Here is a 144,179-nt window from a genome sequence, read left to right on the forward strand (position 1 = left end):
ACAAACTTGACTTGACTAACACAGAGGCAAACAACCATTCACATTCACACCTATGGGCAAATTAAAGTCACCAGTTGACCTAATCTGCATGTCTTTGGACTGTGGGAGGAAACCGGAGAAAACCCATGCAGGTACAGGAAGAACATGCAGACTCCACAAAAAAAGGCCCCAGTCGGCTACAAGGTTCAAACCTAGAACCTTTTTGCAGTGAGTTGACAGTGCTAACCACTACACCACTGTTATCCCTTTTCCACCAAATCAGTTCCAGGGCTGGTTTGGGGCCAGTGCTGGTGCTGGTTCACAACTCGTTCAACTTGCGAGCCAGCTGAGAACCAGTTTGCTTTTCCATAGCTCGCGGTGCTAAGGGAAGCCACGTCATTACGTCGCTGTATACGTCAGTTACGTCGCTGTATACGTCAGTTACGTCGTTGTATACGTCAGTTACGTCGCTACGTTTGCATAAACCTTGGCGCGAATATCGAAGCAAAAACAACACGGAAGAAGCAGCAGCAGCAACAACAATAATAATAATAATGGATGACTTCGCGTTTGTACAGCTGCTGCTTCTCATCGCTTAAAAATGGCGATCTTGTTATTGTTGTTGGTCTTAACAACTCCGCCCCCCGCTGACGTAAGCGGTTCTTTCCTCTGGCCCAGCAAAGAGTTGGTGCTAGCCTGGAACCGGTTTTTCTGGCCCCAGAGCCAGTTCTTTGTCAGTGGAAACAGAAAACCCGGTTCCAAACTAAGCACTGGCCCCCGAACCAGCCCTGGAACTGCTTTGGTGGAAAAGGGGCATGTGCCACCTTGCTTTGTAACAGTCAGAGGTAAAACTGTAACTTTTAAACTTTCCAACACAGAAAGTCTTCAGGATGGAGGAGGTTGTACTCTGTAACATGACAAGCTACATATTTTTGCCATATTAATTTGAAGGGGGCGGGGAAGAGATTGCTGGTGAGGCAAATGTAAGTGTAAGCCATAGCCTAATGGTTAGAGAAGCAGCTTTGGGATCAAGAGGTTGCCAGTTTGATTCCCTAGACCAGTAGGAATGGCTGAAGTGCCCTTGAGGAAGACACCTCACCCCCAACTGCTCCCCAGGCTGCTCTGGGCATGTTGTATGTCACTCTGGATAAGAGCATCTGTTAAATGCCTGTAATGTAATGTAATGTAAGTGACAGGAAATAAATTGTTTCACAGACATTTCCCAACATTAAATGGATAAAAAGTATGATGTGTCACTCTTTGATTCACAACTGAATACAACTAAATGTGAAGGCCATGGATGCATGTAACATCTTCTATACTTGCATTGTGAGTACGATTAGCTTGCTGCATTTTGCAACTTGTCAATTAACTGCTCATCTTGTCAGTGTTAACCTTTCTTCAGACAAACATCAGATCAGTCTCATCCATGTAGGCAGACACCCGCTCACCCAGACCCCTTTATCCAATCCTCGTTTGGTTGGTGCAAATCAAACCTAATTAGTGACATTGATTGTTTACAATTTGACGAGACAGCTTTAACCTGAGGCTGCTCCAAAATGGATCCAGTAATATAAAGGAGAAGCACTGAGAAATAGAGCAAAGGGGGGGGAGAAAGAGGCAGCATTGTTATTTAATTGATTCCATGCCATCTCATCAATTGTGGTTAAAATCAAATAGGCTTTTTTTTTTTTTTGTCTGAAAAGGTTAAAACAAATTGACGGTGGAAATCACAGATGGTGATCAAAGTGTACTGAACAGCAGGGATTTAATGAAGTGAGCTGCGTGCCATCATTCATCCAGGAGGGCCTTACAAGAGAGAGCATCAGTCTTCTGTAGGACGCTGCCATCATCACCATTGACCCCGGAAATTAATATTGTGCATGCACTAATTGAGAAAATCATTAATTATTATACACCCTACATGCTGAATCTATTTATCAAATATATTTCTGCTAGTGTTATTCTGTCAGACAGTACAACATGGTAACAAATCCACTGTCCAACTTTGTCATTATCTCCAAATACTTCTGCTCATCATCTTGTCAGTGTATTAACAGTAATATTTCTGCTCATCTGATGAGGCAACATCAAAATTTTATCATGCAATTTAATGTTTCAGCTTTGATTTATAAACTGTGATAGATGTAGAGTCTGCCATTTGTGTCTTGCTCCATCAGTGTGTTCATGTTAAATCAGTGCTATGAGAATTGTGCACTTTTGACTCATGAAAAGCATTGACATCTTTAGGAACTTGACTGACATATATTTCCATCAGGTTTTATTAATGACTATATACTAATAAATGTAATAAATAGTATGTTGGAACTCTTTATATTGCAGGATTTATTGTTCAATGAGCAAAATTTGTAACTATCTATCTATCTATCTATCTATATATATATATATATTGTTCCGCTAACATTTGTGTGTGTGTGTGTGTGTGTGTGTGTGTGTGTTACCCTAGAAAAATAAAATCAATTCCCAATCTAAGGATATGTATAACTTGGTGAACAACCTCATACAGGAAAGGTTTGACTCCTTGTGTTTTTGTTGTAATATAGCATCATTTCACCATCATCAAGTTTGCACTCAATTTCACAAAAAAAAAAATGGTATACTGTATTTGCATACTTTTTCATGAGACTTTTCATATACAACCCCAAATCAGAAAAAGTTGGGATGGCATAGAAAATAGAAACACAAAAGAAAGCAGTGATTTCTGAACTTACTCTGTCTTGTATTTCATTACAGACTAAATGAACCCAAGATATTTCATGTTTTGTTGGTCAACTTCATTTCATTTGTTAATATACATCCATTTCTGTGTTTCAGGCCTGCAACACATTTCAGAAAAGTTGGGACAGGGTAATTTAGGGCTAGTGATGAGGTAAAAGAAATAAATAATGATGTGATTTGAAACAGGTGATGTCAACAGGTGATTATAATCATGATTTGGTACAAAATCAGTATCCAGGAAAGGCCAAGTCTTTGAGGAGCAAAGATGGGCCGAGGCTCTCCCGTTTGTCAAGAAATGCATGAGAAAAATATTTGAATCCACAGCCAAAAAAGAGAAAAAAATCTCTGACTAAGGCACTCCAGATTAAAATGTCTTTAATATTTTAGACAAGTCCTACATGGACAAATTAAAAACAAAGTCCACGCGTAGCGGCATGGGTACCTGCTTCAGGGCAATATCACAAAGGAACAAGGTAGCTTTGTTCAAGATGTAGAAAAGGACAGGTGAAGACAATTGGATAATTAGTCCTGAAGCTCTACACATTGCTGAGTCCGCCCCTCACACAGCTCCCAGCACTAAAAAGTTTTCCATCAAAAACTGTCAATCAATGGCTTGGGCCCGCCTCTCACACGGCTCCCAATCCAAGACAGCCATCATTCAAAATATTGCAAAAACATAAAAAATACACATATATTCCAGTCACTGCAAGTATACACAACCCACATACATGCACAAAGGGTACAGAGAGAGAGAAAAAAAAATATAAAAGTCTTTTCTTTCAGATAGAACCATGCAAAGCCAAAAACCATCACAAAAAAGGTGTGTAGTCTATTTCCTCATTCAAGCCTGGAAACTCCATTGCTTTTAACTTCCAAATCCAAAAAGTTTCCCGTTGTAATAGTAACTTCAGTTTGTCACCTCCACGGATTGATGTTTTTACAATTTCAATGCCTTGGATTTTCAGGCTTGAAGGGTCACTGTGATGTGCATCTTTATAATGCTTGGCCATAGGATAATCCTCATTCTGAATTCTTACTGCATATTTATGTTCAAGGGGCGGCACGGTGGTGTAGTGGTTAGCGCTGTCGCCTCACAGCAAGAAGGTTCTGGGTTCGAGCCCCGTAGCCGGCGAGGGCCTTTCTGTGTGGAGTTTGCATGTTCTCCCCGTGTCCGCGTGGGTTTCCTCCGGGTGCTCCGGTTTCCCCCACAGTCCAAAGACATGCAGGTTAGGTTAACTGGTGACTCTAAATTGACCGTAGGTGTGAATGTGAGTGTGAATGGTTGTCTGTGTCTATGTGTCAGCCCTGTGATGACCTGGCGACTTGTCCAGGGTGTACCCCGCCTTTCGCCCGTAGTCAGCTGGGATAGGCTCCAGCTTGCCTGCGACCCTGTAGAAGGATAAAGCGGCTAGAGATAATGAGATGAGATGAGAAACCCATTTGTCTTGTACTCTCTCTGTGTCCTCAGGTCATGAAAACATTTACTTTGGACAACTCCTCCACAGTGTTTACAGGAACCACATTTATAAGTTCCCCTTAGCTCTGTCTGTAACCATGTTTTTTGTTTAGGAGCTGGTAAATAGCTCCTTACGAGTTTATCTTTTATGGTTGGTGCTCTCTGGAATACAGTAATAGGTGGATCTGAAAAGACACGTCTCAAAAGTGGATCACTCTGCATTATTTTCCAATTAGATGTGATTATTCTTTTCATTCTTTGGGCACAACTGTTATATTGGGTAACAAAATATGATCTAGTAGTGGTCTTGGCTCGATCAGTTTTCTTATTTTTCTTTTTTAGAAGATCAGAGCGAGGTATTGAGCGAGCCTTCACTATGGCATTATCAATTAGCTCAGGCGAATAACCTCTTACACAAAACCTTGATTTCATATCCTGGGCCTGCTCCTCAAAATCAGTGTCTTTATCACAGATGCGTCTAAGACGCTGAAACTGGCCAAAGGGAATATTGTTTTTGAGACTCTTTGTATGAAAACTATCAGCCCTCAATAACATATTCCTGTCAGTACTCTTCCTATATATAGAAGTATGCAAGACATTCTCATCAATGGAAATCAACAAATCCAATAAATCCAAAAAACTGACTGATGTTCTTGAGTATTCAATAGACAGTTTTATGATTGGATTCGTAAGGTTCAAGTACTCATGAAACTGCAAAAGCTCACTCTCAGTTCCTGACCAAATCAACAGAATATCATCAATGAATCACCCCCAGAACACCATCTTATCGCAGAAAAGATTTTTAGATTGATTATAAATGTATTGTTCTTCCCAAAAACCCAAAAACAAGTTGGCATAATTTGGCGCAAAACATGCACCCATGGCTGTGCCCTTGAGTTGTCTATACAAAGAGCCTTGGAAAAGAAACACATTATTGTGCAAAGTCCATTCTGTGAGGAGGAGTAAAAAATAATTAGGTGGCAAAACATCAGACCTGTATGACAAATAATGTTGAAGGGCCACAAGAACCCCCTGGTGGTCAATATTTGTATATAAAGAGGCTACATCAAGTGTCACCATATAACAATTTGAAACATCTGTGATCTCTCTGAGTTTACATAGTACATCAGTTGTATCCTCAATGAAAGACGGAAGGTCTCGCACTAGAGGCTTGATGAAATAGTCCACAAATTGTGAACAAGGCTCAGTTAAGGATCCATTACCTGAAATGATGGGTCTCCCTTCAGGATGTCTCAAGTTCTTGTGAACTTTTGGGAGCATGTAAAAGCATGGGATTTGGGGTTTCTCATTCAACAAAAAGGCAAATTCATTATCGGAAATCCAGTTCCGATCTTTACCTTGAAGTAAAATGTCCTTCAGTTCATTTTTCATGTTTTCAATTGGGTTATTCCATAATCGTTCATAATAAACATTGTTCTCCAATTGTCTCAAAGCTTCAGTGATGTAGTAACTCTTATCCATAAGCACAACAGCACCACCTTTGTCAGCTGGTTTCACAATAATATCATTTTTTGCCAAACAATTGAGTGCATCTCTCTCACTTTTTGATAGATTGTCTCTTTGTTTGTTTTGTCTATTCTCCAACATTTTGTCCATATCATAAGAAACCTTTTTAGTAAAGGCAATCAAGGTAGGGTTAGAGCACATGGGCATACGCGTGGGCTTTGTTTTTAATTTGTCCATGTAGGACCTGTCTAAAATATTAAAGACATTTTAATCTGGAGTGCCTTAGTCAGAGATTTTTTTCTCTTTTTTGGCTGTGGATCTAGAATACCTTGGATTAAAGAGCACCCAAACCTAAAAAAAGACTCTAAACCATTGGAAAAAGAGCACGCCATAATCTAAAAAAACTAAAAATATTTGAATGTTTAAAAACAACGTTCCTCAAAGAAAGATAGGAAGGGATTTGGATATTTTATCTCTACAGTGCATAATATCAGTATATGATTCAAGGTATCTGGAGAAATTTCAGTGTGTAATGGGCAAGGGCACAAGCCCAAGCTGAACACCCATGCTCTCTGATCCCTCAGATAGCACTGCATCAAGAACTGTCATTCATCTATAGCTGATATAGCCAAATGGGTACAGGATTACTTTGGCAAACCTTTGCCAAGCCCTCTGGGATGTCAAGCCATGTTGGATAGATCATTATACAGTGGAAACGTGTATTATGCTGAGACAAATCAGTATTCCAGGTCTTTTACGGAAGAAATGGCCACCATGTTCTCCAGACAAAAGATGAAAAGGACCATCCAGACTGTAACCAGCAACAAGTCCAAAAGCCAGGGTGTGTCATTGTATGGGGTTGTGTCAGTGCCCTTGGCAAAGGTGACTTACACTTTTCTAATGGAGCATTAATGCAGAAAAGTACATTGGGATTTTGAAGCAACATGCTGCTTTCAAGACGACACCTTTTCCAGGGAGATTTCAACAAGACAATGCAAAACCACATTCTGCACACATTACAAAAACATGGCTGTGGAAGAAGAGGGTGCCTGTCCCTTCTGTCCTCAATAGAAAATGTGTGGTAAACTTTGAAATGAAAAATATGACAATGATGACCCCGTACTGTTACACACTTTAAGACCTGTTTGCAGGAAGAAAAGGACAAGATAACACCTGAAACACTTCATCACTTGGTGTCTTCAGTCCCTAAATATCTATTAAGTGTTGTGAGAAGGAATGTCAACATTACAAAGTGGTAAATGCTTTACCATCCCAACTTTTTTTTTTAATGTGTTGCAAGAATCAAAATTGAAATGTGTTTATTTTGGGGGAAAAAAAAACCCACAATGAGGTCAAACATCAAATAATGTGCTGTTGTATCGTTCTGAGTGCAATACAGATCAAAGATTATTTACAGATCGTTTTCAGGTTTAATTTCAACATAACGTCCCAACTTTTTTCCACCATATGCTTAAATATGACATGAAAAAGAAATGCTTAATCTAAATTCTGATCCAGTCCATTAAAAAAAAAAAGAGAGAGATCATTATTAAAAGATAGTATAAATGTTAGATTTCTCCTTTGGGATTACATTTTATCTTTCATACTCCCTCCATAAAGCATTCTGTATATACTCGATCCATCTTTCAAAGAGGGGCGGCACGGTGGTGTAGTGGTTAGTGCTGTCGCCTCACAGCAAGAAGGTCCGGGTTTGAGCCCCATGGCCGGTGAGGGCCTTTTTGTGCTGAGTTTGCATGGTGTCCGCGTGGGTTTCCTCCGGGTGCTCCGGTTTCCCCCACAGCCCAAAGACATGCAGGTTAGGTTAACTGGTGACTCTAAATTGACCGTAGGTGTGAATGTGAGTGTGAATGGTTGTCTGTGTCTATGTGTCAGCCCTGTGATGACCTGGCGACTTGTCCAGGGTGTACCCCGCCTTTCGCCCATAGTCAGCTGGGATAGGCTCCAGCTTGCCTGCGACCCTGTAGAACAGGATAAAGCGGCTAGAGATAATAAGATGAGATGAGACTTAAAAAAAAAAAAAGCTGTGGATAAATTTCAGGCTAGTGATATATTTGCTTGGCTTTGTAACATTTGGACTTTGAAAGGTTGACAAAGTGGTGATTGAATCATTCATATATATGTATGTGTGTGTGAGCAAAGACAAAAGATTGCTTGCATGATCTTCAGGCAGTCAGGAGGTGAGTAATATACATAGAAGTGTAAAATGGGTTTCTGGTGTCACCTGGTGGAAGACTGCAGAAAATATTTTTAGCCTCCGCAACAGTTTCCTGTGTGTTTCTACAGGGGAAGATCTTGCAACTATTTATGCAATATAACTAAACCAAAACTTACAGCATGAACATTGGTCTAGTTTTACTGTAAAATAAGCAGAAGGCTGCGTTAATGAACAGTCTGTAACGAGTAAAAGTTTAAACCAGTAGGGATGGGACTAAGAGAGAATGGAGAATATTAACTTGAATGCAAATACAAACTTTCCACACCGAGGTCCCTAAATGCAGAGAGAGACAGAGGGAAGTAGGGAAAAAAAGGCATCAGATAAAACACCTGGGGATTTAGATCCTCTCTTGGGCTAGAGCTAAACTAATTGCCAGCTTCTTTCAAGAAGGTCTTATCACGCTATGATAAAAACTGATGTCAACTGCAGTTTAACCCTCAAAATTGGAGCTAATTTCTGAGGTATTCACCTTAATGCATATTATTCAGTACCAATTAATTATTTCGCAACTGCAGTGAAACCAATGGGTGGCATGGTGGTACAGTGGTTAGCACTGTTGCCTCACAGCAAGAAGGTTCTAGTTAGTTGTTTTTTTTTTCTTTTTTATCAGACATCTAATTTTTGGGTTTGTTTACCTGACATGTTTCGACGTACAACTTCCGTCTTCCTCAGAGTGTCACCGGATGTTAATTGGTGACGCATCTTTTATCAGCTGCTGTTTCTGAAGGCGTGGCCTTCCTGTCTGGTTTGACAGGTCGGTCACGCCTTATACTGTCTGTTCGTCCCCTGCAAGATGTCACTCCAGGTATGGGAGAGCATGTATGCTCCCTCATCCCAGTTGATGGTCCTCGGGCTTCGCTTACGGATCTCTATGGCCTCCCTGATCCAGCGCTGATGTTTGTTATCTTCTGTGCGGAGTCAGAAGATACTGAATACTGAATGCCTCTGAGGCAACCTACTGGATTTACAGAAGATAACAAACATCAGCGCTGGATCAGGGAGGCCATAGAGATCCGTAAGCGAAGCCCGAGGACCATCAACCGGGATGAGGGAGCATACATGCTCTCCCATACCTGGAGTGACATCTTGCAGGGGACGAACAGACAGTATAAGGCGTGACCGACCTGTCAAACCAGACAGGAAGGCCACGCCTTCAGAAACAGCAGCTGATAAAAGATGCGTCACCAATTAACATCCGGTGACACTCTGAGGAAGACGGAAGTTGTACGTCGAAACATGTCAGGTAAACAAACCCAAAAATTAGATGTCTGATAAAAAAGAAAAAAAAACACTAACTATATTTAATATAAGACATAATGAACGTAATCGAAAGATTAAGAATTAGTTACGGAGACGAAAGCATCAAGGAGTTTCGCCGCCTAGAGCGATTGACACGGAAACGGGCACGCTAGAGGAATCACCTGAGATTCAATCTGCGCTGCCGGGATGAGGAAGTCGTACCGGCCAGCCTGAACATCAAGAACCCGATTCCAACCAGAAACGCGGAAAAGATGATCAGGAAAGTGCGGATGACTCTGGTAAAAGAACGGATACGGTGCACAACGGATAAATTAAATAATATCAACAGTGAACTACACAGAGAGACGGAAACTTTCAAACGCCGGTTTCCCCAGAACAAGGAAATGGAAATAGCAATACACGGACACTTGGCAGACATACACGAACAGGAATTCACAGAGACAAAAACCTGACAAATACGAAAACTGGACAAACTCATCGCACAGAAAAAGAAGGCAGAACTGGAGCACGCACACATCAACGACAAATGGATTCATAACATATCAAGGTACAAACTCTCACAAGCAGAACGCAGTATACTAGCAAAAGGACTCAACTACGCTGTCACACCGAACCATATACCACACGACGAATTCATTCTGGCAACTGAATTAGCATGTGAGAAAATACAGGATCACGGACAAAAAGCAGCACTAAGAAATGCAATAGCTGGTATATTGAAAACGGCCAAACCACCACCCAGTAACATCACAAAACAGGAAGCCAAAGCCATGAGAACATTAGCTAAAAATAAAGATATCACAATCCTCCCAGCAGATAAAGGCAGAACAACAGTTATTATGGACACTGATGAATATGAACGAAAAATGAATGAATTACTCAGCGACAATGCATTTGAAATATTAAAAAAAGACCCAACAGAAGACAAGAAAAAGAAACTTAAAGCACTAATAAAACCACTACTCGATGAAAATAAAATAGATAAGCAGGATTACAATCATTTAGTACCCACAGCCAATGTCATCCCCAGGATTTACAGTACACCAAAAATACACAAACCAGGAACACCATTACGCCCCATAGTAGATAGCATTGGTTCAGTCACATACAACTTATCAAAAGCACTCACCGAAATAATTAAACCATTACTAGGACTCACAGACCAACACTGCAAAAACTCAAAACATCTGGCAGAAGAACTAAAAAAACATCAAAATGCAGCAAGATGAAGTTTTCATTTCACATGATGTCATATCTCTTTTCACCAGAACACCCACGGAAGCCACCATACAGATAGTACAAGACAAATTAAAAACAGACAGGACGCTCAAGAAACGCACAAACCTCACCGTACAAGACATCACTCAGCTCCTTCAATTCATCGCCACATCCACATACTTTCAGTTCAGGAATACAATCTACAGACAGAAGGAAGGTTTTGCCATGGGAGACCCACTATCAGCCATCATGTGCGGCTTTTTCATGGAGGATCTGGAGCAGAAAGCACTCACTACAATACCAGCGGAATACAGACCAACACTCTGGAAACGGTATGTGGACGACATATTGGAAAAAGTAAAGAGGGGACACACTCAACAACTCACCGACCATCTTAACACCATAGACAATACCGGCAATATAAAATTCACACATGAAGAAGAAACGGAGCAGTCAATAGCATTTTTGGATTTAAAAATACAACACACAGAAGATGGGGACATCAAAATAAAAGTACACAGAAAACCCACACACACACCGACCAGTATTTAAACTGGACTTCCGAACACCCCATAATGCACAAAATATCCGTAGTTAGAACATTACATGAACGCACAGCAATAATTACAGATCCACAGGACAAAGAACAGGAGGAACAACATATACAACACGCACTGAAGGCATGTCAATATCCACAATGGGCAATATCCAAAGGGGTGGAACAGGTTAAAAACAACAAAACACAGAAGAAAGAGAAAAAACAAACTAACAAACAAGAACACAGGGGAGTAGTTACATTACCATACATCAGGGGAATAACTGAACGCATTCAAAGAGTAATGAGGAAACACAATGTTAACACACCTGTCAAACCACACACAACACTCCGTCAGATCCTGGTTCATCCCAAAGACAGAATACATCCGGACAACAGATGCAACACCATATATGAGATTCCATGTAAATTATGCAATAAAACTTATATTGGGGAGACAGGAAGGAGTTTCAACACAAGAAAACATGAACATAAGAAAGAGTGTGAAAAGGAGACAGCTACAAGACAAACCCGAACAATAAAAGAAAAGGCACAACAGGAAAATTATAAGTCAGCTATAACAGATCACTGTAAAAGGGAAAATCACATTATGGACTGGGGGAATGCCAGAGTCATCCGCACAGAAGATAACAAACATCAGCGCTGGATCAGGGAGGCCATAGAGATCCGTAAGCGAAGCCCGAGGACCATCAACCGGGATGAGGGAGCATACATGCTCTCCCATACCTGGAGTGACATCTTGCAGGGGACGAACAGACAGTATAAGGCGTGACCGACCTGTCAAACCAGACAGGAAGGCCACGCCTTCAGAAACAGCAGCTGATAAAAGATGCGTCACCAATTAACATCCGGTGACACTCTGAGGAAGACGGAAGTTGTACGTCGAAACATGTCAGGTAAACAAACCCAAAAATTAGATGTCTGATAAAAAAGAAAAAAAAAAACAAACCTAACTATATTTAATATAAGACATAATGAACGTAATCGAAAGAAAAAGAAGAAGGTTCTAGGTTCAAGCCCAGTGGCCAACAGGGCCTTTCTGTGTGGAGTCTGCATGTTCTCCCCTCGTCTACGTGGGTTTCTCCCACAGTCCAAAGACATGCAGTTAGGTTAACATGAGGCGGCCTTGGACTGAATTGCCCTTGAGCAAGACACCTAACCCCCAACTGCTCTGGGTATGTACGGTATGTGAGCTCATTGCTCACTTGTGTGTGTATGTGTGCGCGTGTGCATGAGTGTGTTCACTGCTTCAGATGGGTTAAATGCAGAGAATGAATTTCACTGTGCTTGAGTTTGCATGTGACAAATAAAGGCTTCTTCTTCATCTCATCTCATTATCTGTAGCCGCTTTATCCTGTTCTACAGGGTCGCAGGCAAGCTGGAGCCTATCCCAGCTGACTACGGGCGAAAGGCGGGGTACACCCTGGACAAGTCGCCAGGTCATCACAGGGCTGACACATAGACACAGACAACCATTCAAACCTACGCTCAATTTAGAGTCACCAGTTAACCTAACCTGCATATCTTTGGACTGTGGGGGAAACCGGAGCACCCGGAGGAAACCCACGCGGACACGGGGAGAACATGCAAACTCCGCCCAGAAAGGCCCTCGCCGGCCACGGGGCTCGAACCCAGGACCTTCTTGCTGTGAGGCGACAGCGCTAACCACTACACCACCGTGCCGCCCCGGCTTCTTCTTCTTAATTGAAATTGTGTGTAGTTACAAGAGTAAGGAATGTAGAACCTACTGACAGGTCCTGGGAGTTTCATGGGTTAATCTTTATAGCTGAGTGCAAAAGGAGAAGTTAGAAGAGATATGCCAAGAAGATATTGCAAAGGGTTTGTATATAAATAAACCACACACACACACACACAGTACTGTGCACCCTATTTTTTCATTCAAATTTGGTTATAGATTTCTATTTTATGACTTCTGCATTATCGAGTCAGTACAAAAATATTTTAGAGTCCAAACGTTCGTTTTCCAGCACTAAATTAAATGTTACAGAAAAAAAATGTTTGTATCTGAGCAGCATATTTCATAAAAGCACATTTTTCAGATTAAAAAAGAAAACATAATGAAGGCTGCTGGGTTTTGGTGCAAAATGAAGAAGCGAGTGTGACAGTCAAAGTGTCCAGAAGAACTGGGGCTGGTTCTGGAAGATGCTCAGGAAAACCTACAGATCATTTCCGCATAAAACTGCACGTGAGACGACTATTTTTTTTTTTTTAAGCAAAGGGTCGTCTCACACCAAATATTGACTTTGTTTCATTTATTATGGCTTACTGATTACTGTTTATAGTATTTTATTTTTTAAATGTTGGAATAAAATGTCTTTTGCCCTATGGGTATGCAAACGTGCGCTTGACTGTACAAGTTGTAAACTCTGGAGCATTAATGTTTATGTAATAAGATTCTTGTTTGCATTTCCATAATTAATGCACTTTCTGTAATTAAAAAAAAAACAAATTGCGTAGCTCCTGATCACAAAATATCACAATGTTAATCACAGTAGCAATTTGCAGTAACACATCAGTCTTTGTATGCTTTTAATAAAAGTTAAGCGAGTTGTAACATCATCTAAAATTGGGGGGGGGGGGGTGTGTGCATATATTTTGTTTATACAGTATAGTTATTTATAATTGCATTATCCAAGGTCACCAAGATGAGGATGGATTCCCTTTTGAATCTTGTTCTTCTCAAGATTTGTTCCTCAAGTCATATCAGGGAGTTTTTCCTCATCACTGTCACCTCTACCGTGCTCATTAGGGATAAATTTATATATGCAAAATTTATTTCTGGAATTTAAATATTATTTCTCTCAAGCTGCTTTGTGGCAGCAGAAATCTGCTTTTCTGTTTGCCTCACAGTGTAATCGATATTGCTTCACTCCTGATATAAAGTGCTTATACCATGATATAAGGCGCTTAGTCATCTTTCTTGTCTGAGTTACACTCTTCCTGCTGCTCACTGGGGGGACTCATCGAGGAGAAAGTGAGGTGTGAGATGGGTCCTTCTCCCTGGAAGCACTGGTAGCGCTGGAACTCGATGTATGTTGTGAAGAGCTTAGCATATTCGGGGTGAGTGTAAGCAAAGGAGAGAAACTCATCTAAGGAAAAGATGGCAGGAAAGAAAAATCTTTTAGTTATAGCATGTCAACATTCTCAATACTCGAGATACACTATCAATGATCTGGAGTTTCTTCAATATTATAACAGTTTAATCATTATTATTACTACAGAACATACAAAATAATATAAAAGCAGAAGTTAAAGGCATCACGCAGTGGCGATAAAAGTCGCATTATTCTGCACCAGAATGCTTTCGAGATTCGAAATAAATTGACCGTCGATTTTTCAAAAGCTTCCTGCGGTTGTAATCGGTCCTTATTTGATCATGCCCATCACTTGAAATTTTCCGCGTTCGCAGCGCCCCCTCTCGGTCAATGGAACAGCTGCGTGACGTCATACCAGTAACCACTCGGTGCAGTTGCAATGACGGACACACCAGAAAATAGGAGCGATGCTGAGGAAATTAGCTTTGATTTTACCGATACAGAAGAAGAAAATGGCCCACAAGTAGAGATTTTGACAGCTGAATGTCCTGGTGGTATCCAGCCTTACAGATTTGAACCTGAGCGCTCATCTTCAGAAGAAAATGAGGACAGTTCTGACGACGACAGAAACGAAGACGAGAATGAAGACCGGCGACTTGAAGACTTGTTTTGGTTGGTTTCTCTGACTAAATCACTACTTGTGTGTATTTTTAAAGACCATTTTCACTTGAATTAGAATGCTGTGTGATTAATCTATGATTATGTGTAATACTGATAGCTGTAGGGGGTGAAAGTATAGCTAGAAAGATTGAATTCTAGCAACTTGACAGCTTGCGATCTCGCGAAATGCAGTGGGCCTTCTGATACAGTAGACCCCTTGATATTCCAGTTTTCATCATTTTCCTTTTATTGCGGTTGATTTTAACTTGATATTCAGTATGTTATAGGCTGGTAGTATTGAGCTTTGTATTGTATTGTTTAGTAAACGTACAATCGTCAGTAATAAGTGATAATTATTAGTTAAAGGCAGCTCTGTGGCATAAATCTTTCAATTAATCTTCTGTCATCCATTTGCTAAAATTATGTACCACGTGTTATCAAGACAACACTTCATGTGACAAAGAAAGATATGACAAATACATAAATGTATGAAAATCATTTTGTACAATTAATGATTGATACATAGAAACACTTAAAACGTGTGTGGCAGCGGGGGCGTGGTCAAGCGCCGGTCTGTGACAGGAGGGCGGAGCCAGGGAAGGTGAGTGGCAGAATCATTACACCTGATGGTAATTAACCTGTGCTTTGTGTGTTTTCCCAGTCACCGCGCCCTATGTAAGGAGGCAGAGGGAGAGTAGAGAAGAGCTCATCCCGGGACAAGAACACAGTGTGTATGTGTTTCACTATCAGATTAAAACTGGCGGTTATACTGAAAAGTCTGGCAATAAAAAGCCTATTTGCATCTGAAGCATTGTCCTGCCGTCCTCTGTGCTCCACCCACACTTCAGAGAGCTCTACAGTGGTGCCAAAACCCGGGACAAGGTGGAGCACCAACCTCGCAGCCCCATGGAATCCTCCCTGTTCGCGGACCTGGTCCACGCCCTCGCCACGGCTCAGCAAAGCCAGCACCAGGCGCTCGTCACGCTCCGAAAGGAGCAAGAGCGGCGCTTCGAAGCCCTGGTGCTGGCCCAGCAAGAAGATCGCGAGGCGTTCCGGCATCTCCTCGCGTCGGCGGGGTCCACCAGCGCCCCGGCCGCGGCCCCGTCTCCCCTCACCGTGACCAAGATGGGCCCGCAGGACGACCCCGAGGCGTTTCTCACATTGTTCGAGCAGGTCGCCGAAGCCTCGGGGTGGCCGATGGAGCAGCGCGCGGCGCGCCTCCTCCCCCTCCTGACGGGAGTGGCGCAGCTGGCCGCGCTATAATTCCCCGCCGGCTGGCCTACGCGGACCTTCGCCGGGCCGTCCTCCAGCGCGCGTAAGCGCTGGCGCTGTTGTTCTGGCATGCGCCCCACGCGCTGGAGGACGGCCCGGCAAAGGTCCGCGTAGGCCAGCCGGCGGGGAGTTATAGCGCGGCCAGCTGCGCCTCTCCCGTCAGGAGGGGGAGGAGGCGCGCCGCGCGCTGCTCCATCGGCCACCCCGAGGCTTCGGCGACCTGCTCGAACAATGTGAGAAACGCCTCGGGGTCGTCCTGCGGGCCCATCTTGGTCATGGTGAGGGGAGACGGGGCCGGGGCGCTGGTGGACCCCGCCGACGCGAGGAGATGCCGGAACGCCTCGCGATCTTCCTGCTGGGCCAGCACCAGGGCTTCGAAGCGCCGCTCTTGCTCCTTTCGGAGCGTGACGAGCGCCTGGTGCTGGCTTTGCTGAGCCGTGGCGAGGGCGTGGACCAGGTCCGCGAACGGGGAGGATTCCATGGGGCTGCGAGGTTGGTGCTCCACCTTGTCCCGGGTTTTGGCACCACTGTAGAGCTCTCTGAAGTGTGGGTGGAGCACAGAGGACGGCAGGACAACGCTTCAGATGCAAATAGGCTTTTTATTGCCAGACTTTTCAGTATAACCGCCAGTTTTAATCTGATAGCGAAACATACACGCAGTGTTCTTGTCCCGGGATGAGCTCTTCTCTGCTCTCCCTCTGCCTCCTTAAATAGGGCGCGGTTACTGGGAAAACACACAAAACACAGGTTAATTACCGTCAGGTGTAATGATTCTGCCACTCACCTTCCCTGGCTCCGCCCTCCTGTCACAGACCGGCGCTTGACCACGCCCCCGCTGCCACAATGTGTTTTAAAAAAAATTTTTTTTTTCTATCAATACCTAGCCATGACCTTGAAATCAGATCCATTGATAACAGTCACAAACAGTGTTCGGTGTTCGTTGTTACAGCCAAACACAATACACCGATTAGGCATTTTGTATCACAGAATATTAATACATCATTTCATAGTGTTTTGAGTGTTCAAAACTATCCACAAACTGAATAAATCCACAAAATTCGCAATGTAAACAACTCTGGTAAACGCATGCTATAGAGAAAACATGGGGACAGGCCAGCATCACCCAAGGGAGGTTACTGGTATGACGTCACACATAAGTTGACCTAGTTAACAGCTGGCTGCCTAAATTTGGCTGTGCGCGTCAACTTTAAATGCTTGTAGCGGGCGCATCGTGACACTGAGATCGCGGGAAACCGAGGGGCTTGAATAACCCACCAAACCCGACATTTTGACACATGATATAGCCTGATTGCTGAAATTACCGCACGACGCCTTTAAATAAAGAAACAGCAATGTTTGTGATGCTTGGTCGCTCTCAGGTCCTAAAGAGACTCTAAAGTTTTATTGGAGGTTGAACATATTAAGCCTATTGAGAGAAAAAAAAAAATAGACAGTGCTAGTGTTAACTTAATGTGATGCCTAAAGTGTCTAATTAGCATGATAGAATGTTTTTAACCTTTCTTTAGATTAGATCTATTCTAGATTGTTAAAATAAGGTCTTTTCTAATATTTCTCAATTCACCAGACAGTTAATAATAGATATTTATTTTTTTCGTGGTCCAAATCCCGCGCTCTGATTGGCTGGTGAGCGGGTCCGTATCTTACAGTACGGACCCCAGTTACGGACCCCGGTTACGGACCTCTGGCGACTCGTTCGTTCACAACAAACATAGTAGCATTTTTTGTCAACATTTATCTTTTTTTATAAGATTTATTTATAATATCAAAAATCTTATAAATTTTTGCCAGCATTTTTCAGGAGAATAGCATTAATTTTACAGCATGGATAGTGATAACGACAGTCTTCACAGCGAAAGTGAGTTTTACTACCCTGAGGAAGAAGAAATAAAAGAAAACATTTCAGGAGAAAGCTAAAAACCTGTAATTTGCTAACACTGAGCAAAAACATGGCTGAATCCTGAATGACTCCTATTTGTATAAATAGGGGACTACATAGGCGGCAAAATGTAGGTTTTTTTCCTGCCATGGAAGTGCACTTGCATACTGAGGAGGAAGCAATTTGCATTACAGCCGTGAACGAGGATTCAAAATAGCATTCATTTTACAGCATGGATAGCGAAAATGACAGTGTTCACAGCAAAAGCGAGTTTTACTACCCTGAGGAAGATAAAATTAAAGAAAACATTTCAGGAGAAAGCTAAAAACCTCTAACGCCAAGCAAAAACATGCCTGAATCCTGAATGACTCCTATTTGTATAATTACATAGGCGGCAAAATGTATTTTTTTTCCTGCCGTGGAAGTGCACTTGTATACCGAGGAGAAAGCAATTTGCATTACAGCCATGAACGAGGATTCAAAATGGCGGCTCGCCTCGGTTTTCCCCTTTCAGGCGCTCTCATTTTCTGTTGGAATTTGGTAAAGAAAAAAAAATATTATTTACCAGCTTAAGGTCGGTCTGTATGGTGAAATACCGTGACCTCAGCCTTGAATACTGACCTCGGCCCTCTTTCAAGACCTCGGTCACGGTATTTCACCATACGGACCTCCCAGCTGGTAAATATATATATATATATATATATATATATATATATATATATATATATATATATATATATATTATTTATTTTTTCTCCCCACTGTACTTGTATACATGACAAAGAATCTTTGTTTCTTTAAGATTTAGGCTGCATGTTGTAAAAGGTCATCATTTTATTCAAGGCCATAACATGAACATGGAATTCTGAGTTTTTGACAAAGTGTAAAATGTAAAGTGTCTTTTTTTTCAAACTGAAGGAAATACAGATTAAAAAGAAGAAAGCCAAGGGGGTGCAAACTTTTGCACTGCATAAACTGTATACTCACCATATGTGATATGATCTGATCCATCAATATCAATCTCATTGAAGAGTTTGGTGACGTCAAGATCGCTGACACCGAGAGTGGAGCGTAGCAGGCTGGCAAACTCATCTCGAGTGATGCTGTTGTCCTCGTCTACATCAAAAAGCTGAGGCAAAGTATGACAGAGTTACTGTACTGCTATACATCAAACACACACACACACACACACTTCCAGCATTTCTAGCTTTACACTAATCCAAAAGGTCTTCAAAAATACAAAGTCCAATGGTTAAGCTCTGGGTTGGTAAATTAAAATGAAAAACATCATGACTACAAACACAGGAAGTCTCGTTGAATCAAATTTTGGTTTGGTTCATAAATAGATAAAATACATGTAAGGAGTGGGCAGGTACCTTAAATGCTGTCTGGATGACTTCATCTGTGTTCGCTGGTTGACACAACACTGTCATACCAATGACATATTCTCTAAAATCAATGGTGCCATCTCCGTCCTACAATGTAACATGGTTTGGTAAATGGTTTATTAAATCTACTTAAATGTTTATATATACACCTATCGCACTATAATATTTCTGTCTAAATGTATTCAGTATGGTCAATACTTTTATTGTCGATCTTAAATATGCAGTTCACACACACCCTGTCAAAAAGAGCAAAAAGCTCCTGAAGCACAGGACTGATGGGCAGCTTGAGAAAACTAGCAAACTCCTCAATCTTAATTCGACCTCCTTTGCATGAGTGGGCGATGGCAGCAAAATTCTCCAGCTCCTTATGCATGTTGGCCCATTTCAGACTGAGGGAAGTAAAATTAAAAGAATTAAAAAGAAAATTATATCACACACACACACACACACACACACACACTTTGGACTCCAGATAATAATTAAGAAAAAAAAAGAAACAAACAAACAATCCTTGATGTACATAGCATCTCAATCCCCTCAGAAGTCTGTCAGGTTAGCTCCCGTTAGCAAGTTGGCTAGTGTTAGCAGGACACTGTATCAACATTGATGTACATATCACCTCAATCTCCTCAGAAATTCTGTCAGATTAGCTCTAATAAGCTAGCTGGCTAGTATCAGCAGTGAAATGTATAAAGAGTAATGTACATGGACCCTCAGAAACCTTGTCAAATTATTTCCCAGTAGCTAGCTAGCGTTAGCAGTAGAGTCGAAATACAGGGATGTACGGTACAAGGGCCCATTGTTCCCTCAGAAATTCCTGTAAGATTAGTTCCCATTAGCTAGTTTGTTAGGGTTCGTAGTATAAACAGTGATGCACATCCTCAATCCCCACAGAAATCCCATTAGCTAATGCTAGCTAGTAAGCTAATTAAAGCTGTAAAAATATACAGTGTATGTATATACAAGTGGCAATTATTTCTTTCTTCAAACAGAAAAGGTGCCCTATGTGGTTTGTATTAATTTCATTTAAGAGGTTATTAAAGGGTCCAACACTCAGCAATTTAATAAACAAACAAAAGAAGGTTGCACTAGTAGCTGTGTAGCTACATTTTTAAATTTGACTACTGATTAAGGAATTCATAAGTGCCTGTGGTATTTTGCCTACAGAATGCTGATCCTGTGTAATGATTAGAATAACCTCAGTGAACATGCTTATTGATGTCCTGACCGGAACCTTGGTGTTTTGTTTGGGTCAATACTGAGGTATGAATATAGATGTGCATATTCAGTATTAACTCCACCCTGCACAGGCTTCACTTTGAATATGACCCAATGTCATTATATAATGCATATATACAGTTAGGTCCATATATTTGGACACTGACACAAATTGTATTTTTTTTACCTGTTTACTGAAACATATTCAAGTTATAGTTATATAAAATAAACATGGACATAAAGTCCAGACTTTCAGCTTTCATTTGAGGGTATCCACATTAAAATTGGATGAAGGGTTTAGGAGTTTCAGCTCCTTAACATGTGCCACCCTGTTTTTAAAGGGACCAAAAGTAATTGGACAATTGACTCAAAGGCTATTTCATGGGCAGGTGTGAGCAATTCCTTCGTTATGCCATTCTCAATTAAGCAGATAAAAGACCTGGAGTTGATTTGAGGTGTGGTGCTTGCATTTGGAAGATTTTGCTGTGAAGAAAACATGCAGTCAAAGGAGCTCTCCATGCAGGTGAAACAAGCCATCCTTAAGCTGCGAAAACAGAAAAAAAACATCCGAGAAATTGCTACAATATTAGGAGTGGCAAAATCTACAGTTTGGTACATCCTGAGAAAGAAAGAAAGAAAGAAAGAAAGCACTGGTGAAGTCATCAATGCAAAAAGACCTGGACACCCACAGAAGACAGTGGTGGATGATTGCAGAATACTTTCCATGGTGAAGAGAAACCCCTTCACAACAGCCAACCAAGTGAACAACACTCTCCAGGAGGTAGGCGTATCAATATCCAAATCTACCATAAAGAGAAGACTGCATGAAAGTAAATACAGAGGGTTCACTGCATGGTACAAGCCACTCATAAGCCTCAAGAATAAAAAGGCTAGATTAGACTTTGCTAAAAAACATCTAAAAAAGCCAGCACAGTTCTGGAAGAACATTCTTTGGACAGATGAAACCAAGATCAACCTCTACCAGAATGATGGAAAGAAAGAAAAAAAAAAAAAAAAAAGTATGGCGAAGGCGTGGTACAGCTCATGATCCAAAGCATACCACATCATCTGTAAAACACGGCGGAGGCAGTGTGATGGCTTGGGCATGCATGGCTGCCAGTGGCACTGGGTCACTAGTGTTTATTGATGATGTGACACAGGACAGAAGCAGCCGGATGAATTCTGAGGTATTCAGAGACATACTGTGTGCTCAAATCCAGCCAAACTGATTGGTTGGCGTTTCATAATACAGATGGACAATGACCCAAAACATAAAGCCAAAGCAACCCAGGAGTTTATTCAAGCAAAGAAGTGGAATATTCTTGAATGGCCAAGTCAGTCACCTGATCTCAACCTAATTGAGCATGCATTTCACTTGTTAAAGACTAAACTTCAGACAGAAAGGCCCACAAACAAACAGCAACTGAAAACCGCTGCAGTAAAGGCCTGGCAGAGCATTAAAAAGGAGGAAACACAGCGTCTGGTGATGTCCATGAGTTCAAGACTTCAGGCAGTCATTGCCAACAAAGGGTTTTCAACCAAGTATTAGAAATGAACATTTTATTTACAATTATTTAATTTGTCCAATTATTTTTGAGCCCCTGAAATGAAGGGATTGTGTTTAAAAAATGCTTTAGTTCCTCACATTTGTATGCAATCATTTTGTTCAACCCACTGAATTAAAGCTGAAAGTCTGAACTTCAACTGCATCTGAATTGTTTTGTTCAAAATTCATTGTGGTAATGTACAGAACCAAAATTAGAAAAATGTTGTCTCTGTCCAAATATTTATGGACCTAACTGTACATTATATATAATGTATATGAACCCATATACATATAATATTATTAAGTGATACAACCCCCCCCAAAACAAACAAACAAACAAACAAACAGTGAAGCCTAAAAAGTGTGTTTTACTTAAGTTTTTTGCTGATCTTGGTGAACTCCACTAGCCCAGCCTCCATGGGCAGAGTCAGCTGCCCTGCTGATATCATCAGCCGACAGTCCTCAAAAGTGTGATCTGTTGTGGGCACTCTCAGAGACCTATCAAACCACAGAAGTTTATCAGTACTGTCTTACTCATATAGGGAAACTAGTGCTGCAGCACACACCCCTAGAGCCAGTGCAAACTTGTACTTTTTGTTCCTTACTCTGCCATTTGACTTCTCACAGACTGTGCAAATTTTACAGGGTTATTTTTCTCTTCTTCACTGGGAATATATGGAGGAAGGAACTGAGAGAAAGAGAGAGAGAGATCATGTCATGTATATATTTCAGAACATTTTATTCAAAACTATCAACATTCACATGAAAGTTAATGAATCTTCAAAGTTCAAGTAAATACAAATCAACATTCAATAATATATTCAAGCTACATTTTAATAGAATTGTGAAGTTGTCCTTTATGCATCTTTCTCTGATTTTTATGGGACATTAAAGCTACCGGTAGCTATCTTTGAAGCTTCATTTGTGGGGGAACCCCTATATATTTCAGTTGACTATACGTCTTCTGATGCAGTTTGCAGGTCTGAAAGAGAAGCTAAAACAGACAAGTAGACTCGGCAGTAGCTAACCTCAATTTCCACTGTTGTGTAGAGCTGACAGAGGGTGAGGAGAATCAGGGCCCGACTGAAACAGGAAGCAGCGATGTTACTACACATCCTCAAGAAGGAACTAAAACCAAACTAAATATATATCATTAAACACAACATTAACTCAATAGCGGTCAGTTTGAATTTTCCTAAGAAATCTGCAGTGTGTATGGATTTCATGCAAGTGTGGATATAATTTGGATAAACATGGAAAAGAAATGAGCTCAAAAGAAAAGCTTTGAATGTGTTATCCTTCCATCTCTGTATTTTATACATATCAGAAGCACACAAAACAGGAAAATGCTTGTGTTGCCTGTCCAGTGAGGATTATTCCCCGGAAAGTAGGACTGGAAAGTATGACAAGCCTCAGAGCTCATTATAGGGCTAAAATACAACCCAGTTACAGCAGCACTTTGAGAGAATATTTTACATCTAGAGCTGAGAAGTGGGCCAGATGAAGATCGACATCTTAAACAAACTTAAATCTGTGAACTGTTAACTGAATCTTCAGCACTTACAATGAAGGGCCTTGCCATGTCCATGTTACTGTATCCTGAGGAGCAGAAAAAAAGATTCTTAATGACGGATTTGTTTTTCTCTGAATAAATTTCAGTTAAAGCTAGACGGCCTTTTGATTTCACAAAATCAGTGAAATTTAGTTCCCTCTGAAATGTGGTCATTGTGATATGTTTATTTCTGTAATATTTCACAAAATATCAGGTCATTCTGTGGCTGGGAAGTTATTTAATTCGAGGGGATTAAAGCAAATAATGTGCATGAAATCGCTCACTTTGCGCAGTCAAGCAGACAGAGGAAGTCTGGTGTGCACATGCGCAGGTTTACCTTCTTCTTTTGGGTTTTACAGCAGCTGGCTTCCACAGTGTTGCGTTACTGCCATCTACAGGTTTACCTTTGACCGTGCACTGACAGTTACATCATTCTGTCACTAAATGAACAGCTCATCACACAGAGGTGCTCGCCGACCACCAATATTTATTAGTTTGGTCCTGCGTTTCCTTTCCTTCGCAACGTAATGTCTTTTTTCCTCGCTTTCCATTACTGTAGTCGGTCTTTCACATTTCATTCGCACACTCACATCCTCCATTTTTCTCTCCTGTTTCAAATTTGTATCCTACAATGCCTTGTGTGAACGGGGAAAGCCCACCACGTCATGCATGATGTAGTATCTTCAATTGCGTCATGGTGAAGCAGGAAAAAAAAAAAAACAGAGTTTAGGGCCACATGACCCTAAATTCATTAATTGTTCTTTAAAAAAAAAAAAAAAAACACACTAATAAAATTGGAAGTCTGTGATTTGAATTCAGTAGCTTTCAGTCCATTAAACAAAAATAATTGGGTGTCAGGGAAAATTCTTTTTATGACCTACACTTAGGGCGTATTCACACCTACGTTGTTTGGTCCGGACCAAACGACCAAACGAACCAAATTTCCCTTGGTCTGGACCTTTTGGGTTGGTCTGAATACAAACCACCGAACTCTGGTCCGGACCAAACAAGCAGACCGAGACGGAGCTGCAAGGTCAGACTCGGTCCGGACCAAAGGAACCCTGGTGCGGACCTTTTGGAGGTGTGAAAGCAGACCGGACCTAATCCGACAGTTTTGCTTTTTTGTACCTCGGGAGCTTCTGTCGTTTGTCGAGCATTATGGGAAACAGAGTCTTGACACTCCACCACAAAGCGCAAACACTGTTTCAGTTGTCAAGGGAACCTTACAACAGTCGTTCAGTCATTCAGACCAGTGGTAGGCTAGACTACAGAGTACAAAAAATGAGTAGGGGGCAAACGTGGGCCGAGGAAGAAAGGTGTACCCTTGTGGATATATATCCACATATCTGAGCTTTTGGAGAGAACACACAAAAATGCCGACGTGTTTGCTGTATTCAGTGAGAAAATGAAGGAAAAGGGGTTCATGCGCTCCCCAGAACAATGTCGGCTAAAAGTGAAGAAACTCCGTCAGACCTACATTAAAATCAAGGACATTCTTTCAAAAAGTGGCGGTACTAGCGACTTGTGTAAAGAGCCATAACTGTCACAACATGATGTGCGCTCATCAGTGCTATCCTTCGTGACTACTTTTGAACTTAACGCTTTGTGCGCATGTCGTCTCTGACCAATAGCTGAATGACCTCAGGGTGCGTGGCTTTGTTGACAGATTTTGGTCCGCTTACTAAAACGTACAGTGTGAAAGCGAACCGCACCAAAATGAAAAAAAAAACAACATTTGGTTCGGACCAAAGCAAGTGAACTATCGAACTATCCTGGTCTGAATACACCCTTAAAATCTGAAAGGCAGTCTAGCTTTAAAGATTGGATTATTCTCATTTTTTCAGTGTGAGATGAAGTGATTTCAGCAACAGTATGTGGTACTGTATGTGGTCAAGGTCAATCAATAGATGTCTTTCTATCATAACAATAATTACTTCTTTCTTTTGAAAAGGGCTTTTGGCTGTAGTATGTAGTCTGCACATCTTAACTGGAATCAGTAGCGTAGTTAACACATACCACTTTGTTGGGGTATCTGATAAGCACTGGCTGAACAGGGACCCCTGGTAAAAAAGCACCTGGGAAGGGAAAAAAAAAAAAAAAAGAAAAAAAAGTTTTTATATTCTCATTTTCAAACACACTCAGATCCATTGAACACTCTGTGTAAATACAAGGGTTAAAAAAAAAAGAAAGAAAAAAATAGTTTACCCTGTCCTTACTGCATTGCTGTGATCGGATAGGAGGGAAAATTCTGTGCTGCTGTGGTAACTGTGTGTCACGAGTATCTACTGATCAAACTTCTCACCTTCTCACCCAACTCCTGATAGGCCTAACACCTGTCAGCAGTTTCGAAGTTTATCTTGAGTAACTCGAACGATATATATCCACCAGTGGCTTGCTAGGCTTATCCTGCCTTCACCAGAGCCCCTTTAGCTGCCCCTGTCCATAGACAAGAGCATTAACCAGGATGCACCACGACGAGGTGGAACTGGGCTTTGGTACTGATCAAACTGTGTCCTAGATTTCAGTGCCCTATTTGTCCTGCTGTGTAGCATGAACTCATTTAGTCAATCAAAGTTCTTTAGTTTATATGACCTCAGATGATGGCAATAGTGGCTTAATGGTTGCTGGGGTATTTTATACCCCATAATCACAAACCAGATTAGAAGGTTATGATTTCAAGCCCCAGCATCATCAAGATGCCATTGTTGGGCCCTTGAGCAAGGCCCTTAACCCTCTCTGCTCCAGGGGTCTGTATCATGCCTGACCCTGCGCTCTAATCCCAACTTCCTAACAAGCTGAGATATGAGAAAAAGGAATTTCATGTGCTGTAATGTATATGTGACGAATAAAGGCCTCTTAAATTCAATCGGTTATAAACATTTTGAACTGGATGTCCGAAATGCTTAAGCCATCTAAAATACAATGAACTACAACTAAATATCCACTGTTCTGTATAGTATAAAAGAAGGACATTTCTGGTACGAAAATCTCATTTAAAAAGACCTGTTCCTGTTTTAACATCTTCTGTAAGAGAAAAAAAAAAAAGCCCACCAGAGTCAGTTTCATTACATCTATTCAATTCAGTTGCTCCGGATGTTGAAATGTCCCTGCTCACCAAAGGGACATTCTCATATTACTGAATATAAAGTGCAGCCACTTGCGTAAGCTGATCCTTTATTCATTTATTTATTTGCTGTTTGGATGACTTGCATACATCAATGCTAAGACCAAAAATAATTACAAATTATTAATACATATACAAATGCACAAGTTTGACAAGAGCGTGCATTCTTACCTTGTTTGAAAGTAATGAGACAGGATCTGTTTGTGCATGTTCCTTCGGGGAAAATCAGCAACTGAAATATTTTAAAGAGGGAGTGTGTGTCGATTTAAAATACATTATGTCTAAAAATTTTGCTTATATTTTCATCAGAGTCACAGTTTTGTTACACAGACGTGAAACGTCAGGAATTCCTTCTTCGTGTACAGGAAGTAGGGTTTCCTAAAGTAATTTCCTGTTTTCACAACACACAGACTCAGAACTTCAAATTCCCCCATGTAAAGACAGGCTATGAAATGGTTATATTATATACAGGTGTTGCTTGAAAGTTTGTGAACCCTTTAGAATTTTCTATATTTCTGCATAAATATGACCTAAAACATCAGATACTTTTGCCACTCACAGATATGTAATGTTGGATCATTTTCCTCATAAATAAATGACCAAGTATAATATTTTTGTCTCATTTGTTTAACTGGGTTCTCTTTATCTACTTTTAGGACTTGTATGAAAATCTGATGATGTTTTTGGTCATATTTATGCAGAAATATAGAAAATTCTAAAGGGTTCACAAACTTTCAAGCATCTCCATCCAGCCATTATCTGTAGCCACTTATCCTGTACAGGGTCGCAGGCAAGCTGGAGCCTATCCTAGCTAGCTATGGATGAGAGGTGGGGTACACCCTGGACAAGTCGCCAGATCATCGCAGGGCTGATACACACACACACACACAGAGTATGGTTTTATTCTGACCTGTGGCCAGCGGCCTTCAGATCTGGCCCGGTTGTTGATGTCCGTGATTGTGATTTTGCGAGAGTCTGGGTCCTCCCGTGAGACAACAACAGGCTGCAGGCAGCGCAGAAATCCTAACAGACACACAAACTCTGAACTGCATGATACATCATACAAAAAAAAAAATCATATGTATGCACAATATCTGCGTAAAGGCGTTATATTTGTCAAAGCCCAATGCAACCTTCCACCAATCCAATTTTACTCCATATTTTTTTTTGCATTAAATCAGGTAAGGATAGAAATAAAGCATTCAGGGGCTTGCTGTTCTAGGAATATAATCAACATCACAATCTGCCAATGATGACATTTTTCATTAAAGAATGACATCATAATTTTTATTTCTTTATGGTTACGTTTAATCTTGGTGGTTACAAAATGCTGACACTACATACGCTTTCAGAAAAACGGTAAATAAATATCTCTGTACAGAAAACATCATATTAGTGATTATGCATGATTCTTTGGCTTGTTCACCAAACATTAAGTCCCTTTGTAAGTTGTTAGAAATGAAAACAAGATCATAAATATAAATCTGCAATTTGCCCAGAACTGTTGGAGCTGCTGTTAAAGAAAATCAGCACTTTCTACCCACCAGAATGAGCATTCAACAGTGCTGTGGTATACGTACAATAAGTATATTATTATTCTATCCACATTCCCTGGATATGAGCAATGGCACGCTCTGATTGGCTACTCTACTACTAGGATATCAGCTCATATACTGTGAGTAGAGAAAACCAAAATGGCGGTGTGAATCAAGTCAGATATATCACTTGATCAAGCATTTAAAAGAAACAGAAATAGCTAAAAGAATATAATTCTCCCCCCCCATAGCTCCTGTTCCACACTCCAGCCCAGTCGGTGGCAGTAATGCACCTTTAAGTTGGTTTGCCAGCTGCCAAAAAACCTAACGAAGAAGAAGAAAATGGCGGAGCATGTTGCTGAACAAACTGAGGATGAAATAAAAACTCTACTTGAAAACAAAACCCCCAAAAATACAAAAAAATAAAAAAAAGCAACAAAATATGGAATAAAAGTATTTGATGGTAAGAAGGTCTCTTATTTTTCAAGAATTATTATTACAGCATTTTTCACTAATTGCTACTGTCATTTTGCTGGTTTGTTTACATTCTAAGCGGAAATTATTTTGTTGGACGTTTTGTATAAAGTTTTTATTTATCAAATTTGCAAAAAATAATGCTCCATTTCTCAAAATCCAGTAAATGTGGATAGAATAAAACAGTTATTCTACTCAATCTTGTCGTACATGGCTTATAGACAAGTCAGTGCTACGCGCCTCGTCAGCTATCAGCTCATGTATGACTCAATTTCATGGAATAACTGTTTTATTTATATATATATATATATATATATATATATATATATATATATATATATATATATATATATCATCTCATTATCTCTAGCCGCTTTATCCTTCTACAGGGTCGCAGGCAAGCTGGAGCCTATCCCAGCTGACTACGGGCGAAAGGCGGGGTACACCCTGGACAAGTCGCCAGGTCATCACAGGGCTGACACATAGACACAGACAACCATTCACACTCACATTCACACCTACGGTCAATTTAGAGTCACCAGTTAACCTAACCTGCATGTCTTTGGACTGTGGGGGAAACCGGAGCACCCGGAGGAAACCCACGCGGACACGGGGAGAACATGCAAACTCCGCACAGAAAGGCCCTCGCTGGCCACGGGGCTCGAACCCGGACCTTCTTGCTTTGTGCACTACACCACCGTGCCGCATATATATATATATATATATATATATATATATATATATATATATATATAAATAAATAAGCTATATAATATACCTTTTAAAAGATATACCCCATTTGACAGTTAACCTTGTGATGTATAACTTTATAAAATCTACAGAATCATTTGCTTCAAGATCATTTACATGGAAAACAGTTTAATCTCTGAAGCACTGCTTAACCTTTACATTTCAACATGATCCCAAATGTCCATAACGAATACTGATTCCAAGCATTTATAATACCATTAATGATTTGGGCTCGTTTTGATATCAACTTTAGGTTTATAAATAGACTTTTCAGCTGATAACTTCAACAAAACAGACTTCATGCTAAAACTATAATGAATATCCTGGTTACACGGTTGTAGTTTGTGACTATATAGGACACAGTTACAGAAGCGAGTTATGTATCATGCTACATATCACCCAGATGAGGTTGGGTTCCCTTTTGAGTCTGGTTCCCCTTGAGGTTTCTTCCTCATGTCATCTCAGGGAGTTTTTCCTTGCCACCATCACTACAGGCTTGCTCATCAGGGATCAATTAGGGATAACATTAGCTTATGTTGGGGCGGCACGGTGGTGTAGTGGTTAGCACTGTCGCCTCACAGCAAGAAGGTCCGGGTTCGAGCCCCGTGGCCGGCGAGGGCCTTTCTGTGCGGAGTTTGCATGTTCTCCCCGTGTCCTCCGGGTGCTCCGGTTTCCCCCACAGTCCAAAGACATTGCAGGTTAGGTTAACTGGTGACTCTAAATTGACCGTAGGTGTGAATGTGAGTGTGAATGGTTGTCTGTGTCTATGTGTCAGCCCTGTGATGACCTGGCGACTTGTCCAGGGTGTACCCCGCCTTTCGCCCGTAGTCAGCTGGGATAGGCTCCAGCTTGCCTGCGACCTTGTAGAACAGGATAAAGCAGCTAGAGATAATGAGATGAGAAAATGGTGATGAAAAACAAGCACGTATGTGTTACTTACGGCCAAACATGGGAGGATGTAGATTCTCAGTGCGGGACACCACAGATGGCATGCCTGATATGATGCAAGTGATCGAGTCAAAGAATGAAGAATGAGGAGCAACAGCTAGAACTGGAGCCTCGCTGCTGGTGGCCTGTTTCCCTTTGACTATAATGCGAAAGCCCATTGCATAGAAACACAGTCGACCCAGAACCGCCATCACTCTATGACACAGAAAGCTATACACACACACACACACACACACGGTCATGCATGAGCAGAAACACACACAGAAGTAGCCAGTATTCTATAATATAATAAAAAGAATAAATATAATAAAAATCTAAACAGTAAAGGTCAAATAAAAGGTCAAATGCTCTCAGGTCTTGATGTTAATTTTGTGTTTCTGGTTTTGCTGTTTAGTTGCTTGCAATTTCTGTTATGTTATTGACCTGTACATTTATGTCTGATCCTCACCCACACTTTCACTCTGCCTGCAGCGCATCTAATTTGTTTGTTCAATGAGCATCAAAAACAGAACTCTTCAACCCCCCCAGGCATCATTTGATTAATGAGATCAGAAAAGACAACACTTCCTGTACTTCTACAGTGTAGTGCATTCACAGGAGCAGCAGTCTAACTGCTGATCAGGAGGTTTGATATCCTTGTTAGATAAAATGCCCATATCTTTACACATTTATTTCTTTTAATCCTGTATATAAAGTCTGTGAACTTCTTGCATTTGGAAAAAAAAAAAGGCAGGATTTTGATTTAGATCATAAGATACAGATGCAGTAAAAAACAAAACAAACAAACAAACAAACTTGTTCTAATCAGAGGATTACTGATTATATGGAATATTGATGAATTAGCTCCAAAACAAATTATTTTTTTAAATGACTTTTTTTCGTAAACAGCAAGCATTTCCTGTATACAGTATCTCTGCAACATCTAACAGCATCTCGTGGACTACTTTAGAATAATAATCTCAGAATGTGGGATTTCCTAAGAACAGTAGCCTACGCATACATTTTCAAAGAAGTGGGTCTTACCATGAATTACCTCTTTCGATGCAGGTCATGGTTCCCAGCATGGCAAGCAATCCTATTTTCCCTCTGTTTTCTGTGTGTGTGTGTGTGTGTGTGTGTTTGTTATTTTGACCTTGTTGCATTGTTTGTGTTACCTACGTATGTCTCATTTCTAGTTAATCACACTATGCATATATTTACAGTTTATATTCCTTGGTGTCGGTGGCATGGTAGTGTAGTGGTTAGCATGGTTACCTCACAGCAAGAAGGTCCTGGGTTTGAGCCCAGTGGCTGACGGGGGCTTTTCTGTGTGGAGTTTGCATGTTGTCTGTGTGGGTTTCTTCTGGGTGTTCTGGTTTCCTCCACAGTCCAAAGACATGCAGGTTAGGTTAACTGGTGACTCTAAATTGACCGTAGGTGTGAATGTGAATGGTTGTCTGTGTCTATGTGTCAGCCCTGTGATGACCTGGTGACTTGTCCAGGGTGTACCCCGCCTTTCGCCCGTAGTCAGCTGGGATAGGCTCCAGCTTGCCTGCGACCCTGCACAGGATAAATCTCATCTCATCTCATTATCTCTAGCCACTTTATCCTTCTACAGGGTCACAGGCAAGCTGGAGCCTATCCCAGCTGACAGTGAGTGAGAGGCGGGACACACCCTGGACAAGTCACCAGATCATCACAGGGCTGACACATAGAAACAAACAACAATTCACACACACATTCACACCTACGGTCAATTTAGAGCCACCAGTTAACCTAACCTGCATGTCTTTGGACTGTGGGGGAAACCAGAGCACCCGGAGGAAACACATACAAACTCCATACAGAAAGGCCCCCGTCAGCCACTTCTAGCACTAACCACTACACTACCGTGCTGCCCCTTTACGTACATATATACATAATATGAAGGAATAATTTGTTTATAGCAAAACTACACTTTTTTTCTGCGCATCTCTGACTCTGGAACATCTAACAGCATTCCCATACCTTAGAAATTGATATGCAAAGAATGTAGTGCTCTCTGGAAATACAGTAATATTTACACATTTTGGATATAGTAGGACTTTATTTCTAATAGATAAACACTTCCTTCTACCTGGTGACCCATAGATATGAGCCACATCTTTATAAATTATTTCATGAACCTGCTCAAGGGCAATGTTCATAAAGAATCTGGACTTAGGCACAGAATTAGGGTACAATAATGCCACTTTTCCACTACAAACGCGGCTGAGTCGGGCTGAGCCGTGCCGTACTGAGTCGAGCTGAGCGGGGCTGTTGGAGTTGCATTTCGACTACAACCGCGCTGAACCGTGCTGGCTGGAAGTGGGTGGACACATTGGGTGGAGTTAGTGAAAGTGGGTGGACGTCACGTGATGTCGTTAAGCAGCGCAAACAGTGACATCAGTGAGCTTTTAAGCGGTAGTCTCATGACCCGAATAGTAAACAATAAACATGGAGGACATGGAGTCGTTAGTGTTGCTGGTCTTGGTTCTGTGGCTTGTTGTCACCGACAACGCCAACAGATACTGACAAGAGCGTATAGATGAGGCGAGGTGCATAAGGCTTCATAATTCTCGTAATTCTCCTTCTTCCGGGTTTGCGGTGTTTACAGATCCCAGCGTGCTCGCGGGGCGTGTGTGGGCATGTGAGGACACTCCTCCTCACCAATCAGTGCACAGGGGAGTGTCTGCTCACGCCCCCAGCCTCACTCGGCTCGGCTGCTTCAGCCCCACTCCAAAACGGTGCGAGTTTTAGGGGCTAAGCAGGGCTGAAGCGAGCTGAGTCGTGCTGTTTTTTGGTAGTCGAAACGCCAGCCGTGTCGGGCTGAAGCGAGCTGAAGTGAGCTGAAAAAGGGTAGTGGAAAAGGGCCATAACTACACTACATGTAGTGTAGATTTAATGACTGCTACATCAGATTAGATGACCTTGAATAATCCTGCTGCTACATGATTAGTTTGTAATTGTAGACATTTGTAGTGGATAAATTATGCTTACCTCCTCCAGCCTGTGAAAGGTTCCACTTCTCCTTTGAGAGGACGCTTGAATGTGATTAGGGTAGAAACAAGCCATGCTACCATTAGAACCAGGAAGAGGAAGACAGAGCGCAGTGGCACGAGGATGATTCCCAGAAGAAAGCACTGAATCAATGAATACACAAAAGACACAGAGAAACAAATATAGCAGCCTATTATTGATTACCACAATAGACAAAGACATACAGTATGGCTGGAATCAATCGCATTTGGACTGATGTGAAGTGAAGCAGGTACTAGTATTGGGATTGATACTTGTCTAAAACACTGGATCGGTATCAATGGTTCAGTTCCATGCACTGACATATTTTATATAATGACCATATGTGATGTCACAGGGGCTAAGAGGTTAATAAGAGAACTGTAGCAGTATTGTTGAAGCAATGTCATTGTTTTTTTCCTAAGCAAAATGATGACAAATCTCAAGCATGTGGCAGATCTTCAACTGTCCAGTTGTAGTGACCTGGTGGAACCTGATGCGGTCTTCTGCTGCTGTTGCCTACAGCCACCTTAAGATTAAATGTGTCATGTGCTCTGGAGATGCTTTTTTGCTCACCACAGTTGTAAATAGTGGCTACTTGAGTTACCATAGACTTCCTGTCAGTGTGAACTTGTCTGGCCATTCTCCTCTGACCTCCCTCATCAATAAGAACTGTTGTTCACTGGATTTTTTTCCCCCTTTTTGGACCATTTTGTGGAAAGACTTGTGTATTAAAATCCCAGGAGATCATCAGTGTCGGAAATACTCAAACCATCGTATCTGGTACCACAACCTTGCTACGGTCAAAGCCACTGAGATCACATTTCCCCCGCCCCATTCTGGTGTTTGTTAATTAAACATTAAAGCTCTTGACCTGTATCTGCATTTTACTGCTACACTTGATTGTCTGATTGCATAACTGCATACAGGTGTACATGCATTCCTAAAGTCGTGAACATCATCAGTTCCCTTTATCCAGCACTGTTGCCAGGTCGGGGTCCATGTGGACCCTATTGATCCACATCTCATCATCTCTAGCCGCTTTATCCTTCTACAGGGTCGCAGGCAAGCTGGAGCCTATCCCAGCTGACTACGGGCGAAAGGCGGGGTACACCCTGGACAAGTCACCAGGTCATCACAGGGCCGACACATAGACACAGACAACCATTCACACTCACATTCACACCTACGGTCAATTTAGAGTCACCAGTTAACCTAACCTGCAATGTCTTTGGACTGTGGGGGAAACCGGAGCACCCGGAGGAAACCCACGTGGACACGGGGAGAACATGCAAACTCCACACAGAAAGGCCCTCGCCAGCCGCTGGGCTCGAACCCAGAACCTTCTTGCTGTGAGGCGACAGCGCTAACCACTCCACCACCGTGCCGCCCGTAACACAACATAAAACATAATGTAGGAGCCATTCCCTTAGTTTATTTACTTACTATGTTTTAATGCCTGCATTTTTGTATTTGGGGAGTCTGTGCCCCCTACAGGTCGAAAGTGACTATAAATTGGGAGGCTACCTGGAGAGGGTGTGGCTGACTGGGAGCACAGAGCTTTTGACCGTACCTGTTTGCTTGCTGTGACTCACTACTTTGAACATTGTGCCTTTAAATTTACCCAGCCTGTCTTTATGTTCAAAACGGCTAAAGGAGCCTGGTTTGATTTGTATTTTTGAAAGAAACAAGAAAGTAAACGCAAAACATTCTTTTTCAACTTCAAACGTTGTTTGTTTTGAATTTGGAATTTTGGGTCATACACACAAACACGAGTCAAAAAGATCATCAGTCACCACCAATAGGGACGAAACAAATGGACATTTTAAAATAGGAAAATTCGTCATTTCACATAACATACAACATGTAACATAACAAAACATAACACATTTCACATAACATAAAACATAACACAACATGTAACACATCACATAAAACATAAACACAACCAGTGTTGGGAGTAACGCGTTACAAAAGTAACGAATTACTGTAATGCATTGCTTTTTGCAGTAATGTAAGGCATTACAGAAAAAATTTGGTAATATTTTACTTGGTACAAATGTCAGTAATGCGCGTTACAATGCATTTTTAACCTGGAATGAAGTGGTGGGTTTTTTTCCTTCATACAAATTCGCCAAAATCACTGCGAGATCAGCAGAGGTGAAACGTTCATGCAAAATGTTTCACTTCCTTTTCCTTTAGGCTAGTCAGACAGAAGAGAGAGATGAGTGAACCTGCAGCTGATCTAATGTCGGATAGCCCATTCTCCAGATGGGCATATGCCCATTACTTTAAGTTTGTGAAAAATAAGGATGTGAAGAACATCGTAGTCTTTAGGTTTAGCACTTTGTGTGCTAAACCTAAAGAACTGTCCACTTCCCAAAATAGCACCAGTAATTTAACTAAAGATTTACAGAGGTGCCATAGTAACATGAAGTTAGCAAGGAAGCAAGCGGAGGATGAGAGTGGCGATAAAATCACAAAGCAGCCAAAATTAACGTTCTCCTGCTCTGAGATGCTCCTTCAGCCTCAGGAGGTGAGGAGACTTGTGGCAGAGGATGTTGCTGAAGATATGCTGACAGTTTGTTTACATTTTTGTCCTGTATAACTGAGTTTTTTTTTCTGGTCAGAAGTCAGACTAAAGTGATTGAGCTGCCTTTCCTTCGAGGGCTAATAGGCCTAAGCACTTCAATATCATTACTTTGATTTTGATTTTGTTATTTCTAATTCTGTTTTTTGAAATGTGACTGGGTAACCTTATAGCTAATAGTCATTGTCTAGCTGTGATTTAAAAGGCTTGTTTTTTTTCAGGCCAGTTTTATTGTAGGCTACGATTTGCCATAATATGTTCATTTTTGTTAAATTTCTGAAATGGAGTCATATTCCTTAGGGCTAATCTTTTTTTTTTTTTATGAAGCATAAACTATGCTTAATGCTGTAAACTTGAAAACAATAAAGGCATAGAAATGCTAATTTTGTATCCTGTCATATCTTTAGACATTACAATACAGTTCAATTAATGTTAATATGAATAGGCCTGGCGGCACGGTGGTGTAGTGGTTAGCGCTGTCGCCTCACAGCAAGAAGGTCCTGGGTTCGAGCCCCGGGGCCGGCGAGGGCCTTTCTGTGTGGAGTTTGCATGTTCTCCCCGTGTCCGCGTGGGTTTCCTCCGGGTGCTCCGGTTTCCCCCACAGTCCAAAGACATGCAGGTTAGGTTAACTGGTGACTCTAAATTGACCGTAGGTGTGAATGTGAGTGTGAATGGTTGTCTGTGTCTATGTGTCAGCCCTGTGATGACCTGGCAACTTTCGCCCGTAGTCAGCTGGGATAGGCTCCAGCTTGCCTGCGACCCTGTAGAAGGATAAAGCGGCTAGAGATAATGAGATGAGATGAATAGGCCTAAAGTTACAGTATTTCTATCACAATTTGCCAGACTTTCACCTTTTGTCTGTTCTTGCGATGATTGTTCCTTGTATTGTGCCATGAGCCATCACTGTGGCTATTATATTCTAGTGTTTTTAACCATAAGCCTAGCTCAGTCAGATAGAGTAGAGTGGGGGAAAAAGCCCCCGTGGGGTAATACGCCCCCGGCCTGTTTTACTCAAAATAACCACCAGATGGCGCAAAGTTACATTTCTATTGTTGCTATGGACTGGCTTGACAACGGGGATATACAAATATCCACTGTGGATCGCATATCAGCAACACAGCGGAGAGAAATCAAATTTCATGGTAAGTGATATAATTTTCAGATATCAGTAAAACTGTATTTAGATAGCTGCTATTTCGTCAGATATCACAGCTGTGTATGTGGTAAGAGTAGACAAGTCAGTACGTTAAATAAAAAATACATTAGGTATAAAAAGTTGAATCACATTTTGAAAGTAAGACCCTTTTTTGTAAAAGTGTAGTCTGTGGGGTAAAACGCCCCCTTAATGGCGGGGTAAATGGCCCCCAGGGGGCATTGTTTCCTTTTATCATAATTACTGTATTTCATTCATTTCTGAATAGCAGATACATAGTTTTTAATAGCATCTCACTTACCTGGTTGAGTAAAGCAATACAGTTTGAACTTAATATTAAAAATAATTGAAATAAAAAAAAATTGAAATTAAAATGCAAAATATAATAAAATAATGCATCTATTCATTAATTCAGGGATATGTTCTTGTTTCTTTCACATTATAGGCTTAAGTAAACACTTTTGCTATCCAAACAGCTTTTTTTGAGTGAGGGGGCCTATTGCCCCCCCGCAGGGGGCCTTTTACCCCACGGGGGTGGGGGTGTAAAAGGCCCCCTTGGCACAATGTTTGTTTTTGTTAAAAAATATATATATTAAGTATTAACTTTAGGCAAATTTTAGGTGGCATTATTGTTCATGCCACTGTTGTCAAAAACTATGATTAAAACTAAACACATGGTTCATTTCAACTTGGAGAAAAACTGAATTTTCCTTGAGGAGGGCTCTTTTCCCCACTCTACTCTACCACAGCACCTTCCACTGGATGTGTGATGAGCTAATTGAGCGTCTTGAGCTACATTTAGATTGCCAAATCCACACTTCCAGTTATTTTGGTGAGAGTAACTTAAAAGTAATGCAATAGTAGTGTAATGCCTTACATTTTAAATACAGTAATATTGTAATGTAACTAATTACTTTAAAATGACAGTAACAAGTAATAAATAATGCAAAACAGTTTTGAAGTAACTTGCCCAACACTGCACACAACATATAACATAGCAACATAACATAAGTATATCTGAATAATTAGTGGCTCTGGAGGATCAGTATGTGCACGTATAGTCAGTGATGTAAAACATTAGACTTCATACCATCCGTGCGTTTCCATTCCTGGGCAGATGTTGCGGAAGTAAGGGTAAAGAGAATAAGCAAAAGCTGCACTCACTTTGATTTTGTCGCATTTGCTCAGTTTAGAGTCCAGGCGGAAGGGATTGACCACAGCTGGGAGCAGGAGAGATTCCTGCCTGGGAAACACTCTTTTAGGAGGCATCTTCAGATGATGGGCATGTTCCTGCGCGTCTGTATGGTTCAGTAAGAGACGCACAGTCACTGCACTGCACTGCACTTCCTCCTCCTCAGCGCCAGCAGCTGCGCACAGCATGCAACAACTCTACAACCTTTGCGTTCCTGCGTTTCCTCCTTTTTAAGGAGTCACCACTCCATCCAACTCCCATATTGACCCGCCTCTAGCTTTAAGCCTCTAATCCTCTTCTGAGCTGCACAGACATGTCTTTATTAGTTTGCTTACAGGAGAATGGGTATAATAAGCCTCTTACATGATGATACAGAAAAGCAAACCATAAACGTTTGAAGTCACACTGAATATGTGGGATTTTTTTTTTTTTTAATTGGAAATAAGGAGAAAGTTTTAGAATGTTGGACTAGAAGGGCTGCAAAATAAATCTTGGACGCCATTTCAGATCACATGGGAAATATCTCATTCTCATCTCATTATCTCTAGCCACTTTATCCTTCTACAGGGTCGCAGGCAAGCTGGAGCCTATCCCAGCTGACTACGGGCGAAAGGCGGGGTACACCCTGGACAAGTCGCCAGGTCATCACAGGGCTGACATAGACAACCATTCACACTCACACCTACGGTCAATTTAGAGTCACCAGTTAACCTAACCTGCATGTCTTTGGGGGAAACCGGAGCACCCGGAGGAAACCCACGCGGACAACATGCAAACTCCACACAGAAAGGCCCTCGCCGGCCCCGGGGCTCGAACCCAGGACCTTCTTGCTGTGAGGCGACAGCGCTAACCACTACACCACCGTGCCGCCACATGGGAAATATAAAGATTACTATAATACATAAGTCGGTCAGAGTGATTTTCCTTTCAAATATGTCATTCCATTTTGATGTCTTATTAAAAAATAAATAGTGGTGTGTGCTTTTAACATTGAGCTGTAAGTCATGGCCTAATGGTTAGAAGAAAAGAAACCTTTATTTGTCACATGCACACTTCAAGCACAGTAAGATTCATCCTCTGCATTTAACCCATCTGAAGTAGTGAACATACCGTATGCACACACACCCTGAGCAGTGGGCAGCCATACTACCGTACACCACCCGGGAGCAGTCAGGGGTTAGGTACCTTGCTCAAGGGCACTTCAGCTCAAGGCCGCCCCATGTTAACCTAAATGCATGTCTTTGAACTGTGGGGGAAACCGGAGCACCCGGAGGAAACCCACGCTGACACGGGGAAAATATGCAAACTCCACACCGAAAGGCCCCTGCTGGCAGCTGGGCTCAAACCCAGAACCTTCTTGCTGTGAGACAACAGTGCTAACCACTGCACCACCGTGCCACCCAAAAGAAGAAGAGAAGCTGCTTTGGGACCAAAAGGTCACCGGTTCAATAACCCTAACCCATAATTACGTCATCGCTTGTTTACCACAATGCATTATGGGTGATACCCGGGGTCAGCTCTGCCGTATTGTTTACTTCCGCCTTTGTTAAACGCTGCATTGTTCTGTCTAACCAGTTTTAACCATGCTGCCTAAAGTGAATTGCTGTGTGCCTTACTGTGTCTCGATGACAAAGAAAACACCTAATTTGAGCTTTTATCAGCTGCCAATCGAGGAGAAGAGAAGAAAGAAATGGATAAGTTTAATCCGCAGCGAAAACCTTCGAACTGAATTGAAATGGACAAGTGTTTGTAGCTTACAAGATGTACTTAAACTGTGACCCAACAATATTTCCATGGTCTGCGGAATGGCCTTCGGTTATAGAAGATTATAACAATCAACATTGTTTATCGTCTGAAACTAGCGATATTCCAAAGCCTGTAAAACAAAGAAGCATTCTTCAGCCTTTGCCTCTCAATGCACCGAAGCACTTGGTAGCCGAACGAGCCTGTCGGGCCGATAAAACTCCCAAACCACGAAGGGTTCTCTTTCGGGTATGGATAATGTTCAGTGTACCTCACTAGCGACATTTATTAATATGTCACCATCTAGCTCACATACGTATCGACTTAATCCACTGTTTATTAAGTCCTTCACCCTGTAAAACACACCAAAAATGAAGTTAAATCTGTGTTCAACAAATAAATCCAGATTAGACTTACAAAATAGTTTATTTCTTAAGATTTGACTAGATGTAGCAAAATGTTTCAAAATTAGGAATGAAATGATTTAGCATGCAAATTATTTATGTTGGGCGGCACGGTGGTGTAGTGGTTAGCGCTGTCGCCTCACAGCAAGAAGGTCCGAGTTCGAGCCCCGTGGCTGGCGAGGGCCTTTCTGTGTGGAGTTTGCATGTTCTCCCCGTGTCCGCGTGGGTTTCCTCCGGGTGCTCCGGTTTCCCCCACAGTCCAAAGACATGCAGGTTAGGTTAACTGGTGACTCTAAATTGACCGTAGGTGTGAATGTGAGTGTGAATGGTTGTCTGTGTCTATGTGTCAGCCCTGTGATGACCTGGTGACTTGTCCAGGGTGAACCCCACCTTTCGCCCGTAATCAGCTGGGATAGGCTCCAGCTTGCCTGCGACCCTGTAGAACAGGATAAAGCGGCTAGAGATAATGAGAATGAGATGAGATTATTTATGTTGTTCGCACATTTTCATTGATTAGGCCTATGCTATACCTGGCTGCAGGACCTGGCAGTAGGCCTAACATGACTTCACCATGAACACTATAGACATTCTAGCCAATTTCAGAGAGGCTACATACAATTCCCGATGTTCAGATAGATTTGTTTTCTTGATAAACTTTAGCTGGTGCAATATATGTCCTCAGAAATAAGACACTCTGAGATTTGATGTTGTTGTTGTTGTTGTACAGTGTGGTAGACTCAGTCTACAGACTCTCACCTTCTCAACAAGCTTGATTTGGATTCCAATTTTCCTGCTGTAAACCCTCAACATGTTATCCACCTCTTTAAATCACCAATTTCATTGTCTTCCACGACAGAGCACGGCAAAATCACTCCTCTCACATCGCTCTCACGTAAAATTAATCTGACATCTGTCATATCGCTCAACTACCAACCCTGGCTATCCCCCACAATGCATTGTGGTAAACAAGTAATGACGTAGTTATGCTTGGGAGCTATTCCCTGGACCAGCAGGAATGGATGAAGTGTGCTTGAGCAAGGCACCTAATCCCCAGCTGCTCTCCAGGCTGCTCTGGGTATGTTATACATCACTCTGGATAAGAATGTCTGCTAAATACAGTTAATGTAATGAGATAGATAATCTCTTTTTCTATTATAGTCACAGTGATAAGATCATCTACTGATCTACAAGTTCACCCACTGAAAGTTCTGTTGAATTTGATTTTTTTAAAAGTGGTGTTCAGTCTATCAGTCTTGATCACACACTGCTTATAATTTCAACTATGTCAGTTCCAATGATTTTTACTATATTTTGTGTTTTGCATTACTTACAACTGTTATTTGGGATCCTTAGCCGTGGCGGAAAGGGGGGAAAGAAGAAGAATGAGCATGCGAGTGTTCATGGTGATTATCGTGGTGGTTACTGGGAAAAGCAGTTTGAGGTGCACTCTGGGAAGCGCAACCCAGAAGAGATCATTTCTAGCATTGACGTGACAATGAAATTGTTGTATATTAATGGAATGCTTGCATGTTCTATTTTCTTTCTGAGAAAAAAAAATTATTCTTTTTTGGCTTTTCAAGAGTTCCCAGGTACTTTCTGTGAAGGAAACACTGTTCTAAGTATTTTATATTGAAACTTTAAGGGTTCCCATAGAAGGACAACAGAGGTTCTAAATTTAAACCTGCTGAAAAACTCAGTTTCGGTCAGCTTTCACCCTGAACTGATTAAGCTGGGGTTCTGTCCTGGTTTACATGATCAGAACTGATTGAACTTTATAGACTGGTTAGCTGGAGTACCAGATTGGTGAAGCTGGCAAAAGAATGGTTAAATTGGTGGATCAGTTTGACGAAACTGGTGAAGGTATGGTTAAGTTGGTGGATCTGCATAGTAAAGGGTTCCTACAGAATGTCAACCTAGGTTTTAGATTGATCCTGCTAAAAATCCAATGTGGACCAGCTTTGATCCTGAACTGGTGAAGCAGATGTACTGGTCTGGTTTACCTAGTCACAACTGCTTGAATTTATACTTTATCCTAGTATGTTGGTGAAGCTGGTGAAAACATGGTTAAATTGGTCAGTCAGCTTTGGTGAAGCCAGTGTAAGCATAGTTAAATTGGTGGAGGAGCTTGGTGAAGCTAGCAAAAGCATGCTTTAAATGGTAGACCAACTTAGTGAAGCTGGTGAAAGCATAGTTAAACTGGTGAAATATCTTGTTTAAACTGGTAAAGCCATAGTTACCCTGGTGAAATATTTTGTTTAAACTGGTAAAGTCATGGTTAAACTGGTAGATCAGCTTGGTGAAGCTGAAATAGAAACTTTGCGTGTATAACTTTTTAAAGTATGTAGGACAAAATTTAGGGTAGGCTTATCTAAGGGTTAAATTAACCATGGGGCTAATCTTCATGACAAAATTTGTAGCTTCCAGGAAAAGGTGTTCTGTAGGGAACTAAATATTCTATCTCTGCTGAACTTAATTCCCAAGAAACTCTAATAACATTCGACATGACCTTCTGCATATCTGTCAGTCTGGGTCTGTACATTGTCAATGGTAGGTTTTCCTTTGGATTGATGAGATACGTGTTTTGCAACCATCTTTTCAATCCCAAAGTGAATTATGTGGTTATAAATTTAGAGCACTTCTCAGTGCATTAAAAGATAAACCACTAAATCCTCTGTCGCACCGCAGCCCAATTATATTAAAAAGGCAGGCGTGCGCACACACACACACACACACACACACACACACACACACACACACACACTTTTATATACTGTACAGTGGTGCTTGAAAGTTTGTGAACCCTTTAGAATTTTCTATATTTCTGAATAAATATGATCTAAAACATCATCAGATTTTCACACAAGTCCTAAAAGTAGATAAAGAGAATCCAGTTAAACAAATGAGACAAAAATATTATGCTTGGTCATTTATTTATTGAGGAAAATGATCCAATATTACATATCTGTGAGTGGCAAAAGTATGTGAACCTCTAGGATTAGCAGTTAATTTGAAGGTGAAATTAGAGTCAGGTGTTTTCAATCAATGGGATGACAATCAGGTGTGAGTGGGCACCCTGTTTTATTTAAAGAACAGGGATCTATCAAAGTCTGATCTTCACAACACATTTGTGGAAGTGTATCATGGCATGAACAAAGGAGATTTCTGAGGACCTCAGAAAAAGCGTTGTTGATGTTCATCAGGCTGGAAAAGGTTACAAAACCATCTCTAAAGAGTTTGGACTCCACCAATCCACAGTCAGACAGATTGTGTACAAATGGAGGAAATTCAAGACCATTGTTACCCTCCCCAGGAGTGGTCAACCAACACAGATCACTTCAAGAGCAAGGTGTGTAATAGTCGGTGAGGTCACAAAGGAACCCATGGTAATTTCTAAGCAACTGAAGGCCTCTCTCTGTTTATGAGTCCACCATCAGGAGAACACTGAACAGCAATGGTGTGCATAGCAGGGTTGCAAGGAGAAAGCCACTGCTCTCCAAAAAGAACATTGCTCCTCATCTGCAATTTGCTAAAGATCATGTGGACAAGCCAGAAGGCTATTGGAAAAATGTTTTGTGGATGGATGAGACCAAAATAGAACTTTTTGGTTTAAATGAGAAGCGTTATGTTTGGAGAAAGGAAAACACTGCATTCCAGCATAAGAACCTTATCCCATCTGTGAAACATGGTGGTGGTAGTATCATGGTTTGGGCCTGTTTTGCTGCATCTCAGCCGGCTTGCCATCGTTGACGGAAAAATGAATTCTGAATTATACCAACGAATTCTAAAGGAAAATGTCAGGACGTCTGTCCATGAACTGAATCTCAAGAGAAGGTGGGTCATGCAGCAAGACAACGACCCTAAGCACACAAGTCATTCTACCAAATAATGGTTAAAGAAGAATAAAGTTAATGTTTTGGAATGGCCAAGTCAAAGTCCTGACCTTAATCCAATCGAAATGCTGTGGAAGGACCTGAAGTGAACAGTTAATGTGAGGAAATCCATCAACATCCCAGAGTTGAAGCTGTTCTGTACGGAGGAATGGGCTAAAATTCCTCCAATCCGTTGTGCAGGACTGATCAACAGTTACCGGAACATTTAGTTGCAGTTATTGCTTCACAAGGAGGTCACACCAGATACTGAAAGCAAAGGTTCACATACTTCTGCCACTCACAGATATGTAATGTTGGATCATTTTCTTCAATAAATAAATGACCAAGTATAATATTTTTGTCTCATTTGTTTAACTGGGTTCTCTTTATCTACTTTTAGGACTTGTGTGAAAATCTGATGATGTTTTAGGTCATATTTATGCAGAAATATAGAAAATTCTAAAGGGTTCACAAACTTTCAAGCACCACTGTGTGTTAATATTTCAAAGTACCGTATGTACATCATATTGCATTAAATATAAAAGTTTAGAAGGTTAAAACAAAGAGTTTCCAATAAAGCACATTAAAGAACCAACGTAAGTCATTAATGAATCAACACTTAACCTGTTAGAGATATTACAAGTCATAAAAAGGCATATTTAACAACATAAAAGAATATGCCAAGAAAATACATCTACAGCCGTGTTCCTAATTTACCCTGGAAAACTGTTCCACAGTTTAAGGGCATTGTTAGAAAGATGTCAGTCTTCCACCAGCTAAGCTGTAACTGATAATCTACTCTTATAGCAGACAAATTTCAGCTGAGCAACATGCCCAGGATGGGTTATACTTCTTTAAAAAAACAGCAAAATACACAGTGTAATGGATATATAGTGGAGTAGAAAGAATTAAATATATAATAAACGGAAACCAATTCAAGAGTTCAGTTCATCTTGTCGAGCACTTGGCTCACACATAAGGTAATGAACAAATTATTCCAATCTCTGGTCATTAAGATTATAATCATTACTATCATTATTTTTATTATTATTATCTACCAATGTCTGCATTCTTTGTATGGTGTACAGGGGTAATGTCTGGTGCAACATCAGGGTACTACAACGTAGCTGTTTCTCCAGCTGCATCAGGCTCTGAATTACAGTCACTTTGGTGCCAAACAATTTGAGGTACTGATGGCAGCATGAATAATAAGCATGAATCTTCTTCAGTCTTTACGATGGCAAAAATATCCATATTCCATCTTAACAGCTTTGGTTGGTTTGTTTGTTTGTTTATTTATTAATCATATTAAACTATGCAAATAAATCAGAACTTTATTTGTCTTGTATACATTACAGCACAGGGCGGCACGGTGGTGTAGTGGTTAGTGCTGTCGCCTCACAGCAAGAAGGTCTGGGTTCGAGCCCCGTGGCTGGCGACGGCCTTTCCGTGCGGAGTTTGCATGTTGTCCGCGTGGGTTTCCTCCGGGTGCTCCGGTTTCCCCCACAGTCCAAAGACATGCAGGTTAGGTTAACTGGTGACTCTAACTTGAGCGTAGGTGTGAATGGTTGTCTGTGTCTATGTGTCAGCCCTGTGATGACCTGGCGACTTGTCCAGGGTGTACCCCGCCTTTCGCCCGTAGTCAGCTGGGATAGGCTCCAGCTTGCCTGCGACCCTTTAGAACAGGATAAAGCGGCTAGAGATAATGAGATGAGATGAGACATTACAGCACAGTGAAATTCTTTTCTTTGCATACCTCAGCTTGTTAGGAGACTGGGGTCAGAGCGCTGGGTCAGCCATGATGGCGCCCCTGGAGCAGGTAGGGCTTTGCTTAAGGGCCCAGCAATAGCAGTTTGTCAGTGCTGGAACTTGAACCCTTGACCTTCTGATTAGTAAACTTGAGAGCTTTAACTTTTGACCCACCACTGCCTGCAACTAATGCAATTAATGTTGCCATACTCAATGCCCGAATATGTATTTTTACCTTCGCCAACTTTGTTGAGGAGGTGATGTTTTTGCCTCTATTTGTTTGTTGTAACTCAAAAGGTAGTGAACAGATTTTGATGAAATTTTGAGGAAAGATGAACTATGGGACAAGGAAGAATTGATTGATTAGATTTTGATGCAAATCCGGATATTTATGTGGATCCAGGATTTTTTTTTTGTCTTTTCCCAGCGTAACTCAAAATGTAGTGAACGGATTGTGATGAAATTTGGTGTACAGCTTTAGTATTATCCCAGGTTCCAATGATTTGATTTTGATATTGATAATATGTGGCTTGGCGGATGTAAGCACTTTACCAAATGCCCTTCTCGTTTCCAAGATTTACTGAGAAATTTGATATGTCCTTTTACATAGTGATTAGTGCCAGGGAATGTTGTAGTATTCATTTATTGTTTGGATTAATCTCTTTTTGAAATTGGCTACTGGTTTAGACAGTTTAATGCAGGTGGTGGTGGTGGGGGGCTGATAATTACTGTGTTCTAATCCAGATAACCATATAAATATAGACTCCTGAATTGAAAGGTTTAAAAGAAAAACAACAACCCTAGTCCCTGTTAGTACATGAATTCAATTGGATTAAATTAGAATTAAATTAGAGGAAGAACCTCAGAGCCATGAGCAAAATATTTGATGCTGTAACCATATATTTTTCCAGAATGAGAGATTTTACAGCAACGGAAAGATGAATATTTGTGAAATCAAAGCTGTTTGTATTGCATGATTTCAATCTTATGGGCTATTCTGTGTAGCCACATGACACATACTATACACTACCGTTCAAAAGTTTGGGGTCACCCAGACAATTTTGTGTTTTCCATGAAAAGTCACACTTTTATTTACCACCATAAGTTGTAAAATGAATAGAAAATATAGTCAAGACATTTTTCTGGCCATTTTGAGCATTTAATCGACCCCACAAATGTGATGCTCCAGAAACTCAATCTGCTCAAAGGAAGGTCAGTTTTATAGCTTCTCTAAAGAGCTCAACTGTTTTCAGCTGTGCTAACATGATTGTACAAGGGTTTTCTAATCATCCATTAGCCTTCTGAGGCAATGAGCAAACACATTGTACCATTAGAACACTGGAGTGATAGTTGCTGGAAATGGGCCTCTATACACCTATGGAGATATTGCACCAAAAACCAGACATTTGCAGCTAGAATAGTCATTTACCACATTAGCAATGTATAGAGTGGATTTCTGATTAGTTTAAAGTGATCTTCATTGAAAAGAACAGTGCTTTTCTTTCAAAAATAAGGACATTTCAAAGTGACCCCAAACTTTTGAACAGTAGTGTACAGTTAAAAGATACCTGGGACCACATGTACCACAGTCCACCCCCTCTCTTCCCTCAATTACACCAATTTTAATATGCTAATGAGGGCTATATCTCTCTTCAGATTCAGGGAAAATGGCAGAAGCAAGTTGCAAGTCAGCCAAAAAAGAGTGTGAGGTGAAGGTGCTACTTTCAGAGCAGGAATCCAGAAAAACAAAAACAAATGTTTGGCACGCTGTTTATTTTTTCTCCCATGTAAAGAGACCTTGGGATTGTGAAAGGTGCTATGTAAACGTAGCCTTTTCTTCTTCTTCTATTACTACTGCTACTACTACTAATAATAATATTGTGCGATATATTAATAGGCGGGCGGCACGGTGGTGTAGTGGTTAGCGCTATCGCCTCACAGCAAGAAGGTCCAGGTTCGAGCCCCATGGCCGGCGAGGGCCTTTCTGTGCGGAGTTTGCATGTTCTCCCCGTGTCCGCGTGGGTTTCCTCCGGGTGCTCCGGTTTCCCCCACAGTCCAAAGACATGCAGGTTAGGTTAACTGGTGACTCTAAATTGACTGTAGGTGTGAGTGTGAATGGTTGTCTGTGTCTATGTGTCAGCCCTGTGATGACCTGGCGACTTGTCCAGGGTGTACCCCGCCTTTCGCCCGTAGTCAGCTGGGATAGGCTCCAGCTTGCCTGCGACCCTGTAGAAGGATAAAGCGGCTAGAGATAATGAGATGAGATGAGAAGTCTCACAAATTTGGGGGCAGTTGCGTTTCCTATAATCTTCCACAAGATGTCGCTGTTTATTCAAGCAAGTGTTCATTATCCTCGTATAAGTCATACTGTCATAATAAAGTTCACTGAATTCAGTTGAAGCATTCATATGAGTGAGCAATGTTCTTACTGCTTCCATTCTTATTATGAAATTAAACTTAATGGCAATTCTAAAAATGAAAGACCTATTATGTGCACACATTTTAGTTGCTTGATTGATTTAATAATAAAAAAAAGAGCTACAGGACAATGTTTTTATTTTCAGAATTACATGTAATGACCAAAGTGCACAAAGCAAACAATAATAAAAACATATAATGCCAACTCAAAAGGTCAAAATAAAAGTACATATGATTAATTAACAGTATTTTCCATGATACTTTTCCGTCATGAGTCCATCACAAAACAAACCCATATACAGTCTCAGGCAACCCGTGCCCTCAATCGCCTAGTGCCATGAAAGAAAGAGAAGAAAAAAAAAAAAGATGTGCTACTGTTATGTTTGGTCTCTGTGTTACTGCAGAACACAATTTTAATTAATGTACAAAAAAGTGCTTCCCCCTATGACATGATATTTAAAAAAAAAATACTGCACCAGATAAGATTTTCCACTAATAGAACAATAAACAAAAGTCAAAACAGCAAAAATTTCCAGAACATTATTTTTTTCTGCTTATAAGCATACTTTTACAGTCCTACTTGACTGAATATGTTTTTCGTAAAAAAAAAAAAAAACATGAAATACAGTATTGTAGGAATATTCAGTGGGGACATACCTGATGTCTTTGCAAATCTAGTGTGACACACAAATTAATTTCCTTTAAGGAGGCTGTGAGTGTTAAAAAAAAAGAGCACTGGAAATAAACAGCAATTATCACATAGTTTAACAATGCAAATAGTTTGTCAGATCTGGTTTTAACTATGCTCCATTAGGGAAGATCACCAGAGCTTTGTGGCTATAATAAACCCTCACAGGCTGATTAATATCAGATTGATCTCACCAGGGAGAGATCGGTGGGAGGGAAGACGTTCTGAAAAATTGGAGCGTTGCCAATAAAACATTACACCATAGTGGCACGGAATAAGATGATCCAAGTTTCAAGGTCATAGCTGAAGGAACGTGCTGCTGCTCAGCAGAGCAGCCAGTCTGTTTTCACCTCTCCCACTTTGACGATCCTAAGATTTTCATCCATTTTGTAATAGTGGGAGTCTTTGAAGAAGTAGCTGAAGCCTGTAGGACACGAAAATATGAAATCAAGTTGGAACAATCATGCCAGGAGAATCCACAATCAAGAAAAAAAAAATCCTTAATAAACGTTTTACATGTTATAAACACAGTGCGTGTTAATTCAAAGTTAGGGGAAAAAATAACACTGAGTAAATAAAAGCTCACAGTCCTATGTTTTGATTGTGATTCACTGGACTTAACTGTAATAATATATGACCCTGGTCATGCTATTGGTCCCAATTATGTTGCACAAGGAGTAAATTTGAAACATCCTTACACTACTGTTCAAAAGTTTGGGGTCACCCAGACAATTTAGTGTTTTCCATGAAAAGTCACACTTTTATTTACCACCATAAGTTGTAAAATGAATAGAAAATATAGTCAAGACATTTTTTCTGGCCATTTTGAGCATTTAATCGACCCCACAAATGTGATGCTCCAGAAACTCAATCTGCTCAAAGCTGTGGGTGGTAGAAATGGGCAACTAGACTTGCTTGAAGATTCTTGAAAACGTTTCACCTCTCGTCCAAAAGGCTTCCTCAGTTCTGTCTGACTAATAGGGAGTCTCATCTCATCTCATTATCTCTAGCCGCTTTATCCTTCTACAGGGTCGCAGGCAAGCTGGAGCCTATCCCAGCTGACTACGGGCGAAAGGCGGGGTACACCCTGGACAAGTCGCCAGGTCATCACAGGGCTGACACATAGACACAGACAACCATTCACACTCACATTCACACCTACGGTCAATTTAGAGTCACCAGTTAACCTAACCTGCATGTCTTTGGACTGTGGGGGAAACCGGAGCACCTGGAGGAAACCCACGCGGACACGGGGAGAACATGCAAACTCCACACAGAAAGGCCCTCGCCGGCCCCGGGGCTCGAACCCAGGACCTTCTTGCTGTGAGGCGACAGCGCTAACCACTACACCACCGTGCCGCCCTAATAGGGAGTATCAGATATTTAATTTTTAAAATAGGGAGTATCAGATATTTATTTTGATAAACATCTGATACTCCCTATTAGTCAGACAGAACTGAGGAAGCCTTTTGGACGAGAGGTGAAACGTTTTCAAGAATCTTCAAGCAAGTCCAGTTGCCCATTTCTACCACCCACAGTTTACTATGACCTGGATGATTGAGAATCTTCACAGACAATCTGCTCAAAGGAAGGACAGTTTTATAGCTTCTCTAAAGAGCTAAACTGTTTTCAGCTGTGCTAACATGATTGTACAAGGGTTTTCTAATCATCCATTAGCCTTCTGAGGCAATGAGCAAACACATTGTACCATTAGAACACTGGAGTGATAGTTGCTGGAAATGGGCCTCTATAGACCTATGGAGATATTGCACCAAAAACCAGACATTTAGTAGAATTTAGCTAGAATAGTCATTTACCACATTAGCAATGTATACAGTGTATTTCTGCTTAGTTTAAAGTGATCTTCATTGAAAAGAACAGTGCTTTTCTTTCAAAAATAAGGACATTTCAAAGTGACCCCAAACTTTTGAACGGTAGTGTATATGTACCCAGTACTATACTTTTTGATTTCCCAATACCCTAAAGTTAACAGATCACAGGGAGTGAGAGCTTAATGGGACCGAGTGCTCATTATCCAGGCATCTGAATGAAGCAACAAGAAGGCTCTTCTGCTTCAAATAAGAAGGTGGATGTGAAGTTTTGGAAGTATGTGGTTAAAGCACTTTCAAAATTTTTAATGATTGATATCCCTTTATGCCCAGGTTTACTTTTACTAGGAGATGACTCTGGTTTGATGCTTCGCTTACAACAGAAAAGGATATTAATGGTGGCTTTGGCCGCCTCAAAAAAGACAATTTTGAAAGGTTGGTTTGAACCTAATATTCATCTGTCATCTGTCTGGCATTCCTACTTTTTGGATGTTTTGATTTTGGAGCGTGCTACAGCCAGATTTCATAAAGCCACACCACACACAATCAATAACTGGTCAGCTGCTATAGCTTTCCTCAAAGACTTCATCTCATTAGCCGCTTTATCCTTCTACAGGGTCGCAGGCAAGCTGGAGCCTATCCCAGCTGACTACGGGCGAAAGGCGGGGTACACCCTGGACAAATCGCCAGGTCATCACAGGGCTGACACATAGACACAGACAACCATTCACACTCACATTCACACCTACGGTCAATTTAGAGTCACCAGTTAACCTAACCTGCATGTCTTTGGACTGTGGGGGAAACCGGAGCACCCGGAGGAAACCCACGCGGACACGGGGAGAACATGCAAACTCCGCACAGGAAGGCCCTCATTGGCCGCTGGGCTCGAACCCAGGACCTTCTTGCTGTGAGGCAACAGCGCTAACCACTACACCACCGTGCCACCCATATCTAAGCCATGTGCATGATATATAACTGTTAACTTGCTATATCTATGTTGTATCAAACCCTGCCGCCCTTTTTAAAATTTATCTCATCTCATTATCTGTAGCCGCTTTATCCTGTTCTACAGGGTCGCAGACAAGCTGGAGCCTATCCCAGCTGACTACGGGCCAAAGGCGGGGTACACCCTGGACAAGTCGCCAGGTCCGTATGTGACATAATTCCGTATGAAATTCCGTATGTGACATAAATATTTACGGAAAATAGTTGAATGAACTTCGGCCAAATGGCACATCTTAAAATTCTCGGGTGTTTCAGAAGTCTGTGTATTACACCTACATATGTTAGACTCCGCTTTCTCAGAGAGCATTTTGAATGACTCCGGTTCTTACCTGTTGGGACGCAGCAGCCTACTAGAAATAACATGAAGTTGTTTACAGAAAATGTCACATACGGAACCATGGGTTTGCATTGCATCTGGTGAGACTGACATTCAACATGCAGCTTGAATCTTACTACACATTTAAACTATCAACGGTTTGTAGTCCATCCAACCAACAAGAAATTTCGAGGCTATGCCAAACAGGCCAAAACTGAAGTTCCTATCTGATCCTATATCTCCATGCAACACGGCATACGGCCAGATGGGAGGCTTTGGGTGACTGTGGTCACCTGGAAATAGATCAGAAAAATATCATTATGCAACCCAAGCTAGTCCTATGTGAACACTATGAGGACATGTTGTGCTCTTGGTGATAAATATCTAACACGATCTAATAGGAGCTTACACGTGACTTTTTTATCCCCCGAATGGAATGGAGTTCGTCCATCTGTCCATTTCAACCTTGACAAGTTTTCTCAGAAACTACATAAGCTACATCAATGCAACATCAGTGTTCTAAATTGAGTTTGAAAATCATTTACGATTCAAAATTATTTTCAGAGTTATGGCCTTTGATTTTTGTTATTGGACTTTGTACAAGTGGACTCAATCTGGACAAGTTTTCTCAGAAACTACATAAGTTACATCAATGAAACTTTGTGTGCTCATACTACTGAAAAAAGCTGGGTAGCATTTTATGAAGGTGCCATAGCACTTACGACATCATAAGTCAATATTAAAGCAATGGGTTTTAAGGTCATAAGTGTTAAGAGGTTTTCATAAAAATACTCGTGGCGGGGAAGAGTGATGACTATGTCTTCTTGTTTGGAGTGGGACCAATAGTGTGACTAGGGCCGTACGGCATGCTAGTTAACCGAGTTAATATAGATTAAGGGAAACTAACAAATCATGTAGTCCATCATGTTTGCACCATCAATAAAATGACAGCAAGTCAATGGTCAAAATTTTGGCTATAAGACATAGTGTTCTGTCCTCGTGTTGCACTTAAAATGAGTCTAGAGCCTTTATTTTCCCTCAGTGTTTAAAAACCTTGAAGTAACTCCCTGTTGTGCCAAATGGCAGCTTTGTGCTTGACTTCATTTTGCTCAGTTTGGTCAATGTTTCCACAGAGCTGCATGTTCCTGATTCTCAAAAGATAGTTTGCCATCTCTTCATGCCAAATAATAAGTCAAGTCAAGTTCACTTTATTGTCAATTCTGCCATACTTACAGGATGTAGATGGACTGAAATATCGTTTCTCCCAGACTCACGATGTAAACATACACTACCGTTCAAAAGTTTGGGGTCACCCAGACAATTTTGTGTTTTCCATGAAAAGTCACACTTTTATTTACCACCATAAGTTGTAAAATGAATAGAAAATATAGTCAAGACATTTTTCTGGCCATTTTGAGCATTTAATCGACCCCACAAATGTGATGCTCCAGAAACTCAATCTGCTCAAAGGAAGGTCAGTTTTATAGCTTCTCTAAAGAGCTAAACTGTTTTCAGCTGTGCTAACATGATTGTACAAGGGTTTTCTAATCATCCATTAGCCTTCTGAGGCAATGAGCAAACACATTGTACCATTAGAACACTGGAGTGAGAGTTGCTGGAAATGGGCCTCTATACACCTATGGAGATATTGCACCAAAAACCAGACATTTGCAGCTAGAATAGTCATTTACCACATTAGCAATGTATAGAGTGGATTTCTGATTAGTTTAAAGTGATCTTCATTGAAAAGAACAGTGCTTTTCTTTCAAAAATAAGGACATTTCAAAGTGACCCCAAACTTTTGAACGGTAGTGTAAATACACAAACAAAATGAGGATAAAAAAGGTAGAAAAAATTTATACGTTATAAAATACAGATAAAGAAGGCAAAAAACACACAAGCAGATATAGTGCAAATGAAAAAATGGTGCAAATGGAGTAAATCGTGCCTAACCCTCGTGTTATAAACCTAGTAAAACAGCAGGTGCTACAGGTGATGGGATTTGGAATGAGGAACATATGAACACCATAGCTACAGGGCTCGACATTAACTTTTTAATCCACTCGTCCAGTTGGACAAGCAGCAAGATGTTTCACTCGTCCTGACCATAACCTTTTTATTACTATGTACTATTTACTAGTTCAATGAAAGGAAAGTGATTAATAAAGTTGATCAAAAAGCAGGTATAGTTGTGACAATCATTATGCTTTACTGATTTATAATTTTTCAATAAAACTCAAACTTTAACTGTAACAATAAACAAAAACTATCCAGTGCCCCATTATGGTGCATGTGTTGTTATTGTTCTAACCCATTACCCGATCTGCAGTTTTAAGAGTTAGCCTCACCCAAATTCAAAGCTTCTGGAGGAAATAAAGTTATTTCTTGATTAATCCAGTAAAACCTGAAGTATAAATTAATTTAAAGAAATGAAACCGAGGGTGGCACGGTGGTGTAGTGGTTAGCACTGTTGCCTCACAGCAAGAAGGTCCGGGGTTCGAGCCCAGTGGCTGGCGAGGGCCTTTCTGTATGGAGTTTGCATGTTCTCCTCGTGTCTGCGTGGGTTTCCTCCAGGTGCTCCGGTTTCCCCCAAAGACATGCAGGTTAGGCTAATTGGTGACTCTAAATTGACCGTAGGTGTGAATGTGAGTGTGAATGGTTGTCTGTGTCTATGTGTCAGCCCTGTGATGACCTGGCGACTTGTCCAGGGTGTACCCCGCCTTTCGCCCGTAGTCAGCTGGGATAGGCTCCAGCTTGCCTGCGACCCTGTAGAAGGATAAAGCGGCTAGAGATAATGAGATGAGATGAGACTCCCTATTAGTCAGACAGAACTGAGGAAGCCTTTTGGACGAGAGGTGAAACGTTTTCAAGAATCTTCAAGCAAGTCCAGTTGCCCATTTCTACCACCCACAGCTTTGAGCAGATTGAGTTTCTGGAGCATCACATTTGTGGGGTCGATTAAATGCTCAAAATGGCCAGAAAAAATGTCTTGACTATATATTAAAGTTATTTCTTGATTAATCCAGTAAAACCTGAAGTATAAATTAATTTAAAGAAATGAAACCGAGGGTGGCACGGTGGTGTAGTGGTTAGCACTGTTGCCTCACAGCAAGAAGGTCCGGGGTTCGAGCCCAGTGGCTGGCGAGGGCCTTTCTGTATGGAGTTTGCATGTTCTCCTCGTGTCTGCGTGGGTTTCCTCCAGGTGCTCCGGTTTCCCCCAAAGACATGCAGGTTAGGCTAATTGGTGACTCTAAATTAACTGTAGGTGTGAATGTTTGTTTGTCTCTATGTGTCAGCCCTATGATAATCTGGCGACTTGTCCAGGGTGTACCCCGCCTCTCACCCATAGTCAGCTGGGATAGGCTCCAGCTTGCCGGCGACCCTGTACAGGATAAGCGGCTACAGATAATGAATGGATGGAAATGAAACCGAAAGAAAACAAGTTGGACACGATAATGAAAACAAACCATGAGTGAGTTCGGCACTGTTGTAAAATTCCCCCCAAATATTTTATGACATTTGTAATGGTTAATGTAAACCATACAAAAGGAAAATACAACAAACGCCCAAATGAAATGAAGATTCACCACAGATATTTATTTTATTGAGGTATTTGATCACTATTTCTCTGATTTTGATGAATTCAAAGGCTAATAACCTATAATTAGATACTATGGCGTGGTTATTTTTACACATGCACCTGCTGTACTCGGCTTCCCCGGAATTTCGCAAACAATAGCATGGCCGGATCACTGAGGGGACTGAACTAGTATTGGTGTAACACTTGAATAATTACTATAAAGATTGCGATTTTCAACAAATATTCAACTTGTCCTGTCGGACAAGCAGATACAGATTTGACTTGTCCGGACCAAACATTTGGTTGTCCCGGACAGTCGGACTACTGTTAATGTCGAGCCTTGAGTGACACAGCATGAATGTGCATCACACCACTGTGAATGAAGTTTAAACATAGCTACATGCAAAATTGGACTAGCTTTTATCTTTTTTTTCCCCTGGTAATATGCTTATCCTGGATGACTGGGCTCGTGATTTGTCCACTCCTGTAATTATTCACTTTGGATTTTTGTGCACATCACCAAATTACCACCATTTTTTAAATATCTGCAAATTAAGATACAATTCAAATTAATACTTATTGAAATACTGCTTTAAATTTATATGTAACAAGGAAGGAAGAAGCTTAATTGGTAAAGTCAGTGACAAAAAAAAAAAAAGTCTTCAAGAAGGCATTCACTCCGAAGCTACTGGTTAAAAAAAAAAAAAAAAAAATTATAAGGACTGCCATTCACAGGAAATGGGGAAAAAAATGATATGCAACATAGAGCTGCTTAGCAACCAACACAACCAACATAGAGGCTCGTTTCAGGCACCAAACACACACAGAGTGTGCATGTGGGAGTTTAGGTGACGACAGACAGCAGTAAAAGTGTGCTTGTGTGTGTTCTCTGTGTAAAATGTAACAGATGGAGCAGTGATATAACTGGCAAGAACCCCATGTTGACTTTCTACAAAACTGCCCACATATTTCTCACATGACAAGAAGTCACCTCAGGAATATAATGTTTATATATTATACGATGACTTTATCAATTAACGAGATCATATAATAACCAGTGAGTCTCTTACCCTCTCCGTTCAGACTGACGGCAGCGTCCAAATCATCAGGAACTCCGTTCCAGGAATCAGCAATGAGTTTGGGGAAGCCGGGATCAATTTTCTTCTTGTCCTCATTGTATCTGTGAGGTTATTAAGAAACAAACCGGGTGCTGCTTATATGCTAACAGACAACACAACCTTGTAGCTAATTATTGACGGAGACAGATGTTTAATCAAGATGTTTGTCTTTTTACTTCTGCTGGTAGCTACTGTGTATATACTGTATATATAATTTCCAGTTATGTTTAATGTCCTTCTGCAACATCCGTGAATTAAGTTACTTATGTTATAGCAGAAGCTATAAATAGTAGTTCCCTCGCCAATCTATTTTGTCTCTCTTGAAGTTAATAAGACAACAAAATGTAGCTTATCATGTTCCACAGAAACCACAAAGCACAAATCTCTCCACCCTGAAGACTTCCTTGCGTTGGAAAAATTTAATTTGCAGCTTTTACCTCTAACTGTTACTGGAAACTCCTTCCAAAATTGCTAAAAAAAAAAAAAAAATAATCATTTTAATCCATTTAGGTGGAGGGTCCACCTTACAAGTCCCTATGTAATCTGCCATAGAAATGAAAACATATTAGAAATAACGTAAACCCGCTGTCAGGGAAATTAATCAACACCTTCTCACCTGTCAGAATAGAGCAGAGATGGGAAGCAACAAAGTACTAATACTTCATTACTGTACTTGATTAGAGTTTTCTATGCTTTACTTCAGTATTTTTTTATGACAACTTTTAAATTTTATCCACGACATTTTAACACAAATATCTATACTTTCGACATCTTACATTTTCAAATCGGGCTCAGGTATTTTTTACTTAAATTTTAATGCATTTGAGGGGAAACATCTATTTTTTTTTTTTAGTTATTTTGCATCACTGAGTGTCTTCCCAACATCAAAACCGATTTCAACCTTAATGGATCAACCAATAACAAAAGATGACACAAACCGAATCTGGCAACCCTGACTGTGGATCACAACATACTTTAAATTTGAATGCTTTTGTATAAATATTACAAATTGTTTGATTTATATACCTAATGCTTGAGCTGTATGTGATGTATGCTCTTCAAATAAGTCATTAGGAAGTGTGTAAGGAGCAGCTCGTAAGGTAAGGATAACGTGTAAGTTACCATTATATACAGCTGAGTTGTCAAGGTTAGCATACTGTACATAGCTTATAAATATCAACTGCACGTGCAAGAGGATTATGTATCTGTCACAACGTACATGGCAATTAAAATATTTGAAGTGGAGAACCTTATATGATTTTATTTAATAATTAATTTAAGAATGAGTGGGGTTGCCTTCTTTCGCGCACACATGTTGACCACTTGAATATGTTCAAATATATTTTAGTCGAAATACACAGGTGATTATAGGAAAATATAGGATTATAGGAGACAGCTGATTGGTTGAGAGATTCAGACTATTTCTCGATAATCTCCTCGAGCAACTCAGCAAAATGGCGGTTAATCGCTTCATCACTGTAAGTGAGGAAGAATTACAAATGATGAAAGAAAACGCTGTTCCTAAAAGCACTAAAGATGCTACGAAGTTTGGTCTAAAACTATTCAAAGGTAAGGTGGGATTGTGATTTATTTTATCGATTTCAAAGCAAAGTACTTTATGTGAGTCGGCGTAGATAAGTGACACAAGTCTGTGCCATAATTACATTTGCATGCTGCTTTTGAAGTTTGAAATAAAAAAAAATTTAAATGCAATTTTTAAAAAATAATGACCTGTGTATTTATACTAAAACAATTATCCACCTCAGGCTCAGTGAATATCGGTAAATAATAACCTTGACTTCGTCTTAGTTATTATTCACCAATATTCACTTTGCCTTTGGCGAATAATTGTCAATTAATATATATTAATATTATATGAGGTTCAGTTAGCTTTGCACAGAAATAGCTGGTAGAAATGTCCTTCAAAAGGGATACTTTTTACTTTTATATTTTGAGGACATTTCAGAGCCTCTACGTTTCTACTTGAGTAAAAAAGTTGAATTAGTACTTCTACTTTTATCAGTCTTTTTTTTTTACAGTACTTCCACACTTCTACTTAAGTAATGTGTGTACTTTTGCAACCACTGGAATGGAGAAATACACAGAGCTGTGGTACAAACCTGTCTGTATTATTTGACCATTTAGGAACACCTATGAAATCCAAAACCCAAACTGTCTTGTTGCTATAAATTTAACGTTTTTGTCTTTTTTTATTTTGTCTTGAAGGGTATTTTTCCCCCATTATAGTTATGGCCAATCCACACCAACTAGGCAGCTTTCTCCTATCACATGACAACCAGGGAAAGCAAAGACTACCAAATTCTTCCTCCAAGGCACATGATGACCCCTGACCGCATTATTTCAAACTGTAATTGACAGCGATTATCCCCTGTTGTTGTAATTAACAGGGGAGAGAGTCTATCCCTCCTTAAGAGCACAGTCAGTTTTGCTCTCTTGAGCTCTCAGCCACAGATGGCTATAGCATCATTGGGATTCAAATTTGTGGTTTCTAGATGATAGGTGAACATTTCTCTGTTGTACCACTGAGGAGCCCTTGGGTATGAAAACTTCTGTACTCAACTGTATATGTAATTTATTTCAGCATTTTCCTCTCCTGTACATGACCCTATCATTTCTAATATTATCATTGATGTTACAGTGTTTGTGATAGTTGAGATGGTACCTCCAGAATTTGTCTCCAGAGAACAGGTATGTCTTCTTGTTTTTGTGGAAGGCATAGGCCGCATCGATGCGGTGAACGTCTGATGGGAAGCCCAGGGTGGAGATCTTTTTAGGATAGCCTCTCTCCAGATTGCTTGCTGAATAAACCCATATTTCATCACCTAGGACACACACACACACACACACCTTTGATATGACTAGATGCATAGAGAATGAATGCGGGTATTTTTTACAACCCCGATTCCAAAAAAGTTGGGACAAAGTACAAATTGTAAATAAAAACAGAATGCAATGATGTGGAAGTTTCAAAATTCCATATTTTATTCAGAATAGAACACAGATGACATAACAAATGTTTAAACTGAGAAAATGTATCATTTAAAGAGAAAAATTAGGTGATTTTAAATTTCACGACAACAACACATCTCAAAAAAGTTGGGACAAGGCCATGTTTACCACTGTGAGACATCCCCTTTTCTCTTTACAACAGTCTGTAAACGTCTGGGGACTGAGGAGACAAGTTGCTCAAGTTTAGGGATAGGAATGTTAACCCATTCTTGTCTAATGTAGGATTCTAGTTGCTCAACTGTCTTAGGTCTTTTTTGTCGTATCTTCCATTTTATGATGCGCCAAATGTTTTCTATGGGTGAACGATCTGGACTGCAGGCTGGCCAGTTCAGTACCCAGACCCTTCTTCTACGCAGCCATGATGCTGTAATTGATGCAGTATGTGGTTTGGCATTGTCATGTTGGAAAATGCAAGGTCTTCCCTGAAAGAGACGTCGTCTGGATGGGAGCATATGTTGCTCTAGAACCTGGATATACCTTTCAGCATTGATGGTGTCTTCCCAGATGTGTAAGCTGCCCATGCCACACGCACTAATGCAACCCCATACCATCAGAGATGCAGGCTTCTGAACTGAGCGCTGATAACAACTTGGGTTGTCCTTCTCCTCTTTAGTCCGAATGACACGGCATCCCTGATTTCCATAAAGAACTTCAAATTTTGATTCGTCTGACCACAGAACAGTTTTCCACTTTGCCACAGTCCATTTTAAATGAGCCTTGGCCCTGAGAAGACGTCTGCGCTTCTGGATCATGTTTAGATACGGCTTCTTCTTTGAACTATAGAGTTTTAGCTGGCAACGGCGGATGGCACGGTGAATTGCGTTCACAGATAATGTTCTCTGGAAATATTCCTGAGCCCATTTTGTGATTTCCAATACAGAAGCATGCCTGTATGTGACGCAGTGCTGTCTAAGGGCCCGAAGATCACGGGCACCCTTACGCACAGAGATTCTTCCAGATTCTCTGAATCTTTTGATGATATTATGCACTGTAGATGATGATATGTTCAAACTCTTTGCAATTTTACACTGTCGAACTCCTTTCCGATATTGCTCCACTATTTGTCGGCGCAGAATTAGGGGGATTGGTGATCCTCTTCCCATCTTTACTTCTGAGAGCCGCTGCCACTCCAAGATGCTCTTTTTATACCCAGTCATGTTAATGACCTATTGCCAATTGACCTAATGAGTTGCAATTTGGTCCTCCAGCTGTTCCGTTTTTGTACCTTTAACTTTTCCAGCCTCTTATTGCCCCTGTCCCAACTTTTTTGAGATGTGTTGCTGTCATGAAATTTCAAATGAACCAATATTTGGCATGAAATTTCAAAATGTCTCACTTTCAACATTTGATATGTTGTCTATGTTCTATTGTGAATACAATATCAGTTTTTGAGATTTGTAAATTATTGCATTCCGTTTTTATTTACAATTTGTACTTTGTCCCAACTTTTTTAGAATCGGGGTTGTAAGATAAAATAAAGACAGAACATTTTTTCCATATAGCTTGTCATGCAATTGTGCAATATATATTTTCCCCAGACACATTTTAGAAGTGTTATCTATAAACCTGAATCTTCTTCCTCACAAACCACCAAAGCCAAAGAATTAACAACTACAGGGGCTTATTTTTTAGTCATTAATGAGGAAAATGTGATCTCAGTGTATTAGAATTACTCAATCAGAGGCAGATTGTACACTGTTTTAGAGAACTAGCTGCAAATAATTATCTTGGAGACGTGGGACACTGATACAGTGTCTTGCAAAAGTATTCACCGCCTTGGTGTTTGTCCTGTTTTGTCACATTACAAGCTGAAATGGATTTTTCATGTTGCTTGCTTAGTAGTGTAGTAGAGTCAGGGTCCTTGCAGAACAGGTTGATTTATACAGATATCGTGTAACAGATCATGTGACACTTTGATTGCACACAGGTGGATCTTAATCAATTATAAGTCACACTTCATAAGTCACACTTCATGTGACTTATGAAGTGAATTGGTTGGACCAGCTGTTATTGAGGGGTTTCATATGAAAGGGGGTGAATACCTATGCACACTCCAGATTTCTGTTTATTCATCTTATTTATTATTTGTGTCACAAAAAAAAACAAGTTGCACCTTTAAAGTTGTAGACATGTTGTGTAAATCAAATGGTGCTAACCCTCTAAAAATCCATTTTAATTCCAGCTTGTAATGTGACAAAACAGGACAAACACCAAGGGGGTTGAATACTTTTGCAAGAAACGGTACATGCAAATGTGTGGAAATTGGTCTGTCACTGACTCATAGCCTCATCTCATCTCATCTCATCTCATCATCTCTAGCCGCTTTATCCTTCTACAGGGTCGCAGGCAAGCTGGAGCCTATCCCAGCTGACTACGGGCGAAAGGCGGGGTACACCCTGGACAAGTCGCCAGGTCATCACAGGGCTGACACATAGACACAGACAACCATTCACACTCACATTCACACCTACGGTCAATTTAGAGTCGCCAGTTAACCTAACCTGCATGTCTTTGGACTGTGGGGGAAACCGGAGCACCCGGAGGAAACCCACGCGGACACGGGGAGAACATGCAAACTCCACACAGAAAGGCCCTCGCCGGCCCCGGGGCTCGAACCCAGGACCTTCTTGCTGTGAGGCGACAGCGCTAACCACTACACCACCGTGCCACCCACAATATATATATAAACACTATATTTATAACCACTGTGATTACATATACCCTTGGAGAGAAAGGCAAATTTAATGAAAGAATGGTGGCGAAGTACAGAGAACTTAAATGTTATGTTATAATTACTTTGGAAGATTATTCATGTACTTTTGTACATACCTCAATGTTTATATAATAGGAAGTCTAGATATAAAATTTTATACTATATATATCAGACAAATGTAGTGAATGTTAAAAGAACAACAAAAAAAAACCCAAACCCTTTTTCACGAATATGGACTTCAACCGTTTTTTTCTCATGTACTTTTTTGTATGGATTAAGAAAAAAACTAAGCTATTTTCTATTATTTCTATTTATTGCTTCTTTCTATCTATTTGTTCATATATTTATAAACTGATTGTCATTTATTTCATTTTATAATGTCCTCTGTGCAACTTTACCTGAAAAGAACACGGACTTCTCCTCCAGTGGGTTCTCATAGGCTGCATCTATCTTCTCAGGAACCTCACTCCAAAATGTGCCCACCAACAATGGACCGTACGGCTTCTTCTGCGGACTACTAGCTCTAAACATGAACCTGCGAGGGAACGAGATGATTAACCCAGGCTTGATTTGATGAGTTGTTTACTTGAGTGACTCTAATCACAAATCAAATTAAATTCAGTAAAGGGTGACGCTGATGAGCAATAGACTTGCATCACTTCAAAATGGAGAGAAGTGGCAGCCAAAGGCTAGGGTGAAAAAGGGAAGGAGTGAAGGACTGTGTGTGACTGAGAGAGAGAGAGAGAGAGAGAGAGAGAGAGATAAAGTGAGAGAGAGGCTACATTAGTAGATCTGCGTCCTGGCAACAATGGGGTGATTCATTGGAGCATCTGTTTCTCGTTATGGCAGAGAGTGGAGCCAGCAGGACAGGCCCAAACTGTGCTTTTCCAACATTCAGCCCAGCAACAATACCCACTGCCCCCAGCTCCATTTCCGCTGACCTATTTTTCAAAGGCCAAATTATTTCAGACCTTGAATAGGCAGATCCGGTTTGTGCATTTCAATAAACAGCAAAATTAAAAAAAAAATGGCTACAGCAATGTTTTAACCCTTTAACTACACCAATTGTGTCATTTAGTCCTTCTTTACAAAGTACTCCTTCTGATGTGTTTTCTTGAGTTGACTAAACCTTACTGTTTGCATGCTTTGGATTTTCCCTTTGCTTTGTACCATACAGAACAGTGACAATCAACTGACCTCAGGTCAACAACAAACTACTAGACAAGGGCCTGTGCTGGACAGTGCATTGAAGAACAACTACATATTAATGTGGTGAATATAAATTGTCATTACTGCCAAGCGTTTCACATTCCAGAAGTACAAGAGCAGGCAGGATGGCAAGTTAGATGTTGAGAAAGTCATGACCTCTCAAGCTCTCCCACACACCAGCATTATGCTTACTGAGATGACCTCCCAAATTCTTCTAGATTCTATGCCTCCCTATTAAATGTGCTATGTCATAATTACTGCATCCATACCATTTGAAAGCCCCTGACGCATCAATCAATATTCCAGACTGTCTTGACAAATTTTACGATGTGTTCAGTCAAGCTGAAGCCTTTGCCCTACCTCCCCATAGACCTTATGAATGCTCCATTGGCCTGTTTTCTGACCTTACCCCATCAAAGAGATCACTGAGTCGATCATTGAGACACCAGAGAGTAGATCATATATACACCCTCCACTTGAGCACTTCTGTAAGTATTTTCATTTCAAGAAGATGTGGGAACTCAGTATTGACCATTGCGGTTCAAGCAAACTTGATTTATGAAATCCCTTCAAACTTATAAGGTTTGGGAAGCAGTTATGTCTAAAGCACAATTTAGTACACCGTATGGATTGGTCAATGCCCCTGCTATTTTCCAAGTCCAGAAAAGTTGCCCTCCAAGATGTACTAGGCAGATTTGTCATCACATACATTGACAACATATATCAATATTCCTACTGACTCAAACGTCATGTCCAGTGGGTCATGTACACACTATGAAACAAACAATCTGTTCAAGTAGACTGAGAAATCTGAGCTCCATGTGTCCTATGAACATTTTTATGCCTCCGCCACCTTAAGGTGCAGGAGGCATTAATTTTTCAGGTGGTCCGTCTGTCTGTGCATCCGTCCGTGCGTGTCCACCCCGAAACCTTGTGAACACGATATCTCAAAGGCTGATGAAAGGAATTTCACCAAACTTTCACCATTTGTGCGCTTTGGGACAAACATGAACTGATTAGATTTTGAGGTTAAAAGGTCACAGGTGAAGATTACTGTGAGGTCAAATGTCATCCCCAAACCTTGTGAACGCGATATCTCAAAGACTAATGAAAGGAATTTCACCAAACTTTCACCATTTGTGTGCTTTGGGACAAAGATGAAATGATTAGATTTTAAGATCAAAAGGTCTAAGGTCAAGGTCACTATGAGGTCAAATGTCTGTCCAAAAAGCTTGTGAACACAATATCTTCAAGGCAAATGAAAGGAATTTCACCATTTGTGCATTTGGGGACAAACATTAACTGATTAGATTTTGAGGTTAAAAGGTCACAGGTCAAGATTACTGTGAGGTCAAATGTCCATCCCCAAATCACAACTTAATAAGGCGTGTAGTCTACCAGGCGGAGGCATCCCCATCGACGCCGTTGGCGTCGAGTTCTATCTAGTTTGGCTATATTACAAGGAAGGAGGAAGTCATGAATTACACAACACTTCAGAGAGTCACTGAATAGCCAACACCCCAATGAATTAAGGGAATTCAAAGGTTCATAGGTTTAATCAGTTCTTTTTTTAATCAGTATTTTATTCAGAGCTTTGGTTCTACAGCTGTGCCTGTCAGATCACTTGTAAAGGGTGGATCCAGTCACCACAGCTCTTTATAAATAACCTGACGCCTTCCATCGTGGATGCCTCAGACATCATTAGATATCATCAACATTGAGGATCTCCAGCAAAAAATATTTCTAACTGTATTTAAAGGAAAATAATTTTCAGGGAATAAAACTAACCCATTGGTAACCAGGAAGTGATGTCCATCAAACTTGCATGTATACAAAATACATAAAGTACAGAGCGTGTATCAAGAAATTTGAAGATTCTTCAGAACCATTTATGAAGAATAAATATACCTTCTTACACCCTTTCAATATGCTACCAAGCATTATTGTTCACTGGTGCACCTGCTGTTAATGAATGGTCTCATAAAAGCAAAAGGGCACGGGAGGAGGCCCAGCGATGCACAGCACGAGCAATCATTCAACAAGAATTTGCTGATAGACATTACTCTGTTATGCTAGTGTTCAAACCAGGGGAGTTGGTATGCTTGTACACAAGAGATTTCCATCCATCAAGAAGTGGTCAAACTGATCTACTCAAACCAGTAGTTCCTTGCCCCAACCAAAACAGCACCTTCTTTTCTAATCAAATTAAGGGTCATCCTGAATTCTCTCTGCCACAGAGGACAGTTCTGTTGTGGCACTGAAGAACACTGCTGGGTCCCAGCTCAAGATGTCTCAGACCCTGTACTTATGAGAGAATTTCTTGTTAGATGCCCAGATCACCCAGCTCCATGGCCAAGGACGTCCATGTCAGCTCCCAGAATGAGCTCTTTGGTGGAGACATTGAATTTTGTCATGTCAAAGTCAGTGTGTGCTGTAGATTACAATACCCATGATGCTCAGCCAAACATGATGTTAGCTAACATCCAGACACAGGGCTCATGTTACCTTGTGTTTGTGTATGTATCTATCTATCTAAATCGAGTCATACATGAGCTGACAGCCGATGAGGCGCGTAGCACCAAGTGGGCTATAAGCCATATACAGCGAGACTGTGTGGAATAACTGTATTATTCGATCCACATTCACTGGATTTTGAGAAACAGAGCATTTTTATTTTTAGCAAATTCGATAAATCAAAACTTTATACAAAATGTCCAACAAAATCATTTCCACTTAGAATGTAAACAAACCGGTGAAATGACAGGAGCAATTTGCAAAAAATGCTATAATAATAATAATAATAATAATAATTCTTGAAAAATAAAAAAAGATACATTCTTACCATCAAATAATTTTATTCCATATTTTGTTGCTTGGGCGGCACGGTGGTGTAGTGGTTAGCGCTGTCGCCTCACAGCAAGAAGGCCCAGGTTCGAGCCCCGTGGCCGGCGAGGGCCTTTCTGTGCGGAGTTTGCATGTTCTCCCCGTGTCCGCGTGGGTTTCCTCCGGGTGCTCCGGTTTCCCCCACAGTCCAAAGACATGCAGGTTAGGTTGACTGGTGACTCTAAATTGACCGTAGGTGTGAATGTGAGTGTGACTGGTTGTCTGTGTCTATGTGTCAGCCCTGTGATGACCTGGCGACTTGTCCAGGGTGTACCCCGCCTTTCGCCCGTAGTCAGCTGGGATAGGCTCCAGCTTGCCTGCGACCCTGTAGAACAGTATAAAGCGGCTACAGATAATGAGATGAGATTTTGTTGCTTTTCTATTTATATATATATATATATATATATATATATATATATATATATACTGTGTATATATATATATATATATATATATATATATATATATATATATATACTGTGTATATATATATATATATATATATATATATATATATATATATATATATATATATATTTTTTTTTTTTGGGGGGGTGTTTCTTCTTTAGGGTTTTTTTGGTGGTTGGCAAACCAACTTAAAGGTGCATTACTGCCACCAACTGGGCTGGAGTGTGGAACAGGAGATATTGGAAAAAAAAGAAAGAAACAAACAAAAAACTATATTATTTTAGCTATTTCTGTTTCTTTTAAAGGATATGGGACATGGATTTTTACCTGGGCATAACTATGTATAAAGGACATAAGAAATGCCATCTAAATCACTGCAGGGTGTCAAAAATGTGAAAATCATCACATTATTCAAGTTTTTCTATACATCAGCGTAAAACAATGATTCGTTAATTAGCTAGGTGGTCACGTGACCCGTGACGTCACAAAAACTTTCCAAGGAGCCAGCGCTTGGGAATCTAATGTAAACAGGTTACCGAAATGGACACCATCGACAGTGATATTCCCGATGTTTCACAGAGATGTGAAGTTAGACCCTATCAATTCGAACCAATAGCTGGAAATTCACATGAACATGGATCTTGTCTTTACTCTGACGGGTCAGATGATTCTGAGAGTGAGAGTTCATTCAGTCCCCATGAAACTGAAAGCGGTCGGCTCGATAACACTTCCTGGTAAGTTAAAAACAATTCTGCTCAAAGGCTAATGATCTGTTGAAAGAAGTATTATTTTTGTATCATACATTGAAAGTTCATCATAGATCTAGCTAAAGTCCGTTGCAAGCTAGTTTTTTTTTTTGCTGATATTTTTCAAGATTGATTGAGATACAATGCTTCCAGAGTCCGAGATGAAAACATTCAAAATGGCGAAACGAGTCAGAATTATGATAATCAATAATTGATACACCCAAAATTATAATACTAATCCTTACCTCGGCTTTCAGTCGCTTAGCGCAGAGGTCTTCAACAGGGGGGTCGCGAAATCGCACCGGATCACTCATATCAACAAAAATATTCCTGCCCTGTCCCCTGGCCTCCGCAGGGATGCAAACAGCGCGCCTTTCGGCGGATGCCGCCTTTTTCACGGCTGAATCGTGCAGATCCGATTTTAAAAAAAAAAAGCGATGTTGGTTCATGGAGCATGAGGCATGAAGTGTAAGGATGAGAGAGAGGCGGTTTGGGTCGGGAAGCTGAGCGCATTTGTGCAGCCTGGCGCAGGTGTGCGCGGCTTCCCGATTTGAACTGTTTTTTTTTCTTATCCTTATGCTTCCTGTTTCATGAATTAATATCGCTCAGTACCTGAGTATTAATGTTGAAAGAATCCTCAGTGAAATGGTCCGAATACAGTTTGTGGGAAACAGTAGGTGCAAAGTTTTTTTTTCAACAGGTGTTCTGTAAAGTTGTCCTACCAAGCCTACTGCGCATGCGCGAAGCCTACTGCGCATGCGCAGGTGAGCCCACACTTTCCTCAGCTTCGGGTCCTTGGGGAATGCAAACAAACTTACTCCAGGGCATTTCCCATTGGAATTATTGCAACCATAAGCAGCACAATACACCATGATGTCCAATGGATGATGTCCAATGTACTTTAAAGACTATAAAAACAATTTTCTTGTCATCCACTTCTCCATTCATCTACCCGCTTGTGCTGTGCCCGAAAGTTTTTGTGACATATGATCACGTGACAGCGGCTCTTCCGGTTGCAAAAAATGCATATTGGAAGTCGAGCAGAAATGCCATATAATCATCACGAATATAACGATTTTGCTGAATTTAATAGATGATTTTGTATTTGTTGATGCAATTAATTCATATTTTTAATGGAAAGAAACTGATATAGCGTGCTTTTATGTTTCATGTCCCATATCCTTTAAATACTCGATGACAATTTTTGTGGTTTTGTTTTCGAGTAGAGTTTTTATTTCATCCTCGGTTGGTTCACCAACATGCTCCGCCATTTTGTTTTTCTCTACTCATGGTATATGAGCTGATATCCTAGTAGTAGTGTAGTCAATCAGAGCATGTGATTGCTCATATCCAGTGAACATGGATAGAAATATATATTATATATATGGGGAAAACAATGGCCTAATGGTTAGAGAAGCAGCTTTGGGACCAAAAGGTCGTTAGTTTGATTTTTTTGGTTCAAGGTTGCTCTGGGTAAGATCATCTGCTAAATGCCTGTAATGTAACATACACACACTCGTACTGAATGCACCCCAATAGCACCCTGATAACTTGGTCCTATGCCCAGACTTATTCTTTCACAGCAGATTGGTATTTCCTGTAACAAACTACAGCAAAAAAAAAAAAAAAATTATATACGTGGCTTAGATGAATGGATGAGTTAAGACCTTTATGTTCCTATTACTGTATGTCACAGTCTGCCAATACCACTAGACACACTTGAAATGGGAGACGAGGTAATCAAATGGCTAGACACCACTCCCTTCCAGCACTGAGTTAACAGCTGCTCTTGAATCCACACCTGTCAGCATTCCCTTCTTACAGTCCAGCAAGCTCCAACAGCACAAAAGTGAGGATCACAGGTAAACTGCCTAAGGGTCCACTGACTCATAAGAAAGAAAAAAAAAATCAAAGCTGTAATTATGAAAATACTGTGAATACTTAAAGCAAAATATAAGAGATGAACTATAAAATTCCACTACAGCTGCACAAATATAATGAACACAGAACATTCACCATGGATAAGTTTTCTAACATATTTGTTTCTCCATTTGGTCCCAAATGACTTCAACAGCTGTAGAAAGTGATCCAGCTGTGTGAATATCTCAGGGCTAATGTCATCTTTCCTTAGGGTAATGTGACCCACTTTATTATCTGCTGACTTGAAGTTTAGGATCATTATAAAATATATAGTTTTATCACGATGGCATTTCCAATACCTTCATACGATTTGTGTAACTAACCACAATCAGATATATGGAGGAAAACTAAATTCCTTCCCTCTAAGACCATCTCATCTCATTATCTCTAGTCGCTTTATCCTGTTCTACAGGGTCGCAGGCAAGCTGGAGCCTATCCCAGCTGACTACGGGCGAAAGGCGGGGTTCACCCTGGACAAGTTGCCAGGTCATCACAGGGCTGACACATAGACACAGACAACCATTCACACTCACATTCACACCTACGCTCAATTTAGAGTCACCAGTTAACCTAACCTGCACGTCTTTGGACTGTGGGGGAAACCGGAGCACCCGGAGGAAACCCACGCGGACACGGGGAGAACATGCAAACTCCACACAGAAAGGCCCTCGCCAGCCACGGGACTCGAACCCGGACCTTCTTGCTGTGAGGCGACAGCACTAACCACTACACCACAGTGCCGCCCCCCTCTAAGACCATGACGCTTTTATTTCATCTGAGATCTATGTTCACCTAAAAAATTATATATATATATATATATATATATATATATATATATATATATATATATATATAGTGTTTTCCCTAGAAAAAAATTAAAGCCCTAAATTCTGGCATGATAATACACAGACAGTTGAGTGCCAATGGCACGAAAGCGAGTGCTGATGGCGCGAAGCGAAACTAGGGGTGTCCGGGGGCGTGCCCCCCCGGAACATTTTTTGAAAATAGATGCTTTCAGATGCATTTTCAGGGTCTCTGAGAGGTTTTCGATACATGATTATAGGATAGAGTTTACCAGTGTTTCAATGATTTCTGACCTAAATAGTATTAATGTATACACATTTGAAATTTCACCTTAAAGTTCAACATGCAAGTTAAACATGTTTTGTTATAGATTACTGAGGTATATGATAGATTGAAAATCTACGGGGATCCCTTAATTACCTATGATCAAGTAGTGTTGTAACAAAAATGTGCATGAAAATATGAACAGTGGTTTGCTCCGTCTTATGCAATCCAATGAAGAGAATCGATCATCATGACCTCCTGTTGATCACAAAGGGATCTGAACCTAAGAACCGCCACCTTAAAATAAGTCACTGTATTACTATAACTGTAATGATTTAGAATGTTTCTGATGCAATTACCATAATATATGTATAACTAAGATACACTGAAAAGAAAAGTAAGGCAACTGCATATTATAAAGTTTAACTTTTGGCACTTTATTAAATGGGCTAGATTAAGATTAAAACATATTTAAAGGAAAAGAAAACTTAATTCGTACATTTAAGTTTGCAGAAAGATTATGTACTTATAAAAACATTCATGAAGAGAATTTGTTAAATGTCAAATGTAGCATAATTTCGAATAATAATGATATTATAACCCATTCACGTGGGTTTGTTGACGTTTAGTCAACTAATATTTGATCGAAGCCATAATGATAATAGACTAGGTCAAACTTTTGTGATTAAAATCAGTTGGCTTTGTCCGTCTGGTGGGGGACAAGATTGGCAGCCAATGAGATCGCTTATAATCTCATCTCATCTCATTATCTCTAGCCGCTTTATCCTGTTCTACAGGGTCGCAGGCAAGCTGGAGCCTATCCCAGCTGACTACGGGCGAAAGGCGGGGTACACCCTGGACAAGTCACCAGGTCATCACAGGGCTGACACATAGACAACCATTCACACTCACATTCACACCTACGGTCAATTTAGAGTCACCAGTTAACCTAACCTGCATGTCTTTGGACTGTGGGGGAAACCGGAGCACCCGGAGGAAACCCACGCGGACACGGGGAGAACATGCAAACTCCGCACAGAAAGGCCCTCGCCGGCCACGGGGCTCGAACCCAGACCTTCTTGCTGTGAGGCGACAGCGCTAACCACTACACCACCGTGCCGCCTCGAGATCGCTTATAATGAATCGGAAAATTCCGGGATGTCTGACGTTTTCTTTTGATATTTTTATTGGACGGTTTGAACATATGCGGACATATTACTTTGACAGAATCAGCACAAACATTGGAAAAAAGATCGCTTGTTTAACACAAATATAAATCGATATGTAAATGGATCTGTTATTTGCTGTCCTATATATCTAGTTACTTGTGGGTAGGAAATTTAACGTATCGGTATAAATCAAAGCGTATCAGATTTTAACTAAAGTGGCTAAGTGTACCGGCAGGCAGAGCAAGGGTATCGGGCCCGATACACTAAAATGCTTTGAGGAAAACCATTAAAAAATTCCTATCTGTTGCAAAATTCTACTGAAATTAAGTCCTGTGAGACAAAAAAGGCTCTCTGAAGTACACTTTCTTAACAGCTGGTGTTTATACTGCTGAGTCGAACAGATAGCAGTCGTATGCTGTAACTGATCCTGAACTGATCCTAATCGAAACAAAACACACAGAAAACCAACCAACAACAAACCTGATTATTATTAAAGTGAATCAAAAGAAAAGAAACATACATGAATAGTTGAGGAAAAACACGTAGCTCAGATTTTCATAGTTTATACTTCTTTGCCATTTGTAATTTTTATGTCCAGGGTTGACAGTTTAAAGGTGCATTTATTCAATATTTGAAATTGTTTTCTCATGTCTAAATAGAAGCTATGTGACTTTGTTCAGGGAGAAAATGCTCAGATGCAGTTTTACGTGCCCAGTTTCAACCCTACAATTTGATCCTAGAATGAAACGAGCTGTTTTTGTTTTCTTTTTGGGTGAGTTCGTTAATAAGTTGACGAGCTCTGCTCTGACTGGCTAGTTGGCAGTAGGGCACCACTATGGCTCACACAGAAGCATGCATCCATTCATTATCTATATTGTTTCTCCATCAGGGTCACTGGGGAAGCTGGAGCCAATCTCAGCTGACATCGGGCGAGAGGCAGGGTACACCTTGGGCATTTCGCGATCTATCGCAGGGCTAACACAGACGAACAACCATCCACACTCACACCTATGGGCAATTTAAAGTAGCCAGTTGACCTAATCCACATGACTTTGGACTGTAGAAGGAAACCAGAGCACCCAGAGGCATGAGGAGGATATGCAACTCCGCAGAGAAAGGCCCTGGTTGGCCATGGGGTTCAAACCCAGAACCTGATTGCTGTGAGGCAGCAGTGCTAACCACTGCACCACCGTGCACCCTCACACAGAAACAACATCAAGATAGATCGCTAGAACTGTGAGTAGGCATATCAGACGCTCACCGGCCGTGCTGTGAAAATTGTGCATGCAGACGCTCATCTAAGTTTCCAAATCTATCATTGCTTAACTTTTGAATGCAACCCCGATTCCAAAAAAGTTGGGACAAAGTACAAATTGTAAATAAAAATGGAATGCAATGATGTGGAAGTTTCAAAATTCCATATTTTATTCAGAATAGAACATAGATGACATATCAAATGTTTAAACTGAGAAAATGTATCATTTAAAGAGAAAAATTAGGTGATTTTAAATTTCATGACAACAACACCTCATAAAAGTTGGGACAAGGCCATGTTTCCCGCTGTGAGACATCCCCTTTTCTCTTTACAACAGTCTGTAAACGTCTGGGGACTGAGGAGACAAGTTGCTCAAGTTTAGGGATAGGAATGTTAACCCATTCTTGTCTAATGTAGGATTCTACTTGCTCAACTGTCTTAGGTCTTTTTCGTCGTATCTTCTGTTTTATGATGCGCCAAATGTTTTCTATGGGTGAGAGATCTGGACTGCAGGCTGGCCAGTTCAGTACCTGGACCCTTCTTCTACGCAGCCATGATGCTGTAATTGATGCAGTATGTGGTTTGGCATTGTCATGTTGGAAAATGCAAGGTCTTCCCTGAAAGAGATGTCGTCTGGATGGGAGCATATGTTGCTCTAGAACCTGGATATACCTTTCAGCATTGATGGTGTCTTTCCAGATGTGTAAGCTGCCCATGCCACACGCACTAATGCAACCCCATACCATCAGAGATGCAGGCTTCTGAACTGAGCGCTGATAACAACTTGGGTCGTCCTCCTCTTTAGTCCGAATGACACGGCGTCCCTAATTTCCATAAAGAACTTCAAATTTTGATTCGTCTGACCACAGAACAGTTTTACACTTTGCCACAGTCCATTTTAAATGAGCCTTGGCCCTGAGAAGACGTCTGTGCTTCTGGATCATGTTTAGATACGGCTTCTTCTTTGAACTATAGAGTTTTAGCTGGCAACGGCGGATGGCACGGTGAATTGTGTTCACAGATAATGTTCTCTGGAAATATTCCTGAGCCCATTTTGTGATTTCCAATACAGAAGCATGCCTGTATGTGACGCAGTGCTGTCTAACGGCCCGAAGATCACGGGCACCCAGTATGGTTTTCCAGCCTTGACCCTTACGCACAGAGATTCTTCCAGATTCTCTGAATCTTTTGATGATATTATGCACTGTAGATGATGATATGTTCAAACTCTTTGCAATTTTACACTGTCGAACTCCTTTCTGATATTGCTCCACTATTTGTCGGCGCAGAATTAGGGGGATTGGTGATCCTCTTCCCATCTTTACTTCTGAGAGCCGCTGCCACTCCAAGATGCTCTTTTTATACCCAGTCATGTTAATGACCTATTGCCAACTGACCTAATGAGTTGCAATTTGGTCCTCCAGCTGTTCCTTGTTTGTACCTTTAACTTTTCCAGCCTCTTATTGCCCCTGTCCCAACTTTTTTGAGATGTGTTGCTGTCGTGAAATTACAAATGAGCCAATATTTGGCATAAAATTTCAAAATGTCTCATGTTCGACATTTGATATGTTGTCTATGTTCTATTGTGAATACAATATCAGTTTTTGAGATTTGTAAATTATTGCATTCCGTTTTTATTTACAATTTGTACTTTGTCCCAACTTTTTTGGAATCGGGGTTGTATTTTCTATCATTAAAAAGCTTATAATCGCTGCTTTCCAAAGAAATTTATCTTATTAAGATCTGTTCAGTACTTTGGGAGTAACGGCAGGTTGAAGTTGGTACAACAGAGTACACTCTCTGCTCGCGGGACGTCAGGAAACTGCCGGTGCTTTCTGAATCACGGGAAAGCTGTCAGGCTTGCTCTCTCTCTTCTGATCAGTTTCCGACTGGATTACTCGTGAATATCAATCAGATAACTTTTATAGGGATGTTCTCTAGCTCTCACTGTTTCTGATGAAGCAGTGTAACAGGAACATTTGATATGCTGTCTTTGTACTATTTTCAATGAAATACCAGGTTTCCAGAATTTGCAAATCTTCACATTCTGTTTTTATTTACAGTTTACAGTGTCCCAACTTTTTTGGAATTGGGTTTGTAAGTTATTAGCAAGCATGTAAGGAGCAGCTAGTAAGGTAAGGATAACTATAAATTAACGCTATATACAGCTGGGTTTTCGAGGTTAGCGCACTGTACATAGCTAATCGACTTTGACTGCATGTGCAAGTGAATTATTTATTTGCCAGAGAGTACTTGACAATTAAAATATTTGCAGTGGAGAACCTTATATATGGTATTATTTAATAATTAATTTAAAAATGCATGGGTTTGCCTCCTTCCATGCACACACAGACTGCCCAATTATAATCTAATCTAATCTAATCTAATCTAATCTAATCTAATCTAATCTAATCTAATCTAAAACATGAGGTTCTGTTAGCTTTGCACAGGAACAGCTGGTAGAAATGTCCTTCAAAAGGGATACTTTTTAGTTATACTTTGAGGACATTTCAGATCCTCGACTTTTCTACTTTTACTTGAGTAAAGAAGTTGAATCAGTACTTCTACTTTTATCAGAGTCCTTTTTCACACGTGTCTGTACTTCTACTTAAGCAAATATTGTGTGTACTTTTGCAACCTCTGCTTGTGAGTTAAAAAAACCCTCCCTTTATAATAATTTATCCATGAATTGTCTTTCGCTTTTAAATATTACTGTTGCAACAAACTTTGGAACTGACTTTGGGGTGTGAAAATGTGATGGCTGATAAAGGGAGTTGCAGCAGAAGTTTTCATGATTCGTGCAATTATTGATTTTAAGTTAAAATCAATAATTGCATGAATCATGAAAACTTCTGCTTTCATAAGAAATTATTTTTGTATTTTGATACTGAATGAAGAAATGTGTTGTTCCATAAGGCATACGTTTTCAGATCTAAATAGGCTTATGAAAGTGTGTTCCATAGCAGTAGGCAAATAATATATGAGGGGGAAGTTGTTTTTGTGCCAGATATTGGATGGGAAAAGAAAAAAATGTTTGTGTGAATTTCCTATTTCAGGAATTAATATGTTAATACCAAACATGAAGAAAGATTTTACAAAGAACAATGTCTTTTTGTTTGATTTCAACCTTTGAGGTGTTGAAAATTTATTACTGAAAATCTGGCAGGGGCGGCACGGTGGTGTAGTGGTTAGCGCTGTCGCCTCACAGCAAGAAGGTCCTGGGTTCGAGCCCCGTGGCCGGCGAGGGCCTTTCTGTGCAGAGTTTGCATGTTCTCCCCGTGTCCGCGTGGGTTTCCTCCGGGTGCTCCGGTTTCCCCCACAGTCCAAAGACATGCAGGTTAGGTTAACTGGTGACTCTAAATTGACCGTAGGTGTGAATGTGAGTGTGAATGGTTGTCTGTGTCTATGTGTCAGCCCTGTGATGACCTGGCGACTTGTCCAGGGTGTACCCCGCCTTTCGCCCATAGTCAGCTGGGATAGGCTCCAGCTTGCCTGCGACCCTGTAGAAGGATAAAGCGGCTAGAGATAATGAGATGAGATGAGAATCTGGCAGAATGTTCTATTAAAGAAAAGATAAAAAGAAAATAGTCTTTGTGTGTGCTGTGAAGTGGTTTGAAAAAATGAAATCGGAATCAGCCAAAATCGGTATTGGCAGGTCACACTCCATGGAAAATCGGAAATCGGAATCGGCCCAAAAAATTGCAATCGGTGCAGCTCTAATTTTAACTTCCAATTTGCAAATTTCGCTAATATTGACTTTCAGTGTCCCAGATTTGAATGTGAAGGTACAATCAAGTGGTCAGAAAGATCGGACAGCTGGACTGAATTTCAAACAGGAAAAAAACATTTAACGTTCAACGTGTGAATGCAGGATAAAGAAAAGACCTGTGTTTAAGTAAAACTCCACCCACGTGCACAGATGTCCGATCAATGCTGAACTCCGTAGATAATTCTGAGGACTCAGTACTGGTCTATGCGGTATTTTGGTATTAGTTCCTCACCAGCAGTCCTTAGCATAAATCTGAATACAGCCCTCAGTGTGTGTGTGTGGTCTCCTGATTATCATTGCTAATCACAGAGCAGTAAGGATTTAATTTGTATTAAAGATAGGTCTGTGTTCAGAACACTAAGCGCTCTCTCTTGCTCCAAAGGCTCGATTCTGAGACCACATTATGTACAAAAGTGTGGTGTGTGTGTGTGTTTTGAAACCAGCAACTTCAAGGCGTTTTGCTTAGGATTGCATTATTTGGGTTTGCTGATCCCATTAGATCCAGTCCCCAACAGAGTACATCTGGAGTGAACGGATGTCTCTGTGTGTGTGTGTGTGTGTGTGTGTGTGTGTGTGTGTGTGTGTGTGTGTGGTTTACTCAGAGTCACAGCCTGATTAAACACATACAAATGCTAATTTTGTGGCATTCACGGCTACTTTCGTTTCGTGTTTTCATTCCAGTTCATTATTACAAGCCACTTAGAGTTTAGTACGTCGAATAGAACGTCTACTGCAAAAAGCAAACAACACACCTACTTATAACATACATACATACATACATACATACATACATACATACATGCTTGTAAACATGACCGAAAGTCTGCATTGCAATGTTTTATCTGAGGTTTAATTATGTAATTATAATAAAACAGTACACTCAGCAGAACTGCCCGAAGAATGCTTGTTCGTTCAAGTATGCTTTTGTTTGTGCCATGAAAAACTTTGCTTTGGAATCTGTAGAGAAATTTGTGGTTACTGTTCACACACACACACACACACACACACACACACACACACACACACACACGCACACACAGCCTCAGGCAAGACATACCCATATGTAAACATATACATAAGCACTCACTCTCCAATTAAGAGACTCGAGTCTCTTAAATTCAACCGAAACATTTAACATTAATTCATTTTTAGGATTCAGAAATATTTTGCAGTTACAGTTACAGATTATACCTAACTTGTGTTACTCTTTCAATAAAATGAATAGCATTTACTGTAATGGTTTTAACATTAGTTTGATGTATGATGGGTTTTTGGAAGGTACACTATGTTCAATTTTCCAGCCATTTTCCACAATAGTTTTTTTTTTAAACCACACTGAAATTAGTTGACTATGAACTGCCTGAAAGTCATCTCATCAAATAGAAATTTTAAATCTTAATATAAAACCACTATAGTTATTAAATAATGTCTACATACTACATGTACAGCATTTGTCCTATAACCCCAATTATTCTATCCACACTCACTGTATGTGAGCAATCGCATGCTCTGATTGGCTACTCTACTATTAGGATATCAGCTCATATACCGTGAGTAGAGAAAAACAAAATGGTGGAGCGTTTTGCTGAACCAACCGAGGACAAAATTAAAACTCTCCTAGAAAACAAAACCCCAAGAAATACAAAAAAAAAAAAACACCAGCAACAAAATATGGAATTAAATATTTGATGGGAAGAAAGTATCTCTTTTTTCATTTTTCAAGAATTATTATGATAGCATTTTTCACAAATTGCTCCTGTCATTTCGCCGGTTTGTTTACATTCTAAGCGGAAATTATTTTGTCGGACGTTTTGTATAAAGTTTTTATTTATTGAATTTGCAAAAAATAAAAATGCTCTGTTTCGCAAAATCCAATGAATGGGGATAGAATAAAACTCAATCTCGTTGTACATAGCTTATAGCCAACCCAGTACTATGTGCCTTGTCAGCTATCAGCTCGGGTACGACTTGATTTCCTGGAATAACTGTTAAATATATGCATGGCATAGAACATGAGTTCGTAAACTCATCTCATCTCATTATCTCTAGCCGCTTTATCCTGTTCTACAGGGTCGCAGGCAAGCTGGAGCCTATCCCAGCTGACTACGGGCGAAAGGCGGGGTACACCCTGGACAAGTCACCAGGTCATCACAGGGCTGACACATAGACACAGACAACCATTCACACTCACATTCACACCTACGGTCAATTTAGAGTCACCAGTTAACCTAACCTGCATGTCTTTGGACTGTGGGGGAAACCGGAGCACCCGGAGGAAACCCACGCGGACACGGGGAGAACATGCAAACTCCACACAGAAAGGCCTTCGCTGGCCACGGGGCTCGAACCCAGGACCTTCTTGCTGTGAGGCGACAGCGCTAACCACTACACCACCGTGCCGCCCCCGAGTTCGTAAACTTTAATTGTAAATTAAAATGAATAAATCCCCAGAACAGAATTATTTCATTTCAAGATTATTTATATGTGGTCAATAAAATGTTGGCCATTTATTAAAGTCAAAGAGCTTTGTGTTCCTAAACTGTCCACCAACAACATGTTAGGTCCAACAAGCGTAAGCCACTTGGTTTTGTGTTATTGGGGTTCAGATAAAAGGGACCAGATAAATCTGTTAAAAGCCTTTAGACCTCAGTAATAAAATTAATAACTTGGATTGTGGTGCGTTTGGTTTTCCCATTGTGAACAAGTTAAAAAAATAAATAAAAAATATTCACAGACCCCATGCCAAAAGAAAAACTTGCTCATTCTGAAGGCATTCTGAAAAATAGGTTGTTTAGATATTCATGTCATACCATTAAAACTTTAACTTGGCGAATAGGATATGCAGACATGACTGTTTTCATTGTCATCAATTTGGTTGGTCCTTATCAGATATGACACGAGCATAATTCAAACTACAATTGCTAATTTAGCAACTGATCCAACCCTGATTCGAGCACTGTGCTACAGAAAAGACAGACACCATCCATCACAGTTACCTGTCTGTAAAGAAGAAAGTCTCCCCTCTGAACTGTGCTATTGCATCAAATACGATGTTTTTATTGCAGATATCCAGAGGAGTGACTGGACCCTGAGTAGGAGGAAGTGGCTTTCCTATTGGTGCACCTGTGAGTGAGAGAAATAATGTTCTATCATTCTGATGCAGATCCCCTACGGACACAAGAAAAAATGCTATGGAACTTCATGTATACGATTGTGTCCGAAGGGGTTATATAAACGATGAAACATGATAGCAGAGGAAAATAATCAATAACGGGGTTGTGTGATGCGGCCCGATGAGAAACAGTTACTGGTAACACCCTGAAGTTGATTATTTTCCAATAACAGTATATCCCATTCCTCTTACACCAAAGCAATTAGCCATCAGTTACATTTACAGCGGTGCTTGAAAGTTTGTGAACCCTTTAGAATTTTCTATATTTCTGCATAAATATGACCGAAAACATCATCAGATTTTCACACAAGTCCTAAAAGTAGATAAAGAGAACCCAGTTAAACAAATGTGACAAAAATCAGATACTTGGTCAAATACTTGGTCATTTATTTATTGAAGAAAATGATCCAATATTACATATCTGTGAGTAGCAAAAGTATATGAACCTCTAGGATTAGCGGTTAATTTGCAGGTGAAATTAGAGTCAGGTGTTTTCAATCAATGGGATGACAATTAGGTGTGAGTGGGCACCCTGTTTTATTTAAAGAACAGGGATCTATCAAAGTCTGAGCTTCACAACACATGTTTGTGGAAGTGTATCATGGCATGAACGAAGGAGATTTCTGAGGACCTCAGAAAAAAAGTGTTGTTGATGCTCATCAGGCTGAAAAAGGTTACAAAACCCTCTTGAAAGAGTTTGGACTCCACCAATCTACAGTCAGACAGATTGTGTACAAATAGAGGAAATTCAAGACCACTGTTACCCTCCACAGGAGTGGTCAACCAACAAAGATCACTCCAAGAGCAAGGCATGTAATAGTCAGCGAGGTCACAAAGGACCCTAGGTTAACTTCTAAGCAACTGAAGGCCTCTCTCACATTGGCTAATGTTCATGAGTCCACCATCAGGAGAACACTGAACAACAATGGTGTGCATGGCAGGGTTGCAAGGAGAAAGCCACTGCTCTCCAAAAAGAACATTGCTGCTCATCTGCAGTTTGCTAAAGATGATGTGAACAAGCCAGAAGGCTATTGGAAAAATGTTTTGTGGATGGATGAGACCAAAATAGAACTTTTTGGTTTAAATGAGAAGCGTTATGTTTGAAGAAAGGAAAACACTGCATTCCAGCATAAGAACCTTATCCCATCTGTGAAACATGGTGGTGGTAGTATCATGGTTTGGGCCTGTTTTGCTGCATCTGGGCCAGGATGGCTTGCCATCATTGATGGAACAATGAATTCTGAATTATACCAGTGGATTCTAAAGGAAAATATCAGGACATCTGTCCATGAACTGGATCTCAAGAGAAGGTGGGCCATGCAGCAAGACAACGACCCTAAGCCCAGAAGTCGTTCTACCAAAGAATGGTTAAAGAAGAATAAAGTTAATGTTTTGGAATGGCCAAGTCAAAGTCCTGACCTTAATCCAATCGAAATGTTGTGGAAGGGGGGGCGTCGTGGCTCAGGTAGATAAGGCGCCATACCATAAATCCGGGGACCCGAGGTCATTTCCCGATCTCTCCCCGTCTCTCTCTCTCCCCCGCTCATTTCCTGTCTCTACACTGTCCTATCCAATAAAAGGTGAAAAAAGCCCAAAAAAATCTTTAAAAAAAAAAGAAATGTTGTGGAAGGACCTGAAGTGAGCAGTTCATGTGAGGAAACCCAACAACATCCCAGAGTTGAAGCTGTTCTGTATGGAGGAATGGGCTAAAATTCCTCCAAGCCGGTGTGCAGGACTGATCAACAGTTACCACAAATGTTTCGTTGCATTTATTGCTGCACAAGGGGGTTGCACCAGATACTGAAAGCAAAGGTTCACATAATTTTGCCACTCACAGATATGTAATATTGGATCATTTTCCTCAATAAATAAATGACCAAGTATAATATTTTTGTCTCATTTGTTTAACTGGGCTCTCTTTATCTACTTTTAGGACTTGTGTGAAAATCTGATGATGTTTTCGGTCATATTTATGCAGAAATATAGAAAATTCTAAAGGGTTCACAAACTTTCAAGCACCACTGTATATATAAAATAATGACACACCATATATGTTATCCATTTATAGTTGTATCTAATGTCATGGAACTCCAGCCTTCTGTTTTTATACATGGCACATGGTAGCTAGTTTGAGGTTAGCATGTGGAGTTAAGACACAAAAGGTGGCAAACATCAACTCTGTTAAAGGATTGCCCAGTTTAACCATAACAGAGTTGACGATGCCTAACAGACTCAACACTTGAAATGTAACCGCAATTATAGAATGGGCCATACATACATATATAGGCACTGCCTAAAAGCGGAGCTCCCGATGAGCGTAAAATGTGTTAGTAAATAATCCCACGTTATTATTTATTTTTTTTAAATAAGCACTGGGTAAAAAATCCATCGATCTTATATAAATAAAGATACAAAATTTGTTGTCCAGCGGTCAAGTGTTTTAAGAGATATATATTGCCTTTTCTTGATCAGATACCCTGTGTTGGTACACGTACGTATGTTTTATGGATGTTGTACAGTCGCAAAAGCCATTAAAAATCAGGTTGATGCATTACCATATTCTCTTAAGTATGGACCTTCATGCCATACGCTTCATGAACAGGGAGTTCCGCTATGAATTACTTTCAACTTTTTAGTCCGAACTACTGTAGAAGAGTTAACAGAGTTGACAATAACATCGGGACGGATAAATTTCACATAATACCGGCTGTCCAATCAGATTTGAGAATTCAAACAACACTGTGGTATATGCTATTTTAATTGTAGCATTCATTATTAAATGTCATTTGTTTGACTCTCTAATTACCATAGAGATCCTGAATTCCTCTGATGTCATCATTGGAGAGCCTGAAGTGCTTAGTGTAGGTGTAGATGGGAGCCATGAGTGCTCCGGGGTCTTGTGAGTGCTCCAGGCCCAGAGCATGGCCAAACTCATGAGCTGCCACCAGGAACAGGCTGTAGCCTGGAGGATAGTGACCAAAGACTGGGTCAACCCACCTGAAGCTGGCCATTATAATGTATAATTACAATACAGAGAATCCTAAATAAATGAGCATTCAATAGCAATAGGAACAGATTGTTAGTCAAGAAATGACGGAGCTGGGTATTTATTGTATGGTACATTTTACATCTAAACTGAACAGATCCGGTGATTGATCACCTTGGTCTGGACAAAAGCCCCATTTTCGGTCTTCGTCATAACTCTTGGTGGCACTACACCATAGCTTCCCATCATTACGTCCAGAGGTGGTGCATTCATCATAGGATTTGCCCAAGAAAATAAAGGGGAACACACAGGGAGCTCCGTCAGCATTCCCTCCAATTGTAGACAAGGCTAAGAGGAGGAAGAGCACAACACAGCTTCATGAAAGGATATAGAGCAAAACTATCTCACAATCCAAGCTTCTAGCTTTCTGAAAGAGGGTCTGGTACATTTTGTCAAATAAACCAATGGCCATACATGTCTACTTCCACTGAAAGAGGCTATATAATATGGCTGCCATGGCAGATGACCAAACATAGACTGACTCACCACCAACTGCTTCTTTCATAACTTTTAAAGATGCGATGCCATAAACATCCTCCCATCCAACTCAGTGACTATATGTTGTTAAAAAAAGCTCACCATTCGATAGCTTGTTTTCCTCATGGAAACTGGTGCATGAACATGTTTAAACGGAAATACAGATACCTAATCAGTTTACAATCTTTGCAATCCCAAATCTTGTAGCCAGAAAAGTATACTAGACCTATAGTATCTGATGCCTGAAGAGGAGTCTATAAGGCTGAGACTAGAGCAGCACAAACAACTGTGGACAGTTACCATGTCAACCAGTAACAGCAGAGACAAGGATCTGGAGTTAAATAAAATGTGCATGTCTGTCTGTTTTAGCATTCCTCTTAGAAATAAACAAAATACAGACAGGATGTACTCCCTGCTGAACCACCTGGTGCTTTTTAATCCAAGAAACCAAGTCCAGAATAATTTTTGAAACCAAGTCCAGAATAATTTCCCCTTTGATCATGAAAAAAACGTTCCAGACCTTTTCAGGAATTTTTTTGAAACGTGATTCTTAAACTTTCCAGAAATTCTAGATTGGTCCTATTTTATGTAATGGCAATGAATTGTATAGTAAAAAAAAATACCATGACATGATATACCTTAGAAAAGCTGAGTTGGTAGAGAGAATTTTAATTCTTTGGACTTTTAATACATATCTTCAGTCTATATATCTTAGAGCATGGGGGAGGCTATGTATGACCTAATGCAGAGAAGCAGCTTTGGGACCAAAAGGTTGTCGGTTCAATTTTCTGGACCAGCAGGAATGGTTGAAGTGCCCTTGAGTAAGGCACCTAACCCCCTGCTGCCCTGGGTATGTGGTACGTTGCTCTGGATAAGAGCGTCTGCTAAATGCCTGTAATATAATGTAACCCTTGCTTATATAGTCCTTAAATTTTTCAAATCATATTGTGAGCTTTGATACTTTTCCAGGTTGAAAACCGAATGTTTAAATCTGATACTTTTCCAGTTAAACCATACTCTTATGTGAAGACTGTAGAGTAGACAACAAACCAAATCTCGAATACTAATTTCTACTAACTGAGCTATTTTGCTCACATACGGTATATAGTACACTAATTATTTTTCCTGTCACCCAGCTCTATATTACGGGTAGTTAAAATGCCAATAAGGCTGGTAATACTATTTGGAAGCTATCATCTGTAAATTATACACTGTCAGAAACAGGAGTACAGTAAGAGTCCATTTCTGTCCCCCAAGGTACAATCTACACTAATGTACCCCCTAGGGCTCATTATTGGACTTCAAGGTAACTATGTGTACCTTTTTAGGGCAAAAAAAAATACATATATGTTCCCAAGCAGTATATACCGGTAAAGGGTACAAATAAGTACCTTAGAGGGAACTACCCCAGTGACAAGCCATTGTACCCCTAAAGGTAGAATAATGTACTTTATTTTCTAAGAGTGTAGACAATAAATTTAGCACAAAATTTATGTTTATAATGCTAAAAGAATGCAAAGCAACATGTTATTCATGTTCCACACTTTCTTTAAGGCTATTTCAAAGTACATTTGGCAATAAATGATTTTTATTTAGTATCCATAGAGAGATTAATGGCATGAGCAATTGTCATTAAGAGTCTAAGTCTCAAGTCTCACTGATAGTAAACAAGATAGGCTTTTTTTCCCCCATCATCAAAAAATGAAGAAAGGTGATTTGAAACTAAGTCGAAGCATTCGGATCTCTTCAGCAAAAAAATAAAATAAATTAAAATAAATAAATAAAAACTGTCCTGACTTGCAACACGTTCTTGCTGGTTGTGAATAAAAGAATCTGACAGAGATGCTTTTAACATTAGCACAACACCAGATGCTTTGAACATTAGTAGGTCGGTATTATCAGAGAAATGAAACTCCAAAATCGGTGGAATGAGAGGTTTTACTTTTCCTGCACTGCTCAAATTTTATTTGGAATGATGGGCTTGATGCTTTTTAGCCAGAGGTTATACAGTATGAACACACACACACTAGCACAGAAACACACAGGGCTACATTCCCAGAGAATTAGATCCAGATGAAGAGGCCTGCTCTCTTAGCCAGTTCTTTGACACAATGGAAAAAAAAAAAACTACTGCCAGCCCACAGTGAAAAAAAAAAAAAAACAGATGAGCAACTTTCATAGTCTTAACAGGATGAATGGACACTGCAGTTGGTTTTATAGTACTTAGGAGATGGGATAATAAATTTTGAAAAAAAAATCAATAAATTATGGCACAATATTGGTATATTGTTTATTAGTATGGGATATTTAAAAAATATATATATATTTTGTAAGTTGAATAGTTTGCTTTCAAAGCCTTAGCCAAAATTATTATACATTTAGCTAAAGTGGAAGATACGTTAAAATATATAAATGATTTGTTCACTTTATTTTATATATATATATATATATATATATATATATATATATATATATATATATATATATATATAAACTATGTACCGTATGCAACTTGTCTGTGCATACAGAAGCCTTGAACTGAAGTAGCTCAAAGAGAACCCAAACTGCTTGTTGTGTTTGGCTGGAATATATCCTCAGTGGACACATTTTTCCTACTGCGCGTAAAGCACTTTTTTTTCTCTCAATACTGTCTGTTTATGTGGCTAAGTTAGCATGACTCTCTGAGCATGACTCTCTAAAACGACTCTCTGCCAGCTGTGTGAGTATGTGATCATAACAAGCATGATCTCTTGGCTGGAAAATTAAGCTTTCATTTGACAATGTTTCCAAATATGTATTGAATTGTATATCTTTAATCGTTTAACATCTCAAAATACTGCTACGCTTCTCATTGTTGTAGCGGTAACTGCCTAGAAATCAAAATGTGGTTCCAACCTGAATTATATACAAGACTCATGAGCTTTATCATCTCATCTTTCTAATGTTTTGAGACTTACAGCCATATTGTAGCAATCCCTTTAATAAATATAGCTGCAAGCAGCAATGTGGGGGCCAAGCAGCATATGAGCCTACTCGTCAGGCCAGCAGAATGCATTTGGACCAGGTAATGCCCTTGTGCAGCTTAGTCCAAAGTTGCTATGTACCAAGTTTGGGAGAAATTGGTCAAAAATTGAGGGAGGAGAAGCATTTTAATTGATTTTCACAAAATTCAAAATGGTGGGAAAACTATTCTTTAAGTTCGTTTCTTAAGACACGTATTTTTTAGTATGTTACCTCGTTTGTTGACAGTTTCGGCGAACACTTCCGCCTTCTTCAAAACAGTCACCAGATGTCGAGTGGTGACGTGCCTTATCAGCTGATGTTACTCTATGGAGGCGTGAACATCCCGCCCAATTTGACAGGTAGTCCACGCCTCCTGCTGTCAGGTCGCTGCCCCAGGACGGCCAAATTGGGCGGGACGTTCACGCCTCCATAGAGTAACATCAGCTGATAAGGCACGTCACCACTCGACATCTGGTGACTGTTTTGAAGAAGGCGGAAGTGTTCGCCGAAACTGTCAACAAACGAGGTAACATACTAAAAAATACGTGTCTTAAGAAACGAACTTAAAGAATAGTTATAATAATCAGACATAATGAATTTTCACTACATAGGTGGGAAAACTATCCTGGCGGGAAATGATGTCATAGGGTGCGTTGGATTCGTCTTGGCCCAAGGATTCCAGGGATACCAAGTTTTTGAGCTAGTATTATGAAAATCAAAAATCCCTTGGATAACTTTTGTGTGGCTTACTCCAAAGATGTTATGCAGTGAGTTTGGGAATAAAATGGTCCAAAATTGAGGGAGGAGTAGCAATTTAATTGATTTTAACAAAATTCAAAATGGCGGAAAATCTACCAGGTGGAATATGACGCCATAGGGCGCGTTGGATTCGTTTTGACCGAAAGATTCCAGCGATACTAAGATTTTGACGATCAGACTTATGGTTCAAAAGTAACAAGCAGAAATGTACTTCCAACTTTGACCTGTTGGTGGCGCTAGAGAGTTTGAGGTGATGAGCTGAAATTTGCTGACAAGAACCTTGAGGCAGCCTAGAATCAGTGTGCCAAATTTCACAACCTCTCGTCAGACGGTTCTATGGGTTGCCATAGAATTTCATTGATTTTAACAAAATTCAAAACAGCGGAAAATCCTCAAGGCAGAATATGACGTCATAGGGTGCGACGGATTCGTCTTGACCCAAGGATTCCAGAGATAGTGGAATTTTGTTTCTACCCAAAATGCATCATGAGATATGAGCCAAAAGTAATTTTTCCTAGTTATAGCGCCCCCTAGCGGCCAATTTGTTCCAAATGTTTTGTGGGCCTTTTTGGAGGGGTGGGGCATAATGCCACCAAGTTTCATTAAGACACGCCAAAGGGTGGCCGAGATATGAGCACACTTCCTGTTTCGCGTCTGCGCAGCCAATTTTGATTGGCTGCCACGGCCAAACGCTTATGAAATTCAAAACACTGAGCATAACTTTTGTGCGGCTTGGTCCAATTATGCTATGTACCAAGTCTGGGAAAAATTGGTCAAAAATTGAGGGAGGAGAAGCATTTTAATTGATTTTCACAAAATTCAAAATGGCGGGAAAACTATCCAGGCGGAAAATGACGTCATAGAGTGCGTTGGATTCGTCTTGGCCCAAGTTTTTGAAAATCGGACCAACGGTTCAAAAGTTACAAGCAGAAATGTACCTGCGAATTTGACCTGTTGGTGGCACTAGAGGGTTTGAGGTAGAGGCCTGAAATTTGCGGAGAGGACTGTTGAGACTGTCTAGAATCAGTGTGCAAAATTTCACAACTTTTTACCAGACGGTTCTATGGGCTGCTATAGACTTGCAGAGGCGGAAGAACGTTAAATAATAAGAAACAGTAGAAACCCTATGGGTGCCTGCGCAGCTTTGCTGCTTGGCCCCCAATAAGCATGTACATTGGGACAGTAGGAAATAATGATCTACCAGTTTCAGGGCAGAATCCATAGGTCTTGTCCTGGTCATAGTTCTCAGTAGTGGCACACCAACGGTACCCGTCGTCTCTACCTGCAGTGGTGCAGCTGTCATACCTCTCTCCTTGGAACGTGAAGGGGAACTTACATGGTGCTCCTTCTCCATTTCCACCCATTGTGAGCAGCACTGTAAAATGCAAAGTATACTCCACTCTGAGAAAAACTCTAAGGGTTATTTAAGGTTTCATTGGGGAAATAGCTACCTGGAACTCTTTCCAACAGGGAAAAGATTGTATGGCAAGTTCTGTAGTAACTCGTATGAAGAAATAGCAGATAGTTCATCCAGATAATCAAATCAGTCTGTTGGAGGAGTATTATATACAATATAAAGCATCTGAAACAATCCGCGACAATATATTATCAAGATATTTGTTGTTAAGGGCGGCACGGTGGTGTAGTGGTTAGCGCTGTCGCCTCACAGCAAGTAGGTCCTGGCTTCGAGCCCAGTGGCCGGCGAAGGCCTTTCTGTGCGGAGTTTGCATGTTCTCCCTGTGTCTGCGTGGGTTTCCTCCGGGTGCTCCGGTTTGCCCCACAGTCCAAAGACATGCAGGTTAGGTTAATTGGTGGCTCTAAATTGACCGTAGGTGTGACTGTGAGTGTGAATGGTTGTTTGTATCTGTGTCAGCCCTGCAATAATCTGGCGACTTGTCCAGGGTGTACCCCGCCTCTCGCCGATAGTCAGCTGGGATAGGCTCCAGTTAGCCTGCGACCCTGTAGAACAGGATAAGCGGCTACGGATGGATGGAAATTCATTTCTTCACATATGCCAACTTGTTAGGAAATTTGGTTCAGAGAATAGGGTCAGTCATGATACTGCCACCCTGTAGCAATTGAGAGTAAGGGTCTTTTATAAGGGCCCGCCTATGGAAACTAACAGTGCTGGAATTCAAACCAGGTTAACTGACTACCTTTTGATTGGCGGCATGGTGGTGTAGTGGTTAGCACTGTCGCCTCACAGCAAGAAGGTTCTGGGTTTGAGCCCGGGGCCAACGGAGGCCTTTCTGTGTGGAGTTTGCATGTTCTTCCTGTGTCTGCATAGGTTTCCTCTGGGTGCTCTAGTTTCTCTCACAGTCCAAAGACATGTGGTTAGGTTAACTGACTACTCTAAACTGTCCATAGGTGTGAGCCTCTCTAATAATCCAGTAGAAGGCAATGGGAAACTACGACTGTGATTCTTCCTGACAAACTTTGATTGACTGAAGCCATCAGAGCAGACCTGCCATCAGGCAGAACACTAAAGAAGAAGAAGAACCTTCTGATTGAGAGCCGAGACCCTGTATCATGATCTCATCTCTGACATCAAAGTAATACAAAATGGTACGAGGATATTTTAGAAAATTTCTGAGTAGCATCATCAGTATTGGTTAAGTGGTACTCACGTTCATGTGGACAGAACCCATACTTTCCATCAGTGTCAAAGTCATAGGTTGTCGAACACCACAGAAAGCCATCATCACGTCCTTGATTTGTGCAGCTGTTGTATAGTTTACCCATGAAGAGGAATGGAAACTTACAGAACTCCCCTTCTGCATTGCCATACTTCACCTTTACAACTACAGAAAGACAATAAGAGAAAACGTAATTTTGGTTGCTCCTTGGAGAAAAACCTTTGTATTCATGAAAACTGTCAGGTGTCAGGTGAAAATACCTTGCCCCTCTCCCAGAGTCCAATGCTCATCATCATCAAAGTGGGAATCTCCTCCAATTCCGGGACCCGGAGCAAATGCATGGGCCAGGAGACCATCCTTACCATCGAATGGATAACCATCACCATGCTCTAAAGATCAAACCAATGTAAAGTCAGTACATACTGTATACCATCACACTCCTGATTTGTACAACATATGGGGGAAATCTTTTAACAACATGTTGGGATTCATTAACGTGCTCTCATCTGCAATTTCTGTTTGCTATGTTCTGTTCTTCTTTGGGTTCAATGGCAGGATAGAGATAGAATACTGTGCAAAAGTCTCAGGCACATGTTAAGAAATGCTGTCGACCAAAAATGGCTTTAAAATAACGAAATGACATGTTTTAACATTAAAAAAGACTATAAACAGTAAGCCATAATAAGTGAAACAAAGTCAATATTTGGTGTGAGACAACCCTTTGCTTAAAAAAAAAAAAAAAGTCATCTCAGGTACAGTGAATGCAGTTTTATGCGGAAATGATCTGTAGGTTTTACTGAGCATCTTCCAGAACCAGCCACAGTTCTTCTGGACACTTTGACTGTCACACTCGCTTCTTCATTTTGCACCAAAACCCAGCAGCCTTCATTATGTTTTCTTTTTTAATCTGAAAAGGGGTCTCTTATGTAATATGCTGCTCAGATACAAACTATTTTTTTTTCTGTAACGTTTCATTTTGTGCTGGAAAACGAACGTTTGGACTCTAAAATATTTTTGGACTGACTCGAAAATGGAGAAGTCATAAAATAGAAATCTATATCAAAGTTTGTATGAAAAAAAAAATAGGGTGACTAAGACTTTTGCACAGTACTGTGTGTCCACTGGATGAAAAAAAACCTCTCAATTGGTCAAAATAACTGGGGTTTTGGAAGGGGAGTAATTGTTGTATGATTTTTTTGGACAAGTCATGTGTCAGCGTAAGCTACAATTTCCAGTAAACTGAGCTGTGCTTTTAATTATACAGAGAAAATGTGAAGGCAAAATTGAACCAAACCACATCTTGTGCAGAGAGTCAGTGAGAAACTACAGTGGATCGAGCATAGCGTTCAGTACTGAATATATTTTTGTCAGTGATTCTTGTGCTTTACTTATTAAGGTGTCCGAAGACACCAGACAAACAAAATCACACCAGAGTGTTTGAACGAATACCATTGCGCCCAAAGTTGATTATGATATCGGCCTCTCCTGTTAGGATGCGCTTGAATTTAAGAGGTGTAACATCACTCCAGACTTGAAAAGCACGGAAGAATGCATCATCAATCGTCTCTTCATCCATATCTGGACTGTGGCCCAAGATCCTAAAGAGAAGAGAGGTAGTTAGACCGCCATACTCAAAAGTGAAGTCTCTTGTACTCTTAGACCAGACTGTATTTGACATGGTAAAATCTTTCAAGACATAACTGTGGTTATGACTCATTTATAGTGTTGGTTTTGCATCCAGCTATAAGGGCATCCTCTATTTAGCTTCTTTATCAAAATATTCCCTTTTCAGTTTTTGACTCATTCTGTTTCTGGTGATGCAGACACCATCGTTCCGGTCAGCTCTAGCCACAAAAGGCAGCGTCAGGGCATTCTTTCAACATTGCTAATGCTCTCATTGCTTTCCAGTTGGTTCTTTGTGGCTGGAAGGGACACCAAATATGGCTTTTGTTATATATTCCATAGCAGAGAAGAACAAAAAGACATTTTAGGATCCAAAAAGGGGGACTGAACATCATTTACCAGAACAAAATGTTTGAGTAATCTGATTTCGCTATGTTAGAAAACAAACAGCAGGAGGTGAAGCAATACGTTGGCTCAGCAGTTTTACACACACACACACACACACACACACCTGTATGTGATTTCATTATTTTGCCACTTAGGCTTTGACGGGAAGAAGTTGTAATTGGCCACATCTGGGACACCACAGCGCGGCTTCTTCATAATCTCGACTGTCTTCTGGTCGATCTCTCCCGTCTCCGGAAGAGAAAAGAACTTCTGCATCTTCTTCAGCGTGTCCTTCAGAACCATCAGGTTGCAGCGGTCTTGTGGGCATCCATAGAATTTATTCAAATAATGCTTTAGAGGGAGTGGGAGGAGGAGAGAGAAGAAAACAAGAACAGAGTTTACAGAGGTTAACCTCACTGGAAGTGCTACCACATTCCAAACCTTCTCCAACCACATCCCATGTTTAAAAAAAAAAAGTTGAGAAAACTTGAAAGAAGCGTTCATACTCTTTATGAACTACAGCTTTTCATGTATAACATGATAAATGATAAATTGTATCTTGACAAAAAGAAATAGCAAAGGTTTTTTTTTTTGGAAGAACATATGAAGAACATTGAAAATATTTTTTTAAATGCTTTTTTTTTTAAAAATCCCCCATCATGAGCATTAACATGAACTCCATGTTACATTTTAATCTCTTCACTTATTTGCCTGTAAAACCTGTGACACATTTTTCCAGATCCATTCTCAGGAGATACTCACCAGTGCAACTTCTTTGTCTGTCCGAGATACAGGATCATCGCCTGGGAACCTGATGATAGGCGAAGGCGCTGCAAAAGTTCCTAAAGAAGCAAAAACCTGAACCAGGAGAGCCCGAAGGAAGAAATGCCTCCAGCCTAAAAGCGTCAAGGAACTCATTGTGTCCGGTTGCAGAAGGAGCCCAGACACGGACGGAGGGAACAGCTCGGTACCGTGCGCTCTGCGCGCTCCAGTGTGCGTGCGCGCGTGTTTTCCTGCACAACTGCACACGCCGATCCGGCGCTCGCGCATAGGCGGGCTCGTGGACGCTGACTAGCGCGCGCGCGCACACGGTAGGCACCCCGGAGCCGCTTGATTCCCGGTGGCGCGAGGACAGTGAAATTGGAGCCGCCAGCGCGTGCGTGCGCGTGCACTGAGTGGCGTGCTCGTGCGCGCAAATTGAAGCGGACCAGATGTGACGAAAGAAAGAAAAACACCAAGGAGCGTCCAGATGTGACTCGTGATCTCAAGCAGTCACGTGATTGAATCACGAGTCATGACCCACTCACCAGTGCGACTTCAGGGTCGCAGGCAAGCTGGAGCCTATCCCAGCTGACTACGGGTGAAAGGCTGGGTACACCCTGGACAAGTCGCCAGGTCATCACAGGGCTGACACATACTGTAGACACAGACAACCATTCACACTCACATTCGCACCTACGGCCAGAGTCACCAGTTAACCTAACCTGCATGTCTTTGGACTGTCAGGGAAACCGGAGCACCCGGAGGAAACCCATGCAGACACCATGCAAACTCCGCACAGAAAGGCCCTCGTCGGCCACTGGGCTCGAACCCGGACCTTCTTGCTGTGAGGCGACAGTGCTAACCACTACACCACCGTGCCGCCCTGATCCAGGATCATTTTTTTTTAAAGATGTATAAGACAGTTGTGAGACCAGCTGTGATGTATGGATTGGAGACCGTACCCTTAACGAAGAGACAGGAGGCAAAGTCAGAGGTGGCGGAGTTGAGGATGTTAAAGTTTGCGATGGGAGGTTGGACAGGATAAGGAACGAGCACATCAGAGGGACAGCACATGTGGAGAGCTTGGGAATGAAGCTAAGAGAGATGAGACTGAGATGGTACGGGCACGTCCTGAGAAGAGATGCAGAGCATGTGGGAAGGAGAATGTTGAGGACGGAGCTGCCAGGCACACGAAAACAAGGAAGGCCAAAGAGGAGATACATGGATGTGGTGAGAGAGGACATGAAAGTGGCGGGTGTGGTAGAGAAGGATGCGGAAGACAGGGAGCAATGGAGATGAAAGATCCGCTGTGGTGACCCCTAATCGGGAGCAGCCAAAAGAAGAAGAATTTTTTTTTTTTTATTATTATTTATTAGTTTGCTTGTTTGTTTTGTTATTATGTTACCACGTGTGATTTGCTTAACATAGTTCACTCTCAATTTTATTTATTTATTTATTTATTTATTACAAGGGCATGTGGTTGTATTTTTCACATGCATTATTCCTGTCACTTGTGTTTACTTTAATTCGTATATGCAGTGTCAGGGCTTAATATGGTAAAATGCACCTCCACATTTGTTTGTTTGTTTGTTTTCCTTCAAATGTGATCCCATATTACTCATACAGTCACATGTAGAAACACTTATGATCACATGTGAAATTGTATTTAACCCCCCCCCCCCCATAACTGTAGATTCATTTTCTTAAGTAGTACTTAAGGTATGACACATACATGACAGAGACAGATATGTCAAAATGTTTTACACGCTTAATTGTATGAAAAGACTTCTATTATTATATATGATAATTATATCACAAGTTTTTCTTTGGCTAATCAGACACAAGGTACACCACCACACTTGCCAGAGCAGCTGGGGGTTAGGCATCTTGCTCAAGGGCACTTCAGCTGGTCTAGGGAATCAAACCAGCAACCTTTTGGCCCCAAAGCTTTTCCTCTAACCATTAGGCCATGGCTTCTCTGTAGACCTTCAACATGCTGTAAAATGCATAACAAAACAGACTTGATGTTAAACCTATCATGAATTTCCTGGTTTCACAGTTGTACTTTGTGACTATATAGGACACTGTTATAGAAGCAAGTTATTTATAATCACGTTGTCTGTTATCACCCAAATGAGGATGGGTTCCCTTTTGAGTCTGGTTCCTCTCGAGCTTTCTTCATGTCGTCTGACGGTGCCACTGTCACCACAGGCTTGCTCACTGGGGATAGATTAGGGATAAAATTAGCTCATGTTTAAATTCTTTAAATTTCTGTAAAGCTGCTTTGCGACAATGTCTATTGTTAAAGGCGCTATAAAAATAAACTTGAAACTTGAAAATGACACAAAATGCAGCATTTGAAGTAAACATAAGGCGTAAACACAGACCTAAGAAAGGTCCATATACAGTACATGTATGATCATAAGTCTTTATTCATCACCGCCTATGGAAGATTTAAGGACTGACGGATTAGACAGCGTTCAAACACCACCGTCATCAAAACACCTACTGAGGAAATATGTTTAATAAGAACGGTGTTCATCACTGCAGTACGGTTCAGGAGATGTACAGGATCTGAAGCTGAAGCTGCAGTGTGTTTCAGTAATAATGACTGTAAATTGTTAAATTTGAATGGAGTACACCTGTAGTACGGTACATAGTTGTAAATAAAGAATAGCTATGAGAAGTATAGAGTAATGAAGCTAAACAGTGTAAGTACTGGAAGTAAATATGGAAGTAAAATATAAAAACAAACACAGGAAACAGCCACCTTCAATCTAGCAGATATGCAAAAACTGATCAAAACCCGAAAGTAGTTGCATCACATATGGCTAGCAGAAGTGTAAATACCATCTATGACATAATTTGAACTTTGTGTTTATTTGGAAGTGACATTTGAATCTGGAAATCTGATAGTAGCTGGCTGAACACTTACTGGTCTGTACTGGCAAGTTAACTTTCATATTTGATATTTAAAATATGCCTATCCCACATCGCAGTGATTGCCAGATCCTAACCCAGTCTAGACCCAGGACAAGGGCAAAAATGATTTGAGATACATGTGCCTTGAAATGCTTAGTTAATTAATTAATTGAACTTGAGCCTGGAGGTTAGAGAAGCAGCCTTGAGCCCAAAGGGTCGCCAGTTCGATTCCCTGGACCAGCAGGAAAAATGTGAGGGGAGTTGAATGAATGAACAGCACTTTCCCCTTCCTCTGTATCATGGCTGAAGTGCCCTTGAGCAAGGCACCGAACCCCCAACTGCTCCCTGGGCACTGTAGTATATATGCTCACTGCTCTGGGGATGTGTGTGTGTGTGATCATTGCTCACTTGTGTGTTCACTGCTTCAGATGGGTTAAATGCAGAGGAGGAATTTCACTGTGCTTGAATGTACATGTGACAAATACAGGCTTCTTCCATCCATCCATCCATCCATCCATCCATCCATTATCTGTAGCCGCTTTATCCTGTCCTACAGGGTTGCAGGCAAGCTGGAGCCTATCCCAGCTGACTACGGGCGAAAGGCGGGGTACACCCTGGACAAGTCACCAGGTCATCGCAGGGCTGACACATAGACACAGACAACCATTCACACTCACATTCACACTCAAGGTCAATTTAGAGCCACTTGCATGTCTTTGGACTGTGGGGGAAACCAGAGCACCTGGAGGAAACCCACACAGACACGGGGAGAACATGCAAACTCCACACAGAAAGGCCCTCGCCGGCCTCAAACCCAGGACCTTCTTGCTGTGAGGCGACAGCGCTAACCACTACACCACCGTGCTGCCTACAGGCTTCTTCTTTTTCTTAAATTGTTTGTTGAAATACCTAGCGCACACACACACACACACACACACACACAATGCAATGTGTTCAAGTAATAATATAATTCATCAGAATTAAACTTAGGCGACACGGTGGTGTAGTGGTTAGCGCTGTCGCCTCACAGCAAAAAAGGTCCGGGTTCGAGCCCCGTGGCCGGCGAGGGCCTTTCTGTGCGGAGTTTGCATGTTCTCCCCGTGTCCGCGTGGGTTTCCTCCGGGTGCTCCGGTTTCCCCCACAGTCCAAAGACATGCAGGTTAGGTTAACTGGTGACTCTAAATTGACCGTAGGTGTGAATGTGAGTGTGAATGGTTGTCTATGTGTCAGCCCTGTGATGACCTGGCGACTTGTCCAGGGTGTACCCCGCCTTTCGCCCGTAGTCAGCTGGGATAGGCTCCAGCTTGCCTGCGACCCTGTAGAACAGGATAAAGCGGCTACAGATAATGAGATGAGAATTAAACTTTTAGAAAGCCTAAGTAAATGGGAATGTCTCTGAAAGGTTTGAAGGGAAAGACTGCCCTCTGGTGGTAGATGACTAAACTTCAACTAATCCGGTTACTGTCTCAGCACGTGATTGCTTGAGGGAAGTTGAATATTTTGCTTTCCTGTGCAAATATCTGCATGTTTTATCACTTTCTTACCTGGGATTTTCATGTAAAAATCTACTTGATTATGTAACTGCATGCAAAGTGTTCTTTGTATGCCCCACTGATACTTTTAGTTTCTTTCTCTCTACACCATACAGTAAGATATTTTTAGGGCTTGACTTAGTTGATAACACCGCTGACAAGATTATTTGACAAATATCACCAAGGTTTTACCCATTTGGTTTACAACTTGAATGCAATACCCCAGCAAATGTGACTGGATGCCTTTCAGTGAGTGTAAGTGTCATAAAGAGTAAAACTCTCTGCAATACTACTGGTTCATAGACAATACTTGGGACCTCACTGTCTCTGGTTTAATGTAATGGCAGAGTGCTAGGTCTTCTAATTATATCTCATTAATACATATACATGTACACCGGCTTTTGAATATGATCTAAATTCAGGTTATTATCTAAATTTGATTACAATCTAAATACTGTTGCCATGAAGGGGTGTACTTGGTCTGCAACAATGTGTAGATAGGTAGTAAGGCCCTCAACAACCTTGCACCCTTGTACCTGACTGATCTCCTCCATCGCCACTCCCCCACCCGCTGACTACGCTCTGCAGATGCCAACCTCCTCACTCCCATCACCACGTCCAAGTACCGGACCCTCGGAGACAGAGCCTTCGCCATCGCTGCCCCCACCCTCTGGAACTCCCTCCCCCTGGCCATCCATAACTCCGATACACTACTTTCCTTCAAACGCCATCTCAAAACCCACCTGTTCAAGACTGCATATGACACTTGACACGTCACCTTCCTGCAGATCACCTTCCTATTTATCTGTTGTCTGTGTCTGTGTGTGTATGTGTGTGTGTTTGTATGTGTGTGTGTGTGTGTGTGTGTGTGTGTATTTTTGAACCTCCTGTAAAGCGTCTTTGAGTACCATGAAAAGCGCTATACAAAACAGATGTATTATTATTATTATTATTATTATTGTGTGTCAAAGTTACATCCACATGAATGCTGGGATACCTTGGGTTTCCCAGCAGAACATTGCCCAGAGCATCACACTGCTTCTGTTGCCTTGCCTGCTTCCCACAGTGCATCCTGGTGCCATCTCTCCTCTTAGGTAAGTGATATACATGCACCTGGCCACCCACATGATGTAAATGTCAGACCAGGCCACTTTCTTCTATTGCTCCATAGTCCAGTTCTGATGCTCACGTGCCCATTGTAGGTGCTGTCGACAGTGAATATGGGTCAGAATGGGCACTTTGACCAGTCTGCAGCTAGTCCCATATGCAGCAAGCTGTCATGCATTGTGTCTTCTGACACCTTTCTATTTTAGCCAGCATTAACTTTAACAGCAATTTGTGCTCCAGTCGCTCTTCTGTGGGATTGGACCAGACGGGATAGTCTTTGCTTCCCACGAGCATCAATGAGCTTTGGCGGCCCACGACCCTGTCACCAGTTCACTGGTTGTCCTTCCTTGAACCACTGCATACTGAGAACACCCCACAAGCCCTGCCCTTTCGGAGATGTTCAGATCCAGTCATCTATCCATAACAATTCGGCCCTTGTCAAAGTCGCTCAGATCCTTACGTTTGCCCATTTTTCCTGCTTCCAACACATCAACTTCAAGAACTGACTGTTCACTTGCTGCCTAATATATCCCACCCCTTGACAGGTGCCAGTGTAATGAGGTAAACAATGTTATGTCTTTAACTTAATGTGTTTAGCTCGGTGTGCACTATAACAGTGCCCTCTGGTGCCAGTGGAAAATATTACAAATATTTTAAAAGAATAAGAATAAACGGTATATATAAATCTAAATATAAAATCTTGTCCTATATTATAGTTTTATCCAATTTTATATAATTCTAATTATATAACTATATAAAATAAACCGGGCGGCACGGTGGTGTAGTGGTTAGCGCTGTCGCCTCACAGCAAGAAGGTCCTGGGTTCGAGCCCCGGGGCTGGCGAGGGCCTTTCTGTGTGGAGTTTGCATGTTCTCCCCGTGTCTGCGTGGGTTTCCTCCGGGTGCTCCGGTTTCCCCCACAGTCCAAAGACATGCAGGTTAGGTTAACTGGTGACTCTAAATTGACCGTAGGTGTGAATGTGAGTGTGAATGGTTGTCTGTGTCTATGTGTCAGCCCTGTGATGACCTGGCGACTTGTCCAGGGTGTACCCCACCTTTCGCCCATAGTCAGCTGGGATAGGCTCCAGCTTGCCTGCGACCCTGTAGAAGGATAAAGCGGCTAGAGATGATGAGATGAGATGAGATGAGATAAAATAAACCTATATAATGAGACAGTGCCCTCTGGTGTCAGAGCAAAACACTACGTTATCTGACTGATAATTTCCTAGATTAACTGATGATGATGATGAAAAACAACAACAGTAATAATCATCTGATATAAATGTATATAAAATGAAATGACAATGAAGGTGGCAGTAGGAAAGATTATTGATTTATAAAATAATAATAATAATAATAATAATAGGGCAGCACAGTGGTGTCATGGTTAGCACTGTCGCCTCACAGCAAGAAGGTCCTGGGTTCGAGCCCAGCAGCCAGCGAGGGCCTTTCTGTGCGGAGTTTGCATGTTCTCCCCGTGTCCGCGTGGGTTTCCTCCGGGTGCTCCGGTTTCCCCCACAGTCCAAAGACATGCAGGTTAGGTTAACTGGTGACTCTAAATTGACCGTAGGTGTGAATGTGAGTGTGAATGGTTGTCTGTGTCTGTGTGTCAGCCCTGCAATGACCTGGCGACTTGTCCAGGGTGTACCCCGCCTTTCGCCCGTAGTCAGCTGGGATAGGCTCCAGCTTGCCTGCGACCCTGTAGAACAGGATAAGCGGCTACAGATAACGGATGGATACTACTACTACTAATAATAATAATAATAAGAAGAAGAAAATAAAAATATTATTAATTTCGACTTGATGACGATGGTGGCGTATGATAGGCCGAAGCTAAGCATATTAAATATCGTGTTGGAATAAATGAACTTCTATTTGTCCTCAGGGGGCAGAAACATTTGCATTCAGTGTCTGTGAAGGTTCTCAGTCATCCAGGTCATCATAATCCGGAGTCGCTAAAGAAGCAAGCAAGCAAGTCCGGTTGCCTTCTTTAGCACCTACGGATTTTGCATTCAACTGTATCCTGTATAATCCCAGAGAGAAGTAAGAGTGCCCTCTAGTGGCATTAGGGAGCACTGCACACTTTAATGATTCCTGAGTGGAGCTTGTTGAACTTGACTAGGCCTGCGTATCCACCCCTGGATTTCTTTTAACTCCTCTTGACATCTCTCTTTTCTCATGTGGAGGATTAGACTCGACAGTATATTGACACAGACTCTTTATGAAGGAAAGCCGAGGGACTTAGTGGCAAACTCTTACAGTGAGAGTGCGCTCAAACAGGATTATTTCTGCCTATCTCGGCCTGCAAATCTCTGTGCATCAGGGAGGAGGTGTTAATTTTTCAGGTCTGACTGCAGATGAAGAGTGGCCCGGTGGTACGGTCTGTTTGGCTGCGATGGGCGAAGGCTTGTGCTTCTGCAGTCTGCCTTCATTTCATGCTCTGTCACATACAGCTGTCTCATGCTGCTGACAGGAGGATCCAGTCTCTCGTCTCTTTCCGCCTGTCTCTGTCTCAGTCTCTCTCCTCACACTCCTTCTGTCTCGTTCTGTCTCCCCAAGTGTGTGTACAGGCGCTCTTGCTTACATGAATGCTTTCGAGCATGCGGATGCAAATGCATCAAAGAACAGCATGAATAGAGATAGAGTTGATAAACTTTGATTTGCATGTAAATTGTTTTTTTTTCTTCATTCTTTTTTTTTCACTGCAAGAGTTCTTTTAAGTTGAAGCGATTTGGTGTCTCTGTTTCTCTCTTTCCTTATTTCCAAGTCAATACAAATTCCCAACTGGATTATATTGAATTTGGATGCACCACTGAGTCACAATCACTTGCACATACTTTAAAATGGAAGACGTAACATCAGCTATATGCTACCGGACCGAATAATTTAGTCCTCAAGATAACACGACAATCTGAAGTTGTTTTAAATTTACAGTCTATATTTTTATTATTCTCTTTCAAATGGCACTTTAATCGACTTTGTATTCTATTTAAATTCTTTGTATTCATATTATCTTTTATCATTTCAATTATTTATTGTCATTATTATTATTGTTATTATTGTTATGGTTTTAATTTTTTGTTCCTTTTATTTATAAAGCACCTTGAATTGTCTTGTCTTGCATATAAAATGCTAAATCAATAAATTTGCCTTGCATTGCCTTCCCTTACAGTCAGAAAAGACATCAGAATGTGATTTTTTTGAAAATTATTTTTTAGATGCAGCACATGTTACAGCATGTAAAACTAGGGTAACATTCATTTTAAAACTGAGTAAAAATAAGACATTTCTGTAATTTTTAAAACTATTAAAAGCTAAGAAAGCTTCCTTTAACAAGTCTTGCTGAAAAGATATTTCCAGTGATCTCCAGAATCCAATAATTTGATTTAATTTTTTTGCGGTCCGGTTTCCATCAAGTCTTGCGCTCTGATTGGCTGGTGAGCGGGTCTGTATCCTACGGTACGGACCCCAGTTACGGACCCTGGTTATGGACCTCTGGCGACTCGCTTGTTCACAACAACAACAAACATAGTAGCATTTTTTGTCAACATTTATCTTTTTTTTGTAAGATTTATTTATAAGATTATCAAAAATATTATAATTTTTTGCCAGCATTTCTCAGGAGAATAGCATTCATTTTACAGCATGGATAGCGATAACGACAGTGTTCACAGTGAAAGTGAGTTTTACTACCCTGAGGAAGAAGAAATAAAAGAAAACATTTCAGGAGAAAGCTAAAAACCTGTAACTGTTGCTAACGCCGAGCAAAAACATGGCTGAATCCTGAATGACTCAATTTTGTATAAATAGGGGACTACATAGGCGGCAAAATGTAGTTTTTTTCCTGCCATGGAAGTGCACTTGGATACCGAGGAGGAAGCCATTTACATTACAGCTGTGAATGAGGATTCAAAATGGCGGCTCGGCTCGGTTTTCCCTTTCGGGCGCTTTCGTTTTCTGTTAGAATTTGGTAAAGAAAAAAATAAATATATTATTTACCAGCTTAAGGTCGGTCAGTACTTTCAAGACCTCGGTCACGGTATTTCATGATATGGACTGACCTTAAGCTGGTAAATAACATATATGTATTTCACATAATTTTCACTGAAAATATTATCATGAGACTATAGCCTGTTTGCTTAGATACCAAAAAAAAAGATACTAAACTAAGATACTGTATTAAAGTAAACTATATATTATATATAGTGAAATTCTAAATACAAAAAAAAAAATGTGATACATTTATTATTCTATCCACATTCACTGGATATGAGCAATCACCCACTCTGATTGGCTCTACTACTAGGATATCAGCTCATATACTGTGAGTAGAGAAAACAAAATGGTGGAGTGCATCGAGTCAGTTATATCACTTTGTTATCAAGTATTTAAAAGAAACAGAAATAGCTAAAAGAATATACAGTGGGGCAAAAAAGTATTTAGTCAGCCACCAATTATGCAAGTTCTCCCACTTAAAAAGATGAGAGAGGCCTGTAATTTTCATCATAAGTACACTTCAACTATGAGAGACAGAATGGGGGGAAAGAATCCAGGAAATCACATTGTAGGATTTTTAATGAATTAATTGGTAAATTCCTCGGTAAAATAAGTATTTGGTCACCTACAAACAAGCAAGATTTCTGGCTCTCACAGACCTGTAACTTCTTCTTTAAGAGGCTCCTCTGTCCTCCACTCGTTACCTGTATTAATGGCACCTATTTGAACTCGTTATCAGTATAAAAGACACCTGTCCACAACCTCAAACAGTCACACTCCAAACTCCACTATGGCCAAGACCAAAGAGCTGTCAAAGGACACCAGAAACAAAATTGTAGACCTGCACCAGGCTGGGAAGACTGAATCTGCAATAGGTAAGCAGCTTGGTGTGAAGAAAGCAACTGTGGGAGCAATTATTAGAAAATGGAAGACATACAAGACCACTGATAATCTCCCTCGATCTGGGGCTCCCCGCAAGATCTCACCCCATGGGGTCAAAATTATCACAAGAACGGTGAGCAAAAATCCCAGAACCACACAGGGGGACCTAGTGAATGACCTGCAGAGAGCTGGGACCAAAGTAACAAAGACTACCATCAGTAACACACTACGCCGCCAGGGACTCAAATCCTGCAGTGCCAGACGTGTCCCCCTGCTTAAGCCAGTACATGTCCAGGCCCGTCTGAAGTTTGCTAGAGAGCATTTGGATGATCCAGAAGAGGATTGGGAGAATGTCATATGGTCAGATGAAACCAAAATAGAACTTTTTGGTAAAAACTCAACTTGTCGTGTTTGGAGGAGAAAGAATGCTGAGTTGCATCCAAAGAACACCATGTACTGTGAAGCATGGGGGTGGAAACATCATGCTTTGGGGCTGTTTTTCTGCAAAGGGACCAGGACGACTGATCCGTGTAAAGGAAAGAATGAATGGGGCCATGTGTCATGAGATTTTGAGTGAAAACCTCCTTCCATCAGCAAGGGCATTGAAGATGAAATGTGGCTGGGTCTTTCAGCATGACAATGATCCCAAACACACCGCCTGGGCAATGAAGGAGTGGCTTCGTAAGAAGCATTTCAAGGTCCTGGAGTGGCCTAGCCAGTCTCCAGATCTCAACCCCATAGAAAATCTTTGGAGGGAGTTGAAAGTCCGTGTTGCCCAGCGACAGCCCCAAAACATCACTGCTCTAGAGGAGATCTGCATGGAGGAATGGGCCAAAATACCAGCAACAGTGTGTGAAAACCTTGTGAAGACTTACAGAAAACGTTTGACCTCTGTCATTGCCAACAAAGGGTATATAACAAAGTATTGAGACAAACTTTTGTTATTGACCAAATATTTATTTTCCACCATAATTTGCAAATAAATTCTTTAAAAATCAGACAATGTGATTTTCTGTATTTTTTTCTCATTTTGTCTCTCATAGTTGAGGGATACCTATGATGAAAATTACAGGCCTCTCTCATCTTTTTAAGTGGGAGAACTTGCACAATTGGTGACTGACTAAATACTTTTTTGCCCCACTGTAGGTTTTTTCCACCAAATATTACCTGTTCCACACTCCAGCCCAGTTGGTGGCAGTAATGCACCTTTAAGTTGGTTTGTCAACCTCCAAAAAAAACCTAAAGAAGAAGAAGAAAATGGCATGGACAATGGCCAGACTGGGAGACAGTTTTATAATATCCAGAACAAATTGGGAAAGAGTAGAAACACCAACAGAAGTAAGGAAGAGGAGGATGCTTTTTCGAGAATGACGTTTGGACACACAAGATTAAATAGTTATTTGGTGATAATAAAAAAGCATGTAGATGGAAATTGTGATTTTTGTGGCAGCCCAGAGTCTACAGAGCATGTTATTTTGCAATGTCCTAAATACCAGGAAGAAAGACAAAGATTAATTTTACAGTTGCAAGGGAAACAATTAGAGTTAAACTTGGAGGACATTCTGCAAAGAAGTACAGGTGAAATCTGCTTCAAATATGTATTTATCTTCTTAAGGAACACAGGTCTAATTAAAATAATTTAGGTTTGTTTGTCTTTAAACTCAAGTATCACACCCCAGTCCAGCTGGTGGCAGTAATGCACCATTGAAGCTAGTTGCCAACCGCCATAAAACCGAAAGAAGAAGAAGAAAATGGCGGACCATGTAACTGAACTAACCAAGGACAAAATAAAAACTCAACCCCCCCCCCCCAAAAAAAAAAAAAAAAAGTAACAAAATATGGAATAAAAGTATATGATGGTAAGAACACATCTTTAAAAAAAATTCAAGAATTCTTCTTCTTCTTCTTCTTCTTCTTCTTCTTCTTCTTATTATTATTATTATTATAGCATTTTTCACAAATTGCTCCTGTCATTTCGCCAGTTTGTTTACATTCTAAGTGGAACTGATTTTGTTGGATGTTTTGTATAAAGTTTTTATTTATCGAATTTGCAAAAAAATAAAAATGAAAATGCTTTGTTTCTCAAAATCCAGTGAATGTGGATAGAATAAAACAGTTATTTAACTCAATTTCGTCATAGGCGACTCGGAGCTACGCGCCTCATCGGCTATCAGCTCATGTACGACCCGGTTTCGTGGAATAACTGTTATATATTAGTCACTCGCTCATTTTCAGTTACCACTTCTTCCTGGTCAGAGTTGTGATGGAGCTTTCTGATGTTTCTCTCTCATGATGTGATGCTGCCAGGTTTTTTTTCCTTCCCACTTTTGCTCCTGCATGTATCTTGTATAAGGGGAATACTAAAACAGCCCTATGACACAATCTGTGTACTTGGAATGTAACACTGTGTTTTGGCTCCTGGTTTCATGCTCTGGACTCAGACTAGCTGTCCTGTGCCCATCAGCAGGCCAAAAGGGTCTTTTGGCGTTTCGGCGAGTGCTGGCCCACTCATCTGGGTCATGTTAGAAGCCGTGTCAACCCCTCAGATGCTCATCTGTTAGGGACATGCTCCATATGTGTTCATGTGCAGCACCACAACGGGACGTCTCCTCTGCTTTCATGCTCAACTCTCAGCCCTTATGCTCTTTTTTTTTCCAGTTTGAATGTGGATGTGGGAGAGCGCACACTACAAAGTGAATCAGTTCAGACGTCGTACAAGCATGCACTACAAAGTGAATTCTGGCCAAGTTGCTTTTCGAAAGATGTCCAAGCTTGTGTATTGAGAATTGGACTGTTGCAACAAATGCATATTTGTAAGGTAGAGTAAGGTCAGTTGTAACATGTCTTTCTTTTCTTTTCTTTGGTATATCTTATGAGTAAAGCTCCAGTTTCTGACGCATTAGGGACATGTTAAGTTGACATTTCATGTTCATAAGAACTAAGTAATATAAACTATATAAATAACTATTCATAAACAAATACAATGTTATGTTTTCATCAGTGCATAAATAAAATAAAATTAAATTTCATTTCATTTATTTATTATACAGGAAAAGATTAAAAGTAACATTTCGGTTACAGTTAAACAGGCTTGACTCAGTTCAAACTGGTTTACAGCAGGTTCCTGTTCTGCAGCCCTTAAAAGACAAAAATCACATCACAATACAATCAAGACAAAAATCACATTGACAATACGAACAAAACAAAACATAATTAAGGACGTCAACAGAAATGAAAACAATACAGACCACTACATAAGGGGAGAGGATAAAAGTAATATAAAAAAAAATAACCTGACCAATATGAGAATAGATCAATGATTGCAGGTGTAACTGTCAAACAGAAAGAGTTTGTATGCCTTTTTAAAATGTGTGATGGATGGTAGTGTTCTAATTTGATAGAGGATCTCATTCCAGATTTTGGTGTATGTATGAAAAAAAAGACCTCTGACAATAGGTGCTTTTATAAGCAGGTACTGAAAGAAGTGCATGCATTACGAGTTTGGTTCCAAAACGCGATAAACACCAAATTTGAAAAATTGAAACTCCCGCCACCAAATCATCAGCAATTATCAGCTCTTACTCATACCATATTCAGTTTTCACCAAAACACGATATCTGCCATTGATTTACACACTGCACTGCAGCCTTTCATTCAAAAATGCATCAAGCGCCATCACTGATTTTTCTCAAAACCAGACATATCCATTTGGCCAATCAGAGGCCACCACTGGCATGAAGTCTTCTAAGATGGCTGCGCCCATGAAGTAGGCAATCGCGTCGTCACTTCTCGCATTTATTGGACAATTTCACACTGAATTATGAATAATTTTGATAAAATAATCTCATCTCATCTCATTATCTCTAGCCGCTTTATCCTGTCCTACAGGGTCGCAGGCAAGCTGGAGCCTATCCCAGCTGACTACGGGTGAAAGGCGGGGTACACCCTGGACAAGTCGCCAGGACATCACAGGGCTGACACACAGACACAGACAACCATTCACACTCACATTCACACCTACGGTCAATTTAGAGTCACCAGTTAACCTAACCTGCATGTCTTTGGACTGTGGGGGAAACCGGAGCACCTGGAGGAAACCCATGTGGAAACGGGGAGAACATGCAAACTCCGCACAGAAAGGCCCTCGCCGGCCACGGGGCTCGAACCCGGACCTTCTTGCTATGAGGCGACGAATTGATTTTTTTTGTTGAACTGCTCATTAAGGCTTAATTAGTCCATAACTTCATTAATAATTGTAATGAAGCAAATCTGGGTAAAAGTTATATGCACCCTAGGTACCCCTACCTTCATGCCAGAAAGAATCAAAATCGGTGAAGAATTAAGGGAGAAGAAGTGATGTGTGTGAAATTGCTCATTAGGGCTTAATTACTCCATATCATCATTATTAATTGCAATTATTCAAATTTGGGTAGAAGCTATATGCACCCCAGGCAGACCTACCTTCCTGCCAAAAAGAGTAAAAATCGGTGAAAAATTGAAAGAGAAGGAGCAATTTTTGTGAAATGTGGATGATGCTGGATGGATGATGGACAACATCATTTATGATGGCATAAATTCATCGCCTGTTGGCCGGATGAGCTAATAAGGATTTTTTTTTTTGGTCTGTTAAATAGAAAAAAAAATCTTTCCATTTCATTTTTTTCTATCACCAATTGCATATTTGTAGTTGTCCTGTAAGTTTATCCATCCTATACCATCCTACTACTGGTGAATTTTAGAGGAGCAGCGTTCACATTCTGATACTGCAAGAACTTTGTCGTTGGCTGTCTTGGGTTGTAATGGCACTGAATCTAAGATGACTGACTTCAAATCACAACCTAAGAATCCAACGAATTCCGATTTGTTTTTTCCCCCTCTGTAACAGCAAAATTCTGTCTAGTACAAAGTCAGCTGAAGAAAGCAGTTTTGTAATATTAATCAATTTGTTTGAAACAGAAGTTAATTTTACTAAGTACTTCATAACAGTGCCGTTTTACACCTTGCTGTGATTGCGTGATGGAAATATTATGATTAATTATTGAACATGAATCCATCATCTTTTATTTATGCATGCATTAAGCAGCACTGGGACTCCCATGCTACTGCACAATTGTTGTTCCATTGTGTCACTGCTCTGATTTCTGATGTGACTAGTGAAGCGAAAGAGGCACGTGATAGATCTAGGCCTCTGATTGATGCTTCGTGTGTGGATTTGAACCGGAACGGCCAACAAAATTATTGTCATTTAATGCTTTTTTGCTCTTCTCCATGTCTCTTTTAGCAGCGACTTGTAAACACTGATGGAATTACGTTTTCCATTACGGGTGCTGCGGGAAGCGGGCTCATCTCCCACGGCTGCTTTCCGTCTCTATAATAGGTCCACAGCTGTAGTTAAAAAATTAATCACATTTCTTGGCAAGTCGGAAAGGTTAGACTCCTTGCCCTGGAGATGCGATCATCTCAGCGGAGACCAAAGGAGATGCCTTTGATGAGAGAAGCATGTAAATGATTTGTGTGTCATAAGGGGACACCAAAACACTGTGCATGCTTAAACAGGGCTCTTTGATTGTTTATGGCACAACACACACTCACTCACACTTACACAGATGGAGAAATAGTTAACGAAAAGAATAGGGAGAGAGGAGGAAAGAGGCAGATGTGGAAATAGAGTGAGAGAACCTTCAATCATAGAGCAATCAGACTGGTACTGACATTTAAATTAGTGCAGGACAGATTTTAATCTAAACACAGATGTACTGATATAAATGGAGTGTGTGAGTGGCTCGATGTCTGTTCAAAATGGATTTAGTGAAAGAGCGATGAGCTCAGACAGAGAGAGAGAGAGAGAGAGAGAGAGAGAGAGAGAGAGAGCAACATCAGCCTGTGGCCTCCTTTGAATCTGTGTTTACTTTTTTTTTAAGCCAAATTCAAATATTGATGCCTTTCTGAGCCATAGATATGGTAGATTATTCCCCAAGGCATCAAAAAGTATGAGTTTGTGTGCGTGTGTGTGTGTAGCTGCAGATGAAATATACATGGCTATTCCGAATTGCTTTTAGTTACTGTAAAATATTCACCCAGGTGTGCACTGGGTGCAGTTGACAAGCTGCCAGAGGAGATGAATTTTTCACTGCTGTAATCATCCCTGCTGAAAAGGCAAGGGCAAACTGTGTGATCGTTCACGACAAGGAATCCAAAATAATCACACTGAAGTCTTAATGAGTTTAATGTGATTTATAGGCGACGAAAAATCAATCTACGCAGGTTGTAGGTGCAGGGATACATGTTGCAAGATGTGTATGTGCATGCTTCTCTCTCTCTCTCTCTCTCTCTCTCTCTCTCTCTAAACTAAGCATTCAGTCCCTATGAGCTTTCAAATCCTTTCCCCAGCCTGACACACAGTGGATACGTTCCCTCTCTCCAGGGGTCCTGTTCCAAAATGCTGCCTATCTGGCATTAATATATTCATGCTTGTGTGTGTGTGTTCCCTCTTAAAAGTGTAAGCATGTGTGTTTACGTGTGTGTAAGAGTGAGATTACCTCATCGGCTTTATGTTCAGAACTTGTCCTTGTCTGTCTGCTCTGCTTGCTGCAGACTCAGTGTTCTTCGAGCTGCAAAAGACCCAGGTAATGTCATCAGTTCTGCAGCCGGTTTCACTAAAGTAGTTTAGACTGGTCTATGGGTTAAGATTGGTCTTAAGTTTCTTTATAGACCAGTCTAATGCAAGTAAGACAGTTTCACAAAAGTTAAGACTAATTTTTTAAGTCTAATTTTAGGCTTAAAAAGTAAGACACCCTCCCCCCAGTCTAATATGGGTCTAAGGGCTATGTCCATCACAGTGTAGAGGACAGAGAGGATGAAGAGGACCAGCAAGGAGCTGGTCGATTTGTGTGCCAAATGTATGTGGAGAGAATCTTCAATGCACAAGACTGACCAATCTCCAACAGAAACTAAAAACCACTTGCATTGTGTGTTAGCGAAATAGTGTGTGAATCAGTGTGTGTGTGTGTGTGTGTTATTATTATTATAGTGTTGTTCTTGTTATTGTGTTCTTGTTATTATTACTATTGTTATTATTATTACTATTGTTACTATTATTACTGGACATACTTTCTTAAATGAATAAAATTTAATTAAAAAAAAACCAGTCAAGCCATAAGTGCCATCAATGTCAATAACTACAAGAAAGCTTGAAATGTTAAGGCAGTGAAGTACACTGCAAGTATGTAATACACACATTTAGGCTATTATAATCTAACTATAAAGTATTCAATAAAGAACAAACAGTGTAATGCCAGCTTATTCATTTTATTACTTATAAATAATATAAATATTAGTGCTGTCAAGCGATTAAAATATTTAATCGCAATTAATGTCGCGACTGTCATAGTTAACTCGCGATTAATCGCAATTTAATCGCACATTTTTGTCACATGAAAAACCATTGTAATTCTCTTATCAGCATAAAAAAGTGAATGGGCTTGCTTTGTACCAATGTTTTTTTTTTTTTTTATTGCAGAGCATAACACGTCTTGTCACAGCCACTGACATCCATAACTTCCATATAAGATGAGAAAACCAAGGGATGAAAAATAAAGTGCATATCACTGTGAAAATAAAAAAATGTTTTATTTTACTCTTCATTAGTTTCTTTTGAAGAGAAGTATTTGCCATAAAAGAAGAAAAAAACAGATAACAAAAATAAAAACATTCATCATACGTTCAAAAACGTTCATCATAGTGTGGCACTGTATTATCTAATTCTCACTGCTTATAACTCTACACCTCCCCGGTGGAGATGAGCTGGGAACCTGAAGACTGAAGGAACAGTATTGAAAAGTATTTTTCCAGTCTCACCTGTGAAAGGTAATCCCATGTGATCTTGTTTGGACGGTAAACCTGTTGGTACAGTTAAACGCAGCACATGAATGAGGCATCTTTATTCTCGGCTACTGTCTAGACGCTATACCAGAGACGGTTGAAGAATCTCCACTTTGCCCCATCCAATATGGCGGCGAGGATGTTTATATGTCTGTGGCTTTCTCCATCACTCACACGTACTCTTATTGAAGCAGCGCGCGACAAGCCTCAACAGGAACTACGGGTGACTTGCAGGGCCAAATTAGAATTTGCGTTAACGGCACTATTTTTTTTAAAATCGCGTTAAATTGAGATCGCGTTAACGCGTTATTATCGCGTTAACTTTGACAGCACTAATAAATATATATAAATAATATAAATATATCAATTCATTTATGCATATAATTACATCACTCATCACTTCTCTCTCTCATACACTCACACACATACACACATTACTACATCACTCCTCCATCTGCGTGAGTCTCTTCAATTTAAGTTGCAGTCTTTCCTTTTGGAGCTGCAAGACCTCAATCTCCAGAAGGAGTTTTTTCTCCTCCAGATGAAGGTTGTTGTATTGCTTGTCAAGCACCATGGCCATGGTGGTGGTTCTGGTGGTGGTGGCAGATGTCTGGGAGTCCTCCACAACCGGTTCAGGGATCAAGGAAACTTAAAAAAAAAAATCAGACCAATGTTTTCATTATTAGAAACTGTAGTCACACCACAACATAGTATTTAGGTCAGCTTGTTCCAAACATCTTTCTTTACATGTACTACCTACTGTAGCAGAATTTAAATCTATGTTGGTCAAACCAATGACTGTATAGTCTATGGGTCAAACCTATGTTCCATCGTTTAGTAAGAGACCTTGGTATCAACCGAGTGGAATAGCTATTTCGCCATCACAAGGTAACTGTAGCTTAGCTCAGTGCTGTGGGAACATAATCTCCCCTACTGTTTATGCTGAAATGACAATAAAACCCCACTTGACAACGTTTATAACTTAAACAAGACTCTACCTGTAATTTCCTCCTGATTGGTAGGCTCTTCGTGTAGTGTCACATCCGCGCAGGTACTGGGTGATGACAACTCCGAGGGTGAAGGAGCCTCAGCTTCAACATTGCTAGCAATGTTGCTAAGGGAGTTGCTGCTGGGTCTGGTGAAGCCGGTTACTCCGCTCTCCTTTCCTCCTTTCACTCCCCAGAATAAGGGCGACTTGTCACCATAAATGTTGATGACCATTTTGGTGGTTACTTTTAGTTTCTTCAAACCCCCTCCTCCAGTGGGGGTGTTTTTACGTTTGAAAATTTTTTAAAACCGTTTTTGCATGGCAGCAACATCTCTTCTTGCAGATGGATTAACGCTATTCACAGACGACATTATTTTTTCCCACACTTCATGTTTTTTCTTATTGCTACATTCTTCGCTGAATTTGCCTAATAAAACGTCTTTGGAGGAATTAAATTCCTCTAATATAGCCAGATTTTCCGAGTGGCTAAACGGCACTGAACGACCACTGTCCGCCATTTTTTTTTGTTTTGAAAAGAGTCTTAAAATACCCACAATCCTTTGCAGCATAGTACAACTTAAGATAGTCGGAGTCTTAACTGCTTTGTGCAACAGTATTTGTTAGACGTCTATGCTAAGCCCGACTATACCCGCTGTCTAAGTTAAAGTCATAGCCTAACTTAGTGAAACCGGCTGCTGGAAGTGAATTTCAACTTATGTGCCTTGCAAAAGTATTCATCCCCTTGGTTAGGGTGCATCAGTTGCCCCCTAAAAATGAAAAGTTCCTCCGATCATGATGCATTTTTGTTTTTATGTTCCTTTTGGTAAGAAAACACACTGGGTGAAATATTTTGACAAAATTAAAAAGTTTAATGGTGGCACCAGGAGCTCAAAGTTATGGAAAAAGCTGCTATTTTATGACTTTTATGACAAAATTTCGATCACTTTTCATGAAACATTATGGCACCTTATAGAGTATACCAAATATCTTAGATACACATTTTTAGTACGTATTCTAAATATATTATCAAGCACAGTTTGAGTTTTAGCTGTTCATTGAATCATTGTTCAACTACTTTTAAACAATACAAATGTATTATGAATCACATTCTCAATCCCTTGCAAAGGTTCTTAACATGATCTCTGGGTCACAAGAAATCAATAAATGGAGTCCAACATTGTGATTCAAACCTTACGCAAAAACATAAAATAAGCGTTTTTTGGCAAAAAATGAACCTCATGGTGCCACCATTAGACTTTTGAATATGGCCAAAAAATTTTACAGGATGTCTTTATTGGTGAAAAGGAACACCCAAACAAAAATGCATCAGATTTTATGAAAGTGAGGGCAACTGATGCACCCTACCCTTGGTGTTTGTCCTGTTTTGTCGCAATACAAGCTGGAATTAAAATGGATTTTTGGAGGGTTAGCACCATTTGATTTACACAACAAGCATACCACTTTAAAGGTGCACTTTTTTTCCCCTTGTGACACAAACAATAATTAAAATGAAAAAAAAGAAACCTGGAGTGTGCATAGGTATTTACCACTTTTGTATGAAACCCCTAAATAAGATGTGGTCCAACCAATTCACTTCATAAGTCACATAATTAGTTGATTAAGATCCACGTGTGTGCAATCAAAGTGTCACATGATCTGTCACATGATGTCTGTATAAATCAACCTGTTCTGGAAGGACCCTGACTCTGCAACGCTACTAAGCAAGCAACATGAAAACCAAGGAGCACTCCAAACAGGTCAGAGACAAAATTGTGGAGAAGTATAGATCAGGGTTGGGTTATAAAAAATATCCCAAACTTTGAATATCCCAGGGAGCACCATTAAATCCATTATAGTAAAATGGAAAGAATATGGCACCACTACAAACCTGACAAGAGAAGGCTGTCCACCAAAACTTACAGACTGGGCAAGGAGGGCATTAATCAGAGATGCAACAAAGACACCATCAATAATGCTGAGGGAACTGCAAAGATCCATAGTGGAGATGGGAGTATCTGTTCATAGGACCACTTTAAGCTGTACACTCCACAGAGTGGGGCTTTATGGAAGAGTGGCCAGAAAAAAGGCATTGCTTAAAGAAATCACATTTGGAGTTTGCCCAACAGCATGTGGCAGACTCCCCAAACAAATGGAAGAAGATTCTCTGGTCAAATGAGACAAAAATTTGACTTTTTGGCCATCATGGGAAATGCCATGTGTAGCGGAAACCCAATACCCTGAGAACACCATCCCTACAATGAAGCATGTTGGTGGCAGCATCATGCTGTGGGGATGTTTTTCATCTGCAAGGACAGGAAAGCTGGTCAGGAAAAGGAAGGAAAGATGGATGGCACTAAATACAGGGCAATTCTAGAGGAAAACCTGTTTGAGTCAGCCAGAGGTTTGAGACTGGGACAAAGGTTCACGGTCTGGCAGGACAATGACCCTAAACATACTGCTAAAGCTACACTGGAGTGGTTTAAAGGGAAACATTTTAAATGTCTTGGAATGGCCTAATCAAAGCCCAGACCTCAATCCAATTGAGAATCTGTGGCATAACTTGAAGATTGCTGTACGCCAACGCAACCCATCTAACTTGAAGGAGTTGGAGCAGTTTTGCCTTGAGGAATGGGCAAAAATCCCAGTGGCTATATGTGCTAAGCTAATAGAGACATACCCCAAGAGACTTGCAGCTGTAATTGTAGCAAAAGGTGGCTCTATAAAGTATTGACTTTTTTTTTTTTTGGGGGGGGGGTACTTTTGCACACTCCAGATTTCTGTTTTTTCATCTTAATTATTGTTTGTGTCACATTTAAAAAAAAACAATGTGCACCTTTAAAATTGTATGCATGTTGTGTAAATCAAATGGTGCTAACCCCCCAAAAATCCATTTTAATTCCAGCTTGTAATGCAACAAAACAGGATAAACACCAAGGGGGATGAATACTTTTGCAAGGCACTGTACCTATCTATATCCCATACAGTGCAGTGCAAAAGTTTGTGCCACCCTAGGACAACAATGAAAGAAATTTAATTTATACCAACAAAGCATATTTAGCTTGTGTTACTGAAGAAACATTAAAAAAAAATACCCAGCCACTGGGGTTGCACAAGCCCATGTGTAACAGTGGCATGTAAATTTAGAAATTTGGTATTAACCGACTACGCCACCTAGGGTGGGAGAAAACCCCTAGGAACCTCAATACCAAATTTCTAAATTTACGTGCCACTGTTGCATCTGGCATAGGCAGCAGGATTGACACTCTTTTAAGGCAGAGATATAAGTTCTATTTTTTTGATAAGGGTATAAGTGGTGTTGTAATTTGTTTTTTTCTTTTATAGGTGGAGATTGTGGAACGGTACAGTTGGATTTTTGAGCGACAGTGGAACAGCAGCTTCCCATTAGATTGGGGCAACTACTTTGAAGTAGGGTGTCTGAATTGTTTTTGTTAGCCACAGTGCTAGGATGGAGGATGAATTACAACAGCTGCGAGATCAGGTTGCCCAATTGCACATGGAAAATGAGCGCCTTCGTCAACAGCCTACCATTGGTTCTGTATAGTCACAGGGTCCCCCATCAGGGTTTGTCCCAGCGCCTCAGGGTGCAGAACACATAATAGTTATACCTAGAGATCGGAAGTGTGCGATGTTTAATGGTAGAACGGGAATTAAGATTGCTGAGTGGATTGAGGAGGTGCAGGCATGTATGCGGGCTCGGCACCTGTCTTTAGTGGATCAGGCATACTTCATCTTTGACCATTTAGAAGGTGAGGCAAAGGACGAGATTAAGTATCGTCCAGCGGTTGAACGCAGAGACCCCAAAAAGATTTTGGATATCTTGAGGGAGCTTTATGGCTGTAGTCAGTCTTATGTGACTTTACAGCAGGCCTTTTTCTCCCAGCAACAGCAGGAAGGGGAGACCCTGCAGGAATTTTCTTTAGCCCTTCTGGCATTAATGGACCAGGTAAAGAGACAGGCCCCTGATGGTGTGCCCAACTCTGAGGTCCTTCTCCATGATCAGTTTATCGAACACATCTTAGACAGCAGTCTTCGTTGGGAACTGAAGCAGTTTGCCCGGCGGGAGCCTCAAGCTACACTGCTGGAAACGCGTAGGGAGGCTATGAGGTGGGAGCAGGAAGGATTCCCCGGGGGGGATAGGGCACAAAGCTTCTCTTTGCCAGCTGCATATGGCGTACAATATGGTATACAGGATTGTCCCCCTTTGGCCTCTCCTACAGCTTTTCAGGGTAATGAGTTGGGGGAATTGAAAGAACTTTTGAAGCGGCAGCAGGAACAGCTGAACCAGCTTATTCAAACTGTGGCCTCTCTACCGCAGGCACCAGTTTACCCTCGTCCGCCACGTAATGGGCCTGTAATATGTAGACGGTGTCAGCAGCCGGGTCACTTTGCGCGAGACTGTGATGGGCAACGAGTTCCTTTTCGATCGCGAGCTAGCTCAAGTTCTGGGCAGCCCTCCAATATGGGAGGGGCTTCCTTCTCTTCTCAGCAGTCGGGAAACTGAAACCCACTGAGCTGCTGGGCCACAGCTCAGTTGGGGGACTTGCTGGCTCTTCCCACAAGGCCCCTTCCATGCTCATGTTGTCATGTCCAACTCTTGGTCATTATAGGGGGCGTCTGTCCCGTGTTTGGTGGACACGGGATCGATGGTGTCCACCATAACCGAGAGTTTTTTCTTAACCCAGTTTGAGCCATGGGGCCAGGAGCGACTCCAGCCTTGCCATTGGCTGCAGTTGAAGGCAGCCAATGGGCTGTTTATTCCGTATATAGGCTATTTGGAATTAGATTTTGTTCTGTGTGGCAAGGTTATACCCTGGTGCGGTGTCCTGATTGTGAAAGATCCCCAGGGAGGCCCTCCCAGCGTCCCAGGGGTCCTTGGTATGAACGTGATAAGTCGGTGTTATCAGGAATTGTTTGGGGCACATGGTCCTGCATTGTTTCTTTCTCCTTCTGTTTCCCAGGCCCCAGGTCCAGTTATCGAGGCTCTACAGCGCTGTCATCTGGCTGCAGCTCAGGTTCCATACCCACACTACGGAGCCGCCCGTGTTAGGGGTCCACGGGCAGTGAGAATTGGTGGTGGTACCATGTGGTTTGTGGCAAGTACTTGCTCGGAGGAACTTTCAGGTCAGACCACACTGTTTATGCCATCTGAGTCTGGGTTACCAGCTGGTTTGCTGGTCTCACCTTGTTTGGTCCAGGTATATAGGGGCACTGCTTTTGTGCCTGTGGTGAATGTGGGAGTGACTGATGTGTTGCTTTATCCACGGGTCAGTTTGGGGTCCCTGACTAGTGTGGAGATAGTTAGTCTGCCTGTGGGGGTTTCAGAGGTCTACCCCATTTCAGCATCCATCTCTTCCCACGTGGCCACAGAGGAAGGTGAAGATAGAGTGGCCAGTGTGGATTTATCTGCTTTGTCTGAACCAGAGCAGGCTAAAGCAAGAAGCTTGTTGAGGCATTACCATATGGTTTTCTCCAATCATGAGCGTGACTTGGGGTGTACCAATTTGATATCGCATGACATCCCATTGCTGGATGAGGCACCTGTTCGGCAACGACATCACCGTATTCCACCTTCTGATTATGAAGCGGTGAAAGTTCATATAAACCAGCTCTTGGAATCGCAGGTAATAAGGGAAAGTAGTAGCCCTTACGCATCTCCCATCGTCTTGGCTAAAAAGAAAGATGGCAGTCTGCGCATGTGCGTAGATTACCGCTTGCTGAATAGCAAGACGCGGAAGGACTCGTTTCCCTTGCCGCGAATTGAAGAAAGCTTGGATGCCTTAGCTCGGGCTCAATGGTTTTCTACACTTGACCTCGCTAGTGGCTATAACCAGGTGCCGGTCTTGGAGCAGGATAAGCCCAAAACCGCCTTCTCTACTCCATTTGGTCTGTTTGAATGGAACAGGATGCCTTTTGGGCTTTGTAATGCTCCAAGTACTTTTCAACGTCTGATGCAACAGATGTTTGGAGACCAGCAGTGCCAGTCAGTCGCTTTTGTTGTATTTGGACAATATTGTCATTTTTTCCTCTTCCGTTCATCAGCACTTGCAGCGCCTGGAAACCGTTCTTAGCCATCTCCATACCAAAGGCTTAAAGGCCAGGTTGGAGAAGTGTGCTTTCTTTCGCCAACAGGTTAAGTACCTGGGGCATGTCATTTCTTGTGAAGGGGTCGCCACAGATCCATCTAAAATTGAAGCGGTTTCGACTTGGAAGCGGCCTTGTCATGTTTCTGAGCTGCGTTCTTTTTTGGGTTTCACGGGTTATTACTGCCGCTTTGTGGAGGGTTTTGCAAAGCTGGCAGGCTCGCTGCACAAGTTGGTGGCTGACCTATCTAATAGGAAGGTCAAACGGGGAACTGGGCAGGATTTGGGAACTGCATGGACAGGGCAGTGTGAGGAGAGCTTTGAAGCCCTGAAGGCCAAGCTGGTGTCGACACCTGTCTTGGCCTATGCTGATTTCTCCCGTCCTTTCATTCTGGAGGTCGACGCCAGCCATAGTGGTCTTGGCGCTGTACTTTCCCAGGAGTGGGAGGGGGTGGTCCGGCCGGTGGCTTATGCCAGCCAAGGTCTTAGGCCCACTGAGCGCAATATGAGTAATTATAGCTCTATGAAATTGGAGTTTCTTGCGCTCAAGTGGGCTATGACCGAAAAGTTTAGAGAATATCTTTTGGGCCAGCGGTGCGTGGTATATACAGATAATAATCCCTTGAGCTATTTACATTCTGCTAAGTTGGGGGCCAAAGAGCACCGGTGGGCCGCACAGCTGGCAGCCTTTGACTTCAAAATCAAGTATCGGTCGGGCTGCAGCAAAAAATGCCGATGCCCTGTCTAGGCAGTACATGTCTGGAGCCAGTTTGGGGGAGTATGTGCTTCCTGGGACGGTAGTCCCGGCAGGTTTACAACAAGCTCCTGCAGCATCCCAAGCTGGCCCAGCCCTACAAGCTTCTATTTCTGTGTTCCCTCAATGGTCGGCTTTGGAGGTTCGGGCCCTTCAAGAAGCCGATCCAACGTTGGGGACTGTGTTAACTTTTTGGCGTAGGGGTTCTCCACCCACCGCAGCAGAGAGACTGGTAGCTTCCAAGCCAGTATTGGGCTTTTTGCGTCAGTGGTCTCGTTTCGTTGAGAGGGAGGGAGTGCTATATCATCATGTCTTTAGATCAGATGGGAAGGAGGAATTGTTTCGGCTCCTTTTACCCTCCTCCCTTCAATCTGAAATTCTACAGCAGCTTCACCAAGACCACGGCCACCAGGGAGTGGAGCACACAGTTGAACTTGTGCGCCGCTGCTGTTTTTGGCCAGGGTTGCTCTCCGATGTCCAGCGGTGGTGTAGGGAATGTGGCCGGTGCCAGTTGGCAAGAGATTCAGGCCCTTCCTCACATAGTTTCATGGGCCACCTCTTGGCATCTCGGCCCAATGAAATTGTGGCGATTGACTTTACTCAGTTGGAAGGATCTAGAAATGGAGTCGAAAATGTGTTGGTCATGACAGATGTATTTAGCAAGTATACCCAAGCTGTGCCTACTCGTGACCAACGAGCCCAAACTGTCGCTCAGGTATTATTGTATGAGTGGTTTTATAGGTTTGGGGTGCCTAGTCATATCCACTCTGACCAGGGGAGGTCATTTGAAAGCGGGCTTATACAGCAGCTTTGTTCATTGTATGGTGTAACAAAATCTCGCACCACTCCCTACCATCCGGCAGGGAATGGGAAATGCGAATGGTTTAATAGGACCCTCCATAATTTGCTTCGCACTATACCAACTACCCAGAAGCATGACTGGACGTCTTGTCTCCTGCAGGTAGTATACTGTTATAACACCACCCCACATCACACCACTGGAGAGTCTCCCTATTTTCTTATGTTTGGGCGGGAACCCATGCTCCCTATTGATTTCCTTTTGGGACGTGTCCAAGAACCATTGCCAGGGACAGTTCAACAGTGGATTATTGAACATCAGGAAAGGTTAAGGTTGGGCTTCCAAGGTGTACGGGATCAGTTGGTGGCTGCTGCAGAACGTAGAAAAGAGTGTCACGATTTACAGGTGCATGAAGCCCCTTTATTAGAAGGCCAGCTGGTCTACCTAAGGGATCATAGTGCTAGAGGTCGGCATAAGATTCAAGACCTCTGGAGTCCGGTTTCATACCAGGCACTCCGAGCACCTGTTGGACATGGGGCAGTTTACACTATCGCTCCGGTGAGCAACCTGCAGAAAGCCCGAATGGTCCATCGTGACCAGTTAAAGCCGCAGTTTCCTCTGGCCTATGTTACGCAGCAGCCTTCAGTTTTAGCTGTTGCTCACCCCGTTCCCTCTGACCAGCCACCACCCGAGGAGGAGCAAGTTTTGCTCATAGTTCGTGATTCTCCATCAGTGACGCGTCCTCTCCCTGTTCTTGGATCACCGTCTGGGGCCTCAGGTTCCACTCGCGAATCTGTTGACATGGGTTCATCGGAAGGCGTTACTTCATCTCTTGGGGTTGCTGGGTCAGAAAGTACCCTTTTGACATCTGGGGCAGGGTCTGTAGAGGAGGTCTCTGGTTCCACTACAGCTCGTTGTCGTCGTACATTATGCTCAACAGCCGGACGGCACTCTAACTTGCACCACCTTCCAAGGTCCGTGGGCCGATTAACCGGGCTACCCCCTTTGCCACTGGTTGTGGGATCGGGCCAGAATACCTCTTGTCACTCTAATCCATCATGGGGAGTCGACGGGGCTCCGACTCAAGAAGAGGGGGGTAGAATGTGACAGATTGGGCTACACCCCTCAATCTGAGGCATGATTATTCTAGGTTTGTGGTTGACGGAGCCACAAGAAAGGGGAGTACTGGCGTGACTTTTACTTTGATAAAAAGTCGGTATTGAGTGCCGTAGGATATTGTCATTTTGCTGTGGCGTTGTAGCCAGTGCACCTGTGTGGTGGCTGGCGTGAAGTTTTTCATTTCAGCTGGGAGTAGTGTTATCAGGGGTTCTTTGCCTTCAGGTAGGAACTTAATGATTGTGTAGTTTGTAACTGGTTTAGTTATTGACTTTAATTCTTAGCTGCTGAGTTGTAATTTTAATGCGGGCTCGTTTTGCAGTGTTTTTGGTCCAGTTGAGGTTTATGATTGAGGTCTGGGCAAGCCTTAGTGGTGGCTTGAATGACACCGGAGCCAGCTGAAGGTAGGCTGTTTACATTCGTGCTTTCGTATCAATTGTTTACGTGTTTAGTGAACCTGTTACCCTCTGCTCTTTCTAGCAAGCAGTCTAATTGTGTTGGTCTCGTCAATCAGTGAGTCTGTTTTCATTTAGCATCATTTGGTATTTGCGGTAGGTATGTTTAAATTTTTTTTGTCCGCCATTTAGATAAGGGTGGTCACTATTTAGTAATCGTTGAGTGAATTGTGTTACAGGTGGAATCGTACACTCGCTGCGGCTTCTCATACTAACGGCAAGCTGCTGTTCCGTTGCCAATTTGTGTCTGTCCGTTTGGGGCAGCCACTCTATATTTTTGTGTTGGTTATTTTGTTTAAGTCCTCTGTTTGAGTTGATGATTGTTTTATAATTAACACGGGCTATGTTCGCGATTATGTATTTGTGTTTTTGTGTGATTTAATTTATTTACTTGTCTGTTTTGATTTATTATTATTTTTTTTTGTTGTTGGGTGATTAGTGGCTGGGGTTGTGTAGTGCCTTTGGTGTTGCATGCACCAGCTAATTGCTTTTGAATGTTTGTGTGTGTGTGTGGGTTAGTATATTGGTAGTGAGTGGTTGTATGCAGGTGTAGCAACCAGGGCGGCTGCATTTCCTCTTCTGCTGGTCCTGTATGTCCATGTCAACTCTTCTGCTAGCTCTCTGCTGCATAGGATAAGTATTTTGTTTTTCCTTGGTTTGGAGATTTGGTAGCCAACATTGTTGACTATTACTGTGTTTAATCTTTTTTTCTTTTTTTTCCTTTGGGCAGGTATTGGGAGCTTTGCCCAGAGCAGCCGGTCTCTAGGTGGTGGAAGTTCCTCACGTTTCTTTTGCTGTGTGTGCAGTTGGTGATTTTTATATCTTCTTGCAGTCCTTATTTGTTTAATTTGTGTTTATTCTTTCACGTGTGGTGTTTTCAGGGTCTCTGCTGTCCTTTTCTTCCGTGCTGCCTGTGGTAAGCCCCAACTTTGACCCTAGTTATTTTTTTTTTACCTCTTTTTAATAGTAACATAACAGCAGAGAGCAGCTTTGTCCTCAGTGTGCCATGTGCGTATGCCGCCTGGCCCTCTTTGTTCCCTTTCTCCCTTTTTGTTGAATGGGCTGTATGCGCCTTGGAGTGTTATGGTGATGCCCTTGTATGGCATAGCTTTATAATTGTTTGATGTTCTTGTGATGTATTTATTGTACTATATTGGTTGTTAATTTGGATTTCCATGGTGGCTCATGGTCTGTCCAAGCTGACCTGATAGCCTGGTTCTTCGTCCCAGTCCATCTGCATATTTTGTACATTGTGTTGTTAATTTTGTGAATTGTGAATAGTGTTTTAATTATTGTATAATTTATGATTTTAATAAATATGATTGTGAACATATCTCTGGCCTAGGAGTGTCTTCTGAATCTGTGTCCTGTTTTTGTAATACATTGGTGTGGTATTGAGGTTCCTAGGGGTTTTCTCCCACCCTAGGTGGCGTAGTCGGTTAATACCAAATTTCTAAATTTACGTGCCACTGTTACACATGCATACTTAGTGCCCGTCCCAAGCCCGGATAGATTGGGGAGGGTTGCGTCAGGAAGGGCATGCGGTGTAAAAACTTATGCCAAATCAAATATGCAGATCATGATGATCCGCTGTGGCGACCCCTAATGGGAGCAGCCAAATAAGATGATTGAAGGAACATTTAAAAGATGTTCCTTCAATTAATAATAATAATAATAATAATAATAATAAATAGTTGAATGGTCAAGAAGTGCATTCTCACTCACTCACTTTTTTGGCAATAGTAACACTTTCTGGTCAGGGTCACAGTGGATATAAAGCCTATCCCAGAAACACATATTAACATTAACAATTAATCATTCACATTTATGGGTAATTTTCCAGTCAGTTCACCTACATATGTGTTTCTGGGAGGTGAGAAGAAAGTGGAGAACTCTGAGGAAACCCATATAGACACAGGGAGAACATACAAAACTCCTCACAAACAGAAACCAGAGCTTTGAATTGGGGACCCTGGAGCTGTGACGTGGCAACTCTACTGACACTACCTAATAGTGAACAAATACTGTACAGTAAAATATTAATGGAAAATTAAACAAAGAAATAATAAAGATATCAGTCCCAAAAAAAGTGTATCATAATTTTTCTCTGTGATATAAATATGCTTTATTATCTCCACCAACTTTGTTGGTGGAGGTTGTTTTTGCCTCTGTTTGTTTGTTTGTTCCCAACGTAACTCAAAAAGTAGTGAATGAATTTTGATGAAATTTTGAGGAAAGCTGAGCCATGGTGCCAAGGAACAATTGATTAGATGTTGATGCAAATCCAGATAAGTATGTGGATCCAGGATTTTCTTGTCTGTTCCCAATGTAACTCAAAAACTAATTTTCCCAATGTAACTCAAAAACTAGTGAATGGATTGTGATGAAATTTGGTGTACAGCTTTAGTATTATCCTAGGTTCAAGTGATTTGATTTTGATGGTGATAATACAGTATGTGGCTTGGCGGAGGTATACACTCTACCGAATGCCCTTCTAGTTAAATTGTATGTCCAACTTTAGCACATATAACTTCCTCCAACCTCTTTCATATTCTCTGAACATTGTTATGTTGCAGGCAGAGCTGTAATCAAAACCACCTTTGTTGAGTCCAAAACCAGGACTGGTTGAGACCGAGTTGAAGTTAAGTCTGAAGGCGTTCAAGTCCAAGTTGAGACCGAGACAGAAAAAATATCCTCTTTGAGACCTCAAGACCAACTAGAATATTTGGTGAGACCGATAGCCATGACCGAGACAAGTCTGAGTACAAATACCAAGGAGTCCAAGGTATGTCCGAGACAAAAGAAAAAAATGTCTCAAGTCTGGACTTGAGTTCAAGGCCAGACTCGAGTACTACAGCCCTGTTTACAGGATAGACACACTTTTATACTGATCATATTTTTTTCAAAGAAAAATTATGAAATATCTTGATTCTTTATTCAACATTCATGTGGGGTGCTTTACATCCAACTATAGTTTTTCATCCAACACTTACTTTAAGCTTCACCAGAAGCAATTAGGAGTGAAAATAGGTTTTAATGCAATAATAATAATAAAAATCTTATTTATCACATGTAAATAAGAACCTTATTTATCACAGTGAAATTCCTCTCTACATTTAACCCATCTGAAGCAGTGAACACACATATGAGCAATGAGCACACACACATACCCAGAGCAGTGGGCAGCTATGTTACAGAGCCCAGGGAGTAGCTGGGGGTTAGGTGCCTTGCTCAAGAGTACTTCAGCTCAAGACTGCCCCATGTTAACCTAACCACATGTCTTTGGACTGTGGGGGAAACTGGAGCACCCGGGGAAAACCCGGGCAGACACATGGAGAACATGCAAACTCCACACAGAAAGGCCCCGGTCAGCTGCTGGGCTCGAACCCAGAACCTTCTTGCTGTGAGGCGACAGTGCTAACCACTACACCACTGTGCCACCCCAAACTGAACCCGTATTAATTACAGCATTCCAACCTGTTTCATCAGACAGAACTAAATGAAGGCTGATGTAGACATGCTTATAGGAACCAGTTGGTGGAATGACTTTCCCATTGGTGGAATGACCTTCCCATTGAAGTCAGAACTGTTGACTCCCTGACCACCTTTAAGCGCAGACTGAAGACTCGCCTCTTCAAGCTGCATCTCTCCCCTGCTTCCCTACCCACTGTGTAACTGCGTATCGGTCTAGACCAACCCAGGCTGCATATGGTCTAGCCTGGGGTTAGCCGTTTTGAGATTTATTTTTCTCTCTTTAGTAGTACTTTGTCAGTTCATTTATATGATTGGTTTGTTTCCTTGGCTGTTTGCTGAGTGTTGATACTTCAACAGAATACTACATGAAGTATTATCCTGTCACTTGTTCAGTTGGCACCAGAACTTTGTTGGCTAGAAGTCCAGTACTTCATGTACCTGACTTTTGCACTTGTTTTACATCGCTCTGGATAAGAGCATCTGCTAAATGCCATGTAATGTAATTTTGTGTCTCAGCCAGAGTCCTTCATTAAGTGGATGATTTGTAATATGTAAAAATGGAATAAACAATCATTTTGTCACAAAATCCATGCAAGTATACAGACACAAACAGTATGCACCACCAAACCTCAAAAGAATGTCCACATCTGTAACACCATTCTACATGAACATACCCACAAACATCTGTATACAATCTGTCTTTTGACCTTTTTTGAAAAAAATTTTTTTAACCCAAATCGCCTTGTGTTTCAATAAGATCCCGTCACCTTCAATTAACCTTTAGGTGTCAATACAGTGCTCTTACAGTCCTCTCTCCTGTCCCAAACTCCACATCCAACTGAATTTCCTCTTCTATTGATAATGATCTGAGGTCCACTCCTCAGACCTGAAGACTTCATGATCCAATAAAGTTCTGACTTTATTGCTTTATCGCTATTCTTTTCACTCCCTGCACCTTCTTAGTACAATCGTGTTATATTACTTCCAACCTTGCACATAGGCCTGGACATTTGCAGGAGAAATGGTACTGTACTTAACTGTATTGTACAGGATACAAATACTTGCCTCTGGGCTGGTGCACTCAAGAGTACATCTTTGTATCTTGTATTTTGGGAACATGAATGTATTGATGTTGTTTCCAGAAAAATTGCACACTTTCCACATGATTATGTATGGAATATGTGATTGTTTGAAAACATGTGAAGGTGCATTTCACCATACTGTGTCCTGAAATTGCACTCAAGTAGACATGGTAATGTTGTTCACATGGTATATCCATCCATCCATCCATCCATGCATTATTTATATCATCAGGGATGTGGATGAGCTGGAGCCAATCCCAGCTGAGATCGGGAAAGGGGTGGGGTACACCCTGGGCAGGGTGTGTATCTTTGACTATAGCCCTACATTTACATTTGTGGTATGTTATAAAATGTATGGACACCATACCTTTTTTTTAAACTTGCACTTGTATTGTATACTGTACAATGTGTGTAATCTGTAAATGTCTTAAAAGCGATATTATATTCTTTAAAACATGCAGAATTTTCTGTACCATCAGGATGCCTTAAGATGGTTAAAAAAATGTTCTTATGTTTTACACTTCTCCAAAAATGACAGTAAGCATTGGTCTCGCTAAAGGTTTTCTCAGCAAGAATATTTACATGAGCAAAAATACGGACAGCTTCACTCTCCTCTTTACATCCATTGTTAAAAAATAAATAAATAAAATTTAAACAAATTGATATGTATTTTAATATTTACATTTGTGTTTTCTTAAACTACAAAGAATATTTTAGCAAATTCATATAAAAATACCTTAAATAGGGGAAATGTATCTAATATTTAAATAGTATTGGCTGGCATTGAGTGGTATATCAGATATATTCCATCCAGCTAGCATGATATTAAACAAGTCAAAGATGAGTAGCTGAATGGAATATATCTGATATACCACTAAAAAAAGCCAGCCAATATTTTTATTATTCCTTTCGGGTTTTCAATGCGTCTTTCTCTTTCAAAATTCTCTCAAAATCCTCTGTATTTAATGAAGCAAACCTGGCAGCCATGTTTGTTTACAAATTGTCACAGTTGCTCACTAGCACAGATGTTTTACGTCTCTGATGTGTCTCTTTTTCAGTTTTTCGATGTCTGTTGGTATGTTTTTCTCTTGTAAATATATGTGCAGAATATCTTGTGAAGTTTTGGTAGCCTTTCAGGTGTTCAACACATCTTTATTTTTCCCGGTGAACAAAGAAATGCTTCTGCACATACGCAACAGAAAACTTTCTCACTGAAGATTCAAATTAGCTCCGACGTGTGATGTCATGCTATCTTGACAACCATACAGTATTGTAAACCATATTCAACGCTAATTGTCCATTGGGTAGACTGACATAATACATGTAGGATAAGCGATATGTTAATAATATTGCATGCTATCAAACCAAATGAATGAAACCTGCTAGAAGGGAATAGAACACGTTTTTATTCCATCAAAAACGTGTCCTGTATGTAGAATAATTCTTAGTATGAGATTATTTTCAATCAAATCTAAGACTGTTCACCTTGTTCTTAGATGCTTTTCTTCATTTCAAGCTTTACTTCTTTTTTACTCTGTTAGATTATATTACTACTTCTAATTCTGTGAATTACTTTATCTTTAAATTAGTAATAGAAAGTCTAGAAATAATAATAATAATAATAATAATAAAGTAGTTTATTGCAATCTTAGGAAATTTGAAATAATTTTGGCTATATTCGAGATGTTTTCACTTTTGCAATGTAATATTTAATTTTATTTGGTCACTAAAACTGAAAACTTTGTAATGACCTGGATTTTGACTGTATGACGCAAATAGGATTTTATTTTCCCTCTTTGAAAGTGTGTGTGTGTGTGTGTGTGTGCGCCTGTACAAGCCATGCATGCAAGGATGTAGCCATGTCCTGTATGGCGTCTTTGCCTCCCTTGATTCCGGCAGGGTTTGATTTAAATCTGGCCTAAGTGGCCTCTCCTCTCAGTCATAACCACGACCTGGCACGCCACCTCTCTCCTTCCCTGTCATTCTACTCTCTCTCAGCACCTCCCCTTCTTCCCTCCCTCCACTGCTCTCTCCATTCAGGATATTGAAAAAGACCTTTGACAGGAAGGGGAGGCCCTTGGGGTGTTAAGCAAGGATATGGAGCCCACTGTGATAGATTACTGTATCACCTTTCAGCTGTCAGGTACCAAAAGTCTGCTTCCTAGATGGAGTAGTGTCAAAAACAACCCCATCAGCAGTTTTCAGACAGATTTTTTTTTTCCTGCACATTGTTTTCCGTATATTCAAGATGGCATGGAAAGCCTTTGACGTCTAGGTTTATTGAACTTGGGTAGCACTTATTTCTATTTATTTCTAATAGCAGCATCACTAAGTCACGGGCTTTAAACACATCACAATGCCGTTTTGGTACATAATACAAAATAACCAAATTGTCCATTTGAAATACATCCAAATGAATATGTACATAATACACATAAAATCTTCATGAAAAATGTTCACTGAAAATGTATTATCATAATCATAGTGTAGCAATCTAAAGCTCTTGGGAAATGAGGAGATGGGAGACAGGCTTGACAGTTCGAGGTGCATTTTATTTTTCTTTAATTTCACTTTTCAGTGACTTCACTCTGCTCTGTGTACACACACATGGCGTTGGATCTCTCTCTCTCTCTCTCTCTCTCTCTCTCTTTCTTTTTCTGGTTACTGCCTTCTCCTGAAAGAACACAAAATACACACATAAATATATTGCTAGCAAACAAACACAGGTGAAACTCATGACGTTTTACCTGCCGACTCTACGGTACCTGACTCCTGACCACACCCCTGCTGCCACACATCGAAATACATTTTTCAAAAGTTTCTGAAAATATTGAAAATGCATACATTCATTTTGGGGGGTCATAAGATCTGCTGATAAAGGTAATGTTAGCCTTATGATGGAAGGTAGATTTTTTTTAAATAGAGTTAGCATTTGAGTTAGCTATCAACAGCTCAACAAGAAACTGTTAGTATTAAGCAATATACGTATTATAAGATTTCATCCATGACATCATAGAAATGATGTGGCAAGCTTTTACACACTCCAACACAAGGCAGAAAACAGCTACATTTATGGTTTCTATTAATATTTAATTTTTTTTTCAAATGTGCAGTGGGTAGGTATTATGGATATTATGAAGTGTTAAACAATTCTGCCATTTGTCCTATTGTGTAATTTGTACTTTGCACAATATGTGTAAAATCTGTCTTACTCTTGATTAGTCTACTTTTAGTTTGGTATTCTTGGGAAAAAAAAAAAGCAAGGTCAAAAGTGGTAAGTAATTCACTTTGTTTGTGTGCATTACACCAACTACATCTCATTCACTGCTGATGACGTGTTACAGATGTGTCTCAAAAATATGAGTCTTAATAGACAAGAAATCTCGGCAGTGTTTAGCTTTGTGTGGCATGTACCTGCATGAATCTACAGCCATGGCTGGAAAGAAATCAGCCACAGCTTTGCTTCTTCATAGCATTCTGTGCATTATTTCTTATGACCATGCTGTCTGTTGTTGCAGACAGTTTCACAAAAGTCCAAAGTGTGCTGAACGAGAACATTTGTTAAAAGCAAATAATCAGGTGTGCACTGTCAGAAATTGGGGTACAGTAGGAGTCCATTTCTGTCCCCCAAGGTACAATCTACACTAATGTACCCCCAGGGCTCATTATTGGACCTCAAGGTAACTATGTGTACCTTTTAAGGGCCAAAAAGGTAAATATATTCCCAAGCAGCATATAAAGTGTACAAATAAGTACCTTAGAGGGTACTGCCCCAGCGACAAGCCAGTTTACACCTAAAGGTACAATTATGTACTTTATTTTCTGAGAGTGTGGACACTAAAAATGAAACCATGGATTGACTTGCTTTATCTTTGAAAGACAGGAGGCATAGCATCGCTGGCACATTTTATACCAGTCGCCCCTGCTCTAATGCCAAGCTTTCAGAAAAGAAAAGAAAAACATGCTTTGTATTTATTTATGAATGATCGCTTCTTCATGTCTGTTTAGTTTCAGGTATTTTAAGCTAGCTAACTTCTGTTTTCCTAGCTATCAAAGATGATGATGAATGTACGCATACATGTAAACCTATACGGAATGTCTGTATTTTATATGGATTTGATTCAATAAACGTAGTATACGGGCGTACAAATAAAGTTATACGGATTCTTTAAAAAAAATTCAATATTTATTTAGAGCTATAATCAATTCCCACGATGATAAAAGAGCGCATAACATTTACAAACATACTGTACACCACAGACAGCCAGTAAAGAGTCTTATGAAATCGCGTGTTATCTTGTGGTAGCGAGACTTCGTTCCACTTTTGATCATGCGCACACCGCATTGCAAGAATCCCGCCAACCGGGAAGTCATAGACATATAAACATAGACGCCGCCTTCTGCGTAGAATCATATGTCATCCTCGCCGCCATATTGGATGTGGCAAAGTGGAGATTCTTCAGCTGTCTCTGGTATAGCATCTAGACAGTAGCCGAGAATAAAGATGCCTCATTCCTGTGCTGCGTTTAACTGTACCAACAGGTTTACCGTCCAAATAAGATCACATGGGATTACCTTTCACAGGTGACTGGAAAAATACTTTTCATTGTATTTGGTCATTATAACATAATTTTACGAACAGATTTTCCTGACTTTGTGGCTAATATGAAGTCTCGCACATAATAGCCGCTCGGTGAAACCTGTCTCCAAACAACGAAGTATTTCCTTCGTAACTACACTGATAACACTTTGTGTTTTTGTCAAACATTGGAGCTTTGTATTCATTCTGAAGGTTTATTGTAATTAATATTGAATAAAAAGTAACTGGGATATCTCGTCTCGTCTTCTTCCGCTTTATCCAGGACCGGGTCGCGGAGGCAGCAGTCTAAGCATGGAAGCCCAAACTTCCCTCTCTCCAGACACCTCGGTCAGCTCCTCGGGAAGAACATCGAGGCGTTCCCAGGCCAGCCGAGAGACATAGTCCCTCCAGCGTGTCCTGGGTCTTCCCCGGGGCCTCCTCCCGGGGGGACATGTCTGGAACACCTCCCCAGGGAGGCGTCCAGGAGGCATCCGAAAAAGATGCCCGAGCCACCTCAGCTGGTTCCTCTTGATGTGGAGGAGCAGCGGCTCTACTCCGAGCTCCTCCCGAGTGACTGTGCTTCTCACCCTATCTCTAAGGGAGCGCCCAGCCACCCTGCGAAAGAAACTCATTTCGGCCACTTGTATCCGTGATCTTGTTCTTTCGGTCATTACCCAAAGCTCATGACCATAGGTGAGAGTCGGAACATAGATTGACTGGTAAATTAGAGCTTCGCCTTTTGGCTCAGCTCCTTCTTCACCACGACGGACCGGTAAAGCGACTGCATCACTGCGGAGGCTGCACCGATCCGCCTGTCAATCTCACGCTCCATCCTTCCCTCATTCGTGAACAAGATCCCAAGATACTTAAACTCTTCCACTTGAGGCAGGACTTCTCCACTAACCTGGAGAGGGCAAGCCACCCTTTTCCGGTCGAGAACCATGGCCTCGGACTTGGAGGTGCTGATTCTTATCCCAGCCGCTTCACACTCGACTGCAAACCGCCCCAGTGCATGCTGAAGGTCCTGGTTTGAAGTAGCCAACAGGACAACATCATCCGCAAAAAGGAGAGATGAAATCCTGTGGTTCCCAAACAGGATTCCTTCCAGCCCCTGGCTGCACCTAGAAATTCTGTCCGCCTCCCTCGGAAGCTGGGAAAAGCTCTCCCGGAGGTGGGAGTTAAAGACCTCCCCAACAGAGTGCTCGGCCAGACGTTCCCAGCAGACCCTCACCATACGTTTGGGCCTGCCAGGTCTGTCCAGCTTCCTCCTCCGCCAGTGGATCCAACTCACCACCAGGTGGTGATCAGTTGACAGCTCAGCCCCTCTCTTCACCCGAGTGTCCAAGACATACATGGCCCCGGCTGCGCCATACCGGGCGACGTCACGGTCCTTGATGGTTTCTCCATAAGGGTTTTGGTGAACTGCTCTTGGTCTGGCCTGTCACCTCGGACCTGTCTGCCTTGGGAAACCCTGACAGGGGCATAATGCCCCCGACAACATAGCTCCTAGGATCATTCAAGCACACAAATGTCTTTGTGTGCTTAACTGGGATATATCATTGTTAATTATCATTCAAATTTTAGGTAAATTATTTTAATTTGCATCTTATACAGATTTTATAAGGGAAATATGGATTTTGGAGGTTGATTATACAGGTTTGATTGACCAAAGGTTGACATGTATGTGTACAGTATACACAGAGGTGGACGGCAATGAAGTACATTTACTTGAGTACTGTACTTAAGTACACTTTTTGAGTATCTGTACTTTACTTAGTATTTTTTTTAACTTATGACTTTAACTTCACTACATTTGAAAGACAAATATCGTACTTTTCACTCCTACATTTCTATCAAAGTCCTCGTTACTTGTTACTATGAAGCAGCTTTGAAAGTGGATGTTTTTTCATTTCTTTTCTAAAATGTGATTGGTTTTTTCGCAGGTGACACTGAGGCAGTCCATCAGTAATCACTAGGGTCACATCATGTCTATAGACTATAAAATCAAGTTTAATGATTTCTCAGCAGCATGATTTGAACGTGATCAGTTGATGGCAGAACAGAAGGAGGCGGTTCTTCTGGGGAATGCACACACCCATGGCCATACCTAGAACCCATGTTTCAGTTTTCTGAAAGGATTAAAGATTCATTTCGTTTTAAATGTTTACAACGTTTGCCTAAAATGAACCACATCACGGCCTACAAAAACTCACCGTCCGACCTGCTGAAGCATATTGAGGTATGTAAACATTTTACTCCAACAGAAGGTTTGCAATGAAGTTGTCTGTGCTTTTAGAGCTAGCGATAACGTTGCAATAGCTATGCAGTCTGGTTAGTCAAATTACTTTGTATGAATTTGCCCGCCAAGTTGCCGTAGCCTTGTCCACGACTAACGTTAGCTAGTTAATTTGGACACTGTTAGTTAGCATATAAAAATGGAGTTACGCTAACATGAATAATGCTGACTTACCTGAAGTCCTTTCAGAAACGTTTTAGCATATTTGTTTTCTGAGCAAGCTGCATTTACAGCTATTCCACTGTCTTCCTGATTAACATACACATTTATTCTACAGGTCCTACAAACTAGTCAGTAAATCCAGTAGGTTGCCTCAGAGGCATTCAGTATTGTAAGTGTTGTGGCAATCAAACAACAGTGCGTTGACAGAAAATGTACTTTAATACTTAAGTATTTTTAAAAGCGAGTACTTCAGTACTTTAACTTAAGTAAAAATTTGACTGGACAACTTTCACTTGTATCGGAGTAACATTTAAACAGTACTTTGTCTTAAGTAATGAAGTCGGGTACTTTGTCCGTCTCTGAGTATACAACTTGCATATAGAATGAAACTTGTAATTGCTATTTAGTCAAAATATTTGAAATTACTAAATTTCACTAAAATTATGGACTTCACAGTGACAATGCTGCACATTTTCCTACTCAGCAAGAAACAAGTCACAGCTCAGCTGTAAGCACAATATGAAAAGGTGCCTAATCCCTGGCTCTGTAATATGTCTCCAACATTAAAGGTATTGGATATCCGGCATGTCCTGAGCTGTCAGCAGCTTGTGCAAAGTGTATTGTGTCATCTGTAGAGATGAATTATAAAAGGAAAAAAAAATACAGCAACCGAGCAGCATCCATTAATATGCAAGCAGAAGAGATGGCTTCAGTTTAATTTATATAATATTCCCCAAAGAATCATTATTATTCCAGGGATCTTGGCAGCAACATTTGGCCTTTAAAGAAATTAACTTTGTCTCCTTGCTAAGTACACCAATACATCAAGCTATAATCTCTCCAGTAGATGAATCGTATTTCAAATTATACAAGACGAATGTATTCGTATTTCATATTTTTCTAATTTTTCCTGTCTGACCATCTGTATGTATTAAGACTTACTAAGATTAATCTCTTGATCCTATTGGAGCAGGAGCCAGGTGTTTTTCCTAATACAAGCATGAGTAAATAAGGCTGAGTATCAAGACCTAATCCCCTGCATTATTTTTTATATTTTAGTAATATATTTGGGACAGTGATTTCCCCGTCTTATACCAATGTCATGCTCGCTTTTGTGATTTCCGTGTGTGTGTGTGTGTGTGTGTGTGTGTGAGAAATCCCATATGTGCTGCATTGTGAATATCAGTGGCGTATGAAATTGCTCTGCATGTCTCCAGATCGCAGCGCTAAATCATTTAAGAGGTCCGTCCCCTTTGAATGGGGGATAAGGCTTGCTGTGGGTATGGATGTGTGTTATAAAGTAAGATTTGGGTATTTGCGACTCAAGAGGGAATGAAAAGGTCAACATTATCACGGCCTATATCTATAACTATGGCTACAAGCCCACCATGATTCTTCTTCTTCTTCTTCTTCTTCTTTTTTTTCCTCTCCAAGAAACAGGAAGTAGGCACTGATTTTTGTCAAAGTGATACTAAAGGTCTGTAGCATGAGTGTCCCAGGGTTATAGCTCGCTAGCATTGTTGAAAATGCTCAGTAACTATGTGTTGTTGTATCTTTTTCTTTTCTTACAAGGAAAGAAACAGTCTTATTAGAGTTTGCATAGTAACTTGTTCTTAATCACTTCCAGAGATCATTTTCTCTCTGTCTCGGAGTTGTTTTGTCTGTCTGCAGTTTACTCTTCAGAACCTGATCTTATTAAAAAGTGGATGAAAAACGAGCAGCTGGATTAAATTCATTCTAAAAATTTCATTCTAAAGCCATTAAAAAGGCTTGCATGCTAAGCCCAACCCTAACTTTAACATTAAACTTTTTTTTTTTTTAATTCAAACTGAACCATGCAAACTGTTCGGACCTTGCAAGAATGAGACTCAAATTTCATATGAAAAGGTGAACGTTAGGGGTGGAGCTAGCCTTCATACCTTTTTATATTCGTTCATTCATATGAACTTAAAAGAAATCCAACCACATCATCTTCACTCATGAATATCTGTACAAATAAGATTAGTTCATGAGTTACAGTATCCCTGATTTTACACAGTGATTTTATAACTAATTTACAACAAAGCAGCATGTTTTAACCAGAGCTGCCCCGTGTTCACTAAAATTGAGATCTAATATATGTATAAATAAATATATATCATAACACGACACTAAAATTTGTTGTATATTGTAGAACAGGTGGCCAGAAATTATACATATCATACTAATGCTTGGTACACACGCAGCACACTATTCAGTACCATGTGAATCTCCTGTGTAGAACAATAAAGTGTGATGATTAGGGCGTCCATTTGCAATATGAAAATGAATTCCTCAGCCCTCACGAGGCTGCACCTGGGTCAGTGCTCACACGCCTCACGCTCATGCTGTAATTCATCCTCTGCATTATCTCAATAATGATATATGCCCAGGATTATGAATGGAGATGTTTCCCCTGATGGCGACTTAAATGGTATTTGAGAAAGGCTTTTAGATCACTTTTGCCCTCCACAATCCTGAAGGTGGCAATCAGGTTCCACCACCACGCCAAAGCAATCGTACTGAAATCATAAAGATCGGCTGGCTGTGGGAAAGACCCGTGCTTGATTTGCATGTTAAACCCAGAGGTAGATTAACAGATATAGAACGAGTTTGATAAATTATACATTTATTATTGATGTTGGAGGAGATATTTGATATGAGTAAAATTTCTTGTGTGTTGTTTGACTGCAATTTTTTTTTTTTTAACATTGCATTACATACTGTAAAGCTGCATAAGCGACACTAAGTGAGATTTTGAAATTAAATTCATAAACCTCTTTTGGTGCATTTTACAACAAAATAAAGAATAAAATAACATAACATGGCATAAATGACCAAGGCCTTACCTCAGTTTCATGTGAAGACTAAACAGTTTCAGCAGACTAAACTATGGTTCTTTCTTTCAGTATTATTATTATTAAAACATATGTCAGTGTTTAAAGAGTTAGCGTTAACAAAAGTGTCACAGTAAAACCACAACATCAATAATATGGTGATACAAAGTAAAACGATGACTTTTTATAGTTAAATGTGTAAGAAACATTATTTATTACCAGTGCTGTAATAGAAAGTGGTAATTACTGTGTCAGTCGCTGAACTATTTTGAAAAATTATATTACTTTTCCAGCAACAAGTTACATCTGTTTAGCGATGCAATACCACAAGTTTCTCCAATTTGATAATCAGTTCGACGTTATTATTATTATTATTATTAATATTGTTTTTAATCAAGCAAATTGCAATGTTCAAATTGTACTATCTGTCCAGAACCAAGTTAAATCTTTCTAATTAGTGTAGAAGGTAAATTAGTGTGGTTAAGTAGGAAAGATTTACATGGCAACATAAATGCTTCATAGCATATCAGACATGTTTGTATGCAACTAAAAATGAAAAAAAGAAAGTCAATATCAAACATTAAGCACCAATTTGTTGATTGCTGATTACCTGGGTGGTTCAGTTACTACTACTTCTTCTACTACTACTACTACTACTAATAATAATAATAATAATAATAATTATTATTATTATTATTAAGCAAAAGTCAAAATATATATATAATATATAATAGATCACACACACACAGTGGTGCTTGAAAGTTTGTGAACCCTTTAGAATTTTCTATATTTCTGCATAAATATGACCTAAAACATCATTAGATTTTCACACAAGTCCTAAAAGTAGATAAAGAGAACCCAGTTAAACAAATGAGACAAAAATATTATACTTGGTCATTTATTTAGTGAGGAAAATGATCCAATATTACATATCTGTGAGTGGCAAAAGTATGTGAGCCTCTAGGATTAGCACTTAATTTGAAGGTGAAATTAGAGTCAGGTGTTTTCAATCAATGGGATGACAATCAGGTGTGAGTGGGCACCCTGTTTTATTTAAAGAACAGGGATCTATCAAAATCTGATCTTCACAACACATGTTTGTGGAAGTGTATCATGGTACGAACAAAGGAGATTTCTGAGGACCTCAGAAAAAGTGTTGTTGATGCTCATCAGGCTGTAAAAGGTTACAAAACCATCTCTAAAGAGTTTGGACTCCAACAATCCACAGTCAGACAGATTGTGTACAAATGGAGGAAATTCAAGACCATTGTTACCCTCCCCAGGAGTGGTCGACCAACAAAGATCACTCCAAGAGCAAGGCGTGTAATAGTCAGCGAGATCACAAAGGACCCCAGGGTAACTTCTAAGCAACACTGGCTAATGCTAATGTTCATGAGTCCACCATCAGGAGAACACTGAGCAACAATGATGTGCATGGCAGGGTTGCAAGGAGAAAACCACTGCTCTCCAAAAAGAACATCGCTGCTCATCTGCAGTTTGCTAAAGATCACGTGGACAAGCCAGACGGCTATTGGAAAAATGTTTTGTGGATGGATGAGACCAAAATAGAACTTTTTGGTTTAAATGAGAAGCGTTATGTTTGGAGAAAGGAAAACACTGCATTCCAGCATAAGAACCTTATCCCATCTGTGAAACATGGTGGTGGTAGGATCATGGTTTGGGCCTGTTTTGCTGCATCTGGGCCAGGATGGCTTGCCATCGTTGATGGAACAATGAATTCTGAATTATACCAGCAAATTCTAAAGAAAAATGTCAGGACATCTGTCCATGAATTGAATCTCAAGAGAAGGTGGGTCATGCAGCAAGACAATGACCCTAAGCACACAAGTCGTTCTACCAAAGAATGGTTAAAGAAGAATAAAGTTAATGTTTGGGAATGGCCAAGTCAAAGTCCTGACCTTAATCCAATCCAAATGTTGTGGAAAGACCTGAAGCGAACAGTTCATGTGAGGAAACCCACCAACATCCCAGAGTTGAAGCTGTTCTGTACGGAGGAATGGGCTAAAATTCCTCCAAGCCGGTGTGCAGGACTGATCAACAGTTACCGCAAACGTTTAGTTGCAGTTATTGCTGCACAAGGGGGTCACACCAGATACTGAAAGCAAAGGTTCACATACTTTTGCCACTCACAGATATGTAATATTGGATCATTTTCCTCAATAAATAAATGAGCAAGTATTATATTTTTGTCTCATTTGTTTAACTGGGTTCTCTTTATCTACTTTTAGGACTTGTGTGAAAATCTGATGATGTTTTAGGTCATATTTATGCAGAAATATAGAAAATTCTAAAGGGTCCACAAACTTTCAAACACCACTGTAAATAGACACCTGGATATTGGACTGCTTAGTTCCAGTGAAGGGAAGTTGTAACACTGCAGCATACAAACCTGTTCCAGCATGACAATGCTCCTGTGCAAAATCCTAGGTCCATGCATCATATGAAGACATGGTTTGCCAAAGTTGGAATGGAAGAACTCGAGTGTCCTGCACAGAGCCCTGACCTCAACTCCACTGAACACCTTTGGGATGAACTGGAATACTGACTGCACCCCAGCCCTCCTCTCCTAACATCAGTACCTGATCTCACTAATGCTCTTGTGGCTGAATGAACACAAATCTCCAGAACCATCCTCCACAATCTAGAATGGGATGTTCAAAAAGCATGTATGGGTGAGGTGGCCAGGTGTCCACATACATTTGAAAATATAGTGTACTTTTGGCTATATAGTATATTTCCAGAAATTAATTGAACTGAAGGTATTTCTGTTGCGTATTATTTTTATTTTTATGATTGTTTCTAAGTAATGTTTCTTTTTAACTTAGAGTGACTTACAAACAGAAACTTAATATATTTTTGTGATGTCATATCCTGTACAAAGCATGTATGTTTTATTTTGTGCAGTATTTTTAGATACACAAATGAAAATATCAGTTTCTTTTCCTCATTTTGACATCAGCTTCAATGCAGTTAGCTACTTTCTCTGAGTGTCCTGTAGTGCAACTAGCTGTTTTAGTAAATGAGTAGGTGTTGGCTATAGCACTGCTATTTTAAATTATGAGCATCTTGTAGATTAACATGTTATAATTTCAAAATAGTTTGTCTCACACTTTATTAAAACAATGAAATAGTCAAAGTTAATTATTATAGTTAAATGAGTAACATAGATATATTTAACAGTTATTCCACAAAATTGAGTCGTACAGATAGTTGATGAGGCGCGTAGCACCAAGTTGGCTATAATCCATGTACGACGAGATTGAGTGGAATAAATGTTTTATTCTATCCACATTCACTGGAGTTTGAGAAACAGAGCATTTTTATTGTTATTTTTTGCAAATTTGATAAATAAAACTTTATACAAAACGTCAGACAAAATCATTTCCGCTATAGGATGTAAACAAACCAGTGAAATGACAATAGCAATTTGTGAAAAATGTGATGATGATAATTCTTGAAAAATAAAAAAAGCTATGTTCTTCCCATCAAATACTTTTATTCCATATTTTGTTGCTTTTTTGTATTTTTGGGGTTTTTGTTTTTGAGTAGAGTTTTTATTTCATCCTCGATTGGTCCAATAACATGCGCCACCATTTTGTTTTTCTCTACTCATCGTATATGAGCTGATAGCCTAGTAGTAGAGTAGCCAATCAGAGTGCGCGGTTGCTCATATCCAGTGACTGTGGATAGAATAATTAGTTATAATTCCCATAAAGGCCTATGGTAAAATCAATCCACATTTCAAAACAACTACACTACCATTCAAAAGTTTGGGGTCACCCAGGCAATTTTGCGTTTTCCATGAAAAGTCACACTTTTATTTACCACCATAAGTTGTAAAATGAATAGAAAATATAGTCAAGACATTTTTCTGGCCATTTTGAGCATTTAATCGACCCCACAAATGTGATGCTCCAGAAACTCAATCTGCTCAAAGGAAGGTCAGTTTTATAGCTTCTCTAAAGAGCTAAACTGTTTTCAGCTGTGCAAACATGATTGTACAAGGGTTTTCTAATCATCCATTAGCCTTCTGAGGCAATGAGCAAACACATTGTACCATTAGAACACTGGAGTGATAGTTGCTGGAAATGGGCCTCTATACACCTATGGAGATATTGCACCAAAAACCAGACATTTGCAGCTAGAATAGTCATTTACCACATTAGCAATGTATAGAGTGTATTTCTGATTAGTTTAAAGTGATCTTCATTGAAAAGAACAGTGCTTCTCTTTCAAAAATAAGGAAATTTCAAAGCGACCCCAAACTTTTGAACGGTAGTGTATGATGACTAAGTATATTATGCATATTGGCCCAAAGTTTAGTACCAGTACGAACACTGACACGCTTTGACATGGCGACTTCAATTCTCATGCAAAGGTGCACAAAGAACAAACAGTTTCCTGACCATTTCTGTTGATATGCATACACCTCTTTGTCAAAGGTTAACTCTGAAGTCTGCTCACAGCGTCAGTCCCCATTAAAGATCCGAGAGTTCAAACACTGGGTGTATTTGTGTACACACGTGCATATGTTTCCATGTATTTAAAATAAGATGTTGGCTGTCAGATGGCTAAACTGCTGATGGGTGGCTGTGTATCGGATCCTCTTTGAACGAGGAGTGCTAGCAGGGCTAATGGGTTAGTTGAGTGCCACATGGGGCAGCCGAGTCACTCATTCCCTCCCACCTTCCTTCCGTCTTTCCTTTCTCTCATCAGGATCTGGGCCTCGAAGCAGCAGAATACAAAGCTGATGCCAAGCAGCCTTCAGTTTTGCTGTCACGACAAAACTCACGAACACATTCTCAATTTGAAGATAATATAAGTCGTTTTTTCCAAGCCAGCAGCATAATTTCTGGTGGTGACACGCACGTCCAAGCCTGTTATAATCCCTCTGTCTGTGTGCTTGGTCTGAATGGCCTTGATTAAAGTGTGTGATTGGGAGCACATGGTGGCTGAGTGGAGTGTGTGTTACATGGTTCTCTCACACGGAAGGTGTACAAGGGGAAATTGCAGAGTTTTGCAGTGCTGTAAGTTGACTCCTGGGGCCGATTTCCTGTGCTTGCTTTGCACGCGTGGCCTACCTACTGCTCCACGCTGGGAAGGAAACTCAAAACATGCAGGGTCCAAATCAAGCCTGGCAGCTCAGTGGAGCCAATAATCTGTATATACACTGTGTGCACTGAAATAAGAACTGAGAAAACACAACTGTTAAAACGACAGCACTAGACCTGTCTCTTTATTGAGTTTTCAAAGTGGTATAAACACATTATCAAAGACAGCCCTTAGGAACACCCTCATGTGCTCATGCATGCTGCTGAAATGTTTATGTTGATGCTATGTACAAAAATCAACACTGATATATAGGATATGACATGGTTATTCGAATATGCGAAGTTTATCTTCGAGTAGTGAATGGATATTTCACAAGTGAGTGATGTGAACGAGTGAAAATATTTTCAGCATGAGAAGATAAACTTCATCTCTTTGCACCACTGTGTAATGTTCTTTATATTATGTGGACACATCCACAAAAAAAATGCAATTTAATCAGAAGAAGTTTAATTTTGAACCAGTTTGTCATTTTGTCATCGAAGTGAAATATCGGGAATTATTATATATACAGGACACTTTTTCGATGGAATAAAAACGTGTTCTATTCCCTTCTAGCGGATTTCATTCATTTGGTTTGATAGCCTGCAATATTGTTAGCATATCGCTTATCCTACATGTATTATGTCACTCTACCCAATGGAGATGAGCGTTGAATATGGTTTACGATATTGCATGGTTGTCAAGACAACATGGCGTCACACGTCAGAGATGTAAAACTTCCACACTAGTGAGTGACTGTGACAATTTGTAAACAAACATGGCCGCCAGGTTTGTTTTGTTAAATATGGAAGATTTTGAGAGAATTTTGAAAGAGAAAGATGCGTTGAGCACTTGAAAGGAATGTGTATGAATAATAATAATAATAATAATAATAATAATAATAATGGCGGCACGGTGGTGTAGTGGTTAGCGCTGTCGCCTCACAGCAAGAAGGTCCGGGTTCGAGCCCCGTGGCCGGCGAAGGCCTTTCTGTGCGGAGTTTGCATGTTCTCCCCGTGTCCGTGTGGGTTTCCTCCGGGTGCTCCGGTTTCCCCCACAGTCCAAAGACATGCAGGTTAGGTTAACTGGTGGCTCTAAATTGACTGTAGGTGTGAATGTGAGTGTGAATGGTTGTCTGTGTCTATGTGTCAGCCCTGTGATGACCTGGCGACTTGTCCAGGGTGTACCCCGCCTTTCGCCCATAGTCAGCTGGGATAGGCTCCAGCTCGCCTGCGACCCTGTAGAACAGGATAAAGCGGCTAGAGATAATGAGATGAGAATAATAATAATAATAATAATATGGGCTGGCTTTTTTTCATGGTATATCAGATATATTCCATTCAGCTACTCGTCTTCGACTTGTTCAATATCATGCTAGCTGAATGGAATATATCTGATATACCATGAAAAAAAACCCCAGCCAATATTATTTAAATATATCACTCAGATCCATGATGTATTTTGTATGAAAAATATGAGGTTTTCAACACAGGAAGATAAATTTCATATTTTCAAGTGATTGATTTTCTTTTTATTATATAGAGACATTTCCAAACAAAAAGTACCCATATTTATCAAAACAGTTCATTGATTTCCTCATGAGTGAAATATAGAGATTTATGTCACAGTTTTGGTTCTCCATATCCCCGATATAGATCGTATGAAAAATACGAGTGGTATATTTCCCAGTAAAACACTCATGTCCATGTCATATAAAGAGATATGACAGTAGAGTAGATATGACTATGATATGGCTGAAATTTATATATATATATATATATATATATATATATATATATATATATATATATATATATATATATATAGGGTTAGAATTATATATATATAGGGTTAGAATTATATATATATATATATATATATATATATATATATATATATATAGGGTTAGAATTATATATATATATATATATATATATATATATATATATATATATATATATATATATATATATATAGGGTTAGAATTTTATATATATATATAAGGTTAGAATTTTATATATATATATATATATATATATATATATATATATATATATATATATATATATATATATATATCACAGTATTGTATCAGTCTCTGATTTTGTGTGTCTGTGGGGTTTAAACATCTAAAGCTCTCTGCATACTTGTGACTGCTCATGGCCTGGGTTGAAAGATGAAAAGTTTTCCGGACTTGTATCCGTTCTTTCCCTGCCGGTAATCTCCCAGGAGCCCTGTAATCCCACGCTGCATGCAGATTCTGCCAGCATGAATATTACTGTTCATATTCTTAAATTCCCTTCTCTTACTTCTGAAGAGATGTCCCACACATCGTGTTCTACCGGGAATTAAGTGTACTACACAGGATTCGTCAAATACATCGACTTTTTCCCTTTCTGAAGGTTTAGGCTGAGCTCCAAGGTCGGAGCTGTTGTTTAAAGAACGCAGTGTAACCCACACTAGCTCCTGAACATCGTGTTTTTCATAAACACATGACACTAAAGCTCAGCTGTGTGGGAGACGCTGAAAGCCATAGCTCAGGTGCTGGATCGGTGGCAGATGAAACTTGAGGAGGAGTAAAGCTGATTTAAGTTGTCCTTGGAGGTGATACCTGTGCCAGCGTTGTGTCGCAGCACTGCGGGAGGAACCAAGAGATCAATGTAATACTCATAAAGCTTATTAAAATGCTGTTGACACGGAAGAACACATGAGAGATTAGGGGGGGAAGTGTTGACAACATGCATGTCAGTAAAAGTCGCTGGAAATTACACATGCCGTCATTGGAGTTAACAGAAATTTGGAATAAAATGTCATTACGTATTTTGTTTTGTTGGACATGATGGTAATTCTTTTACTGTACTTTATTTTAATACAGTATGTGTATGTGTTTGCAAAGTGCTGCTAAACTGATTAGTCTGGACAGCATTGTAAACAGAAACAGTATTTGTGCACAAATATGGCAGAATCTAGAACCCTAACATTATGTTTTATGGTTTGCCTGTACAGTTCAGTTCTATGTAGAACCACGAAACGGGCTTTCCTTAGCAGA

At 40.7% G+C, this 144,179-nt stretch overlaps 2 protein-coding genes across 2 annotated transcripts; both read right to left on the reverse strand.

Moving 5' to 3' along the window:
• Positions 1 to 13,444: 13,444 nt before the first annotated feature.
• Positions 13,445 to 38,462, reverse strand: lpcat2 (lysophosphatidylcholine acyltransferase 2). Its single transcript, XM_060911932.1, has 14 exons — positions 38,254 to 38,462; positions 33,329 to 33,471; positions 30,324 to 30,541; positions 27,535 to 27,647; positions 26,796 to 26,856; positions 25,517 to 25,575; positions 23,513 to 23,547; positions 22,977 to 23,031; positions 22,554 to 22,636; positions 22,321 to 22,446; positions 19,420 to 19,573; positions 19,173 to 19,271; positions 18,784 to 18,925; positions 13,445 to 14,021 (listed from the first exon to the last, which is right to left on the reverse strand). The coding sequence occupies exons 1-14, from the start codon at positions 38,356 to 38,358 to the stop codon at positions 13,840 to 13,842; spliced, it is 1,575 nt and encodes a 524-aa protein (XP_060767915.1). The 5' UTR covers positions 38,359 to 38,462; the 3' UTR covers positions 13,445 to 13,839.
• Positions 38,463 to 48,585: 10,123 nt separating this feature from the next.
• Positions 48,586 to 93,371, reverse strand: mmp2 (matrix metallopeptidase 2). Its single transcript, XM_060911676.1, has 13 exons — positions 93,039 to 93,371; positions 92,401 to 92,627; positions 91,716 to 91,864; positions 90,527 to 90,655; positions 90,258 to 90,431; positions 88,832 to 89,005; positions 83,506 to 83,679; positions 83,152 to 83,307; positions 80,170 to 80,296; positions 63,145 to 63,281; positions 59,687 to 59,846; positions 56,956 to 57,065; positions 48,586 to 49,576 (listed from the first exon to the last, which is right to left on the reverse strand). Exons 1-13 carry the CDS (start codon positions 93,324 to 93,326, stop codon positions 49,476 to 49,478), a joined length of 2,106 nt encoding a protein of 701 aa, XP_060767659.1. The 5' UTR covers positions 93,327 to 93,371; the 3' UTR covers positions 48,586 to 49,475.
• Between the last annotated feature and the right edge of the window lie 50,808 nt (positions 93,372 to 144,179).

This window comes from Neoarius graeffei, chromosome 27 (assembly GCF_027579695.1).
Source record: "Neoarius graeffei isolate fNeoGra1 chromosome 27, fNeoGra1.pri, whole genome shotgun sequence".
Lineage (NCBI taxonomy): Eukaryota > Metazoa > Chordata > Actinopteri > Siluriformes > Ariidae > Neoarius > Neoarius graeffei.

Coding starts and splice junctions, on each gene's coding strand:
- lpcat2 (XM_060911932.1), bottom strand. CDS start 38,358: ATGCCTCCTAAAAGAGTGTTTCCCAGGCAGGAATCTCTCCTGCTCCCA. Junction 22,637..22,976: donor ACACAACAGTGGAAATTGAG/GTTAGCTACTGC, acceptor TCTTTCTCTCAG/TTCCTTCCTCCATATATTCC. Junction 18,926..19,172: donor TCATCCAGACAGCATTTAAG/GTACCTGCCCAC, acceptor ACTTTGCCTCAG/CTTTTTGATGTAGACGAGGA.
- mmp2 (XM_060911676.1), bottom strand. CDS start 93,326: ATGCGCGAGCGCCGGATCGGCGTGTGCAGTTGTGCAGGAAAACACGCG. Junction 92,628..93,038: donor CAGACAAAGAAGTTGCACTG/GTGAGTATCTCC, acceptor CTCCCTCTAAAG/CATTATTTGAATAAATTCTA. Junction 91,865..92,400: donor AATAATGAAATCACATACAG/GTGTGTGTGTGT, acceptor TCTTCTCTTTAG/GATCTTGGGCCACAGTCCAG.